Raw genomic sequence first — 144,179 nt, forward strand, 5'->3', positions numbered from 1 at the left:
GGTTAATAAGACCACTAACCGACAGTAAGACAACCTACTACCAAAAAAAGACACTAAGCTAGTAGTGTCTTTACTATACTAGTAATATGTTTTGGGTGGTTTTTTTTTTTTTTGGTGTTTTTTTTTGTTTTTGTTTTTTTTAATTCTCACTCCAATTTACATCCATGGTCTGGACTATCTCTTAAATTTTAAAAACCAATTTTTTTTTTCTAAATTGTCATTAAAGATAACGACATAATTTTATAAAACATGAAGGCATTACAATTCTAAGTTTCGAGGAGTCTCCAGCTTATCTTTAGAACTCAGGATTTAAATGTAGCCATTAGTTTTCACTCATTTCAGGTTTTGGTAAAGGTGCTATAAACATTTAAGGAAGTACCTTTGATCCATTTCTACAATCAAAGAATGACAAGATGTTATCTTCAGAAATGACTTGACAAGTGACTCTTGTGCAGAAAACTTTCAGCATGAGAACACTGGGTAAGCAGATTTGAGGCACAGTTTGAAGCAAACTTTTAAATTGTGGTAAAATATATAGAACATAAAATGTACCATCTTAATTATTTTTAAGTGTACTATTCAGTGGAATTATGTGCAATGTGTGCAACTATTTCCATTATCCATAATCCAGAGCTTTTTCACCATCCCAAACAGAAACTCTGATCCTATTGAACAGTAAGTCCCGCTTCCTCTTTTCCCCTAGTTCCTTTCAGCCCCTGGTAACCACTAGTCTACTTTCTACATCTATGAATTTAAAGCAAACTTTTTTTTTTTTAAGCAACAAACAATCCAACAAACAGAACTCCTCCACTTCTACAGGGCCTGGGTAGTCAGACCACAAGTTCATAAACCTGTCAGTGAGGCCATGGGGTCCTATTTTCCCCTGCATTTCAGCCATCAAATTTTTTTACATCTATTTTGACAGGTAGACCATACACAATCTTTTCATTTTTTTATGAATTTAGCGAATATTATCTGAGTGCCTACATATGGCCAGTACTCTTTTAGTTCTGGAAGAAACTCAGACAGACCTAGAATGTGAGGTCGCTGCCCTCGCAGACCTCACATTCTAGTTGACACTGCTTCACTTTATCCCCGAACTCTGAAAAAGCACGGAAGAGTGTGCAATTTTGATGAGATACTGATGATATGTGTCAATAACTCCATTTTCAGCATTAAATTGCTAGAACATTATCCACTTTTCACTGTTATATTTGGTCAGTGCTTTAGAGGTGATAGAGAGAAGAAAAGTTGAACTCTTTTCCCAATGGATGAATATTATGATGAATATTATGCCCTTATGTTGGTCTTCTGAATCTCTATATCATTTAATTCAACATCTGATAAAACATATAGAAACTAGTGATAGTTTAGGTTTTCTAATATTTTCTATTTTCAATATCCAATTTGGGATTCCATTATATGAAATGCCTAGAATAGGCAAATCCAAAGGGACCGAAAGATTAGTGGTTGTTAGGGGCTGGGATAGAAGGGAATGAGGAGTGACTGCTAATGGGTACAGGGGTTTCTTTTTGGGGTGATAAAAATGTATAAGATAGTGGTGACAGTTGTACAACCTTGTGACTATATCAAACACTGAACTGTATACTTTAAAATGGTGATTTTATGGTGTGTGAATTATATCAATTTTAAAAATGAAAAATTTAGGTATTCAATCAAGTTAGACAAAAAGGTAGTGAGAACACATCTTTTAAGTTCATAAATAGCTACCAGAGGGCCCTTCCTACAAACTGTAAAAAACAGGTTGGTCCATTCTGAAGTGGCTGCAAACAAGCAATATATGCTGGGGCAATCTGTGAACTCAGATTCAGGTTGGGCAGCATCTGGACAGGAAGTAGAGGAGAAAATCATCTGGTCAGACGAGACTGTCTCCCCATCAGCAGAGGCCCTAATACGTCCTTAAACCACACTCAAACTCCCACATATGGTTGAAGCAACAGGAATTCAGGTACAGATAGAAATTACTAGGATTTATCTGCAAGGGAACGTCTATGTTTATACAGACATGGTATTAGATATACCTGGTAGACATTACACACCCTCCTATGCAGTACATGCCTGCATTAAACATGGAAACTAGACTTTTTCCATGAAAAAAACACAGAAATTTTAAAGGTAAATCTGATTTCATCTTCAAATATATGATATTTTCCTGTTATTGGAAACTTATTCACCCACCCATGCCTGCACCCACTCACTGATTTATCTACTGTGATCATACTCATTAACTCCTAGGCAAAATCCGTGTAAAAACATTTGATGCCACTTATAAATGGAATGGTTATTGCTAAAAGGACTACAAAAGAGAGTTAAGATTTTAGACTCCCCTAGTTGTAAAACAAAAAAATAGTATGTAAACACTTGAGAAAAAAAGACAGTCATTTGAAATAGGAAAACCCGAACACTTTGCCAACTCTGTTTAGAAAAAAAAGAACTCAGGCTGCTCAAGAACTCAGAGATGCACACAATTATGATTTTATTTGTTAAATTACAATAGCCAAAAGAGCTTTACAGAAGGGAAAATAAAATACACATCCATTTTAGAAAAGCCCTTTTTGTTTCTCTAAATCAGAGGCCCCCTCTAGTGTTTGAAAGCAGTCTCAGGCAACACACAATGCAATTGCAGTAAACAGTCACAGCATTTTACCCCAGACCTTTCAAAACAAAAGGCATGCTTCTGTTCCATTCAAGTGGCACAAAAATCAATGAGAGAAAAATAGCTAATCATAATTAATATTGCAAATTCCTGCTATGATTCACAGATTCATTATCCTCTCATTCAGTAATTTCTTTATTATTTACTGCTGGGTTATTTTTTAGAAGATTAATACTCTGTTAATAAGGAAAAAAATAAAAGCATAGGGACTTTAATTTCCCTAATAAGAAATATATCTCATTTAAAATGACAGAAAATTAATGTTACCATATATCCTACTCTGCTTTGATGGAAGTTATTGGTAACTTCCTAAAGTATATACTTAATTATATTTGGAAATCAGAACTTTTTAAAGTACATATATTTTGAAATTCAACCTAATCTGTGACTTTGCTAAAACTTTTTCAGTACTCTGTAAAAGGAGGTGGGAAGCGTTGCTTTGAGGACAAATGTTGGCTCTGAAGAATATGATATAAAGGAACTCTTAGAGTTTATACAGACATGGCACTGAATAAATTCAATGACTGAATCTCGTGCACTTTGAAAAAGATTGACTGAAATTAGGGGGAGTAAAAAATAGTTGATTTTCACTCCATTTTTTCAGCTAATGTCTTTATGTGTCTGTTTCCATGTTCTATTACAGAGGCTTTAAGCTGACAGCTAGTATTACTATAACTGGAAAATAAAAACAAATCTCTAATTTTAACAAAATAAAACAATGCAAACTTGAGGAAGAAACCAACAGAGAAAACTATATTAAGCTAATACTTCATGTTCTTAAAAGTTATAAGTACACTGAGAATTTGAAAATTCAATAGCTCTTGAAACAAATTTAATCTGTATTAACTTTATTTAAACAAATGACCAATTTGTCACCAAACATGACATATGGCTTCTCTGCACTGATCTTACTTTGTTTTCAAACTTGTCACTTGCAAATATTATAAGAAAAAAAGGTCATCTAAAATGAGTTAAACTGGTTACAATTGGTCTCAACTTTTAAAAATTTACATTCAAATGGAATAGGACGCAGCATTTTTAAAGTGCAAGATACACTCTTTTGGCTCAACATGAAATATTATAGAACTGGAAATTACCGCAGTCATTTCTCCTACAACTAACTTAGTGAAAAGCTGTTTTGAAAGTTAGCCATCAGATTATAAACTATGAAAAACACTGAAAAGTCATTTAAAATGAGTATATAAAATGCAAATTACAAATAAAACCAGTGTGGGAGAGGTAGCATAAAGTAAATAAGATCAAATAAATACTATACAATAACATACAAAATTTTGCTTATAAAAAATTGAAAATACCATTTTAAAACATCCATTTTCCTCACTTTTGAAGGTTTTACAAAGAAATTAAAATTTAGAGTCTCTATAAAGCTCTTCCAAATGTTATTAATTACTGGCATTGCTTTTTGCCAAAATCTCTCTGATCTGTCGGTCGAGTTCACTTATTATTCGATCCTCGTGATTATACACACCCGTTCTCATCAAAGTATCCCTTTCTTCTATTAGGCGAGTCAAATAATCATCCAAGCCTTCTTCCAATACACTGCCATGGGGACCATCCTTTTTTCCACTTGCAATCTCTCTGGAATCCTGGTATTGTTTTTGCTCTTGTTGCCTTAACCTGAGAAGTCAAGAACAAATGCCACTCTAGCAACTGTGTTGGTTTTCTTAACGTCACTATTTAAAAACAAAATGATTCAATGGTTAAATAAGGTTTCAGTAATATTTTCAGGAAGAAAACAAAAACAATGTTCCACTTGGCTAGTCAACAGTCTGCACATTTATAAAAGGCAACTTTAAAAACAATACTTGTTTTTCTAATTACAAAATACATGAAAACTAGATATTTTGGAGCTATGTAAAGAAAATAAAAATCATCTGTAATGTGATCCCAATTTGAGTAACATTTTTCTGTATTTCTTTTCAAGTTTAAAAAATGCATATATGTACTTAAAATATGTATGTGTTGAAAAACTTAATGATACTACATATGCAATTCTGTATACTACTTTTCTCATTTATATAGTGATTTTTTTATATCATTAAATGTTCTTCTAAATTGTTTTATAATATTCCATCATTTGGGGTATCATCATTTTGTCATCCTTTATTATTGATCTTTAGGTTGCTCGTTTTTAAACCTTTGTTGTTGCTGTTTTGAACATATTAAAAAAAATTCATTCAACAAACATTTATTTGTGCCAAACAAGTTTTGGGGATATAGAAGTGAACCAAGAAAATTCCCTGCTATTATGGAGTTGTATCTCTAATTATTTGTAGAAAGTGAAATTCTATATGTATGTGTGGTTCAAAGGGCATATGCATGTTAAGGTTTTGTATGGATATCTTCAAGTTATGTTTGTTATAATCTCATTTGGGGATGAGAAAAGGAGAGTAGATACTGACCTGCGATTTGGTATTTCCAATAGAACACTGTTGATCAAACTGTCTTGAAAATGGAGCAGTAATAATAATACTTAGTATATTTTGTTTGTTTGAGACAAGGTCTTACTCTGTCGCCCAGGCTGGAGTGCAGTGGTGTGATCACAGCTCACTGCAGCCTCGACCTCCTGGGCTCAATGGATCTGCCCACCTCAGCCTCCCGAGTAGCTGGGACTATAGGCCATGCCACCACGCCCAGCTAATTTGTGTGTGTGTGTGTGTGTGTGTGTGAGATTTTATATATATATATATATATATATATATATATATATATATATAGTTTTGTAGACATGGCATTTCACTATGTTTTCCAGGCTAGTCTCAAACTCCTGGGCTCAAGTAATCCACTTGCCTCGGCCGCCCAAAGTGCTGGGATTACAGGTGTGAGCCACTGTACCTGGCCTACTTACTAAGTGACAATAACACTAAGTTTGGATATAGAATATGTTTAATGTAGAACGTACAATTAAGATATAATTTTGGCTGGGCACGGCGGCTCATGCCTGTAATCCCAGCACTTTGGGAGGCCGAGGCAAGCGGATCACCTGAGGTCGGGAGTTCAAGACTAGCCTGACCAACATGGAGAAACTCCATCTCTACTAAAAATACAAAATTAGCCGGGCGTGGTGGTACATGCCTGTAATCCCAGCTACTTGGGAGGCTGAGGCAGGAGAATCACTTGAACCCGGGAGGCCGAGGCTACAGTGAGCCAAGATCGGCCACTGCAATCCAGCCAGGGCAACAAGAGTAAAACTCTGTCTCAAAAAAAAAAAAAAAAAAAGATATAATTTTATATTTTTCTATATTAGTGGCTACAAAAGTATTTTAATTTGCAATGATTCTGATATTTTGTCTTGATTGTAAGACAAAGCAGTTGCATCTAAGTTCCTCCCTTTGAGACTGGCTTTTCTGTGGCTTATTTCCGCTGAAGACTAAGTCCACTTCTAAGTTTACACACAGGATGAGGGAGAGGGAGAAAGAAGCAGTGAGGAACGAGTCCTGCTCTCACAGACCAGGATGGCCCCAGAGGGTACATGACTGTTGGCAGAACACACTTTCATTTGTTCAGATGACCCTCTGAAACATGAAACTCCTATAATTCCTCACAAAAAAAAGGAAACTACAGTCCAAGAAGGATACCAAATGTCTTTATCTATTCTAAAACAAAAAGCCTAAACAGTGCAGGGCACTGTACTCTGGGACCTGGGTGGGAAATGGAGTGGTTAGTGAGACACTGGTACCAAAGTCTTTCCATGGAATTTGAGTGATTCATGTGGATAAGGAAGGGCAGATTTCTGAATCGTTGTTTCTCCTACGCCAATTCTTATAGCTGTCTTGGAGGACAGGGTCCTCTAGGTAAATTAATGCACACAATGCCAAACTATGTACCAGAAAGTTTAACCATTTCCCTTCTGTGCATCATCTGTCTATGCATATGGGACAAATGCAATTTTTGTACAACTGATAAATCATCTCTACCAAATCTTTGCTAAAATGCAATTATCAGTCATGATCACAATAGAATTTTAGAACCTGATGGCTGAAGAAGCCCATAAAGTTGTTAAAGAAAACTTTTAGAACATTCCTGACAACTGCTATTCTGGACTCTACAAGCACACTCCCTGCCACTAGGAATATATTACTGTGTAGAACTGCTCTAACTTAGAAAGTTCCTTCTTGTATTGAACTCGGTATGCCTCTTTATATTTTCAGTAATTGGCTATGATATTGCCTAAGAGGAGAAGCCCGCTTACTACTTCTTAATATGGTAGCTCTCCAGATATGTGAAGACAGTTACCTACCACTTTGCCCAAGAGTTCTTCAAGTTCAATATCCCTCACTCTCTTAACCACTTCTTGGATGGCATGATATATTGCCCCTTACTGTCCTGGTCACATTCCACTGGAAGCTCTCTAGGTAGCTGATTTCCCTTAAAGTGTGCTGCACAGTGGTAAGAACACCCCAGAGGTGATTTACCAGTACTGAATAATGAACACTACTTCTATGAATGACCCTAACTGCACTGACTCTTCGGTAGCCAAATCACACCATTATTAGTGGCCACAGAAGTTCTCCTAGGCTTCTACACATCACCTGTTTTATGTCTTATCTATCACTTAAGTGATTTTTCTTATAGCTTATACAGAGGACTCTGCTTTTGTCTCTAATATATTTAATCTTATTGGTTTCAGTTTTCTCAGAATCCTAATTTATTAAGGCATTAGTAAGACTGTGTATGATCTACAGATTTGATAGGCAACATGGATATCTTTAACCCACCAAATCAGTGCTTAGCAAACAGCAGAAGCTAAACATATATTTGCTAAACTGGAACCAAGAAAGTGCTATATATGACAGCAAAATTTTGGAAGGCAAGGATATTATAATTCATTAAGTTGTAATGTCTTGCAAGTCTATAACATGGTAGATACCAAATAAATATTTCCTGAATAAATGAGAATAAAAGTACCACAGATTGAACCCTGTTAAGCATGGTACTTGGAGCTGACCTTTTACAACTGGTATTTCTTCAATTATCTTTTAAATACAGTTATTTAATTCAGCTAGGAACCCACTTAATATAGTGACCACATTTTTCTCCACTTCATACATGGAGATATAAGATACTGTGTAAAATGTAGTATGTATGCTCTGAACTGCGTCCCTGCCAAATTCAGATGTTGAACCCCTAACCTCCAATGTGATGGTATTTGGAGATGGACCTTTGGGAGATAATCAGGTTTAGATGAGGCCATGAGGGTGAACTCTCATCATGGGATTAGTGCTCTCCTAAGAAGAGACACCAGAGAGAGGACACAGTGAGAAGGTGGCCCTCTAAAACCAACCACACTGGCACCATGATCTTTGACTTCTAGCCTCTAGTACTGTGAGAAAATAAACTTCTGTTTACCCAGTCTATGGTATATTTTTTTAACCAGTCCAAGTTAACTAAAACTGCACTTTGCTCAAACAAAAATATACTAGACCCTTGATAAACTAAGCCAAAAAGTCTTCCCCCAAAACTACCCTCCAAAAAAACTAGAATTCATTTTTATGCTGCTTCCTAGTGATTAATTTTCTAACATGAAACACCGTTGAAGTTGTGATTAAGATGAACACAGCACTACAGAGAAGCCCAGTGTAGCATAGTAGTTAAAAATGCAATCTCTGGAATCAGATTTGAACTCTGGCTCCATGATTTACTAGCTACATGACCTTGAATAATGTGTTTAAGCTCTGTCTTTAATCTTCAATCTCTTCATCTTGAAATTGGTGAAAATATCTTCCTCACAAAGTAGCTTTGAAGATTTAAAAAAAAAAAAAGAGCTGGGCAATACAAGACATTTAAAACAGTTCCTGGCACAAAGTAAGGGCTCATTAAGAGCTATTGTTACAGATATTAATAATATGACTAAATTTGAAATTTCTTATACTTTATGTAAGTGAAGACTCAGTTCAATAGTAGCAATAATCCTGAAATCAGCACATAAAAATAAATTTTAAAGTAGTAATGCTATAAATGGAAACACAAGAGCTGAATGGACTTGCCACAGCTGTATTCATAGCAAAAAAAAAAAAAGTTTAATAGTCTTTGGCATAGATTTTTTCTTTCTTTTTAAATTTGACACAAGGCCTCACTCTGTCACTCAAGCTGGAGTGCAGTGTGGCGTGACCACAGCTCACTGCAGCCCAGAACTCCTGGGCTCAAACGATCCTCCCACCATCCACTCAAAGTGTTAGGATTACAGGAATGAGCCACAGTACCCAGCTGGCATAGATTTTCTATTGTATATGTCTGCTACATTTTCTATATTTTTATATATGATCTACTTTATCCTTGAAAGACCTGAAGTTGTACCTTCCCTGAACCAAACTTTGGTTTTTGAAAGAAACACTCTTTTAGTTATTATACCTGTTCAATTCATTTCTTATATCCAACAATTCTTGTCGCTCGGTTTTTACTGTATCTTTTTCCTCAGCAGCCAGGTAACGTAGTCTCATCTGTTCCAATTCTTCCTGCTGTTTTTTAAGACGAGCCATTTGACTTTCTTGTTCCCTCTTGAAAGAAACAAAGAAACAAGCCATATCCTTAATATTAGGAACAAATATTTCATGACTTTGACTTGTGATTATAATCCTATTTGACAACACCCATGATATAGCCACACACTGCCAATTCTTTTTTTTTTTAAGAACAGAATCTCACTGTGTTGCCCAGGCTGGAGTGCACTGGCTAGTCACAGGAGCAACGAAGCACACTAAAGCCACAGACTGCTAGGTTCAAGCAATCCTCCTACTTCGGCCTCTGGGCCCAAGTAGGAGTACCTGGGCCCAAGGTGTGTGCCCACCCTTGCACTGCTAATTTTATGAGTTATATATTATCCAGAAAATACCCAGGTAACTTTTCTCTAAACACTCTATTACTTCTCTTTTACTATAAGTCATAATCCTTCAATCAGTGATTGATATTAGCTGACTATCACAGGACAATAGATGTTGAAGGCAAGAAAGAGGCTGCTGTCAATACAATGAACTGCTAAAAGACTAGTGGTAAGAGCAGCATCTGAGAAAATCGTTATACAAAGATGTACCTAGAAAAATTCATTAACTGTCCCTGTACAAATCCCTAATTCCACTCCTACTTCAGTAAATATGCCTTTCCACTCTGTTCTCTAGACTCATACAAAACCTATGCACATATGTTTTTAAACAAAAATGAAAACAAACAATATGTTCTAGTTTGCATTTTGAAAAAAGTTTAACAATTCTTCAAGTCAATAGATAAAGTCTTAAAATAAATGAGTAACATTCCACATAATGCATATTCCATGACTTATTCAACCACTTTCTCAATAACAGACACTTTTGTTACTACAAACACTGCTGTAATAGGACACTCTGTCATCTATCACACAGGTTAGCTCAGGAATCCTTAAGTCATTTTCTTTTGTTTAGGACAAAATCCCAGAGTGGGAAAGCTGGGTCAATAGGTTTCTGTTAACTATTTTTTAAAGTATTTATTGAATTGTAACAAAACAGAAAACTGCCAAATGACAAGATGCATTTTGATATATTTTCACAAAGTAGACCACTTACATACTCACCATCCGGAGATCAGACTGCCAGAATCCCAGAAATCTGTGTCTCCTCCCAGTCACTAACCATTCACCCTTTCCCAACGATAACTACTACCCTAATTTTAACACCACAAATAAGTTTTGAACTTAATATAGAATCTGTACAGTATGTATTTGTGTCAGGGTTCTTTCATTTAACATTGTTTTTGAGACTCATTGTTCTATGTAGTTAATCATTTACATTATTATACAGCATTCCACTGAATGAATATACAATTTATTCATTCACTGCTGAAAGACACTGGGCAGTTTCCAGTTTTGAATTATAAATAATGCTGATGTGAAGATTTTATACATGTCTTTTGGAACACACTTGTATGCATTCCTACTGGATATATACATAGGCTTCAAATTGCGTGGTCAGAGGATGTAAGAATTAGAACAGCCTTAGTAAATACAGGTTTTAGTATCCCTTATCTGAAATGCTTGGGGCCATAAGTGTTTTGATTTTGAAATATTTGCATATACATAACAAGATATCTTGGGGATGGGACTGTCTAAACATGAAATTCATTTATGTTTCACATACACCTTGTATACACAGCCTGAAAGTAATTTTACACAGTGTTTTACACAATGTTTTAAATAATTCTGTGTGAACTGTCACATAAGGTCAGGTGTAGAATTTTCCACTTGTGGCATCCTGTCAGGGCTCAAAAAGTTCAGATTTTGAAGCATTTCGGATTAGGGATGTTCAACCTGTATTTCCAAACAGTTTGCAAGGTAGTCGTATCAATTCATACTTCCACTTGAGCATTCCAGTGCTTTATATTCTTGCCAACGCTTGGTGATGTCATTTTTTTTTTCATTTTAGCCATTTGACAGGTCACGTAGTAGAATCTCATTGTAATTTTATCTTGCACTATTTAAAGACCAGTGAGGTTGAACATATTTTAATAGTTTTATGACATTTAGGTATCTTTGTTTATAAAGTTCCTATTTACGCTTTTGGTACTTTACCTGGTTGTCCATCTTCTGTTATTGATGCTTATAAATATTGGATAAGTCCTTTGTCAATTTTATAAATTACAACTATTTCCCAGTAGTCTTTGGCCTGTCTTTTCACTCCTTTAATGTTGTTTTTAATAAAGAGAAGTCCTTGATTTTAACATAGTTCAGATTTTTCTGTTTATTCCTTTTTTTTTTTTTTTTTTTTTTTTTGAGACGGAGTCTTGCTCTGTCACCCAGGCTGGAGTGCAGTGGCCGGATCTCAGCTCACTGCAAGCTCCTCCTCTCGGGTTCACGCCATTCTCCTGCCTCAGCCTCCGGAGTAGCTGGGACTACAGGCACCCGCCACTTCGCCCGGCTAGTTTTTTGTATTTTTCAGTAGAGACGGGGTTTCACCGTGTTAGCCAGGATGGTCTCGATCTCCTGACCTCGTGATCCGCCCGTCTCGGCCTCCCAAAGTGCTGGGATTACAGGCTTGAGCCACCGCGCCTGGCCCCTGTTTATTCCTTTTTGGTTAGTGCTCTTTCCTATTTAAGACATTTTTTGCCTGTCTCAGTCTGTTAGATATTCTTTTATGTTACCCTCCTGAAGTTTCACTTTTTCCCCATATAGAGCTCAAACTGACCTAGCAATATTTGCTGAAAAACACCTCTTCTCTTGTTGCTTGGCAGTTATTATTACCTGTCACATATCACCTCCATCCATATATGTATGTTTTTGTTTCTGGATGCTCTGATCTATTTATTCTTGCATTAACACTACACTGTTTTAATTACTTCAACTCTTGTAACAATGTCTTAATATATGATAGTGTAAGTTCCTCTACCTTTGGCTATTCTTCAAGATGATTTTAGCTATTCTTGGCTCTTACATTTTCATATAAATTTCAATTTCTAAGGCTAAAAAAAAACCTGCTGAGATTTTATGATGATTATATTGAATCCACAGATCAATTTGGCCAAAACCAGTGTCTTTAAAATATTGATTTTTAATCAATGAAATGGTTTACCTAATGATGTAGGTCTTAACTTTTAATAATAGTTTACAGTCCTCTATATGCTAAGACTAACATATTTGATTGTACTGCTAGATATTTGATTTTAGATGCTACTGTAAATGATAGAACTTTACAATTTTCATTTCCTAATTACTTTAGTAGACAAATAACATTGATTTTTACATATTGACTTTGTTTCCAGCAAACTTGCTAAACTCACTTATTCCTAATTTTAGATACTTCTTAGCTTTCTAAATACATCCGTGTTATCTGCAAATAAGGGTAGTTTTACTTTCTCCCTTCCAAATGACACACTATTTCTTTTTCTTGCCCTATTACACTGGCTAGAACACCTCTAATACAATGTTGAAAAGAAATGGTGATAGAGGGAATGTTTCTCTCATTTCTGATCTGAGGAAAGTTTCATTATTTTAAGAATGTTTTTTGTAGGCTTTATGTAAAAACTCCACTAGATTAACACATTTACTGTCTAGTCTTAGTTTGTTAAGGAACATGACTTTTTCTGCAGCTGTTGATATCTTTTTCTCCTTTACTCTTTGAATGTGGTAAATAACCAACCTTGCATTTGCTTAATAAGTAAGCTTCGCTGTAATGCTTACAAGTTTAATATCTTAAACTTGTTATCTTTGATGTTTTAAAAGACTGGCCAATTAATTTTGTCCTTGTAGGCTTTTAGGATCAAGGTTATGCTAGTCTCGTTTTAAAAAGGTGAGAAGCGTTCTTCACTTCCCATTTTCTAAAATCTTTGTGTAAGATTAGTGTTATTTCTTCCTAAAATGTTCACTAAAATTCAAGTGTGAAGACATATGGGTCTGGAGCCTTCTTTGTGGGCAGGTTTTTTTATTACAGATTCAATTTCTTTAATAGCTATAAGACTATTTCTATTTTCTGTATCTTGGTGTATCCGTTTTGGAAGTTCTTTTTTCAAATTCACATGAAATTGTTCATACTATCCTCTTATCTCTGTAAATGTCTGAGATCTGTAGTCTTGTCTCTTTTTTCGATTCCTGATATGGATAGTTACTGTCTATTCTTTTTGTCCTTGAATACTTGCTAAGGGGGAGTAGAGGGGTCCTTTCAAAGACATGACTTTTGGCTTTATTGATTTTTATTGTACTTTTCCTCTCAGAAATAATTTCTATTCATCTTATTTCCTTGCTTCCACTTTACTTTCTTCTTGTTCTACTGAGTTTTTGAAAGGAATATTTAGAGAGCAGATTTATTCGTCTTATTTGCTAAACATAACTGCGGTTATACATTTCCCTCTAAGCACAGCTTTCACTAAATTCCACACTTTGATGTGTTTTATGTGCACTATTTTTCAGTTCAAAATATTTTCTAATTTTACTGTGGTCTCCAGTTTACCATGGGTTACGAGAAGTACGCTACTTAATATTCACTCATTTGGGGACATTTCGTATTATCTTTTTACTTCTAGCTTAATATCACTGTGGTCAGAGAACATATTCTATATTACAATCTTCTGGAATGTGTTGAGAATTGTAATTTAATCCAGCATATAAGCAACTTGGTTAAATGTTCCATGTGCACTAGAAAATAGTGTATATTCTGGACTTTTTGGATGAAGTGTTCTAGAATATACCAATGGTTAGTTGTGTTGCCCAAATCTTCTACATTGTTACTTATTTTCGGTCTGTTTGCACCATCAGTTCTCTGGAGAGTTATGGTAAAATCTTCTATCATTATAGATTTACCTATTTCTCTTTTAAGCTCTATTAATTTATCTAATTTGTTGCTGTGTTACCAGGTACAAATGTACAATTGTTGTCATCTTCCAAGTGGATTAACCCCCTTTTATAACTATGAAAACTCCCTTTACCTACAGTAAAATGTCTCTCACCCTAAAGTCTGGTTTGCCTAATATGAAGTATTACTACACCAGCTTTCTCTTAGTATTATTGTAGTATATATTTTCCTTCTGTTAGAATTCAACCATCTTATGTTCTTATATTTAAGGTATCTCTTACAAAGCATATTGTTAACTTTTTAAAATTCAGCTTTTAAATATCTGTCTTTAATGGGAGCATTTGGTCCACTTATATTTAAAGCAATTGGTGATATAGATTTAAATCTTTCCATCTTATGATTTTCTATTCATTCCATCTATTTTATGCTCCTTCTCTCTCCCTTTAATGAAATAATTTGTCATTCAATTTTCACCCTCTATCTTGTTACTAAATAATTTTTAACTCTTCTTTTAGAAATATGTATCCCTCACTTAACAGAATCTAACTAGGACTTTTACATCTTCAGATAATTTAACATACTTTAAACATTTCACTCTCTTCATATTTTTGCACTATTTTTGTTATAACTTTTAATTCTATGTATATTTTAAAGTCAACAAATACTCTTATTGTTTTCCTACAACCAATATCCATTTACAGTTAGCCTGATATTTATTTCCACTGTTCTTTACTCTTCTGTATTTCAAAGCTTTCATTTGGGATCATTCTTCTTCTTCTGCCTGAAGAACCCAAGTATTTCTTTTGCTTCAGATTTGCCATGACAAATTCTGCCAATTTTTGTTGGTCTCAGTCTTTCCTTTATAAATAATGCTTTTACTGGGTAACAAAATTTTAGTTCAGCAATTGTTTTCTTTGGTACTTTAGGGATGCTATTTTACCGTCTTACAAATTCCTTTACTTTTGTTAAAAAGTCATCTGTCAGTCTTATCACTGCTCCTTTGAAGGCAATGTATCTGTCCACCCCTGCTCCCAACAGCTTTTAAGGTTTTTCTTTGCTTTTTGTCAATTTTGCTGTGATGCATCTAGGTAGGTTTACTTTGTATTTATCCTGCTTGCAGTTCACAGATATTTTTGAATCTATGAACTGATAGCTGTTTTACTTTGGAAAATTCTTAGCCAGTATCTCTTTAAATATTGCTTTCTCCCCATTCTTTCTCCAATTACACATAAGACAGTCTCAAAATATACCACTTCTCTAATACATTTCTTCATCATATCACCTATTTTCTACAGTATAATGATGGTAGTATTTCAAACTTCTTGTCTGATATTCCAGAATCTGAATTACACTTGTTGATTAATTTCTACTGAGCACAAGACATAAACAGGCACTCTACAGATGAAGAAATGTAAGCAGCGTGGCAAAACCCTGTCTCCACAAAAAAAAAAAAAAAAAAAAAAATTACAAAAATTAGCCAGGCATGGTGACGTGCACCTGGAGTCCCAGATACTTCGGAGGCTGAGGTGGATGACCTGAGCCTAGGAGGTTGAGGCTGCAGTGAACTGTGAATGCACCACTGCATTCCAATCTGGGTGACAGAGTGAGACCTTGTTTCAAAAACAAACATAGGAAAAGATGCTCAAAGTTAGTTATTAGTAACTACAGGAATGAAAATTTAAGCCCCAATGTGACACTACTTGGGGCCAACCAAACTGAAAAATTTAAGACATCTGACAATAGCTAACTGTTTGCAAAAATGTGAAGGACAGGAACAATTATATGCTACTCTTGGGAATTGCAAATTAGTATAACCACTTTAAAGATAATTACGTAATATTTAGTGAAACTGAAGAAATTAATGTCCCCTAGTACCAGAAATCCCACTTTTAGATATAAATACTAGAGAAACTCTTACAGGCACTAACACATTCAGGGTTCTCTTATCCTGGATAAAATTGTGCAATATTTATAGAGAATGATTGTATGTATATAAAGGTTCAAAACACACAAAACTAAGCAATGTTGTTTGCAAATAGTAGACTTTTAATATATCATGTCACAAAATTATGACAAAAAGCAAAGGAATAATATCAAATTCAGGATAGTAATTACCTCTGGAAACAGAACACAGAGTTGAGAAAGGGACACAGAAGGCTTCCAAAGCATTCATAATGCTCTGTTTCTTAAACCAGGAGGCAGGTAGAAAGAGGAGAAGAACCTTCTTTGAAATGTGTATTTCATTTTAAAGTTATTTAAAAAGAAAAACATATCTGGGCAAAAATGCACCAAACTCTCTTCTTTGGCTAAGGAGAGGATTACTGGTGATCTGTAGTGTCTAAAGTTACATGGTGCTGCAAATTGAGTAAGTATGACTGCAAGCAGGAAATATGTAATAAAAGTTGATTATTAGCTTTACTCTGTAAAACTAAGTTTTTGATAAAATTTAACATTTTCTAAAACATAAGAAAATCCTTTAAATGTTTGGAATTTTGAATCAAGAATAGGGCATTAATAATAATCACACACACACACACACAAATTAGAGGTTAGTGAAAGAAGTCCTCTCCAGTGCCAGGTGCTCTGGGTTAAAGGATCCTCAATCAAGTGAGTATAATCTTTATTTTGCCTTGGCTGCCTATAAATCCAGAGAGGAGATGTAAACATACATACACTAGACTAAACAGCGGCTAAAAAGTGGCCACTACTTACCCTCCCACTCACACATACCATGTAAGTCTGTGGGAAAAAACTTACAACTAAACTAAGGAACTCAAGTAAAGTTTTCTGAAAATAACCCAGAGCTGACAAGTCAGTAGGAGGGCCTGGATGGTTTCAAGACACAGTTTTTAACCAAGACTTGGACCTCCAACTGTTTTCTTAAACAAAGATTTACATCCCATCCTTGGCTAAATTACTTATAAATTAATCAAATTAATTACTCAGAGTGGATAAGCAGGAGGCTGGACAAGATAGTGCTGATGTCAGCCAATGAAGTCTGTGTTGTTTTAACTAAATATATCAGCTCAGTTTTAAACAGATCTACTGTGCACAAATATGGTAACAGACCCACAATCCTTCCCAAAATATTACTTCTCTTTCCTGTCCTGGGAACATACATACCTACTTTGAATATATCTGACATAAAAATGTTAAAATTGTCTACAACAAACTCATACTTCATAACAATGCTTCATTTATTTTTTTAAAAAGTAGGCTTTATTCTACTTAATGATATTCTAAGGTGTCAAGAAATGTTTTTAAGTAAACATGCAAATAGGTTATTTAGAGCACAAGTAGGAAAGCACACAACTTTACGTGAGTATTTGTAGACCAATGCAATTCAAGTATTTCTTTTGGTTTTAAAATATTTCTATAGTATATCTTGAAGAAGAAAAAAGGAAACTAAATTACCTCTTACAAGTCTAACAAGTAGAACTTTTAACTTTGTCCCATGATATCAAACTTAAGGGTATCACTTCCTTGTTTTCTAAATCAGGACTCATTTTATGTTATGCTTATTTATATTTTACAGCTGTTGCCTTCCCAGTTACCAAAGAACAAAAAAGCTTTCCACTGGGAAACAGGCTTTTACAATTGCAAATCAAAAGAAAAGATTTTTTTCTAAATAATTAGAAGGTTACAAAATAGTTAGAAGGTTATATTTTTTAATTCACAAATTTACTATTCTGGGTCACCTTCGAGTAATGGAAATCTCTGTTTAAACATTCTTCTGGCAATGGGCACCAAGCATTAGGTCTTATTTCCAAGCTTTACCAGCTGGGTTTTGTCATTAACATTTATTAACAATCTAAGATATGGCTTTCACCATCTAATCCGTACTACACAAATGTTTTGTATGGCTCTCCAGAGGGTTTTGATGTGACAAATTACTGGCAGAGATTACAGCCCCGTGGCTATTCACCAGAGGCAATGTAAAATTAACATGGTACTAATCCAATTTAAACAAGAAGTTGCACAATCTTCTGAACAAAACCAGATAGATGATTCCAAAATTATATTCAAGCACAATAAATGTGTTTTTAATAAAAAATTTAAGGAAAAAAAACTGAGTAATTTTCACACACATGAAATGTGCCTATTTGATGAAGTTATTAATTTTAATCTTACTAAAACAGTTAGGGGCAGAGCACAACTCACTATGGTAACCCCAAGGTCTATTACTTTTCTTCTTAAAGTGTTGCATCTCAGTGTAGTCTGCAGAACATCAGTGATTCCTAGTGACCTCAAAATGTGTTTACAGAGGTGCCTCTAAAGCAGAAAGTTTGTGGGATAAGGATTAAATTGGTTTGCAATGAAAAAGCAATGAGCATCTCTGCACTCAAAGAACTTTTCTTTCATGAAGTATAAGTTTCAGAATTGAACCACTAATTTAAAACTTTTTTTTTCCTTTTCTTTACAAAACGTATCTGAATGTGATATCCTCCTTATTTGAATAAAATAGCTAAAATTACTTTGCAATGCTTTTTGGGCAAGAGGGTAGGAAATACACAGGAAGAAGGTTAAATAAAAAATGGATTAAATGGAAAAAAGATCCAGAAGATAACAAAAGTATATGAGGATGTGTGTGTTAGGAAGGAGGAATTCTTACATTGGAGCCTTTCACACTGAATCTTCTTTTAAAGGAGACTCCTTCAATACCCCAGTGTAAAACTAATCAAAAGCCAGGAATTTGGGGGATTCTATTCAGAACACTGTTTGTTTACTTATATTTTTTGAAACTACGTCAAATGGTGAAAAACTTAAAGAATGTAATCTATAATATACACACATGAACATGACAAAGTAAAAAGTTCTTGCATAGATACTTCTCAATAAAAAAACACATCAATTATAATGAGATTAAGTTTCAATAATTAATGATTATTCAGTTCTCCACAGAAAATGCCCTAACCAATAGTTAACAGTTTTCTCCCTTTTCAGCTGATTTGGGTAATGTGTAATGACTGTTCACTACTCAGCTTCTTCAATGGAAGCACTATCTTCCACTTCTTCCCCCTCTACTCTCCTTTTAAAAACTTGAAATGATTTCCTATCTAGTAGTGTTATTTGAAGCATTTTCTCTTTGAAATATTTCTCCCTTAGCTTTGAGTGACATATGTGGTGATAGCCCCCAGTGGTCCCCTTGTTTTTCTAATACTTGCTGACTTCATTTACATTTCTTAACACCCTGCTATATTCTAAGTATCAGTCCTCCTAGGTGAACTTTAAGTTCCACATGGGAGCAACTGCTATATCCATAGCATCCCACTGTGCAAGGTGCATAGCAGGCTCTCAATAAGCACTTGCTGAATGAATGAAAGTATGAACTAACTACAGATGTTTCTTCATCTCAATGTACTCACATTCCTTTATACTCAAACTTGGGAAGTTTACCTACTGACACTCTTGCACATCTGCACATTTAGCCCTTCATACTTTTTCCTTCTGTAGTTTTCTACAGAATGTCTAACTATCACTGCATAACAACATCCCTCAATTATGCACACTTAAGAATTTTGACTCTCAGTCACAGAGCCCTCTAGTATTTGTTCTGTTCATCAATATCCAAAGCTACTGTCCAATTAGGTCCCCATTGACTGAACGCACCACCACCACAGAATGGCTTTATGGCTCATCTCTTTTTAACAAGTTACTTAACATTTACTGAGCACATACTATGTATAAAACACTGTATTAAATACACACTTTAAAACCACTCGTTTAATTCTCAGAATAACCTGTGGAAGAAAATTTCTCATTGTTCAAATGAAGAGACTAATCAGAGAAGTTAGAGAGGTAGAACCAAAACTCAACCTAGCTCTCTTGACTCCAGGGTCATGTTCTTAACTACTATTTATGCTGCTTTTGATGGAGTTTATATCTTGTTACCTTTAACAGCCATTCTCATCATATTTCCTTGGCCCCAATTCCACAGGGACTCCTCTCTATTATACTATATGCAACTTAAATATCTTGGCAGCAGGACCATATATTAGCTGCTTCTCTCTCAAAATCACTTTAATTCTCATTACCAGACCGGGTCTCTCTTGTGGTCAATGATGCCATTTTCCTTCTTAGGATATACCAACTCACCTAACTCAGTACTCTCGTCAGAGTGGCTAATTTTCTTCTAGAAATTCTTTCATTCCTTGACTTCAATGGACTAAGACCATAATATCATAAAAGGGAAAGAAGCCTCAGGCTGGATTCCTCAAAAGCTTTCAATGCTAGGTCTATCACTTAGTACCTATGTGATCACATGAAACTTAACTTCTTTAAGTCTCAGTTTCTTCATCTATTAGGCTGGTGCAAAAGTAATTGCAGTTTTTGCCACTTTCACTTTTGCACCAACCTAATAAAACGGGAATATTACCTGCTATATAGGGATCTTTGTCACGATTAAATGATAAATTCTGAAGGGCTTAGTGCTACACTTGGCACAAAGTAAGCCTTCAATACACGCTAATTGCTCTACCAGTATCATCATAATGATCTTCACATTTTCTCTAGTTGTTATTTCCTTCATTAGCTTTCTTTTTTCTTTCTTAAACATAAGAATTCCAAGTTCTAGCTGGCACAACTTTAAACACTACCTCTGCAAAGGATTCCTTTATGTCTATTTTTAAGCCCAATCATTCTTTCTAACTGGTAGCCAAATTTCATTCTGTAAAAATTAAAACATCCAAATTTGCAAATCCTATCTCCTTCCCACCCTCCAAACAGCTTTTTCGTAACTATATTTCCCAAACTGGACCAGACACTGAAGCTTGGGCCCTTGGCATCATCTTTGACAAGAATCTTCTTGTTGCATTGCTACTGCTACTACTTAAGTTCCAGCCCTTATCACCAGAAATGACTTAGAAAACGGGTCCTCCTGTTTTATAAGAAGAGCCTATGCTTTCCCACTTTATGCCTCTTTGCTATGATCATTCTATTCAGTATATTCACATTTCCCCCACTACTTTCCTAAATCACAACCAATTCCTCTATTAAAATCTTAAGTATCTATCTCCAGAGGCCTATCACAAATACCTCCTCTCCTATGACACCTTTCCAACTCCTGAGTACTCTATATGGTCTGCGTCAAGGCTCTTACTATTAGGCAGTAAATTTTATATTTATGGTTTCTTCCTTATTACTAAATTGCAAGCTCCGTGATGGAAAGGCCAATGTCTTGCATAGATTTACACCTGGTATAATATTATTTTATACTTATTATACATGTAAGACACTGCTTTCAATACAGGAGACTCTTAGTACTATACATAATGTCTATCCTTAGTCCTGTCAGTATTAACATAGTCACATGGCACATTATTTTATATCTATATCTACCTGTCTTCATTTGTAATGCTTACAATCCCAACTCCTCTGTCATCTATGTTAGGGTAAACTATCTACCCTAGTTTTTAATTCTCATGTAGACTGGTAGTACTCTATGAAAGGGGTAAGCATTTAGTATAATAGCATAATGATATTTAATAGTATCTGACGCTTATGGAGACACATTAAGAAAACTACAAACTTGAAAGACCCTATGTGTGAAATTTCATTCAGAATAAAACTGACACATTAAGTAAAAGTGAACTTGGAATAAACGAACCATTATTACTCTCTAAAAGATTTAGGTCAGTTAGGGTTAGATTCAAAATAAAAATCTTATTCATAATTTCTTCAAATGATTAAGATCAAATATGTCCAAAATTAAGATTAATTTCTTCTGAAGCACACAGCATTTGTTGATTGGTAGCAGGAAAGAAAAAAAAATATAACAATTCAGAAAACTTCTATCAAGGTTTTTAAACTCTTTAAAAATCATGCAAAAATTCCTTGTAATTCCTTTTCTTGACTGAATTACTGTGTCTTAAGAATAACATTTGAAATATATTCTTAAACTTGACAAAATGTTCAAGTTATCCTTAAATTTCGTCCTAAAAGGCACTCCCAGTGGAAAGTTTAATCCTAAGAAAGAAAAGAGTGGTTGTTTTATAAGTGAAAGTAAAATAAATTATTCCCAGTTTCTTCTGGGGAAAGGGATAGCTGGCATTTTTTTTTTAAAAGACACAATTGTTTCTAACTATAAAAAAGAAAGATCTTGCCTTTATAACATATTTTTATAAAAACCTCTAATCTCAAAAATAGCAATATTCAAATGCTGACATCTGAATGTAACAGATATTGCCAAACACGCGAATTTGCAAAGAAACAAGGGAAAAAGATATAAAAAGAATAAGCTATAAACTACATACCTGTTTAAGTCTGGCAAGTTCTTTCAAAGCTCGTCCCCACTGCTGCTTGTAATGCAGTTTAGACTTAGTTGCAGATTCCAACTTTCTTTCAAGTTCAACCTAACAGTGATTAAAATCATATCAAGTGAAACACTATACCACTGTGTACAACCACTGAAAGATAATATATACAAAGAGTCTGGCTTAAGAAAAGAGTTTATACAGTGTAACATACGACATCATCTAAAACTGTTATATAATTTACTATAAATATTATGGCACATGAACATTTTCTTGTTTAAAATATAGTCTTATTTTTATTGCCTAACAGTCTATCCTAAAAAGAACTGAATTAGTCTTAACCTCCAGACAGTTACTATAAATGTATTTAAACATATATATTATATAAAGATCATGGAGTGAGAAATACATTCATTTTTTACAAAAAACAGTTCTAACTGTTAACATTCCAATTTAGCTGGCACTCTAAATCTTAGAAGCCAAATTTTCTTTTTGGAGGCCTATCTTCATATGGAATTTTGTCTTATGAAGACAGCCAGTAGAGATGCTTTTATAACTGTATTTTGGCAAAATTGTGAAACTCTGAAAACAGTGAAATGTTTTATCAGAAAGCAGTCTACTAAGAAAGAGTACAAAGTCAAAAATATTTTAAGAATGTTAACATAAAGCCAAGAGTAAGAAAAATAATGTTCCTTAATAACACACATTCTATTTTCTATTTTTCCTCAAATATATAAAGAAAAACATTAAAGTGATTCAATTAAAAATATGATTATTTATACTTGCAGCAGGCAATCTGTTGTACATGAACTGAAGCCAACTTGGCTATGTTTTGGAATGTACTCAGTGTTTCAAACCAAGTACCAAACAAATTCATGTAGCCAACAGATAGTTTTACTATTAAGTGATAATGTAATAATCTGCTTGAATTAGAGTAAAACACTGTTACTCTGAACCGGTCTAATTTTTATATCAAGTCTAGTTTTTCCCATACATATAGCTTGTAGTATTTTACAGGAAAACAAAAATGAAGATACTATCCAAAAATTCCAACTTCAGAAAACTCATATGAAAATAAAATGAAAGGAAAAGCAGATGGCCAAATTCCCTTCACAAAAGTGCAGAACATTTTCTGCAGTAATATATGACTACATGGAGTCAAGGTCTTTTCTGCTTTACAAATCCCTAGTGCTTGGATTTAAATGTGTTGACATTTCACAACTAGACTCAAGCATCTTAAGTTGAAGAATACTGCTGAGATTATTGAAGATGATCTCTTCTACTTACGCCCCAAAGATGTATACCTATACTACTTGTTAATGTAACAAGAGACCATACCTCAGAAGAAAAGAAAAAAATATTTTTATACCTGTGGGATAAGAGGATAGTATTCAATTATATAAGCAATCATCCATGGGTCTTGGAGAAGGTCTAGTATACTAGACGAGCCCAAGAATGAGAGTTAGGCTAGAGATGAACCTAGAGGGATTATTTATACTCAATGCACCACCAGAAAAGATTGTGGATAGGTTATATCTGTTCTGCCATAATTATTAAAACAATTTGTATTTGCATAGTCGCACTAATTTAAAACACATGTATAGTTATAGACATAATTTCTTTATTTTTAATAAAATCTTGTAGCTAGTAAATCTGAGACACAAACCTCATTCTTCTAATTTATTCCTACATCCAAATCAACGATTCCTAACTTTTTATTTTTTAAGATATAGATGTCTCTGTGATTCTAAAGAAATAGATGGACCCAATTCCCAGAAACAATGTACACAGCTAAAATTTTATAATTTCAAGACATTCAAAGACCTTGGGTTCTTAAGAGCCCTTACTGTAAGTAGATTTAAACTTCTGGAAGCCTTTGTACTTATATTTTTCTTTAGGTTTTCTTGGTCATGACTGAGGTAATAGACCATAAGCCAAGTTATATACTCCTGAAAGAAAAACTCAGCTCAGTACCTACAGTCCATTCAGAGGCTAGTAAAACTCAAAGCATAGATGAAAATTCACTGGTTTCCAATCTCCCTATTTCTACCCTTGATACACCTACAATTCTAGTTCTTTACTAGACGTATGGCATTGTCTTTGTCTCTTAATCTGCTATTCCCAGGTCAATTCTGTCACAAGGAACTCTACATTTCTCTCTTGAAATCTTTTCAAATTCTATTCCTTTATATTCCTACCACTACTTCCTTAGCCCAGGTTCTTCTCAACTCATCTTGACTATAAGAGGTTCTCTTGTCTCTCCAGCCTCCCCAGCCTCAAATCTATTCTATCTACAAATCTTGTAAAAACTACTATTAAATAAATCTATAGTAGCTACTATTTATCTACAGTATTAAACCTAAACTACCTGACCTAGGATTGAAGGCATTGCAAAATATAGTATCTGTCCTATCTGCTCAACCTGCTTTCCTCAACAGGAAACCGACTCCAACCAGGTTTGTGTCCCCTGTGTCTTCCCCACTCCATGCCCAAGTTACTTCCTGAGCCTGCCAATTCTTTTTCCTCTGCTTACCTAAATCTTAAGGCTTAGCTCAGATTCTACCTCTACATGAAGCTGTCATAAAACTACTAGATTCCGAACGCCAAATGGTTTCTACCACATTCCTTGGAGTTTGATTATTCATGGTCATTTACTGCTCTCTGACTAATCTCCCAATTACTTTACGAACTCTTTAAGTGAAGTCTCAAAAGGAAGTCCCAAAAGGATAATGTAAGTTTTCTCTTCCTATCTTTGATTTTTCTCTTACTTTCCCATTTGCCCCAAGTCAGGGGTGGCATATAGTAGATACTTGCCAAATATTCTTACGTACATAAATTTTAGCTTAATTAAAAATATCTATGTTCTTTCAATATATCTTCAGTCTTTTCAGCCTCTGTAGGCCCTACTAAATTATATGCCTTCCACGTTTCATTTTTAAAGTCCCCATTATTTAAGCTATATATATATTAAAAAATTTCCTAACTGAAAGAAAACCATAAACTAATACTCACTTCTTACACAATACAAGTTGGGTATCCCTAATCCAAAAATCCGAAGTGTTCCAAAATCCAATACCTTTTCAGCACTGACATGACACATAAGAAATGCATCTCAGACTTCAGATTTTCAGATCAGGGATGCTAAACAGGTAAATACAATGCAAACATCCCAAAATTCAAAAAAATCTAAAACTGGAAACACCTCTTGTCCCAAGCATTTTGGATAAGGGATACGCAACCTGTAAAAAGAATCAACAATTCCATTTGCTAAAACTATATGTTTATGTTAACTTATTTTCAGACAATTCCAGTAAAAAAATGGGAATATGCATATTACACTGAAAAGAATAGGTAATGAGAAAAATCAGATACTTTTTAACTTGGGTCTTTCTTTTTGTGCAATTATCTCTTTGTCACTATTTTAAGAAATAAGATTCTGCCCTCTTCTGGCTCCAAAAAGATTTACAAGGAATTTTCAGAAGAGCTGAAAAGCCTTGTTTCACTAGGCACCTTAAACATGCTGGATGAATGTATTAAGTCTAAAATAGAGGCAAATCAATTATGTACTTTTCTCTCTCAATGCAAGCTCACAGTACTGCTTATACCTTTAATATGTTTAATGATTTTTATCCTTTTGATAAAAGCGTAGGAAGAAATTTTAAAAGTCATTTAAAATTTATTTTTATCGTGGATATTACTAGTCAACCAGTCTATATTCAGGGATGAATAAGATAATACCTCTGTTACTATTTTGATTTCTGGTCTTTAAATTTCCCCGGGGTAAAAGAGAAGTACTCTTAGACACCCACGTAATAGATCTTCTGAGAATCAATGTGACATTATCCAATGAGTGCTTTAAATATTTCTGGTAGGTACAACAGAATTCATATTTATAAACACAGAAATACTTTAGAAGTAGGAAATGTCCAGCTGGATTCAAGTTCACTGGCAGAAAAATGAAGAGACTGTCCAAACAGGTAAGAAAAAGGATCAATTAAGACTTGCAATTAAATCAATGTGGGCATAAGAGTACCCCAAGATAGCTTGGCAGTTAACAGGCTACAGAAACATTTACTGAGTTCAGAAACACTAGATGAAAAATGTATTTCAGGGAGATGACTGAGTTTAGTTTTGGACATTCTGGGATATCTTGAAGACTGACCTCCAAGGGTCCAGGAGATGGACACTATTTTCATAATACCAAAAGATTATTTGTCTTTTCCACTTTCATTCTTCTATGAATGTACACTGGAGTTTTCCAGAGGCTACATGATGTATAGTATCACAACAGAGTGAATTCAAAATCAGATATAAGAATTCAGATGTCTATTATCCAGACACTAAAGAGATTTGTAAAATAGTAAAACAATGTTACTCTTCTCAATTTTTTGTTTTAGAAAATACTTTTCATAAAAACGTTATCTAGGTATTTTTTACCATTTCTAATACAGTGATTATCAATAAAGGGACCCTGAGTCCAAAAGTTTGAGAACTACAGTTCTAAGGCATTCAAGAAAAGATGTTGGGTAGGCAGTTGAATATATGGGTCATAAGCCAAAGAGACAGGTTTTGTCCTCTAATACACATTTCCTACACACTAGATGAATATTTTTTTTTCCTTAATGTAAAGATCAAGTTACTCTCCTACTTAAAACCATTCAATGGTATCTCATTATTTACTTAACTCTTATATTTACAAACACAGGATTTAAGTAAAACAATGTCCTAGGTTCTGTGCTTAGCATTTTACAAATACTGAGTCATTTAAATCTGTCATCGACCTTATTACCTTACTACCTCCATTTAAAAGATATGGAAATAAGTACAGAGAAGTAAACCAAGTGGCAGAGCTAGGATTTGAACCAAGGTGATGTGGCTCATTTTCATACTGTTAAGGACTATTATACTATAACTCTATTAGAATAAAAACCTAAACTCCTTGTCATGGCTTTAATGGCCCATATTTTGAACCTCATCTTGTATATTCTCCTTCCCTCATGCTCTAGGATGGCCTTCGTCCTCAACCTCAAACAATCCAGGCTTAGTCCCACTTCAGTTCCTTTGTAGCTAGCTGTTCCCTGGACACCTTCCATAGCTTTTCATATTGCTAGCTCCTTCTCTTCTCACAGGTCCCAATTAAAATGTCAGTTACCTCCTCAAAAAGGCCTTCCTTAACCACCTTATGTTGGGTAGTATCTATCCTGACAGGCCACCTACATCGCCACATTCAATATGACATCACCTTTTTTATTACTTTTATGTTTGACATAAACAAAAATGATCTCGTTCTTTTTTTACTCTCTCCTCTATAATGGATCTCCCTGAGGAATCTGTCTTGTTCAATGCAAGACTAACTATAATCCTAGGAACACAGAAAGTACTCAATAAATAGCTGGTGGAATGATTAGCAGCAACTTAACATCTCAAAACAGTTTTGTACCAAGATGACGACATGCCCTCCATTAATTTTTGCTGAATAAATGAATAAATGAAAATTCTGAGTAGCAAAGATGGTGCTGGTTCATCATCATGATTAACAAAATGTTTACTCAGTGCTATAAGGTACAGTGTGCTGTCCTAAGAACAGGTAATATGAAAATAGCTATAACATGGTTTCTGCCTTGGAAAGTTTAGAATTTAGTTTGGATTATGGTAGTTCTGAAATAAGTATAAAAAGTACACAATAAGTATTAAAAGTTCCTAAAGGAATCTATTCCACAGCCTACTGTCAGATTATAGTATCTCAACATAAGCTTTAAGGATCTGAGTGCTGGATTTATTAAGTAAAAGATTTTGAAGCTATTCCATAGTCTTTCTCTCCCTGCCACACTTTAGCAGACACCAGACACTACTTCTCTCAAAGTACTCTTGGCTGTGATTGTTATTCTTTAGTCCATTTTCCCAAACATGGAAGTCTATCTCCCACTCTCCAATGCTACTTTGTTTTTTTTTTTTTTTTTGAGATAAGTTCTTGCTGTCGCCCAGGCTGAAGTGCAGTGGTGGGATCATGGCTCACTGTAGTCTCAACCTCTTTGGACTCAAGTGCTCCTCCCACCTCAGCCTCCTGAGTAGCTGGGACAACAGGTACATACCACCACATCCAGCTAGGGTGTATGTACATTATATATACACATATATAGGTGTATGTGTGTATATATACACATATATAGGTGTATGTGTGTATATATACACATATATATAATGTACATATAATACACATTTTTATATATATATATATATATATTTTTTTTTTTTTCTGTAGAGACAGGGTTTCTCCATGTTGCCCAGGCTGGCCTTGAACTCCTGAGCTCAAGCAATCTGCCCACCGTGCCTTTCAAAGTGCTGGGATTACAGGCATGAGCCACTGCACGCAGCCCCCAGTGTTGCTTTCTGATTACGATTCATCAAAACTCATTTCTATTAACATCCATTACACCAATCTTACAAACTTGGGAGTAACATCGACTTTTCTTACCAGATAACATTTGAATTCTTTAACTTAGCATCTAAGACCTTCCCCCATATGGCCAAAAATTACCTTTACTTCCAGCATTCTCTTATTAGCCTTATTTTGTAAACTACTACTACAGGTTCAGCATCTCTAATCCGAAAATCTAAAATGCTCCAACATTTGAAACTTTTTGAATGTCAACATGATGCCTATATTAGTTTGTTTTCACACTGCTGATAAAGACAAACCTGAGACTGGGCAATTTACAAAGGAAACGGGTTTAATGGAGAACTCACAGTTCTACGTGGCTGGGGAAGCCTCACAATCATGGTAGAAGGCAAGGAGGAGCAAGTCACATTTTATGTGGATGGTGGCAAGCAAAGAGAGAGCTGGTGTAGCCAAACTCCCATTTTTTAAAGCCATAAGATGTTGGGAGACTTATTCACTATCAAGAGAACAGCACAAGAAAAGACTTGCCCCCATGATTCAATTATCTCCCACCGGGTCCCTCCCACAACATCTGGGAATTATGGGAGATACAAGATGAGATTTGGGTGGGGACACAGAGCCAAACTATAGAAATGCCCAAAGGAAACGCTCACCGGAGCTCTGTTGTCCAGTGAACTACAACGACAGTGAGGAAGAAAGCTGGAGAGAAGGGCTCTCTGATGGGACATGGAACCATAAAAAGATTCTACTACTGCGGGTCAAAATAAAGGAAGGAGAGAGATGGAAAAAACTACTGCAGCATAGATCCAACTTCCACCCACCAGTCTTCTGCTAGTGTCCCCTGGTGGCGAGTCTATGAGGGCAAGGAAACCTTCAACACAAAGCTGAGTAGGAAAAGACAGGGAATGGCTGGCACAATCAAATCCTTAAACTTTGAAGGTAATTTTCCTATGTATTACCTGTGTTATTTTCCTCTGAATGCTATATTTTTTTAATCATGCCTAAAAGTTATCAAATCATAAAATGCAAGAACACATATTGTCAAACTTAGATTGTCTAATGGACATTACACATTTTTAATGCCTAGCACCTGAACATTCTGTTTGTGGAGGAATCTCAATTTAAATGAGAAGAACATGGCTTCCAACAATAGAAAACAAAGTAAGACAACCATCCCTTCTTTCTAGCTGACAGACAGAGTGCAAGTCTGTAGTTCAAATGAATACTCCTATCTAGGACATCGAATCTACAGGGGTGATACATGGAGAGAATACTCACAATGGCTACCACAAAACAGTTCAACAGCATAACACTAGAATCAGAGAGCAGGGAATCCAGTGACATGGCAGTGACAGCACCAACAGGAGCATCCAAAGTAGACTGTTTTCTGACAGGATCTTGGCTATGCCTTGCTTCCCCTATCCTGCCCATATTCTGAAACTAGTTCTTTAGCCTCCTGAAAGTTTTGTAAATTCCTTCCTTACTAGAGTTAGTCAATTCTGAGATGTCTGCAACCAAGGACTCTAATTTGTATAAGCTACAACTGACATAAGCCAAGAAATTCAAGTACTAATAATATCATGTGCCTTTAATTCTCTCATGCGTTGACATCAGAACACTACAGCAAAACATTATTACATTGTATACACATTACTTACTGATTTTATAAATTGATCACTGGGACTAGTTAAACTGTGCAAAATTAACATGTGTACCTTTTCCAAGGTGAGAAGATTTATTTCAGACTGTAGACGGATTTCTGGTTTGTTGTTTTGCTGGTCCTTGAACTGTTGGAACTCCTTTTCCAAAATCTTATACTTATTTTCAGCATCATTAAGCTGTATTAAAAAAAGTTTAGCCATTTCAAAACAATGATATGCAAAGTTTAACAATAAAGAATTCAATTCAACAGGGTCTTTCTTTTTTTTTTTTAATTCTAAAGCATGCTCATAGTAGAAAATCTGGAAAACTGCTAAGGTATAATGACGAAAATAAAGATCCTTAGTCATTAAAAATTCAGTAAATCAACTGATTATACAAAAACTTTTGAAGAGTATGAAATTTCTTATCAAACAGTATCATGAAAATGTTTTTGGTAAAGCTCAAATGTCAAATTTAAAAGTTACCTTCAGAAATACACTTTTTTTACACTTACACTAAGATGTCGCATGTAAGAAAAAATTCAGCAAGAGACCAACAGAAGCAGAGATGAGCAAACACATTTCAACACTAAGGCAACTCTGTCTCTCCTGGATTCCATTAGAGCAGAGTAAGTGCAAGTTCTCTGCCAACCCAGGATTAGGCCCTACAGCTACAGTGGAAAAGAATCTCAGGAGAAGACTCAGGAATAAAAACAGAGAAAGAGATTTCAGGCTAAAATTACTAGAAATGCTCAGAAAACAAAGAAGGAAAAATAAACCAGAAAAACCATCAGCCCAGTTAAGTAAATCAAGGAGTGACCGGGAGATTCAGTTTACTAAAAGAATGGAAATTTCTTGAATTTGAAGAGTTGAGGATAAACAATCAGGAATAGTCTAAAGCAAGTGCCCAGTGTCCAAAGCACAGGAGCATAAAGAAGAGATGGTGACAAGTTTCCAGACTTTTACCGGACTACTTTGAGGCCAACAACCCAACCCTGGCCCTCTGCTTAAGGAGAAGGCCTACACAGGATTCTGGGATACAGATGGAAGGACGACATCTTTTCAGGTTCTGTCTTTACAAATGTGGTCGTCCTTCCAATTCCTAAGTTCTAACTCCAGGCCTGTGTTTTGAGGAGCTCCTCTGAGCCACATGGAAGATCCTCGGGTACCCCAATGGAGCCCTGGAACATAAGGCCTCCATAGTCAGCTCCAGGCTGACTCCTTTTTCCCAGAGACCCCTAGCCCCCAGCAGCAGTGGTCAACCTCTTCTGATTCTGCTCCAGATCTTGAATTTAGAGACAGTGACAACCTGGATCCCAATTCTGTTTGAAAGCAAAAGAATAACATAATCATCAATACTCTGGTGCATGACTCTGCCTGGCCCAATGTAATGAAAATGTGAAAAAAATGAATAATCCTGACCCCCTGCCAAAAAAAGACTGAGCATTACAGATATGCCAGATAAGTATCCATGTAAATAAAAATAAGCTCAATTTTAATGTAGCATTTCTTGTTTCTATAGTTTGGTACCGTATGAATTTTACAAATTCAGATACTATTACAAGTTAAGGTAATTTAAAGATTATTTGGTTCAATTCCTTCATACTAATAGGTTAAAAAAAAAAAAAACCTGAAAGTCAAAGAAGCTAAATCAAGGTAGTGTCAAAGACCTAATGAGCTAAGTCAGTAGCAGGGGCAAAAAGCGACTTCAGACCTCTTCATCCCCTTGAATAATGCTTTCATTAAAGCAGTCAATACTTCCTGAAAAACAAAATGACACGACAGTCAGCCTTGACTGAACATTCAAATTTCTTTTAGAATAGTTTCAAATTTTTTCTAAAAAAAGGTACGAAGATGTTCTTCTTGAGACTTTTTTTTGAAATGCGAACAAAGATTGCTGAAGATGTTTTCCAAAAACATGTACTGCTATGACTATCCATCATTAGATAAACCAATTATCTCTTCCCTAAGGCGTAGGACTTACCTAAATCTGAAATATTAATACTAAGAAAATATGCGGCAAAAATGGAAATCATCAGTAATAATTAGGATTTATCTAGCATCTTTAGGAAATGTGGTGTTCCATACATGAGAATTTTCCATATGACAGAAGTTTACCTATTTTTTAACATCCAAAGTTGAAAAGAAAACCTTTCTAAAGTCTCTCACTTTTCTGTTTTAAACAAAAGCTAAGAAAACATTAAATTTGGTAGTTTCTTCACAATTCCAGAACATTATCATAAACAATTCTTGTTACAATAGGGTTATAAAGCAGTAAGCTATTAAGGCATGTTGGGCTCTTTTTCCTTTGCTAAGTGATCCATAAATATAGTGATTTGAGTTCTGGTGCCTGCTATAATCTATTTGAGTACAGATACTTTATCTTCATCAGCTCTCACTGACAGTGTATTTAACTGTCCCTTCTGCCAGTCTAGTTAGAATTGTGTGTATAATACATGTAACATGGTCAAGGTAAGGGTCCAAAGAGCTTTTCCATACCTAAAATGTGAAATGCATACAGTCATGGACTTAGCAATCTGGGCATCTTGGTAACTCCTCCTGTCCTTCTTACCTCCCCTTTTTTCCCCCAGGTTTTAGAACAGTAGTTCAAGAATAGAAGTGTGCTCCGGGTAATTTTTCCAAAATACCAGTTCTTCCCACCAAAGTTAGTTATTCCTACAAAGAAGTAAACTACACAATATACAACACTATCTGCAAGTCTTTTTTCTTTTTTTTGAGAAAGTGTCTCATTCTGTTGCTCAGGCTGGAGTGCAATGTTGTGATTACGGCTCACTAGAGCCTTGACCTCCTGGGCTCAAGTGATGCTTCCACCTCAGACTCCTGAGTACTGGAACCACAGGTGTGCACCACCATGCCTGGCTAATTTTTATATGTGTTGCAAAGGTGCAGTTTTGCCATGTTGCCCAGGCTGGTCTTGAACTCCTGGGCTCAAGCAATCCTCCCACCTTGGCCTCTGAAAGTGTTGGGATTACAAGTGTGAACCACTGTGCCTTGCTTATACCAGTCTTAGACAAGGTACAAACATGCGTATTTCTCAAGAGCTCTCCTGGTGACTCTAATACGTGTTAAGAGCCTTTGTTCTAGATGGTTGAATCTTCCTGCTAAGTGGAAGAAGACAAGCATTACTGGTGAATCCCACCACAAGTGCTCACTTTTACAACTTTATCTTTTGTATTTTAAACGAGACTACCCTACTTGGTAACAATCAAATTCATATTTTTACAACCACCTAAATAATGGCCCTGTGCTGCTGTGGAAACTGTTCATGAGAAAATTTACTGAAGACTTGGGAGGCATTCATCATACATATCTAATCTACACTGGAATTTTTCAAGAAAGATAAGCTTAATTTTTAACAGCTTGATTCTTTTTTTTTAAGCAAATATTTATTGAGCCCCTATTATGTGTTGACAACTGGCCTGGACTCCTGGGATACAGTTTTCATGGAGCAAACAATCTGATACTGATTAAATTATCATGCTAATGAAAATAAAAACAAACTGATATGACATATCATAAAGAAAAAGAATAGGAGAATAATGTCCTATGAGACCATAAAATGAAAACCTGACCTAGACTTGGGGAGCATGAAATAGGGAAGATTTCTAGGAGTAGGTGATGCTTTAGCTTAAAACCGAAAGAGGAACAGAGTACACCAGGCCCAGATAATGCAGCAAACATGAAGATCCTGTGGGTGAAGCGAGCATGGCATGCCTGAGAACTTGATGGAAGACAAGCATGGCCAGAGAGTATACAGCACAGGCACAAGAGTGTGGGATGAAGTCAGAGAGACAGGCTCTGATCTATGCAGAGGGCTGCAGGACAAGGCAATGATTCTGATCTTTGTCCTATGAGCAATGAGACAATGCTGAAAGATTTTAAAGAGGAGAGTATCAAGATTCCCAAATTTCAAAAATATCATTCTGGCTACAACATGAGGAGTAGATTAGAGGGGCCCATCACTGAAACAAAGAACATTTACAGGTAGAAGGTCAAGTATGGAGAGAAGGGCCACAATGGGTTTTAAATGCCTTTAAGACATCTGAATAGAGATGCCAAAGAGGCAATCAGGTATATGGGTCTAGAGGGCAAAGGTAAGGTCTTGGATATGACCCTGGATGTGAAAGTCCCCAGATGTACAGATTGTCTCTGAAATCATGGGCATGAAATCATGAATAAGATTGTTTTTGCAGAAAGTAAGTCCTGAGCTTGGAGGAAGTCCAACATGTAACGGTTAAAGGAAGACAAGCCTGCAAAAGAGCCTGAGGGTGGCCAGAAAGATAGAAAAAAAAAGAGAGTGGTGATGTGGAAGTTGAGAAGAGAAAATACAAAAACAAGGACAACAGTGTTGATTATATCAATCAGTTTTACTGAGTATGAGGAGAGGAAATAGGAACACTGACAATTCTCTTATGAAATTTGGATCTTAACTAAATTTGGTCCTTAAATGAATTTGGTTTAGTGCTACATGAAGAATATCTGTTTGCTTAAAGAAGACTTATCAGAAAAAGATTTAAGTTGGAAATGACCTGAAATATGCACAATTTCACACAAAACAGTTAGAAGATCCAACTTAAAGTATATTTGAATCTCAGCGCAATAAATATGATTAATAGTCTAAATTACTGTGAATTTTACCACTTTTTAGTAGTGAACTATTTCTCTTATTATTAGAATGCAAATAAACTAAGTATAAAAAGATGATAAGTACGTTATCCAACCTGTTGCTGAAGGCGGTGTTTATCCTCTTCAAGCTGTTTGATTTTTAACCTTTCTAGTTCTACTTGGTGAATACAGTCCTCTTTGGCCCTACGGATAGAGTCCTGCAGTTCTTGCAGGTTCCGTTGACGTTCTGATTGCAGTTCCTTTTTTTCTCTTTGAAGCTTAAAACAAAGGCATCTTTAAGAGGTTGGTTTATTACTAGCTGTATTATACTATTCAATATTCCAATATCTTTCTATACACTCAAATGTTCAGGATATTTACAAATTTATTTTCACATCTTTTTCAGTTATTAGACAGTTAATGTTCAACTGTACCATTATAAATTTTCAATCACTGTTTAATACTATTATACACACATATAAAAATCTATAAACAATTTGTATAAATTCACTTCAAAACCCTAACCACTTAACATTTCCATTTGAATAAAACCTTTTTAATTGTGTAAGCAAATATGCCCAAGTTTCTCTTCTTTTAGAAACGTCTGATTCTTGCCTAATCGCACAGAATAGAGCCTTAGTATTAGGAACATATCTACACTATTAAGTTTAAACACTCTGACATACTTTTCTACCTATTCTAATATGTAAGATATGCTGAATAGCAGTTTGAACAGCAGTTTTCTGCATGTCTAAGAGACAATTTTCACGAAATATATAGAGCACAAAGTAATAAACAGTAAGAATTTCATATATAGACTGTGAAATAAAGATGTATGATAGATGACATGCTTACTAATAACACCACTTTCCACCTCTTTGTAAATAATTATGTAAGATTCCCATAAATGGAATCCCTCTAGTTCCAGTCTTTGCTGTCTCATTCTTATAAGCAGCCCATCCTGAATCACTTCTCTCTCGGGACTATTTTGCACCTAACTTTCAAAATACTATTTCTACTTTGCAAGAAATCCCTCTATGCTGGAAAAAAAAAATATATGATAGATGAATGAAATACCTCTGATTCCGCACTAGCAAGCTGCTGCTCTCTCTTCTCCAAGTCAATTAGAGTTTTTTGAAGTTTTCCTTCTAGAATAGTATATTCAGCCACCTAAAATATAGTATTAAAAAAAAAAAGTTACCTACCTTCTCCCAAACTTAAAACACACACAAATTCAAAAATATGTATCATTTCACTGAAACACAGGACCTGAGAATAGGAAAGTCACAACTTACATCCTCCAATTCAAAGAAAAAATGTGCTTTTATGAATTTGAGACTGGTGATGGCCATATTTCCTCCTTCTGGTCTTTTTTCTTCTCCAAGATAAACACAAATTTTAACTGTTATTCATATATTATGATTTCCACATCCTCTAATATATTAGACTTAATCTAAATTTACAGAGGATGGAAACAAAAGACTGTTAAATTTGAAATGCGTATGTAGTGTAAGCAACTAAATAGCCAAGTGCAGAGTCCAGGGAAGAAGGGGATGGGGGTGTGTGTGTGGTGGGTGTCTTGGTGTATATAATGCCAAGAGACTGAATGAAATCATCAAAGGAGTGAGCATACTGAGAGAAGAAAAGATGATATTTGAGGACAGGGCTCTGGGACAAGCCAATAAAGCCAATATGAGGAGAATCTAGCATGAAAATTAGGAAAGAGAGACCAGTGAAGACAGCGGAATACAACAGTAGTAAAGTATAGCCCCCAAAAAAAGTATAGTCAAAGAAGCCAAGTAGAGGAAGTGTTTCAAAGACAGAGATAAACTGAGTAAGGATGAGGAAGGATTGTCTGTTAAGACAAAAACTAACTGTTCTGGTGAGTGAGAAAATGAATTGACTAGGGAAAGCAGTAGGATTGTGAGCAGCCGTGAGGACGTCTTAGCGCTTGAGGTCCTAAACCTCCTTAAAATCATCTCTATAACACCCATCTTTTCTCCATAACCTTTCGCTACTGTAAGTTTTTGGCTTTCGTTTTCTTTAAGACATATTGCTTTCCTGGTCTCCTGGACATTAGTTTCACATTCCTCTATTCTATCCACTATACTTCCATCAGAATTATCGTTACAGAATGAAAACCTAATTATCTTATTTTATATAAAAATCTTCATTTAAAAAAATTCTGATATTTCTACCTTTCTCAACCAGGGTTTATCATCTGAGACACAAAACACAGAAAATGATTTAATTATTTTCTCCATCCTCTCCTAAAATGGTACATAACTACCATTTTAGATGCGTAGGATAAAGTTAATTTATTACCAATAATGGATCCCTTAGGGTATTAAGGGCTTCATTCTCTCAGGAAGGCCTGGTTAAAAAAACCCTACAGTACCTAGTCTAAACTCTACATAATGGATTATGAGATCATTTATTCTCCGGGGCATCAACTTCTCTTATTTCTTGAGGCACATTCTTTCCTCCCCTCTTCCAACATCAAACTACTTATAATTTTCTTAATGCAGAGTCTATTTCAAACTTCTTTGTCTTTTGCTATAGGGGCTGTGTCTGGAATACCTTTTGAGTCTACCTGGCAATATCCACCAATCTTCACCAAAGTGAAAGCATGATCTTATCTACAGAACACTTCCTCATGCTCCCTTATGTAGAACTGAGGTCTTCCTTCTACGTGGGTAATGACTATCTTCAGCTATCTGATGGACAGTCATATGTAAGACAGAGTATATCTCAGTTGCTCCAGAGGGCAGAACATGAACGACGTAGAGATTTACTCCTTCAGGTAAATTTTCAAAGTATGAAAGAAGTTATATATCATTTAAAAAAAAAATTAGGTAAACAAAACAAAAATAAACAGAAAAGGCTCACATAAAATTGACATTTAAAAAATACTATAGTGAGAGTCTGAGTATTTAGCTTTAAAATATTTGATCATACTGAAAAGCAACTTTTTTTTTTTTCTCACTACTGACTTTATTTTGTAGTGGTTGAAAAAATTTAAAAGAAAAACTGATCCCATGCAAGACAGGATACTTTAAGACAAATGAATTAAAGTATTTGGTCCCAAAAATGCACTTAAGTTGAAAGAAAATGGCAAATCTCAATCTCAAATCTACCTTTACCATATGATTAATTTGAGTAAACAGCACAATCACTTATTAGGTAGGCATCACATTGTTTTCTGACTGGAGTTATTAACTAGCCAGGAACTCATCATTCCAGGCTGAAAGAGTAGAAGCTGTATAAATGGAAACCAATTACAAATTTTAGCTGAAAAGATCATTATTACCAAAATGACAATAAACCAAAAATTACTTCGTGAGTTTTCACAGAAAGTTTAATTATGGCACAAATTGAATTTTTGTCACGTTTCTAGTAATTTTATTAACTTTTCAAATATTTCCTGATTTGAATTTTGTAGACCTCAATACTAAAATACTCTTTAACAGCAATGAAGAAAAATGGTTCAAGGATAAACTCATCTTGTCTAAAAGGCTAGGCTAAAATGTTTAAAATTAAAATGGTATTTTCCAGCTCCCCCAGATTCAATGAATATCTAATAGGTGAGGTCTATAAATATTACTTAATATAAAACTCACTCTTAAATAACAAGATAACTAGTATAATGTTAAAATGTATGTCAGGGCTTCTAATTATTGTAATATTGATTATCTGAACTTTTCTAAAGAATAGAGACTTTGATGTACTCTTATTTTTGTCTTTCAGCTTTTTAAAAAGTTCACTGGTTATTCAAGTTTTTAATGGTGAGAATTAAGTTAGAAAAAGCTGATATGGTTATTTTAAAATCAAAGGCCTGTGTACTTCTGTTTCCACCCATAAAAGACAAATGGCCCTCCTCTACAAACACAAATTAAACAACATTTATGAAACAACTGTTTTCAGCCATTGGGCAACTGGCAGCACAGGACGATGATCCCTAAAAGGTGGGAAATAAATAAGGCAACCCCTACAATATATCTAGCTTACTGCCTGAAGACTGTAGCTCAAGAAAGGGGAACCCAAACAGACACTAGCAATCTTGCTGAGCTGAGAAAATGGAATGGAGACTAGAAAGGCTGAGGCAACTAGAGTTGATGAGAGGATGGGGTTACAGAGAGAAGGAGCACTGGAGACCTGTAGAGCCATCCCCTCAAATCTGAAGCTGAATACTGACTAACCACTAAGAGTATTTCTAAAGTCCTACAATTATTAATAGAATATTTGAAGAAAGTCTAACTGTTAGGGTTGTTTTATTTAATAACTTGAGTATAAATGGACAAATATTAAGCTCTTGCTTCAGGAATAAAATCAGATGGTCTCATGTTATCATTTTTAAAAATGTGACTTATTTCATAATTCTTAAAAATAACTTAAACATTTTTGAGGCATCTTATTAACTTAAAGATTATAATATGTAGTTATATATATATTGAAATGTGCTATCTTTTTCTTTTTTACACATCAGCAGGGTTTTTCTCTATTCATTTTTGTATATTCATATACACACACACTTTAAGAGATGGGGGTCTCACTATGTTGTCCAGGCTGGTCTCAACCTCATGGCCTCAAGCAATCCTCCCTCAGCCTCCCAAAGTGCTGGGATTACAGGTGTGAGCCACCATACCTGGCCTATATTTATATATTTTTTGAATAGGTAACACATTTGCATATTCCAAAAGCACAAAATACTTTACAGTGAAATGCTTCCCTTCTATCCAGAGCCACCATCCACTTCTTCCATGCCAACATATCACCACTATAACTAGTTATTCCTTCCAGAGACTGTCTTTAATGCAAATACAAGATACTATCATTAATATTCTTCCTTTTCTTCCTCACTTTTACACAAGTTATTACCTTTTTCTTTACTAGTGATTCTCTTTCTCGGTCCCTTTTCTTCCATTCCTCTGCAAGAGCTTGCATATGAGCCAGTTCTTTCTGCTTCAGCTACAAAAGGAAGAAAAATAAAGTCGCCAGAAAACCCCAAATATGTCAAATAAATGAATCAGTTGTCAAAGAACCGACACTAATCACTAATATGATTTTTTCACGCATTCTTTTTTATTCTTAAAAAAAAAAAAAAAAAAAAAAGATGCCTGAGGCAAATGATATCCATTTGAGTTCACTTCAGGAAAGTATAAAGCTAACAGTGGGTTGTGCTTTCTAACTTGTTTGGAGACTAATGATGCAAGTTCCAGGAGGGTGTGCCAAATGAGGACATGAAATTTAAAGAGTAACTTCCTAATTTTACCCAATAATCATGAAGAAAGTTTACAGAATTCTGAGTGGCTTCTGCCAAGTTGCCACATTTCAGGTATTTTTGATTCTCAATTTTTTTTTTTTTTAAGTAAGGCATTGTTGACATTCAAAGAAATTAGATAAAATACCTACAGAACTTAGAGATTAAACCTTGCTATGGAGAAGGAAAAATATACAGAGTAGACAAAACAGAATTTTTAAAGTAACGTTTAAAAAGTAACCTGATTTTCAAATATATCTTCTTGCATCTCCTTCCACATTTCTAGTTCAAGTGCTGCTTTGTATTCTAAGGTTTCACGAGGCTCTGTCTGGATCTCTGAAGGACAAGGTGCTGGAGGAAGAGAAGATGGCTTTTGTTGTATGGCAGACACACCCTAAGAGATGAACCAAAAAGTACATTTAAACACACACATATGCACATTAGATTCCTTTTAAAAAATAATTTGATAAGATTAAATTATATTTACCTGAGATGAATCAGAGACAAAAATCTCACGCATTTTTACTAGTCCGTAATCTTCTAGAGTCACTGTGTAAGAAAGATCTGCTATCCTGTTATTTGATCTACAAATAAAATAAGAAATACCTTAAAATTCACAGAAATACTTTTATATTATTTTTCCTTTTATTTCCACAGTGCTTTAGCAATGGGGAGTAAGCAACATTTTCTGCACCTAACTCTATTGTTTTTGAAACTGCAGCAGCTTCTGTAGGCTTCAACACCTTCTATATATATAAACTGATCATCACAAACACCCTGCTAAATACATGCATACGTTTACTACAAAATGACCCCGTTAAGAGTTGTAAAAGGTATAAAGGTGAAATTTAAAGTCTTACTGCCCACAGGTAATTATTGCTAATATGTAGTTTATTTCCTTCCTGTTTTATTTACATATAGATATACATGCACACATCCATGTTGACTTCACATAGTTTTGTCTTGTTTTCCTATTTACATCAGGGGCATTTTCTCACATCATAATATTCATTTAAAAATGTGATTTTTTTTTATTGTCTGTAAAATATACAAATGAATTTATGTAGTAAAATATACTTAACAATTCCCCTACTCTTGATTATATTGGTTATTCTGAATTCTTTTTTCTACTTTTCCTGGGATGTACACACTCATAAATATTTTACTAGATATAAGCAATGCCTCTAGGTATAATTGGCACATAAGCAATGCTTCTAGGATAATTATATGTTAGTATTATCATAATGAGCACCTCTTTGCATCATAGAACTGCATGCAGCATTTGCCATTAGCCAAATGAAAACAAGAGAAAATATTAGAAGAAAATAAAATATTAGCAATACAAAACCATGATTTTGTCTAAATCAAATATGCTCTGGTCAAACAAAACTTGAATGAATGGTTCTCACACAATTAGAAATCTTAATTAACCAACTTTTACATTTTCTTCTTGTAATCTCACAGATTTCAGAAGAAATGAATAAGGTTAAATGAAGCATTACTATATCTGACAGAAGCTCCTGAGAGTATCTAAGGTTCTCACTTAAGTAAATCTCCTAAAACTTTCTGTCTACAAAGTAGGGCAATGAAAGTAAATATTCATAACAAACAGGCAGCATTAAAATAGCTTTCATTATTAATATTTTATCTTATGATGACAGAAAAAACGCTAATTTTTAAGAAAGATTCTTCAACAATAGGAGTTGAAACAAAATGGCTACGAATGGTGAGGAGTGAGGAAAGACATTTCAATAATACTTTTAGATCTAAAATTTTACTGAGCCTCATTTCTATCTTTTTTTTTAGTCTTTAACAATAAAGGGCATATGATATATAATGTTAAATTAAATTTTAAACTTTTATTGTTAATTTTAAAAAGATAATTCAACAAGTATTTTACTGTATTTAAAATATGTTAACAAAAACCCAAGTTTTTCTTTGTGGCAATGAAGTTCAGGGCAAAAAAACCAATAATGATTTTAAAAACCGCCTCTGACTGCCAAATATCTATAATGTCCTCAGACTTTTGATTTGGGGTAGGAGTAAAATATTTTAAGTGGGAAAACAGTCTCAGCCATTCCCAATGCAAAATAATATAAAACACATTATAAAGTTTAATCTCAAATTACAAAATAAAAAAAAATAGGTCCTGCATTTAAAATTCTAAAGCTAGAGAGAGGAAGAAAATAATTAGCCATCTGACTATTACAATACCATGGTAGCACAGACTCTTGACTTTTGTGAGGTGAAATGCGTATCAGAAAGCTAAAGGGCAAAGTGGGGTATAGCTGCCACAGGTCAGAGAAGATCAGAAAAAAGAGGTTATGAAAGGGTGAAGTGGTGGATCAGAAAAAAGAGGTTATAAAAGGGTGAAATGGTAGCTGGCTAATCAAAATCATTCAACGAATTAAAAAGAAAAAGCAAAGACCAATTCTGTGAAATGCATTACCCTTGTGCTGCTATAATAGGCACAGTTTCACTGTAAGTTTGACGCCAACACTGTTCACCATTAGAACCTAAAAAACGAGTTTTTTCTGAAGACAAGACATTAGAAAGCTGGATTCTCGCAATTCCCAGAAGTAAATCTTTACTCATTTTATCCTTGTGCCATAGTTCAACCAGTAATGGAATCCTAAGGAAGAGAGAAACATGTGTTCATACCTATCAACTCTGACCTAAAGTCTTTTCTGAACTAAATTCTTTGAATTCCCTTAATGGAGTCAAAGATGTTTTTTGTTACCTGGAATGTCATCTAACACAATTGTTAGACTGAACACTAAATTTCACAGGCAGCAAATATGAAATGATGTTTCCATCAATGATGAGCCTCGTATACAATGGTGGTTCCATAAAATTATATCATATTTTTTACTGTATCTTTTCTGTTTAGATACACAAATACTTACCTTTATCCAACTGCCTACAGTACTCAGTACAGTCACATGCTGTGCAGATTCGCAGTCTAGAAGCAATGGGCTATACCATCTAGCTTAGGTGCACAGTAGGTTATACCGTCTAAGTTTGTCTAAGTACATACATTCTACAATGTTCACAACAATAGAATTATCTAATAATGTATTTTTCATAATGTATCCCTATCTTTAAGTAATTCATGACTATACTTTTTTTTTTTTTGAGACAGAGTCTTGCTCTGCCACTCAGACTGCTGTGCAGTGGCATAGTCACAACTCACGACAGCCTCAACCTCCTGGGCTCAAGTGATCCTCCCGTTTTAGCCCCCTGAGTAGCTGGGACTGCAGGTGCATACCACCATGCTGGCTAACTTTTGTATTTTTTGTAGAGACAGGGTTTCGCCATTTTGCCCAGGCTAGTCTCAAATTCCTGGGCTCAAAGCAATCTGCTCACGTTGGCCTCCCAAAGTGTTGGGATTACAGGTGTAAGCCACCATGCCAGGCCTACTATTACATTTTTTGTACCATTTTCTATGTAATAAAAACCTTCAAATGCTGTAATTACCACAAATGGTTAGATTTAAGTTACCCTTCATTCGTTTTTAAATAATGTATAAATTTGAATTGTGATACTCTGAGAAAGTAAAGGTGTTTTGCAGATCTCAGATTTTTTCATGAATCCATTTCAGATAGTCAGATTAACATCTCTAGTTACAGGTTCAGAAAATTAGAAAAAACAATTTTTTTCATTCAGTGAATCAACAATAATATTTAGTTCTTAGCTTTTTATCTTCCCATATTATATTAGGAAAAGGCAAGACCACTTTTCAAAGGTCCCTCATTACATATAGTTTGTTTTAACAAATTCAGGTAAATAAGATAGGAAAATCTAAAAAAGAACCTTTATAATAAACCATGCAAAACCCTGTAGCAGATGCACAAATTTCATACACATCATTAGTAAATTCGTTTCTTGATCCTCAAATGCATAAACTGCTATGGATTTAAACCTATAGGAATTCCTTTTTAATAAAATACATATTTTCAAGAATTGACTTAAAATAATTAATATCATACATACACTGTATGCATTACCTTAAGAAAGTGTCTTGCAGCTGATGAGGCATAGTTGCAAAATCAAATGCACAGTAAGATTGCGGAAGAAAAACTTCCATGTTTTTCCGAACTTCTACAGGAGGATTTGTCATAATAGGAGCTGCACTTCCAAAGAATGGATATGAGTACCTAGAATTAAAAAAAAAAAAAAAAAAAAAAATCTTATGATATGGTATACAGACGAGATTTAGTCTGTTTTTTAGAAAAAAAGTACAATATGAATATTATGAGCAAATATAACTTTTTAATAGAAACATGGTAGAAATACCAAGCTGCCATCTGTGTAAGTTTCTTGAGGGCACATGTCCTACTTTTTTTATCTCTGCACTCCCAGGGACACAGGCAGTTTCTGCCATATATAATATTCAAGAAATGTTTCCTAAATTTATTTGTAAACCTAGTTTATTTTATAAAATAGTGTCCTGATTTTTTATGGGATAAAAAGCCCTTAGTCAACTCCAAAAGGATGCATTCAGGGTAATCTGGTAATTATGGTAATCTTGCAAGGATGCAAGCAATTTGAATGTATTATGGATGAATCAGAGAGTGACATAACAACACTGTTTCTCCCTTTCATCACAAACCCACGCTAGATTAAATGGAAGAATGCTTGACTACTGCTGAACTTACTTTGTATTTAAAGCCAAATATAAAGATATTATAATGCTCATTTAAATTTAATCTTGCATCTTGTTATTCATATATGAGAACCAAAATTTAAACACTAATAGTAAAAACTGCTTTCCAATAAGAATTCTATGTATTCACCCAATTCCTATATAATTACATATCCATTTAAATCAAGTTATCTCTGAGAAAGTTAAGTGCCCTAGAGTTTCAACTCCCTATGCTTACCACCACACTACAGGATTTAGTGATTAAAAGAAAAATAAATAAATAAAGGAAGTCATGCAGATGAGAAACTTTTCAAATACCAGTGTTACCTAACAAATTCCATGATACAGTTGCAAACTACAATTCCATACCAATAGAGAGCAGTGTATGAAAATTTATCAAACAGAAAAAGTTAAATGGTCAGCATTTTTAAAGTGCCTTAAAATGATTCAAAGATAGAACTATTAGTCTGTATCAAGTGAATTCTATGAAGAGTGTTAAGTGGATTTAACAATTTATTTCCTCAACTTTTGTAAATGCTAATGCTTGTTCCAAAGAAATTTATGAGGAGATGCTAACTACCCCAAACTAAACACATTATTGTATTATATTTAATTTATATCTCAGGCACAAAAGACTATAAAAATGTAACATCATTAAAAACAAATTGTGTAAAACTACTTAAATATATTATATAAAATTCTTAATATAGAACAATGTAGACACATTCCACTTACAGCTGATTAAGTATGGTGTTTAGATTCATAGCTATGAAATGTGGGTATTAGGAATATGAGCTCCCATTATAATACAGTTATATAGAAAAATCAGATAATACACTACCATTATTTTGACCGGTAATACCTTTTTCCAGAAAGAAAGCACTTTTGAAGTTTAAGAGGCACTGTACTTTAAATGGCATATTATGTATATCAAAATACATATAATAGTTATATTAAATTATTATAAATGCCTACAATTATTATAACAGAATAGATAAGACAGTTACCTCTCCTCTACCAATGCTACCCTTGTTTGAATTCAAAATCATTAGGATATAGCCTTACCCCCTTTTAGTCCACTGATTTAACAAATGTTATAACTTCTTTGGTGACCATTTCTCTTTGCAATTCCCCAAACACAGGAAAGTCCTTTCTCTTCAGAAAATAATACTTTGAAACAAAATCAAATCACACCTTAATATACAGTTGATTGGAAAACCAATCTCCAAGGCATGTATACTCCTTAAGTCTATTGAAAAGCAAAAATGATGTGATGTTGCTGGAACAGCAATCTTCTGTCCTGAAGCTACTTCTGAAGCATTGGATGTAGTCACTGGCTGGGCCAGTGAAGCAGGTACAGAAGAACTGGCTAAAATGAACATAAAATAAAACAAAACAATCACACTTGTTAACAGTTTCTGTTAAATTGTACAGATAGTTTAAGGCTATCATCTCATTTACCTTTAAGCAGGAATTGGGCTATTTTGTCTCATGAACATATGAATTGAGGTATAAGTACCTTAAAAGTAACTCACACAAAATAACCCAGGTTTCAATTTCCATTCTAGAATTGTGTGAAAGAAGAGCTTACTCTCAACACACATAGAAAATGTACAGAACCAACAGAGAAATATGTATGACTGCAGCCTAGCAGGCACTAACTTATTTCCAGGAGGCACATAACTTAACATTTGAAGGGCTGTATATGAGACTTACTGATATAATGACATCACCTTTTTAAAGTAGTTTTGGTTATTGTAGGCATATTTAAAATAACAGAAGGCTAAAACTTAAGAAGACAGGTATCTAGTCCAACCCTATTATAGATCAGAGATACTTGGTGAGTGGCCTAAGTCACACAGCTACTCAGTGACAGAGATGTAACTTACAGCAAAGAGATCTAACTCTTAATCCACTACTAGTTATTTACACTACTAACTATAACTGCAATGGAAGGAAATTTTTTATTAAATCAGATAATCATGCATTATCAGACTCTCCCTTAACTTTAGGATCAAAAATGGCTATAATGAGTTTACTATAAGAGGCAGTTAATAACTGTTCTCTCTAAAATTCAACATATTTAAGAATCTAATCATTTAAAAAATCTATTTGCAAAAACTGTATTATTTAATGTCTATTGAATACGATATTTCCAGTGTACAAGTAAAATAAAAAATCCCTTAAATAAATTTAGTGAATTCTATTTTGAAGTTAGATAGATTGCAATGACTTTGCATTGAAATTTTTTATATTTCCACACATTATTGGTGGGTTTTTTCTTTACTTTTCTTTTTTTTTTTTGAGACGGAGTTCCACTCTTTTTGACCAGGCTGGAGTGCAATGGCTCGATCTTGGCTCACCACAACCTCTGCCTCCTGGGTTCAAGCAATTCTCCTGCCTTAGCCTCCCGAGTAGCTGGGATTACAGGCATGAGCCACCATGCCTGGCTAATTTTGCATTTTTAGTAGAGACAGGATTTCTCTATGTTGGTTAGGCTCATCTCAAATGCCCAATCTCAGGTGATCCGCCTGCCTCAGCCTCCCAAAGTGCTGGGATCACAGGCATGAGCCACCGCGCCCAACCTTATTGGTTCTTAACCCCATAATTTTTACTTAAAACTCATTTAAGTTCTCATAGTCAGTTTTTAGATGGCTGCAAAATGCAATACCTCAAAGATCTGTAAACAAACAAACAAAAAAACCTTACCTTTTGGATTTGGTTTGGTGTCCCTATCATACTGTAAACTTTCCACTTCACTTTCTGTTGCATCATCTTTTGTTGGAGGTGACTGGTTGTGAGATGGAACAGGGGACACTCTTGGTGATTTTGGCTCAGTAAGTGTCTTCTCCTTTATGGGGGTTAAAACTTTCTTCTTTGAATGCTCTGGCTCATGTTCATTCTGGGTCTTTAATTCAATTAAAGACTAAAAACAATTTTTAAATAAAGTATAATTTGCAAAGAACTTTCCTTCATAATTAAGCAAAAAACTTGGCGTTGTTTTTTAAAAATATAAGCTTCCTTTCCCAGTTTGGATATTCCTAGTCTATTTTTCTTCATAATTTGCAAATTTCTTTATAGCATCTAGGACCAGAAAAAGGAAGATGAACAGAGGAAATATGATATCCAGAGCTGAATACCAAAATGCATCCTAATGGGTAAGAAAGGATATTTGAGAAAAGAAGTCAGGCATAGGTGTCCCTGGGAATGGTTATTCCTACCAAGGCAGTATAATGGAGAACTATACTTCTAAAGAGAAAAAACAGATGTCTAGTATGACTTTCTTTCTCTCCTTTATTCCACTCCCCAATAAAAACATATGTATATATATCTTTTAAACACTCATTTCGGTTTTTCTATCTTTAATTCACAACCTGTATAAAGATCAGCTTTTTGAAAGAACAAGATAAAGTTGATTCTGGGAATAGATACAATAAAAAAAAAAAATACACGGCCAAATAAATGATCACCTGTATTATGAAAAGTGACTAAAGAGAGTATGAGGACTACAAAGCACTAAGGAACCAAGGATTTTATTTTGGCTCGGTTGCATTAACCAAAAAGATACCAGTAATGCAGATTCTCAGAAACTAGGTCTAAAAATGTTCTCTTTCACTGGAGTTCCTTTTCTGCCTTAGTCATTAACTGAGTTGGGGGTCGGGGAGACCATAAGTGGGTTTCCACTACACAAGAAGACTGTCCCAAAGGCTAAGAGGGCTCTGGGTAGGATCACTTATAAACCACAACAGAAGTCACAGCACTTTTCAGAAAGGTCTTTTCAGAAAGGGGGTATCATATAACACAGGCCACTAATTAAGATTAATAAATATATCCTTATGAAGGTAACTCTTCTGAAATTCAACTTTTGTAAGTAATCATGAGTGGGACTAGTGAAGCCGGGGGAATGAAGGAGGGCCACTACTTGCCTGGGAGTCTATGCCTTCTCTCTGCAGAGCCACAGACACTCCCACAGTTGGGGCTAGCTCCACAGGAATAGGTGCAAGCTTCTGTTTGGCTCTGTTTGGAGGGTCAAGGGTAAAAGCACCTTCGACTGTGACTGGGTGCTGGTTGATTTCTGTACTGCCCTTTTTAAGTAATCCAGTTAAAGGTATTTCTGTACTTCCAAGTGACTGGTCTCCACAGCAGAGATGAATCTAATATGAAAGGGAAAAATTAAAATAGGGCTTTATACTTTCTCCTTTTTCCTAAACATCATAAACTTAATAAGAAGTTGTAAAATGACTCACGGAAAGAAAATATAATGCACCTCATTGACCTGAAGTGACTAAGTAATGAATTCTCACACATAACTGTTAAAACTGGTGATAAAACAGTTTACTAGAAACTCAATAATAGTTATTACCCTTTTCATTTCTTTTGGTATTACATAATCATATGTTATTGCTCCTTTTTCTGCCTCTTTGATGAACTACTTTAATATTTTATTATGAAAAGTGTGTAAGAAAATAACTAATGCATGAATTTAAACAAAAAAATACCTCAACATTTTTCTATTTCCATTTTACCATTAATTTAAACATGGTTTCAAAAACTAAGTCAGTGGATCAATCCTGATTTGGAATTTGAAAACCTCAAATAGTTTTGTTTTTTTCACTCATAAGATATCTTGAGTATTTCTCTTTTCTTGCTTTTCAGACCTCATATTAAAAAGAGTGCTTAACCGTAAGTAAAAGAATATCTCTGGAGTGGAATATACTGTTAATCACTGATAGCTAATTAAAAGTTCAATATTACACCTTTTGACAAGTTTAAAAAAAAAAAAAAAAGACTGCTCCAGAAAATTATATATAACTTATTTTCCCTTACTATATTGAAGCCTTAGCAAACTTAGTATTTTAATGAATAATCAACAAGCAATCATGCTGTAAAATATATTTAGCTCTAATATCATCAGTGAAAGAGTTAAGAGAGACCTATAACTTAGTCTCAAAGTTATTATATTAAGGTGTAATATTTTTATGGGCTGGAAGAAAAAGTATTTTTATGATGTAAATGTCCTCCATTAGAAACTAATAAATAAATCAATACTTTTGGTAAGGACTGATACGTCAGATACAGAATAAAATTCAAACTGCTTTTTCCTGCATGTCATCATTTTATATAGTCTTCAGTTTTCTAAATATCTTGGGTTTAGTAGAACCATCTCTAAAATTCAGTTCTACTAAAATTTCCTAATGCTTCTTCTCACCTCCTGTCCATTACTTTATTTTAAACAAATGAATATCTAACCATATACAACACCACCCTATTTTGGTTTTGATCAAAAGGAAGTGTCATAAAAGACAGAAGAGGATTGTTTACTAGGTAAGGTTAACTTATCTTTTTTTTGAAATAGAGTCTTGCTCTGCTGCCCAGGCTGGAGTACAGTAGTGTGATCATAGCTGACTACAGTCTCCAACTCCTGGGCTCAAGCAATCCTTCCACCTCACCCTCCCAAGTAGCTAAGATTACAGGCACACACCACCACGTCTAAGTAACTTTTTATTTTTTGTAGAGACAGGGTCTTGCTATGTTGCCCAGGCTATTCTTGAACTTCTGGCCTCAAGTGATCCTCCCATCTTAGCCTCTCAAAGTGCTGGAATTCTAGGCGTGAGCTACCATGCTCAGCCAATGTTTGCTTTTAAATGGAGTCCAATTCAAAAAGAGTTCATAAAAAATACTCAAATCAAGGGCAGATTTTAGAAAGCTGTCTTACCTCATTGCTTTTAATAGCAGTAAGGCATATATATTTTGAAATCAAGAGTGTGATCTGTGTGCCTACACATAATATCTCCACTAACAATAATCAAACCCTGCCCATGCCCACTGCTCTAGGCTCCAGGTATAATTGTTTTTATTGCAAAGGACTGGTAACTGATATACCTCTTTTCTCAATTACGGGGAAAAGAGGTGCTATCTCATAAAATTCTGAAGTAACTATAATGCCAACAATGTCATGACGCAGGATAGTACCTAAAAAAATTAGAAGATGTGGCAGAAAGATAACCTCTACTACTGAAATAAGATTAAGTTTAGGTACTAAATTAACGCTTAAAAGACCACCTCCAGTTAAAAACGATTTGCTGCAGTACTCACCTGTAGTTTAGACTGAAGAGCCAGGTAAACACGAAGAACTTCTACACTGCTACGGATGCGAACTGATGCTCTCTCTGGCTCAAAGTTTGGGTTGATCAAATCATTGAAGGGTTCATTTGTAACATCATTTCCCAGTAAAGAGTAGTAGAAGAAAAACTCAGGCTGTCTTTCTGGAAGTTTCATGGTACATGGAATTAACTAAACATTTCAGGAAAAAGAAAACAGTATTACTTTCTAAACCACTAAACATGCTTAGTGTATCTATTGCATTCCAAAAATATTTGCTAAAATGTTGATTTTTTAATTTGATGTCTTAACCCTCAAATAAAATTTCTGAATTTCTGCCAAATTGCTACCAAATGACTGTTTTAAAAAAGGGTCGTCTTAGAAAAGCAGAGTCTAAAAGACTTTATAGATTTATGTCGTTTTAAAGTTTTCATTGCATTCAATTGGTCCATGAATATGTGAAAGTTCTACTTAGAAGAAAGAGATTAAGTATTTCAAACTGAGCTTTCCTTATTTTCACATATTTTATTTCATCTTATACTTCCTCAGCCATCAGAGGCTCTATGTTATGAATGAGAAAAGGTTTGTAAAAAAAATTTAATCCAGGCTATTTAATATATAACATCTTAGTTGAGGTCTCCAATAAAGTTTTTAGCTATTCTGTCAAAATTTAGAGGCCTATGAATTAACACCAAAAAAATACCTTCCGTACTATGAGTGTTACTTTTCAGAGTCACTAGCTTCATGGCCACATATGACCAAGAGATGGGATTCCTGTCCTACAAAATATAAAATATTTTCTAACAGACCTGTAATGTTCACTAGCATATTGTTAAACAATAAGCTATAAACATTCAATATGTTCATCAATAGGGGATGCCTTAAATATAATTATCATACAGCATGGCTGCTAAATAATAACATACTAACTTGAAAGTTATCTAAGACAGTGGTCCCCAACCATTTTGGCACCAGGGACTGGTTTCATGGAAGACAATTTTTCCATAAACAGGAGGGCATAGAGGGAATAGTTACAAGAGGAAACTTCTACCTCAGATCATTAGGCATTAGATTCTCATAAGCAGCACGCAACCTAGATCCCTTGCATGTGTAGTTCACAATAAGGTTCGTGCTCCTATTAAAATCTAATGCCACCACTGATCTGACAGGAGGCAGAGCTCAGGCCGTAATGTTCACTTGCCCACTGCTCACCTCCTGCTATATAGCCCGGTTCCTAACAGGCCACAAACCTGTACCAGTCCACAGCCTGAGGGTTGAGGATCCCTCTCTAAGATATACTGTTGGTTTAAAAAAATTACAGGATAGTTTGTATAGTTTGTGAAAATAAAAGTACTAATCACTTAGATTACAACAGCACAGTACCAGTCACATAATAAATGTAAGCTATTTTAATCCTACTTTAAAATGTATTCATGTTTAAGTGAGGAGATTTTAATCATGTGGACTTACACACATTGAGAGGAGCACCTATGCACTTACAATTGTTACAGTCACAAATTCTGGAGTCAGATCCCAAACCCCAACTCTAGTTCCATCAGTAACTTACTGTGAAATTTTAGAAAAATTACTTAATCACTGTGTGTATCCACTTGTTTTAGGGTTGGAAAGATTAGAGATACATAGTTGCTGCTACAACAACGCCTAGCACACAGTTAGCTGTTGTTATGTGAGAATGGAAAATCCTGGGGAAGAACATACTATCCGTTACAGTGATTATTCTGGAGGAGTTTAGAGAAGATTTTCATTTTCTTTTACTTTCTTTCATAATCATAAAGCAACAAAAATACTAAGAAATAAAGACCCTTAAATATTTCACAGTATATTTAATTCTAAATTATTCCCATTATGGGAAGAAATTATTTAAAAATTCTTTATTAGGGGGCGGAGCAAGATGGCCGAATAGGAACAGCTCCAGTCTCCAACTCCCAGCGCGAGCGACACAGAAGACCGGTGATTTCTGCATTTTCAACTGAGGTACTGGGTTCATCTCACTGGGGAGTGCCGGACGATCGGTGCTGGTCAGCTGCTGCAGCCCGACCAGCGAGAGCTGAAGCAGGGCGAGGCATCGCCTCACCTGGGAAGCGCAAGGGGGAAGGGAATCCCTTTTCCTAGCCAGGGGAACTGAGACACACAACACCTGGAAAATCGGGTAACTCCCACCCCAATACTGCGCTTTAACCAAACAGGCACACCAGGAGATCATATCCCACACCTGGCCGGGAGGGTCCCACACCCACGGAGCCTCCCTCATTGCTAGCACAGCAGTCTGTGATCTACCGGCAAGGCAGCAGCGAGGCTGGGGGAGGGGTGCCCGCCATTGCTGAGGCTTAAGTAGGTAAACAAAGCTGCTGGGAAGCTCGAACTGGGTGGAGCTCACAGCAGCTCAAGGAAACCTGCCTGTCTCTGTAGACTCCACCTCTGGGGACAGGACACAGTAAACAATAACAAACACAGCAGAAGCCTCTGCAGACGCAAACGACTCTGTCTGACAGCTTTGAAGAGAGCAGTGGATCTCCCAACACAGAGGTTGAGATCTGAGAAGGGACAGACTCCCTGCTCAAGTGGGTCCCTGACCCCTGAGTAGCCTGACTGGGAGACATCCCCCACTAGGGGCAGTCTGACACCCCACACCTCACAGGGTGGAGTACACCCCTGAGAGGAAGCTTCCAAAGCAAGAATCAGACAGGTACACTCGCTGTTCAGAAATATTCTATCTTCTGCAGTCTCTGCTGCTGATACCCAGGCAAACAGGGTCTGGAGTGGACCTCAAGCAATCTCCAACAGACCTACAGCTGAGGGTCCTGACTGTTAGAAGGAAAACTATCAAACAGGAAGGACACCTACACCAAAACCCCATCAGCACATCACCATCATCAAAGACCAGAGGCAGATAAAACCACAAAGATGGGGAAAAGGCAGGGCAGAAAAGCTGGAAATTCAAAAAATAAGAGCACATCTCCCCCGGCAAAGGAGCGCAGTTCATCGCCAGCAACGGATCAAAGCTGGACGGAGAATGACTTTGATGAGATGAGAGAAGAAGGCTTCAGTCCATCAAACTTCTCAGAGCTAAAGGAGGAATTACGTACCCAGCGCAAAGAAACTAAAAATCTTGAAAAAAAAGTGGAAGAATTGATGGCTAGAGTAATTAATGCAGAGAAGGTCATAAACGAAATGAAAGAGATGAAAACCATGACACGAGAAATACATGACAAATGCACAAGTTTCAGTAACCGACTCGATCAACTGGAAGAAAGAGTATCTGCGATTGAGGATCAAATGAATGAAATGAAGCGAGAAGAGAAACCAAAAGAAAAAAGAAGAAAAAGAAATGAACAAAGCCTGCAAGAAGTATGGGATTATGTAAAAAGACCAAATCTACGTCTGATTGGGGTCCCTGAAAGTGAGGGGGAAAATGGAACCAAGTTGGAAAACACTCTTCAGGATATCATCCAGGAGAACTTCCCCAACCTAGTAGGGCAGGCCAACATTCAAATCCAGGAAATACAGAGAACGCCACAAAGATACTCCTCGAGAAGAGCAACTCCAAGACACATAATTGCCAGATTCACCAAAGTTGAAATGAAGGAAAAAATCTTAAGGGCAGCCAGAGAGAAAGGTCGGGTTACCCACAAAGGGAAGCCCATCAGACTAACAGCAGATCTCTCGGCAGAAACTCTCCAAGCCAGAAGAGAGTGGGGGCCAATATTCAACATTCTTAAAGAAAAGAATTTTCAACCCAGAATTTCATATCCAGCCAAACTAAGTTTCATAAGTGAAGGAGAAATAAAATCCTTTACAGATAAGCAAATGCTTAGAGATTTTGTCACCACTAGGCCTGCCTTACAAGAGACCCTGAAGGAAGCACTAAACATGGAAAGGAACAACCAGTACCAGCCATTGCAAAAACATGCCAAAATGTAAAGACCATCGAGGCTAGGAAGAAACTGCATCAACTAACGAGCAAAATAACCAGTTAATATCATAATGGCAGGATTAAGTTCACACATAACAATAGTAACCTTAAATGTAAATGGACTAAATGCTCCAATTAAAAGACACAGACTGGCAAACTGGATAAAGAGTCAAGACCCATCAATCTGCTGTATTCAGGAGACCCATCTCACACGCAGAGACATACATAGGCTCAAAATAAAGGGATGGAGGAAGATTTACCAAGCAAATGGAGAACAAAAAAAAGCGGGGGTTGCAATACTAGTCTCTGATAAAACAGACTTTAAACCATCAAAGATCAAAAGAGACAAAGAAGGCCATTACATAATGGTAAAGGGATCAATTCAACAGGAAGAGCTAACTATCCTAAATATATATGCACCCAATACAGGAGCACCCAGATTCATAAAGCAAGTCCTTAGAGACTTACAAAGAGACTTAGACTCCCATACAATAATAATGGGAGACTTCAACACTCCACTGTCAACATTAGACAGATCAACGAGACAGAAAGTTAACAAGGATATCCAGGAATTGAACTCAGCTCTGCAGCAAGCAGACCTAATAGACATCTATAGAACTCTCCACCCCAAATCAACAGAATATACATTCTTCTCAGCACCACATCGTACTTACTCCAAAATTGACCACGTAATTGGAAGTAAAGCACTCCTCAGCAAATGTACAAGAACAGAAATTATAGCAAACTGTCTCTCAGACCACAGTGCAATCAAACTAGAACTCAGGACTAAGAAACTCAATCAAAACCGCTCAACTACATGGAAACTGAACAACCTGCTCCTGAATGACTACTGGGTACGTAACAAAATGAAGGCAGAAATAAAGATGTTCTTTGAAACCAATGAGAACAAAGATACAACATACCAGAATCTCTGGGACACATTTAAAGCAGTGTGTAGAGGGAAATTTATAGCACTAAATGCCCACAAGAGAAAGCAGGAAAGATCTAAAATTGACACTCTAACATCGCAATTAAAAGAACTAGAGAAGCAAGAGCAAACACATTCGAAAGCTAGCAGAAGGCAAGAAATAACTAAGATCAGAGCAGAACTGAAGGAGATAGAGACACAAAAAACCCTCCAAAAAATCAATGAATCCAGGAGTTGGTGTTTTGAAAAGATCAACAAAATTGACAGACCTCTAGCAAGACTAATAAAGAAGAAAAGAGAGAAGAATCAAATCGACGCAATAAAAAATGATAAAGGGGATATCACCACCGACCCCACAGAAATACAAACTACCATCAGAGAATACTATAAACACCTCTACGCAAATAAACTGGAAAATCTAGAAGAAATGGATAATTTCCTGGACACTTACACTCTTCCAAGACTAAACCAGGAAGAAGTTGAATCCCTGAATAGACCAATAGCAGGCTCTGAAATTGAGGCAATAATTAATAGCCTACCAACCAAAAAAAGTCCAGGACCAGATGGATTCACAGCTGAATTCTACCAGAGGTACAAGGAGGAGTTGGTACCATTCCTTCTGAAACTATTCCAATCAATAGAAAAAGAGGGAATCCTCCCTAACTCATTTTATGAGGCCAACATCATCCTGATACCAAAGCCTGGCAGAGACACAACTAAAAAAGAGAATTTTAGACCAATATCCCTGATGAACATCGATGCAAAAATCCTCAATAAAATACTGGCACACCGGATTCAGCAACACATCAAAAAGCTTATCCACCATGATCAAGTGGGCTTCATCCCTGGGATGCAAGGCTGGTTCAACATTCGCAAATCAATAAACATAATCCAGCATATAAACAGAACCAAAGACAAGAACCACATGATTATCTCAATAGATGCAGAAAAGGCTTTTGACAAAATTCAACAGCCCTTCATGCTAAAAACGCTCAATAAATTCGGTATTGATGGAACGTACCTCAAAATAATAAGAGCTACTTATGACAAACCCACAGCCAATATCATACTGAATGGGCAAAAACTGGAAAAATTCCCTTTGAAAACTGGCACAAGACAGGGATGCCCTCTCTCACCACTCCTATTCAACATAGTGTTGGAAGTTCTGGCTAGGGCAATCAGGCAAGAGAAAGAAATCAAGGGTATTCAGTTAGGAAAAGAAGAAGTCAAATTGTCCCTGTTTGCAGATGACATGATTGTATATTTAGAAAACCCCATTGTCTCAGCCCAAAATCTCCTTAAGCTGATAAGAAACTTCAGCAAAGTCTCAGGATACAAAATTAATGTGCAAAAATCACAAGCATTCTTATACACCAGTAACAAACAAACAGAGAGCCAAATCAGGAATGAACTTCCATTCACAATTGCTTCAAAGAGAATCAAATACCTAGGAATCCAACTTACAAGGGATGTAAAGGACCTCTTCAAGGAGAACTACAAACCACTGCTCAGTGAAATAAAAGAGGACACAAACAAATGGAAGAACATACCATGCTCATGGATAGGAAGAATCAATATCGTGAAAATGGCCATACTGCCCAAGGTAATTTATAGATTCAATGCCATCCCCATCAAGCTACCAATGAGTTTCTTCACAGAATTGGAAAAAACTGCTTTAAAGTTCATATGGAACCAAAAAAGAGCCCGCATCTCCAAGACAATCCTAAGTCAAAAGAACAAAGCTGGAGGCATCACGCTACCTGACTTCAAACTATACTACAAGGCTGCAGTAACCAAAACAGCATGGTACTGGTACCAAAACAGAGATATAGACCAATGGAACAGAACAGAGTCCTCAGAAATAATACCACACATCTACAGCCATCTGATCTTTGACAAACCTGACAAAAACAAGAAATGGGGAAAGGATTCCCTATTTAATAAATGGTGCTGGGAAAATTGGCTAGCCATAAGTAGAAAGCTGAAACTGGATCCTTTCCTTACTCCTTATATGAAAATTAATTCAAGATGGATTAGAGACTTAAATGTTAGACCTAATACCATAAAAATCCTAGAGGAAAACCTAGGTAGTACCATTCAGGACATAGGCATGGGCAAAGACTTCATGTCTAAAACACCAAAAGCAACAGCAGCAAAAGCCAAAATTGACAAATGGGATCTCATTAAACTAAAGAGCTTCTGCACAGCAAAAGAAACTACCATCAGAGTGAACAGGCAACCTACAGAATGGGAGAAAATTTTTGCAATCTACTCATCTGACAAAGGGCTAATATCCAGAACCTACAAAGAACTCAAACAAATTTACAAGAAAAAAACAAACAACCCCATCAAAAAGTGGGCAAAGGATATGAACAGACATTTCTCAAAAGAAGACATTCATACAGCCAACAGACACATGAAAAAATGCTCATCATCACTGGCCATCAGAGAAATGCAAATCAAAACCACAATGAGATACCATCTCACACCAGTTAGAATGGCGATCATTAAAAAGTCAGGAAACAACAGGTGCTGGAGAGGATGTGGAGAAATAGGAACACTTTTACACTGTTGGTGGGATTGTAAACTAGTTCAACCATTATGGAAAACAGTATGGCGATTCCTCAAGGATCTAGAACTAGATGTACCATATGACCCAGCCATCCCATTACTGGGTATATACCCAAAGGATTATAAATTATGCTGCTATAAAGACACATGCACACATATGTTTATTGCAGCACTATTCACAATAGCAAAGACTTGGAATCAACCCAAATGTCCATCAGTGACAGATTGGATTAAGAAAATGTGGCACATATACACCATGGAATACTATGCAGCCATAAAAAAGGATGAGTTTGTGTCCTTTGTAGGGACATGGATGCAGCTGGAAACCATCATTCTTAGCAAACTATCACAAGAACAGAAAACCAAACACCGCATGTTCTCACTCATAGGTGGGAACTGAACAATGAGATCACTTGGACTCAGGAAGGGGAACATCACACACAGGGGCCTATCATGGGGAGGGGGGAGGGGGGAGGGATTGCATTGGGAGTTATACCTGATGTAAATGACGAGTTGATGGGTGCAGCACACCAACATGGCACAAGTATACATATGTAACAAACCTGCACGTTATGCACATGTACCCTACAACTTAAAGTATAATAATAATAAATTAATTAAAAAAAAAATTCTTTATTATTCTGATATTTAGAGACTGTATTTTTTTCCTACTCTTAACTTTCAATATTTAAGAAGGAAGCAAGATTGTCACTAGCCAGTGTTTCTGCTCCAAACTCAATCCTCCATTCTATTAAAACTTTATAGTAACATGTGCTAAGTCCCTGACTTGCATCTGAAAAGGTTTGTAAATTTGTTTATTGCTAGATGCTTTCTCACATTGCCTTTGACTAAGTTGAGAGGAAAAAACTAAACAGCTAGTTTCATCCCAAACATAAACAATACAATCATTAAGCAGCAACACCCCACCACCCATACTCTCCTGTTCCCAGTCCCTGGAATCACAAATCTGCTTGAAGGAACTTTTGCCTATTGTAGATGATTCATATAAATGGAACTACACAGTATGTGGCCTTTTGTGTCTGGCTTCTTTCACTTAGCATGTTTCCAACATTCCTTTATGTTGTGGCATGTACCAGTACTTCATTCCTTTTTTTTTTTTTTTTTTTACTATAAAGATGGCGATCTTGCTATGTTGCCCCGGCTGGTCTTGGACTGCTGGGACTTAAGGGATCCTCTTGCCTCAGGCTCCTGAGGAGCTGAGATTACAGCTGTGTACCACACCACCCACAGGCAGTACTTTGATAGCTAAATTGTATTTAATTGTGTACATATACCAAAGTTTGTTTATCCATTCATCTACTGATGGGCATCTGGGTAGCTTTCACCTTTTGGCTATCGTGTATAGTATTGCTATAAACACTCACATACAAATTTTTATTTGAACACCTGTTTCCAATACTTTTGCGTATATACCTAGGAGTAGTATTGCTGATCATGTCGTAATTCTGTTTAACATTCTGAGGAATCTATCTGGCTTACTTTTTTATAGAGATAGTAAACAGTTTGCCAGACATCAACCTGTGTGTGTTTTTTTTTTTTAAAACTAAACTGAAATAGTAATTTGTCCCAGTAATTCACCTGTATTACCAAGAACTGTATTATACTGGTTTTTAAAAGTTATGGACTCAATAGGTCAATTACCCACAGGAAACTTTACCATACAAATGTACTTTCTCACAAACAACATGGTCGGCAACTTACTAATATTACCTCATTCCTCACGCACAACTGAAAAGATGGTAAATATCACCACTGTATAACTATAAAATCAAGCCTCAAAAAGGTTATGTAACTTGCCTACGTTGAAGGAGCTAGAAAATAGAATGAGATTACAACTCAAATCTATTTTATTCCAAACTCATTAAGAGGCAAGAGAGCATTATATGGGACCAAGAGAACATTAAAAATGACCACATGGTCAGAAATACTTGGGCCATTAACTAGCCGTAAGATCTTCCTAAGACTTGGTTTCCTTATCTCTAAAATGAAAATGAGCAACTCTAAGATTGTGGTAGGATTAAATGCAAAATATGCAGAGTGGGTGGCACAATGTCTATTATACAAAGCATTACACAGTAAGTAATCAATAAATATTAACAATTATGCCTCCCTAAGGAGGATAAAATTGTTAAAACAGTGATTTAAAATTCAGCTGGGCATGGTGGCTCACGCCTGTAATCCCAGCACTTTTAGGAGGCCAAGGCAGGAAGATGCCCTGAGGTCAGGAGTTTGAGACCAAACTGGCGAACATGGTGAAACCCCATCTCTACCAAAAATATAAAAACTGGCCAGGCGTGATGGCAGGCGCCTGTAATCCCAGCTACTCGGGAGGGTGAGGCAGGAGAATCTCTTGAACTGGGAAAGCAGAGGTTGCAGTGAGCTGAGACTGCACCATTGCACTCCAGCCTGGGCGACAAGAGCAAGACTCCATCTCAAAAAATAAAAATAAAAAATAAAAAGCTTAGAAAATATGGTAACAACACAGTAAAAATACAGTACATTCCTAAGTATCTGACATGTGGACAAGAGTGTTCTGATGTGGTTAATAAATAAAAAGCCAACAGATATCTGTCTTTCCTTGCAACTAGAGTGGCATATTAAACTATAACAAATCCAGAAGCAGAGCTTTAAGAAGAGAAGAAAAATACGGAAACTGATATAAACGCAAAAGTACGTATGTATCAACAAGGAAATTCACAGTACCAAATTAGGAGAGAAAGAGTAAATACTCAAAGAACGCCAAGTTCTTTATATAGTGTGCATGAATTCAGTGTGACAAAGTAAACACATTTCCTGATAAAAATCTTTACCTGATGTACCTTGCAAGTAAAATAAAAATGTGGCCACTAATTGCATATTTCATTTGTGAATGTGGATTACATGGATATTCTGTTCCTCTAAGAAAGTAAATAAGGCTGGGCATGGTGGCTCACACCTGTAATCCCAGCATCTTGTGAGGCTGAGGTGAGAGAATCATTTGAGGCCAGGATTCTGAGACCAGCCTCAGCAGCATAGTAAAACCCTGTCTCTACAAAAACTTTAAAAATTAGCTGGGTGTGGTGGCACATGCCTGTAATCCCAGCTACTCAGGAGGCTGAGGCAGAAGGATCAATTGACTGTCGGAGCTTGAGGCTACAGCGAGCTATGATCACGCCAAGGCACTCCAGCCTGGGCAACAAAGAAAGACCTGTCTCTTAGGGGAAAAAGGGGGGAGGGGAATCATCTGAGAAAAATTGTACAGTTATAAGCCATATCATCTGTTTTTGTAAGTATTAATTCATTTCAGCTACTACAGAACAACATAATGCCAAGAAAAGTAGACCTGTAAAACCAAGTTGATGGCAGAGGAGGGAAAAAAAGAGGAAGTGGACTTGAGAAGGACAGTGGAATAACAGCTAGTTTTGTGTTGAGCTGTTGTTGGGAGGAAAGCAATCTACAATGAGCCCTGAGCATCCCTACACATTCTTGCAGAGTATGACAAGACTGCAAGGCCCAGACCACTCTTTTACTCAGCACATTTCCCAGGGTTGTTTAAGCAGCTTGAGAGATAAGGTCATGTGTCTTCCTGGACAAAGACCAGGCCTGCTTACTGCTTACAATAAAAGTGGCAGGTTCCTCAAATTCAGTTTCCTCAGCTGTGATAAAACCCACTATGTGCAGAGCAACCACCTGGGCCCCTCTGTGTAGTCCCCATGGGACTTAGGGTAAGGGCAACTGAAGGAAATATACCAATATTCATGTTCTTGCTGTGCTAAGGGTAATAAATTCCTTCGTTTCTGATCGAAGAACCTGTGTCTTCTGCTAGCATCCATGATAGTAACAGCTTAATTTGTTAGTTTATAAACAAGGTAAAATAGAACCCAAAACTGTATATGCATTAAGCATTACTGGCAGAAAGTATTCCTGACATTTTAAGTTTCTCCAAAAAGTAAATTATTCGCAAATTTAAAAATCCTTTCATGTCAGTCCTTACAATGCCACACAGCACAATGGAAAACAATGTTAACTGATGGTCACTCTCCGAAATCCTGAAGATTTATTATCTTACAATCAAGATCATCAAAATCTATTCTTTTTTCTAAATTAAAAAGTTTTCTCTCTAGTATGAAAGAAAACATGTTTTGTACTCATTTCTCAAAAGTAAAAAAAAAAAAAAGTCTACTTGCAAGTCTTTTTAATAGCTGAAAGCTAAAATGTTTTACATAATGTTTTCAAATTATTCATAAGTCACCAATCTCACGGAAAGTCTCACCTGTTCCAACTGGGTGGCAAATGCTATGGTCACTGACATAATGAAGGAGTCAGTACAATATTCTGCTGGTCCAATCTGATGGTAGCCTCCCTCTTCATTCAGCACAGCCACAATGTCCCTGGGGTCAAGTCCAGCCAGGATGGCAGGTACTTTACAGAGAAAAACACGATTAAACTACATTGCAGTTTGTTATAAACCATTGTAAGACTTTTAAAACTGGTATTTTTTAATTTGCTTGGTAATTTTCATGAATACAGTTAATATCTAGTAAGGTTTCCTTTACTCTCTTACATACTCTCTTACATACTCACCAAAGAAACCTTACTTAACCAGCATATTCTTTCTGTATATAAAATTCTGAAGTAACCCTTTAAAACCTTAAGGTAATAAACCACAAAGAAAAGGCATCTAACATAGGTTTTATAGTGAATCTAAACTGGAAAGTGAATAAACTAGATTTGGCTAAGAAGAAAAGGGTAGCTGAACAGGGAATGGGGGAGTAAAAAAAAAGAGTGTTCTAGACAGAAGGGACAGTATGTACAAAAACACAGAAGCAAGCAAGAGAAAGTATGTGTGAGAAAACTGACACAGGCATAGGGTGCCAGATTACAGAGTGAGAACTGACATACAGAGGGAGGTGGGGCTGGATAAGCAGAAGCCATATCATACATTCTTTCTGTATGCTATCCAGACACATTTTTGGATATTTTCTAAGAATAAGAGAAAATCATGAAATAAGTTTTGAGAAGAAAACTGACATAATCAAATAGGCTTTAGTATGAGGAGACTGAAGAGGGACAGCGTTTTTCAAATTGATTTAAAAAACAAAAAATATACACAACTAAAATAATTGATACTATCCAATGTTGAGGAGAAAGCAGGAAAGTGAGTGCTCTCAATGTTGGCAGGTATACACTAGAATAACGTACTAGAGGGTGATGTATCAGGGCCTATCAAAATTTTACATGTGCATACCCTATAAACAAGCAATCCTTCTAGGAGTTAATCCTAAAGAGTTGTGCTCAAAGTAGCAGTGGCTGAAAACAGTATAATGATTAAGAGCACAGATATCTAAGTCACATAGACCAAGGTTCCAATCTCAGTTCTGTCCTTCACTTGTTACATAGGGAAACTATACCCATCTCTTTTAGTCTCCATTTTTTTTTCTAGAAAGCTTTTATAGAGTTGTTGAAAGATCAAATTAAATAATGAAAGCAAAGCATCTAGCACAGCCTCTGACCCATTAAGCACTTTAATAAAGGTAGCCATTACATAGTAAGGCCGACAGAGCTTAGAAGTTAAAATAACTATGACATGTTCTCACTGACAGTGAAGGGTGTTACAAATAGGGTGAAGGTGAAAACTAGAATAAATCTTGTGGTGTTGGAATGGAATTGAAGGTGTCAATCTGAATTGGTGTCAATCTGAACTGAATTATATATACTGAGGCGTCAATCTATATACATATAGAAGAGCATCAATTCTGATATTGAATCTGAATTCAATATATATAGAACAGCATCAATTCAGATATCATATATATACATACATATATATACACATATATATGGTGTTTTTTGTTTTTGTTTTTTATTGAGACAGAGTCTCGCTCTGTCACCCAGGCTGAAGTGGATCTTGGCTAACTGCAACCTCTGCCCCCCCAAGGTTCAAGCAATTCTGCCGCCTCAGCCTCCTGAGTAGCTGGGATTACAGGCTTGTGCCACCAAGCCAGGCTAATTTTTTGTATTTTTAGTATAAAAGGGGTTTCACCATGTTGGCCAGGCCAGTCTCGAACTCCTGTCCTCAAGTGATCCACCTGCCTCAGCCTCCCAAAGTGCTGGAACAGGTGTGAACCACCGCACCTGGCCCTGTTCAATGTATATTGATAAACATAAGCAAAATGGTGTACATGTGCTATGGTTTCAACGTGTCCCCTCCAAAACTCAGGTGTTGAAACTTAATGGCCAATGTGATGATATTACGAGATAAGGTCTTAAACAGGTGATTAGGCCATGAGAGCTCCTCCCTAATGAATGAGATCAGGCGCTCTTATAAAAGGGGTTGGTGGAGAGAGTTACTCTCTTGCTCTTCAGCCTTCCAATATGTGAGGATGCAGGACAAAGTCCCTCACCAGATGCCAGTGCCTTGATTTTGAACTTCCCAGCCTCCAGCACTGTATGAAATAAATTCCTGTTCTTTATAAATTACTCAGTCTGTAGTATTCTATCATAGCAGCACAAAACAGGTAAGATCATATGTATATATACAAATGTGTGTATGTATTTATGTGTGTGTGTACACATATATACACAAATTCCCTCACTTTGTCTACTGAAAGGGCCTGGGAGCAGTGACACCTCGATATCAGCTAACATACCTAGCACCTAGATCTTGGCTTCTAAAAATCATTCTTTACTAAAAGGAAGCAGGGCTCCTTCGAGAAATGGCTGAATCCAGAGCTGAGACAGGGTAAGCACAAGATAAGCTTGGAACATCTTGCTGTGCCTGAAAATATTTGTTGATAAGTTCAAGGAATCATGGAGACATTCAAAAGCAAACAAAAGCAACTTGAAAGGGCTGCCCAAATCCGGGACAAATATTCAAGGGTAGTTAAATATTATAAAACACTAAACAAAAAGAGAAAACTGTAAATTCAGACTGATACAAATAAATGAATTGAAGGTCTAATAAGAAATTGAATATATTCAAAATTTCACAATTCTGCCCCACAAAAGTTATTAATTACAAAGGAAAAAAGAACAAGTTTACAGTTGAGAACACTAACACACAACACTTTAATCAAGTCATCAAAGTTAGCATCAGTAATAGGACAAATCAAAACTGTGCACCACCTGATAAGATGCAATGGGAAGAACGTGGCATCTCTTCGGTGATATTCCTGCCAAAGATGCATAAGCTAAATCTAAAATCAGACAAACTCAAGTCATGAAACAATCTACAAATTAACTGGCCTGCAATTTTCAAAATTTTAAGGTCATGGAAAGATCAAGGAACTATTTCAGAATACACAGATACAACAATTCAATATAAACATCTAATTTTAAACTAAATCCTTTACTTATAACAGAAATTATTGGGAAAAGACAATTGGTAAAACAAAACTCAAATGAAATTAGGTGGTAATAATGTATCAATGTTTCGTTAATGTAATAAGGTTACATGTGTTCATATATTGATGTAAATTTCCCAGTTCTGATGGATATACCATGATTATGAAGGAGAATGCTCTAATAAATACTCCAAATATTCAGGTGCATTAGGTAGTGAATTCCTCTCAAATAGTCCAGGGAAAAATATTCTTCTTCATAACATACTTCCAACTTTTGGGGAAGACAGATTATTTCACAACAGAAAACAAATTCTTAAAAATATTTTTTCACTGAGGGAAAAAATAATAAAGGCTCTAGAATCTGACTTCCAAGTTCATATCCTGATTTCACTACTTATGACATATGCCATTTTGGCAAACACATCACTGAAGTTCAATTTAACCATCTATTGCGTTCATGGTGCCTAGAGGTCATCCAAAAGAAGATGTCCAGGAGGCAAGTGATATTTGGGTCCAAAGGCCTAAGTGGGGGGTCTTCGGCACAGAAGAGTATGATTGATGCCTGGTAAATAAGTAAGATTGCATTAGAAGAGTGTATACAGAATGAGAAGAGATTTCTTTAACATATAAAGGTTGGGAAGAGGATGAAAAGGCTAAAAGGAAGTTAAGAAGTACTGGTAAGAGAAGAAACTGAGGAAAAGTTATTGTTAAAATACTGAATTATAATTATCTTCTCAATTCAAAAAGTAATTCTCAACTCAGAATTAAACTTTTAGGACAAGACTATTTATAAATTCACTGAACTAAGAATATATGTGCCAATACAAAGAGTGCTATTAACGTTATTTTCCAGATAAGTCTAGGACATTGCATGCAACATGACTGAAGCACAGAATGCCAATTGTATGATTTCAATTTCACTACTCGTTTCTCTCACTTCCAGAAGACACCTTCTTCCTTCTTCCTCTACAGAAAAAGTTTACACAAGAGATGGAATCACTAGATATTAGAGTAGGAAAGAACTTTAGAGACTATCTCATTCAATTCCATCATTTTACCAAAAAGAAAGTAGGGACTCTAAAACACTGAAGAAGAAATAATGCAGTCTGGCACACAGAGCTTAGAAATCTTCACTGAGCCCTAATAGCAAATAAACAGCTGGACGAACTAAAAATTAACAACTCTCCATAGATCTGTCAGAGAAGTGAAGTCTCAAGAAAACTGCTGCTCCCCAAAACTAAGGAAACAAACAGGGAGCTACAGAGAATCACAATTTTGGAACAGAAAGAGCCAATGCAGGAAGTAGGAAAACCTGAACTGGGAGGAATTGCTACTAGCTTGGTGTGAACCAGCTTGAGAGATAAAAACTCCAGGGGGACCCAGTCACAAGGGAGCCCCACACTTTTGTGACTTTTACCTCCAGGAGCTCTACCAGGTCCTCACAGTGAATATCAGAGAAAAGTTCCCTCATTCTTCTGGCATAGGGAAGAGAAAAGACAATTCTGCTTTTGTTAACAAGGCCTGCCCTCGGGAGAAACTATTTGCCAGAGCCTAACCTGTTGAGGTTCTATCAGAGCTTAACTGACCTGGGAGAAGACAAATACCCAACTCCAGCTGCCTCTGGTCTTCCATGCAAGGGAAGGGAATACACAACTCCAGCCCCTCCAGACACTCTGCCCCATCTAAGGGGAGAAAAAACTGAGAAGCAATGGTGAAGTTCAGACCCAATGGGCACAGGGTCAGTAAAAGACTGAGACCTAACCATAAGTCTATAGAATGCTTCTCCTTCCCCACTCCTGACCACTACATTACTAAGGTCTATTTATAGCAGTTCCTTTTGCCCCATACATCATGTCTGGCTTGCAACAAAAAATTGCAAGGCATACTAAAAGGAAAAAAAAAAAACAGAAAGAAAAAACACAGTTTTGAAGAGACGAAACAAGCATATGGCAGGAATGCTGGAATCATCAAAACAGAAAAAAATTTTAAAACTATGATTAATATGCCTTATAAGGATTTAATGAAAAAAGTAGACAGCATACAAGAGCAGAGAGATAATGGGAGCAGAAAGATGGTAAAGTGTAAGAAAGAATAAAAAAGAAATGCTAGAGACAAAAAAATACTATAACAGAAATGAATGACTATGAGAATTGGTTCATTAGTAGATGGGACACAGGCTAAGGAAAGAATCTCTTAGCTTGATATGACAATAGGAATTTCCAAAACTGGAACGTCAAGAGAAAAAAGACTGGGGGGGGGCGGGGGGGGGGGAAACAGAACAGAACAGAACAGAACATCTCAGAACTGTGAGATAACTAAAAATGGGGTAATAAACACAGACTGGGAATACCAGAAGAAAAAAGAGAGAAAGGAACAGAAGAAATATTTGAAGCAATAATTACTGAGAATTTCCCCCAATTAATGACACACCAAACCACAGATTCAGGAAGCTCAGAGAACACTGAGCAGGATCAATGCCAAAACAAAACTTGCTGCTAGGCATCCCATATAAAAACATCAGAAAATCAAAGCTAAAGAGAAAATATTGAAAGAAGTCAAACAGGAAAAACAAATCTTACTTCTAGGAGACCAAAGATAAGAATTACATCCAATTTCTCAGAAGCCATGCAAGCAAGAAGGGTAGAGTGAAGTATTTACAATGTTGAGAGAAAAAAAAAAAAAAAAAAACCACCACCCTAGAATTCTGTGCCCAGTTAAATTATCCTTCAAAAGTGAAGGAGAAATAAAAACTCTCAAATAAAAATTGAGGGCATTCGTTGCCAGTAGACCTGTGTGCAAGAAATATTAAAAAGCTCTTCACAGACAAGAAAAATGGCATGGGTAAGAAGCTCAGATCTACACAAAGAAATGAACATCATCAGAGAATAAATGAAAGTAAAATAAAAACTTTTTTTTTATTCTTAATTGATCTAACAGATAAAAGGTTCTTCAATTATGTGTGTGTGTACGCATGTGCGTATGTATGCTGATGTATAACTGAAAGCAATGATACAAGGGACAAGAAGGAGGGATTAGTAATATTTTATTTTAAAATACCTAAAACAACCTGTGAAGCAGAATTGTGTTATTTGAAGCTGGACCTTCAAAGTAAAAGCAGTATACTGTTATTCGAAATTTGTAAATGTATAGTGCAAACTCTAGGGCAACCACTAAAAAAGTAAAAAAAGAACAAAAACAAAAAAGTATAACTGATATGCAAGAAAGAGAAAATTAAAACCACAAACGTGGGAAAAGAGTAACAGACAAAAACAGGACTAAGGAACAAGAGAAACAAATACAAAACACTAACAAATAAGGTTATTCACACAACATATTAATAATCACCTCGAACATCAATAGTTTAAATGTACCAATTAAAAAACAGATTGTCAGAGTGGATCAAAAAACAAGATCCAACTATATGTTATCTACAAGAAACCCACTTTAAATATAAAAACAAATATAGATTAAAAGCTATACTAATCAAAAGAAAATGGTAGGAGTTATATCAATTTCAGATAGAAGAGACTACAGACCAAAGAAAGTTAACAAGGAAAGAGGAATATTTCATGATCATAAAGGAGTCAATTCTCCAAAGAGACAAAATAATTTTTAATGTGAATGCACCTAACAGAGTATCAAAATACATGCAGCAAAAACTAACAGAACTGCAAGGAGAAACAGTTGAATCCAACTTGCAGACTTTAACACACACTATCAAAAATGGACAGATCCAGCAGGCAGAAAATTATTGACATAGTTGAACTCAACATTATCAATCAACTGGATGCAATGGATATCTATAGACCACTTCAAACAACAGCAGCAGAATACATATTCTTCTCAAGCTTACATAGAAAGTTCACCTAGACAGAGCAATTCTGGGCCACAAAACACACATGAACAAATTTAAGAATAGTAATCATGTCTACTATCAGGCTACATAAACTAGAAATCAGTACAGAGATAGCTGGAAAATCCCAAAATACTTGGAGATTAAACATACTTCTAAATAAAACATGGGTTAAAAAAAAAAATCTCAAGATAAATTTAAAATATCTTGAACTAAATGAAAATGAAAACACAACAAAAATTGTGAGACACAATTTTTATTTGAGAGTTTTTATTTCTCCTTCACTTTTGAAGGATAATTTCGCTGGGCACAGAAATTGTGACATGCAATGAAAGCAGTGCTTAGAGGAAGATTTACAGCATTAAATGCATACGTTTGTTAAAAGAGAAGATCTAAAATCAAACATCTAAGCTTCCACTTTAGGAAACCAGAAAAAGAAGAGCAAATTAGGTCCAAGTAAGCAGAAGATAATAATAAAAATTAGAAAAAAATCAATGGAACTGAAGACAGGAAATCAATAGAGAAAAATTAACAAAATCAAAAGCTGGTTCTCTGAAAAGATAAATAAAATCAATAAGTCTCTAGCCAGGCTCAATAAGAAAAAAAAGAAAAGAAAAGAAAAGAAAGGATACAAATTGCCAATATCAGAAATGAAAGGGATCACTACAGCGCCTATGGGTATTAAAATAATAATAAAGGAATACTACAAAGATGTCTAGGCCCACAAATTTGATAATCTAGATGAAACAGACCAATTCCTTGAAAGAAACAATATGCCAAAACTCATACAAGAGTAAATAGACAATCTGAATAGGCCTATATCTATTAAAGAAATTGAGTCAATAATCAGTAACCTTCCCAAACAGAAAGCACCAGGTCTAGAAATCACTGATGAATTCCACCAAACATTTAAGGAAGAAATTTTACCAATTCTCTATAATCTCTTTCAGAAGCTAGAAACATAGAGAATACTTCCTAACTCATTCTATGAGGCCAGCATCATCCTAATACCAAAATCAAAGACATTACAATAAAGAAAACAAAAAATACAGACCAATATCTCTCATGAACACAAATGCAAAAATCTTCAACAAAATATTAGCCAATCAAATCCATCAGTGTATAAAAAGAATTATAGGCCAGACATGGTGGCTCACACCTGTAATTCCAGCACTTTGGGAGGCTGGGGTGGGAGGATCACTTGAGCCCAGGAGTTCGAGACCAGTCTTGGCAACATAGGGAGATTCCATCTTTACAAAAGGTTTTTAGAAAGAAAAATATACACCATGATCAAGTGGGATTTATCCCAGGTATGCAAGACTGATTCAACATTCGAAAATCAATTAATGTAATCCATCACATCAACAGCCTAATGAAGAAAAACAAAATCACATAATCTTATCAATAGATGCAGAAAAAGTATCTGACAAAATCCATTATCTATTAATGATAAAAACTCTCAATAAACCAGAATTAGAAGGAAACTTCCTCAATTAATAAAGAATATTTAAAAACCTGCAGCTAACATTATACTTAATGGAGAAAAACCTGAAGCATTCAAGATCAGGTACAAGACAAGGATGTCCCCTCTCACCACACCTTTTCAACATTATACTTAGAGCCTTACTAATACAAAAGAAAAGGAAAAGTATACAGATTAGGAAAGAAAAAATAATTGTCTTTGTTCACAGAGGACATGATTACATAAAAAAGTCTGTGGAAAGAATCAACAACGACGACGAAACGAATTTAAAAAAAGGCCAGGTGTGGTGGCTTATGCCTGTAATCCCAGGACTTTCGGATCACCTGAGGTCAGTAGTTTGAGACTGGCCTGGCCAATGTAGTGAAACCCTCTCTCTACTAAAATACAAAAATTAGCTGGGCATGGTGGCATACACCTGTAGTCCCAGCTACCTAGGAAGCTGAGGCAGGAGAATCGCTTGAACCCGGGAGACAGGGATACAGTAAGCCAAGATCACACGACTGCACTCCAGCCTGGGTGACAGAGCGAGACCCTGTATCAAAAAACAAAACAAGCAAAACACACACACACACACACACACACGAGGTTATAGCAAGGTTACAAGATACAAATACACAAGTCAACAGTTTTCTTATATGCCAGCAATGAACAAATAAAATTTGCATGAACACCCCCAAAAATAAAGAACTCAGATATAAATCTAACAAAATATGTAAGATCTATATGAAGAAAACTATAAAACTTTGATAAAAGAAATCAAAGAACTAAATAAATGGAGTGCATGTTCACAGACAGGAAGACTCAATACTGTCAAGATGTCAGTTCTTCCCAACTTGATCTACAGATTCAACACAATCCCAATAAAAATCCCAGCAAATTATTTTGTAGATACTGACAAACTAATTCTTAAGTTTATATGGAGAAGCAAAAGAGTCAGAACAGCCAATTCAATATTGAAGACAAAGAATAGAGTCAGAGGACTGGCACTGACTTCAAGTCCTACTTGAAGCTACAGTAATCAAGACAGTGTTGCATTGACAAACAAATAGAAAAACAGATCAATGGAACATAATAAAGAGACCAGAAATAGACTCACATAAGTAAAGTCAACTGATCTTTGACAAAGGAGAAAGACAATGCAATGGAGCAAAGAAAGTCTTTTCAACAAATGGTGCTGGAACAACTGGACATCTATATGCAAAAAGTGAATCTAGACACAGACCTTACGAACTTTCCAAAAATTAACTCAGAAAGGATTACAGACCTAAATGTGAACTGCAAAACTATAAAAGTCCTAGAAGATAACAAAGGAGAAACCTAGATGGCCTTGGGTGGTGGCAATGATTTTTCAGATACAACTACAAAGGCACAATCCATGAATGCAACAACTCATAAGCTGGACTTCATTAAAATTTAAAACTTCTGCTCTGGGAAAGACAATGTCAACAGAATGAGAAGTTAAGCCACATACTGGGAAAACATATATGTAAAATTCATATCTGATAAAGAACTATTATCCAAAATATACAAAGAACTCTTACAATTCAACAAGAAAATAAACAACCCAATTTAAAAATGGGCCAAAGTCCTGAGCAGATACCTCAGAGAAGATATACACATAGTAGGTAAGCATATGCAAACATGCTCAACATCCTATGTCATTGAGGAACTGCAAATTAAAACAACGAGATACTATGATATACCTAGTAGAATGGCCAAAATTCAAAACACTAACACCACTAAATTCTGGTAACAATATGGAGCAACAGAAATTCTCACTCATTGCTGGTGGGAATGAAAATAGCACAGCCACTTTGGAAAGTAGTGCGGATATTTCTTACAGAACTAAACATACTCTTACCACATGATCCAATGACTGAAATCCTGGAAATTTACCCAAACGAACTGAAAACTTCTTTCCACATAAGAACCTGCACACAGATGTTTACAGCAGTTTACAGTAGCTTTATTTATAACTGCCAAAAGTTAGAAGCAACCAAGATGTCCCTTAGGAGCTGAGTGAAAAAATAAACTGTGATACATCCAGACAATTGACTATTACTCAGCACTCAAAAGGAATGGGCTATCAAGCTATGCAAAGACATGAAGTAACCTTACATGCACTTACGACTAAGGGAAAGAAACCAATCTGGAAAAGGCTGTATATGAAATTACTCCAACGATATGACATTCGGGAAAAGGCAAAACTATGGAGACAGTAAAAAAGATCAATAGTTGCCAAGGGGGCTGGGAGGAGGGAGGAATGAATAGGAGGAGCACAGATGATTTTTAGGGTAGTGAAACTACTCTATGATACTACAATAGTGGATACTACGAGTCATTTACATTTGTCAAAACCCACAGAATGTACAACACCAAGAGAGAAACCCAATGTAAAACTATGGACCCTGGGTGACACTGATATGAATGATATGTGTTCATGCACTGTAGCATCACCACTCTGGTGTGGCATGTTGACAGCAAGCAGGCTGCAAATACGTGGGCACAGGGAGTATATAGGAGAACTCTCATTTCTCTCTGCTTAATTTTACTGTGAAACTAAAACTGCTCTAAAAAATAGAGTGTAGTAATTAAAAAAGAAAAAATATAAAGGTTTTGTTAAACTACAGTTGATAATAGAGAACAGCATGACCATTTTGGGCTTTCCTGTACTCATTCTAGGAAGAAAACTGTCCTAAGTAGCAAATTTTTAACACTATACAACATTGTGCTTTGTTCTATTACATAACAAATAAAGAAAAAAATGTCCTAAGATTTGTAAACAAGAGCTAAGAGCAACAAGTGCTGCATGTGTAACAATGTCACAACACTTGTCTGATGAACAGTTTACACCCTGCATATATCTCCCTATAACACTCCCCCTTCCTAAAGCTCTAGTCCAAAGATGGAACTTCTCAGAGAATGTTTTTAGAGATGATGCACAAACCTTTTCCATCTCGAGGGGGAGCCCCCTTTGCTTTAAAGCTATCCACTGGTGCCTTTGTATCGGTTTCCAAAGCAATACTTATCTGTATTTCAGACTTGAATTTGGTGTATTTATTACTCAGCAACTGGTACCATTTTGGTGCCTAGAGAATAACAAAATAACAAAACACCTACTAGTTAATAAGGAAAAAAAATATTGGGAAATGCTATATGGTTCTAAATAAATTTCTTGTAGCTTTTCAGTACTTTATCCTCTATAAACAATTTTTTTTCACATTTTTCTCAAAACAAATTAATCCTCCTTAGGAAGCCATCAGCTGAATTTTCCTCTGGAAAAACTATGTAGAAGTTTAAATTGTTTTCTTTGCTTGTCTTCTATGCTTCAAGAGGTAAAATATTAAAAGGAAGAAAGCATAATATATTTCTTTCTACCTTTCACCTTATAGCCCCAATGTCACTCCATCCCTTAAGCAACACAAAAAACTACCAGTTTTCTAATTCCTGAACCTCTATCTTCTCATATTTTAAAAGTATACCTTTTCTTTCTGCCATAGACCTGCTTCGTTCTGCTTATATCAATAAGCAAAGGAAAATCTTGGATGGATGGCTCATGCCTGTAATCCTAACACTTTGGAAGGCCGAGGTGGGCACATCACTTGAGTCCAGGAGTTCAAGACCAGCCTGGGCAACATGGCGAAATCCCGTCCGTCTCTAGTAAAAATACGAAAAATTAGCCAGGCATGGTGGTGCACACCTGGGAGGCTGAGATGGGAGGATTGCTTGAGCGTGATAAATTGAAGCTGCAATGAGCCATGATCAGCCAGCCTGAGCAACAGGAGTGAGACCCTGTTGCAAAAAAAATAAATAAATAAGAAAAAGAAAAAAGAAAATCTTATTAGTGTTAATAAAAAGCATTAACAAAATACTAAAGTCAAGGACTGATGGAAGAGTGGTGGATTATGAACCAGGTACTTGACTGATATTGAAACAAAACCCTTCTTACAGAATAAAGCATCCTAAATTATTTTAATATCCCCACTAGGCCAACCTCAGAAATTCTAGTACTCAAGACCACCTGAAAAATATCATGCCTACATATATTATTAGTGCAGGAATCACTGGTCAGTGGGAACACCATCTCAATACTTGGAAACAGCATTTTTTACTCTGATAATTTGTTATATAAAATATAGTAGATAGTGCTTATATTGTCTTTGTTACATAAAGACATTAATAAATGGTGCCTATACTGCTATTTTACATTCAAGTCATGTTTGATAAGTAAAACAGAATTAAGTAGGCCATAGGTTTAAATAAAAATCAACAACCTAATTTTTTAAAGATAAAAACACATAATACAGTTTGTTGATGTATTTCTCATGACAAATATGTTATAATTTTGAATATAAGCCTGAAAGAAAGATTTCCAGCTACTCAGAGAATTGATGACTTTTTCTGTTACATAACTCAGAAAAATAAGTCTGGATTTTTTTTCTGTTTATATTTATTTATGGAGAATCAATTTATTTTGAACTTCAAATATTGTACCATCCATTTCAAATATTTATGCTGACAAACAGGAGAGAATAAGCAATACAGCATTTGGTTTAAATAACTGAGCCATTTCTCCCTAACTTTGATTACAAATACATTGACAAATTGTCCTAAAGGACAAGGGGACAAGGAATGCCAAGAGTATTTAAAGGCGTGACCTCATCCCTCAGATACCCTCCTAAGAGGATTTACCTTCTCTGCAACTAAACTGACTGCAGAAGTGTCTTCTAGACACTTGCACGTTACATGAGAGAAGGTGGTTAAGAGAAACATCAAGAACCCAATCAAGGCCCAGGGTCTAAAACTAAAAACGAAAATCTTTTCAGGATAAGATTTAGGGGCAGAGAGGTAATGAGTACCAAGGATGGGAGGAAAGCAAGTCCTCTTTTAAAGCATTTTAAAATTGCAGTTTCTTTTAAATTATTCCAACCTCAGGCTAGGCTGACTGATCATATGCAAATATCATTGCTATCAGCAGCAAAAACATTAGTAAGAGATAAATTTTTCTTCACAGAATACCAATTTAAGATTCAAATCAAGAAAGGAGTTTTAAATAAAAAGAAGATATTATTTTAATTTTTTAGCTTTTTTTCCCCCTTAAGAAAATTATGACCCAAGACAAGCAGAAACATCACAAGGGAGGTTTCTAAAGGCAGTCACATACGAAAAGGGCAGAAGAGACTCAAAGCCCTAAGCAGCGGCTGGGCGCGGTGGCTCACGCCTGGAATCCCAGCACTTTGGGAGGCCCAGGCAGGCAGATAATGAGGTCAGGAGTTCAAAACTATCCTGGCTAACATGGTGAAACCCCATCTCTACTAAAAATAAAAAAAATTAAAAAAAAACTTAGCCGGGCATGGTGGCAGACACCTGTAGTCACAGCAACTCGGGAGGCTAAGGCGGAAGTATGGCGTGAACCCAGGACTTGGAGCTTGCAGTGAGCTGAGATAGCGCCACTACACTCCAGCCTGGGCAACAGAGCAAGACTCCATCTCAAAAAAAAAAAAAAAAAAAAAAAAGCCCTAAACAGCACCATATTAAATAATAAAAGTCACTATCACAGGAATCAGGACGATTCTGAGTTCCTTTTCTTGGGAGTAGTGGGGCAGAGAGAGAGGTACTGGTTAGATAACATCAAGTGTGTTTCAATAAGTTCACTTGCTCTGACTGCTATGCAAGGAGCAGGAAGCAGGGAGGCTATTATGATAGCCAAGGTAAGAAACAATAGCAGCTAAGTTTGGAGTGGCAGCAGTGAAAAGGAGAATAGCAGAGAGATCAGGAGGGAAAAAACCCAACTGGAATAGGTGGTTATGGGGGAAGGAAAAGGAAAAATGTCAAGGAAGACTTCTGTATTTCTAACTTGTATAACTGAAAGGGGAGTGGCGACAATTCACTGAAGCAGGAAACATTGGAAGAGGATTAACCACCTTTAAAAGGAAAGCTCGGGGGCTAGGCATGTTAAGCTTCTGATAATAGCAACTTGGATACAAGTGAGTTCAGAGACTTTTTTTGAGAAAGACAGTTCTTGGCCAAGAAAATGATTAAAATGTTGAGATTTTCTAAATCTAATTCATAAACTAAAACATAAGAACTGCCATACTGACTGGGTGCAGTGGCTCACGCCTGTAATCTCAGCACTTTGGGAGGCTGAGGCAGGCAGATCACCTGAGGTGAGGAGTTTGAAACCAGCCTGGCCAACATGGCAAAACTCCAACTAAAAAGACAAAAATTAGCCAGGCGTGGTGATGAGCGCCTGTAATCCCAGTTACTCAGGAGGCTGAGGCAGGGAGAACTGCTTGAACTTGGGAAGTGGAGGTTGCAGTGAGCCAAGATTGTGCTACTGCACTCCAGCCTGGGTAACAGAGATTCCATCTCAAAAAAAAAAAAAAAAAAGAACTGCCATGTTAGCTTAAGCCTATGATTGATCAGGTCTAGTATTTCACGTCCTTTTCATCAATCTGTTATCTACTGAAAATAATCAACTGTCTAACATAATCATTAGCAAAACATCAAAAGGGCAATACCTGCTTTGTTTCTTGGGCGGTTCTTAAATCCAGAACGATGTAACCTATGGTTTCCTTGGCTGAAGTTATAGGATCCAAGGCAAAACACTGGAGTTTGATAGGAGTACGTTGCAGCCTATAACAAAACATGTGATAAATAAAATGGTTTTTGCTTAATAAACTTTCTATTAGCCTTGAAAATATTACCTATTATCAAGATACTTATAATTTTGTTGGATAAAACTATATCTATTTTATATTGTCTAAAAAACTCTTCAACAGGCAAGAACTAGGCCAGGTGCAATGGCTCACACCTGTAATCCCAGCACTTTGGGAGGCCGAGGCAGGCAGATCGCAAGGTCAGGAAATCGAGACTATCCTGACCAACATGGTGAAACCCCATCTCTACTAAAATACAAAAAAAAAAAAAAAAAAATTAGCTGGGTGTGGTGCCACACGCCTGTAATCCCAGCTACTCAGAATCCCTGTATTCCCCTACTGAGGCAGGGGAATCACGTGAACCTGGGAGGCGGAGGTTGCAGTGAGCCCAGATCACACCACTGCACTCCAGCATGGGCGACAGAGCAAGACTCCAAAATAAAAAAAAAATAAAAAAAAATAAAGAGGCAAGAACTATTAATTATATCTACTAACCTCTACACCAACTAAATATTATACAAAACATGTCAACATATTTTACATTCTTTCATCTAAGAAGCCATCACGTAGGTCAATGTTTCTCAAGCTTCTGTAACGTGTAAAACCTTCTGAAAGTAAAAAATTATCATGAATTTTCAGGATCTATTTTATTTTTCTTATACTGCAACATATATAAAATTAGAAATACATGCTTATAGCTCTTTTGTAGCTAAAAAAACAAACAGGAATATAAAATAAATTAAAATTTAAATTAATAATTTAAGACAATATTCTGAAAGAATGATATTGGCTTGTTTAGCATGGGCTCTGTTTTAGTTGGGAACCCCTAAACTGGTTCATGCATTAAGCTGAATAAATTTTGCCACTGCTTTTATCTAGTGGAATTATTATAGAACTGCACTTACCACAAACTCATCACTTATAAATTCAATTTATCTGTATTTTCTCAGCCTACAACAATCAGAGTGGTACTAACCTGGCACTAACAAAATGGAAGCTCTAACAGCTCATAGCAGGACTCCATTACAGACACCACTAAAAGGAAATCCAACATTGATATTCTCTAAAGATGCAATAATTCTTCAAATAAATCCATGGACTACTCTAGCAATAGAGGCAAATTGAGTTTTCCTTGCTTTAACTTTCCATTTTGATTTAATTTAGTACTGAGAACAAGCAAGTATTAAAGTGACATGTTTCCCAGAAGAAAATAATTTTTAATCCTTTAATAAATAAGAGTATTGCTTTTATTGTTGTTGCTTGCTTCCAGTCACAGAGTTCACAAAAAATATATGCTATAACTTTAAGTCTATTTTATATACTAATAAAGTGGTTTTGTTTAAAATCAAACATAAATTAATTAGAAAGAAACCTTGATAGAATTACTTTCATAGCTTTTCACTGGATACCCTTCTATATATCCTTGGCAAGCCAGGTAAATATACAATAAGTAAATTAACAGAATTAATGAATTCCAACCATATTTAGTACTGAGTAGGTATCATCAAGGTATTTCTAGAATATCTACTGTCTCACACATAAGGAAAAAAAACCCCAAACAGCTCAGTGTAAGTGTAGTGTAAAAGCTTAGGCTTTGGAGCTGGACTGGCTGGGCTCTACCACTACTAAGCTAACAGACTCAAAGCAAGTTACTAATACTTAACCTATCAGGCCTCAGTTTCCTCATCTATAATACAGCGGAAATAAAAATACCAGCTTCATAGTGTTGTTCTGATATTTAACTGTTTTTGTTGCAAAGCACTTTAAAAATTTCCTGTCACATTTAAAAAAACACTCAATAACTGTAATTATTACTATAACATAATGAGAGATACAAAATTTATAGGTTGAACATTCCTGATTTGAAATGCTCCAAATTCTAAAACTTTGAGCGCTGACGTAATGCCACAAATGGAAAATTCCACACACAAGCATTTAACACATACTTCATTTTATGAAAAATTTATTTAAAACATTATGTAAAACTACCTTTGACTGTGTATAATGTAAAACACAAATAAATTTCATGTTTAGACTTGGGTCCCATCCCCAAGGTATTTGATTATGCAGATATTCCAAAAATCTGAAACACTTCTGGTCGCAAGTATTAAATACTCAACCCGCATTTATTTATAACAGCCTGAAAAACAAGAAACCAATAAAGAAGCTACTTTAAAATGAAAATGATAATCACCTGTGCTGATGAAGTGCCTTCCTGTCAATTTCCCAGGCTAACTCAGTAGCAAATTCTGGCTGGTCAGTGTGGTCCACAGGATCAGTAGCCAACTGTTCTCCATCAAACTTTGCTTCCACTACAAGCATATGCTTTGGACGTTTGGGGAAATGGCGACCTGGAGAAACAGAATATACAGATTAATCAAAAGTGTACAAAAATCAAACAGGATCATTTAGCATGTGTTTTTTTGTTTGGTTGGTTTTTTTTAAGATGGAGTCTTACTCTGTTGCCCAGGCTGGAGTGCAGTGGTGCAATCTCAGCTCACTGCAACCTCTGCCTCCCAGGTTCATGCGATTCTCCTACCTCAGCCTCCCGAGTAGCTGGGATTACAGGCGCATGCCACCAAACCCAGCTAATTTTTGTATTTTTAGTAGAGACAGGGTTTTGCCACGTTGGACCTCCTGACTTCAGGTGATCTACCCGCCTCGGCCTCCCAAAGTGCTGGGATTACAGGCATGAGCCACCACGCCCAGCCTAGCATGCGTTTTTTGAAACTAGTATCTGTTAAGTGTGGTTGACATTCCATAAGCTACCTCACTAATGCAGGCTCACATATACACCCACCTTCATAATTCATAAGACACATGAATCAAATAGAAAGCTATAATTTACAAATATGTGCTTCTCAAACATTAGTGTGCACATGAATCACTTAGGGACCCTGTTAAAATGTAGATTCTGACTCAGTAGATTTAGGGTGGGCCTAAGATTCCACATTTCTAACAAGATCCAAGGTGATGTGAATGCTGCTGTCCTTGGTTCACACTTTGAGTAGGAATGATCTCAACAACATCTGGAATTAAAGACTTAATGTGATTACATGAATTTTAGATATTACTATAGCAGTACTTAATAGAGAACAGTCATCTGAAGAGCTGGGAAATAAATTAGTAAAAACAAACTTGTCTGCATCTTAATTTTTCCGTTAACTCAGTTAAGAATACTTTCCTGGTGAAATCCTGTCTCTACTAAAAATGCAAAAAATTAGCCGGGTGTGGTGGCACGCACCTGTAGTCCCAGCTACTCGCGAGGCTGAGGCAGGAGAATAGCTTGAACCCTGGCGGCAGAGATCACAGTGAGCCGAGATCCTGTCACTGCACTACAGCCTGGGCAACAGAGCAATACTCTGTCTCAAAAAAAAAAAAAAAAAAAAAAAAAAAAAAAAAGCATACTTTCCAAATTAGCTAAAGAAAAATAGCCACATAGATTCCTTCATTCTATTCTCAAGGACAACATTGTATACTATCAAGAAGTATTCAAATATTCTATCTACACATCACTTTTCATTTGTACTGCTAAACCCCATTTCATCAATGTTTACTGAAGACATATTCAGAGTCAGGTATTATATCAGATGGTGGAGTGCAAAATGAGTAAAACAGAGTACTTGCTCTAAAAAACCTGAGGGTCTAGTTAAGAGAAACAACCAAAAAAACTGAAAACAGAAAGCTAAAGAACATCAACGAAGAAACACTAAGAATCTTGCCCTGAGTCAACTAGTCCTCCTGTTTATAAATCTGGTAAGGTGGATCCTAGTGAGGGGAATTTTATCCACTGATTAATAAAGAAATCCCTGCTGCTACTCACTCTGGCGCAAGCTACTTGTGGGGGAAGTGTAGGAATTAAGCTGTTAAAAAGACCTTTACTCTAACCTTGTGAGTTTAAGCCTGAGGCTCTCACTGAAACTGTATTGGGAGTATTAACACACATCACACAGCTCTCTCAACTAGCATTAACAGAGGCCCCTCTCAGGACCTCATTTCTGCTGCTCCAAAAGATACCCAGGTTCCTCAAATGAAATGTCATATACGTCAAAGAACCTACATTTTCCATATTATTAGAACCAACAGCTTCCAACAAGCTTGAGAACAGAGGATGTGAAGTGGAACAAACAGGTGCCTGCCTTGCAGCAGAAAGTGATACAGAGAGAATAGAAACCGTCTTCTTCCTCCTTGGAATCTAGTACATAGCCCAAATTTTGTACATGGTAAAAGCTTAACCATTTTCTTTTGAATAAAGGGCATTTCTAAAAGTGTAGTCAAGAAATTGCAAGTAACTCTTAAGGGCTATAGTCCCGAGTCCTCCGCCAATCCGAAGAGCTGGGAATACATGAGGGGAAATGAGACTGAAAAGGTAGGCAAGAGGTCTACCACAAAGGGCCATGTATGCCATTCTGAGAAATACAGACATAACCCTTTACGACACTGAAGGACTTTAAGAAAATCAGATTTGCATTTCAGAAAGATTATCCCCAGTGAGTAATGGAGGAAGTCTAGATGTTTCTGGAAAGGAAGAAAACATTCAAGAATCAGACTATTGAAAAGATTATTACAATAAGTTAGGTGGATGATGAGCGCCCCTTACCAAGGCACTCACAATGGAAACTCATTCATTCAAAAACTTACATGTAGAATCTATTATTATTCAGAAATAAAATCAATTTTACATGGTGACCATCTGGAAGTTAGAAATGGAGAGTGAATCCAGGCTGAGGATGACTCCTAGGTTCTTGGCTTGAGGCAACAGCATGGTTATGATGAATGGAAATACAGTACAAACAAAAGAGAAGAATAGTTTGGAGGAAGGACCACATGCTAGTTTCGGGTATGTTTGTGGTAACAACCTAACTGACATCCTTGACTCCAGGTTCTCTTCCTTGCACACTGCTACTAAACTGAACTCGAGAAAAGCATTCTATTTAGGAATACATGAGGCCAATCTATTTCTTAGAACATTAATTCTAAACTGGCTTTCAAGGCCCATTTGCTCTAGTTGTACAAGCTCATTTCTTACCATGACATTTCTAAATATTCACCCTGGTCATCTTGCTGATCTTTTCAATGTTCCACCCACCATGCTCACCCTGGCACAAGTTACTTGGTTGGGAATCAAGCTGGTCAGAAAGACCTTGACTGCTAACGTTTTTAGTTTAAGCCTGAGGCTCTCACTTGAAACTTTGTATCAGGAATATTAACACACATGGCAGGGCTCTCCCAGTTAGCACTAACAGGCCTCTCTCAGGACCCCATTTTCTGCTGCTCTAAAACCAGCTTCCCCAAATGAACTGCATGTATGTCCTGGGTTGTCAGATTGGCCTGGGTCGTCCATAGAATTCAACTGTCACATATCTAAAGCTCACTTATTACTTAAAGAACTTCAGCCATCCCGCCCACCCTACCCTCAAACCTATATTTACAATCCATATCACATATTTTAAATATTATATTATACCCCAACATATTGTGTCCTGTGATCTCCCCACATGGACAGACCTCTACATCCTTGGAGGGAAAGTAGATGTTTGTTTTCTCATAGCATGGTCAGTTTTAAGTCTAAAAAGTGTTGTTAACCAAATTTGAAGGTTATTTCAGTCCTGCGTTTTTAAACAATAAGTAACCTAACAGCTAATAGTGCTCCAAATCTTTATGGCTTCTGGTCAGTCTCTTGTCCCAAAATTCAAAGATTAGGATTACAATGTTTCATTGCTCTCGTCCCTCACACAGCGCCAGGCCTTCATAAAATACTCTCCCATGGGGGAAAGAATGCAGCCAGGCCTCTGCTCTGGCTCAAGATGACTCCTTCTTAACATATTATTCGTAAAGTGTCCTCAATTCACCTGTTATCTCCTCTGCTCTCCACTTTCTTGCAAATCTGTTCTCCAACTACACTGAATGTAAGCAACATTTACTGAATGAATATAATGAAGCAAAGCAAAACGCGTCTTGCTTTTCCATACTTGAAGTGCTCTCTGCTCTTCCCTTTGCCTGGAATGCCCTTCCCTTTTTCACCTGACAAATTCCTAATCATCTGTAAGACCCAAAAAAACGCCACCTCCTCTGGTGAATCTTCCCCAGTTTCCTCAGACAGAGGTGGTCATTCATCAGGGTCTTTCATATCCCGATGAATTATTTGCTGACACACTCTCCAAGCTACATCCTTAGCTTTTTAGAATCAGAACTGTTATTATTACATTCCCAGCACAGTGTCTGACACTCAATGAGTCCCCAATAAACAAATGTCATTCACCCAAAACACACTTTTTAAGAAATGTATAATATACCCTCTTAAGAACTGTAGTCCCCTGAGTCCTCCACCAAGACGTGTAAAGGCAATTGCCTCCGCAACACTCTGGAATTGCAGGAAACCTGTATTCAAGTCAAAGCTCTTACAAGTGCTATTATTGGGAACCGCTGATCAAAACGCGCTTCTCAGGACCACGTTCAGCTCATATATAAAAGCCATCGACGTGCTGCTTTGGATGAAAATCGTTTTCTCTAGATTCTCTGGGGCTATGGCTAGTCACGCTAAATATCACTTATTCCTAATAGCGCTCATATCCCTGGAGAGATTTTTAAATCAATTGCCTAACAGACTTCACTACGTACAACTTTGAACAAGTCTGTGGGGACCATAAAAACACAGATGACAGGGTTCTTAAGGTTAACAAGGCCTCGGTCCCACACTAATCTTTTAAAACTCGGGAGGCAGCAGTTGCAACAGCAAGCCTCAGGCCGCTCACCTTCTAGGATGGACACGACGATGAGCAGTTGGTCGGATTTGGAGACCATGGTTGCGGTGGGCGGTCTGGGGGCGAAGTCGCCTGGGGGGAAGTGAGGTCCAGGTAAGTCGCGGGTAATCTGAGACCCCCGGCGGGACCCCCACTGCCCGCCCCGGGTCCCGGTCCCTGATGCCCGGACCCCGCTCCGCAGCCAGGTCCCACCGCCGTCTGCTGCAGCGCGCCCGGCTCCTCTGCCCCGAGCCGCCAGCCCAGACCCTAACTCTGCCCCGACTCAAGGAAAAAGCCGCTCTGCAGCCCTGCCAGTCTGCAGGTAGAGACTAGCCCGCCGCCCGAGGACCTTTTGCCGCCTGCGTAGCCGCTTTTCAAACGCCCCGGCGGCCGCAGCGGCAGCCGCCGCGCCCAGCTTCCGCCTAGCAACCAGGCCCGCAGGCCCAGTGCCCAGGGGAGGTTGGAGGACAAAGGGTGATAGAGACAGAGCAGTCAAGGCTAGAACGCCCGTCAGCGAGCTTCGCCTCCCGCCCTTTTACGCTCTGTTCCAGAGCCCTAAGGGGGACGCCTTCATTACCTCACAGCGCCCTCTGCTAGCCGGACGGGGAGAGGCGGACGACTTGGTGTGGGACCAGCTGCGCAGGCGCACTACTGCTGTAAACGCTTCCTGAAACTGCGTAGCCTATAGGGAGCAAGAGTGTAGCGTATTACGTGCTTTGTGCCTCAGCGACAACCTGAGAGTTGTGTTAGTGGGAATTAAAAAAACAAAAAAACCTAGCTTAGTTGAGGTACCCAGTGTCAACACTGCTTTAAAAATTAAATCACAGAAAAATAATAACTTAAATCTAAACTCTAAAGTCCCTAAATCGTGCTCACGCGGCACCTCAAATTTCCAACCTTTGAAAACAAGTAGCGTCAATACGGTAATCACAGTACTTGTTGCAGCTGACGTAAACTCCCCGAGAATTTCCTGTCCTTAGAAATTCCCCCTAAAACAAAAACATTGTCACGTGGGCAATGAAATATAAAGGTATAGGTTCTTCCACCCCCGATCACAAAGTTACTAGCAAAGTCAAAACCAAACATAAACAAGGCATTGAGATGCTGTCTGCCAATCCTTTCCACTTAACGTCTCCCAAATTCAGACTTAAGAAATGGTTCAAGACTTGTAAAGGGAACGGCCTCCTAAATACTACTCAAATTGCATGAAGCATGTATTCAAGTCAAAGGCAAAATTCTTTTGGAGGTTATCTAGCTTGAAACCTAAATAACCAAATTGGTTGGAGCGATCGTGGACACTATTAAGTTTGGGAAAGATTCTGCTTCAGAAAACAAAAGTAAATCATAATAGAAAAATAAAGCTGTAGAGATGGCACTAGGTAGTGAACATAAGTCCGGCTTCTCCTATTACTTTCTTGTTTTGTAAATGTAGAAGTTATTTTGAGAGCAAATAATACAACATCACTATTGTTTTCTTCTTCCTCTTCTTCTTCTTTCTTCTTTGCTTTCTGCCCAAAAGAAAAGGAGAAATATGTGGAGATTGGACTAATTACTTCTAAGGTCCTTTCAGGTCCTGTCACAGGCATTCTTAAAATGAAGCACTATTCAATGTAAAATCAAAGTAATGATCTACTTTGCATTCATCATTGAACAATGCATGATTTTTGTGGAAGATGTCAAACATACTTTAAAGAAAGCAGAATGATATAATGAACCCCCAGGTACCCAGACCCCAGCTTCGACGATTAACAACTTAAGACCAATCATCTTCATCTGTTATATTATTTTTAAGGAAATCCCCAACATCACATCAATTCATTTTTTTGGATACGTACTTCTAAAAGATGAAGACTTTTTGGCCAGACGTGGTGGTGGCTCACGCCTGTAATCCCAGCACTTCGGGAGGCCGAGGTGGGCGGATCACTTGCATCAGCAGTTCGAGACCAACCTGGCCAACATGGCAGAACTCCGTCTCTACTAAAACTACAAAAAGTAGCCAGGCGTGGTAGTGCAAGCCAGAAATCCCAGCTACTTGGGAGACTGAGGAACAAGAAAACTGAGGCACGAAAATCGCTTGAAATCAGGAGGCAGAGGTTGCAGTGAGCCAAGATCATGCCACGGCACTCCAGCCTGGGCAACAGAGAGAGACTCAGTCTGGGGAAAAAAAAAAAAGATAAACACTTTTTAAAGAATCTTAAAATATTAAATATTTAACCACAATCCCATTGTTACACCTAATAATTAACAAAAATTTCTTAATCCCATTAAATATACACTGTTCAAATTTCTCTGATTGTCTAATAATTTTTTTGCAGTTTTTTTTTCAAATCAGGATCCAAACAAATTCCAAAATACAGTGATTGGTGTGTCTCTTGTCCTTTTTAATGTCTATGGTTAGGCTTTGTGCCCTGACTCAAATCTCATCTTGAATTGTAATCCCCACAACCCCCACGTGTCAAGGAAGGAACCAGGTGGAGGTAATTGAATCATGGGGGTGGTTTCCCCCATGCTATTCTCCTGACAGTGAGTGAGTTCTCAGGTGATCTGATGGTTTTATTAAGTGCTCTTCTCCCTTTACTCACTCACTCTTCTTCTTGCTGCCTTGTGAGGAAGGTGCCTTGCTTCCCCTTTGCCTTCTGCCATGACTGTAAGTTTCCTGAGGCCTCCTCAGCCATGCTGAACTCTGAGTCAATTAAACCTCTTTCCTTTTGAAATTACTCAGTCTTGGGCAGTTCTTTATAGTAGTATGAAAACAGACTAACGCAGGTACCCAGTCCTACTTTTTTTTCTTGAAATTCTTTATTGAAGAAACTGGTCGTGTCTGCAGTTTACCAGTCTAAATTTTGTTGTATAATACCAGTGTTGTGGTTTAACATATCCTCTGTTGAGAGGTCTAATAAATACGTACACATTAACAACACTTAAAGATTAGGAAACAAATTAACAACAAGCAAATATAATGTTATCAGTGGTGTAAGCCAGTACTCAGCATTATAGACAAAGAGAGGCCCAAGTACCTCTGATGGATAGAATACCCCAGAAGATCAGCGTTTGGGACCTACCTCTGCTATTTGCATGCCAGGTGACCTTAAGCAAATCACTTTACCTCTTTGAGCCTCAGTTTCAGCTATAAAATGATAGTATGCATGGTTCTTTAGTACAGGACTTAAATGTAGTAAATGCCACCTAGTTGTTATTTTTTTATATGAACAATCTCAGACCTTTAAGTAGTAGCTGTGAAAAGAGCCAGGAACTGTCCATCAGCATACCTTGTTGTTTTGCTTTAGGATATCCAGAAGGGCTTCAAACCTAGATTATAAACCATTACTGTATGCCATAGAATAGTTTTAGGTCATAAAAAATCTGACAATTATTAAAATTAAAGAAACGAACTTTTTCATGTAGTAAATTTCACATGATTCCCTTTATTTGGATTTTCCTCATGAACAACATTATTACTCCTAAAATCACTTCAGCACAGCTACTGAAAAGTCACCAATTTAGTTGGCCTGGTGCTGTCTTTAACAGAATGTACAAAATCAATGATACAAAATTCCCCATCTAGAAATGGAATTATAATCCTATCATCATCTATATCTGTTATTCTATAATCTAATTTCCTTTCATATGTGATATTAAACAGTAGTGACTTCGGTTCTAGTATAAATCATCACATTTAAGCTTAGATTTATGAAGGAAAATCTTGTTATAAGTTTATAAAGTACCAATTACTGCTTCAAAATATGAAAGTAAATGCTAGTAACATGTAATTTTTATCTATAAGACAATATGAGATTTATTACACTATAAGCTTATAAATTTAAACTGACAGGTTTTTTTATTTTTTTTATTTATTTTTTGAGATGGAGTCTTGCTCTGTCACCCAGGCTGGAGTGCAGTGGTACGCTCTTGGCTCACAGCTCACTGCAACCTTCGCCCCCAGGGTTCAAGTGATTCTCCTGCCTCAGCCTCCTGAGTAATTGGGATTACAGGTGCACACCACCACATCTAGCTCATTTTTGTATTTTTAGTAGAGATGGGGTTTCACCGTGTTGTCCAGGCCGGTCTCAAACTCCTGACCTCAGGTGATTCTCCTGCTTTGGCCTCCCCAAGCGTTGGGATTACAGGCATGAGCCACCGCGCGTGGGTGAAACTGACAGGTTTGACTAAAGGCTTGATTCTGAATTCATTAGTTTGTCAACCTAATAACTAATCATATTAGGTGGCTTTCTAGTTCCATAACTTTCTATCAAAAAAAGAACAAAACAAAGCATTTTGACATATTTTAAGCCTTTCTTTGCTGTAGCTATTTTACCTGTTGGGAAAACATTTTACTTTGTAGTAGTTCTCTATATTTTTTCTCTTTAACCACTTCTGTCGACCACCACAGGAGGAATTATGAGCTATATTTCTCTTCCTCAGCCTTTTCCACTGTATACACAAAAATACACATACACTTCGTAAAATTTTAGGCAAGCTCCCAAAGACTAATAAAATTAGCACGTCTATTGAATAATTGCAGTTTGTAAAAGCTTGGTGCCAGACCCAACTTCAAGAGGTGCTTCTAAAATTACTACATTAGAAAGAGGGAATGGGAGTAAAAGTGATAACTAGTCCTCATCGCTTAGTGTCAAGAAGACAGAACCTTTCAATTCAGGATTTACTGTAATTAAACTTGGCAGTTAATTTGGGCATCTTTGATCCCTGGAAGTAGGGCCTCTATCATCTATCATAAGAGAGGCAGGATAACCCAGTATCAAAGAGCCATATGTCCCTGAATTTCAAGTAGCATGACTTATGAGCTTTGTGACTTGGCCAAGTCACTTATCTCTGAACCTCAGTTTTTCCATCTGTAAAACAGGTTATTAGTCCTTTCCTCACATGGTTTTTGTCAGAATTAAATGGGATTGCTTCTGTGAGGGACCTAGGCCACTATGAAATCTCCAAATGTGGTAGCTAGTTTTATTGTTAGTATGGAGGGATAATTTGTTGTGGGATTATTCTGATATTTGTTCCCTTTCTTTGGTTCTACGAAGTTAACCAGACCCTTTATATTCCCTCACCTTGGCCTATATTTATGTTCTATTGGTGATATCCCCAAAACAGCTCCTCTCTCCCTGGCTGCTTTTAATTTTTGTGGGCACGTAGTAGGTATACATATTTATGGGTTATGTGAGATATTTTGATACAGGTCTGCAATGCATAATATCTCCTTGACTTCTGTGAAAGACCACAGTAGAGCATGCCAAAGTCAAACCATCCTGCAGGTCAGGTGTGATCAAGTAGTGAAGCGGGGTGAGGGCAGAAGTATGGCACACAGCTGTCTCAAGGAGGAGCCCTGCTCTGCTCCAGCTGATCATTGCCATGCAATAAGACAGATTGTAAGTTTCATAAGGAGATAGAATTATAGATTTTTTATGTGAACTCATGCAATTTTTAAATGCCAGTAATGAAATTTAGTTTAAAAACAAAAAGCAGGCCAGGTGCAGTGGCTCACACCTATAATTCCAGCACTTTATGAGGCTGAGGCAAGCAGATCACTTGAGGCCAGGAGTTCAAGACCAGCCTGGCCAACATGGCCAAACCCCATCTCTATGAAAAATACAAAAATTAGCTGGGCATGGTGGCGCACACCTGTAGTCCTGGCTACTCAGGAAGCTGAGGCATGAGAATTGCTTGAATCTGGGAGGCAAGGTTGCAGTGAGCCAAGATTGCATCAGTGCATTTCAGCCTGGGTGATAGAGCAGGGCTCTGTCTCAAAAAAACAAAACAAAGCAAAATAAAACAAAAAACACTGCATGAGCCAGACCAAACACTTCTGCCAGCCACAGGTTAGTTACCTACAGCCAAATTCATTGAGATGGTTGTGATAGGTGTCAGGGGAAGAGAAAAGAGAGCAGTAAATAAAAGAGATTGCCTACAGCTAGGAAGAAACAGGATGAATGAAAGTATAGTGTAGACCAACATTCCACTCCTTGGCAGAGTCTTGGAGAGGGGACAGACACAGAAAGTGGCCCCGCGGGAACCCTAGGGAAGTGAGACGTTAGGTCCTGGTTTATCATCCTTGGCATAGATTCTTATGCCCCTAATTTGACGGACTCAGCAGGTTGGCTTGGATATTAGTCAGCTTATCAGTGACCAGCAAGGCAAGAGCCAGCAAGGCCTCCCCCAATATTTGCTCTGTGTGAGAACTCCAACACCTTTGCCCAACACTATGTATGTGGAGAGGGAAGCCCCAGTGATTACTGAGATTGAATTTCCTGTTGATTGGCAGAAGGAGATTGGGGTTGAATTTGAGTATAAAGAAAAGCAACATTTCTTGCACACTCTCCTTTGTGTTCTAAGCTTCATGGGATAACTTTAGGCTGAGATGAGCCTTGAGCCACTCTGTTGTGGTGTGTGTCACAGTGGCTCTCCCTGAGGCAAGGTATAGAGTGGAGGGTGGGAGAATGCCCCCTACTCTATGGAGGAAAGGCAGAGGTAGGGACATTCTGGAACTGTAGCAAAGGGTTTCAGGCCAACAAAAAATGCTACTCAGGTTTGCTTTGAAAAAACTATACCATTGGCAAAATGACCACATTCTAGAGACAGCTGACTTGTGAACAAGTTTCATTTTAGGAGTAGAGATTGGAACAGGTGGTAGATGCTGGAACCCCTCTCTGTAGCACTGTGACATTGAGAAACACTACATGACATTGTGGGACTTTGATTCACTTATTGTGTAATGTTTGATATGTGTGGATTTTTTTTTCATCCAAAAATCTTTCTTTTGACACACTGGAGCCAATAGCAGAGGAAGAGCTGGTGCCGGCCTACTCAGCTGTCTGGTGAAGAAATTCCCCAGGCTCTGGGTCAGTGTTTGGGCCCATAAAAGTCTGATCTCAGTAAATGGCAACACAGAATCTTCTGTACTACAAGCTATCTCTGGCAGAAGGGTTCTATTTAATGCTAACATTACAAGTACACCTGAAGGTTATAAGACTATCCCCTACTTCTCTGTGTTTCAAGGAACAAAATAGATAAATAAATAAATTATAACAACAGTCAATAATAACCCCCTTCCCCTTTGAATTCAGAGGAAGTTTCTAAACATACAATCTGGGTTCAGAGACGAGAAAAGCCTCCATCATACATTAAGCAACTGCACAAGAAGCTTCCGCAGCCAGCAGCTAGTAAGCTGAGTCACCCATTTCACTAGGGGTATAACAAAGCTCTATCCCTTGACTATTGCATCAGCCACAAAACTGTTCTTCCTGAATTATGGTAGGTGTTTCTGCTGCCAACATAATGCTTTGTATTTGCATAAATGTGTACGTTTCTAAGCATCTAGCAAGTGTAACAGTTAACAGGAAGTTGAATGGTGACTTTTATTTATTGCCTTAGTGTTACCACCTATGACCCAAAAGATGACACAGAGGTGGTGTTTCCCCCTTCTCTAAAGAACACCCAAGGAAACTGAGGCACAGATACCACTCCCAGTCTTGGTAAGAGGAGATGACACTGACTTTGCTACCTTCAGCCATCAGTTTAGCACCACCTAACTTTATATTCCTAGATGATGGGCAGAGGAGTATTGAGTGATAAGCCTGAGGCCCTTTCTATTTAGAAGGTGGGAGCACTTCCCTTTCTCACCCCCAAGCCAGGTAGAAGAGGGCAGGTAAAGGGAACCTCTCACAGAGATGGGTGAACCTGCTGATCAGCAGTTCACCATGAATGCTTGAGTAGAAAGAAAAGAGAGAAAGACTGTGTGTGTGTGTGTGTGTGTGTGTGTGTGTGTGTGTGTGTGTGTGTGTGAGAGAGAGAGAGAGAGAGAGAGAGAGAGAGAGAGAAAGAGAGATGATTAATTGATTAGCAGCCTGTGTCCAAATTTGTCGTGGCAAAAATGTGTGAGATTCCTGTGGGTGAAAAGAATATAATGGCAGGTCACTTTCAGTTATTTTGGTGTCCAAGTTGACAGGCCACCCAGTGAGAAGACTGAAGCAGCATAACGTTACCTGGTATAGAATCCAAAATAAGAACTGATTTGGTTTCAGAAGAGTTGAGCAGATGTCAGAAGTCACTGCATTATGCAGGTCTCCCAGAACAGAATATATGGCACTGGGACCCCCCACTCCACCACTCTGCAACATCAACCCAAGAAATAACACCTGTGTCCCAGGAGAGACTCTACATTTATCTGGGATCCACTTAGCATCAGCGACAGATGGATCCTGAACAGAAAAAGAGCAAGAGACAAGTGAGGAACACAGCCACATCACTAAGGTAAGGATATTTGTAGTCTGTCTCTGATCCCCAGGAAAAGGCTCCCCAAAAAAGGAGTGAAAAAAATTGATTCCACTCCCTCCCCAATCCAAGTCCCTCAGAGAGCAACTTTGCTGAAATTGGAGGGGTAGGAGGAGATGAGACTTCAAAAAGATATGAGATTAAATTTTAAATTAGATCAAAATGGAATGAACTGACATTTTAATAGCTGGAAGTGATCAGAAAGCTTATGGGATCTGACAAAGTTGTGAATAAGGGATGGGAAAAAGACTCAGTGGAACATAGCTGAAAGCAGTATTTGGAGAAAACATGAACTATTTCATATTTGTACTTGACCCTAGTTCAGATTGTTGAATAAACCAATCATACATATTGCCACTTTTGATCTCCTAAGCAACACTGTGGAGGGAAAAGCAGGAGTTTTACCATGTTTTAACAGATGAGAAAATCTGAAGTTTGATAACCTGAGCAATTTGATAACAATCAGAGCTCAGGTCTTCTGAGTGCTTATGTTAAGCTACCCAAGTTATTCTCAAAGTACCCGGAGAACGTGGAGCTGTGCCAGGAAACTGGAGTAGAAACAATGTATCATGTTGTAGAGCAACAATGTTCATCAATGGTAAGAAATTAAAACATTGTATTTATAATAAAAAAATAGAAACTATGCGGATACAATAAACATTTGCATGTTTTATTTATTATTATTTTTGGAGATAGGGTCTTACTCTGTCAGCCAGGCTAGAGTTCAGTGGCATGATCATGGCTCACTGCAGCCTCACTCTCCAGAGCTCAGATGATTCTCCCACCTCAGCCTCCTGAGTAGCTGGGACTACAGGCAGGCACTACCACGACCAGCTAATTTTTTAATTTTTTGTAGAGACGGTGTTTGCCCAGGCTGGTCTCAAACTTCTGGGCTCAAGCAATCCACCCGCCTTGGCTTCCCAAAGTGTTGGGATTACAGACATGGGCCATCACACATGGCCTTGCATGATTTTTAAATATAAAATATACCTCAAAGTAATTTGTTTTGGATTATATCTTCAGCCTGTAACCTACAGAAACCATGTCTATGTTAACCCTCTTCTGCACTTAAGAAGTAACTTGGGGAACCTTTGAGAAGCTCATCACCTACATTCTTGAGCCATACTCACATTGAAAGCTGTTTGGAATAGTGAAAGGGAAACATTTCCTAATGTTTAAGAGAAAGTAACGTGCTACTTCCACATTATGCTCCATATGGTAGAAGAAGATTAAAGTTATTATTCCAATTACATGTTAAAATCGTTGTTAACATCAATATAGTGAATGAAATTCTTAGGAAGTTTCACTTGGATATTCTAGTTACTCCAGATACATTTGGTTGAATGTATAACTGAGAAGTACCCTTATAATTGCTGAGTGTGAAAACAGAATGTTAGTGTACTCTATAAATGGTTACAAATGTGAAGTACGTTTGCTAATTATAAAATTGATTAATATCCCAGATTAGTGAAATCAGAGATACAAAATAGTGATTTCTTTAAAAAAAAAGTTTCTGGCTAAGAATCTGTAATGTCAACATTTACAGGCTTAACATTAAGAAAAATATAATCTTCCAAAAGTTGACAAATGTAAATTATAGTAACTTATAAAATGTGTCTTTTTTTATTACCATATTCCTAGTGCCTAGAAGTGTCTTGAATAAATTTATAGTAAAGACTCAATAAATTCCTATTTAATAAATAAATGAAGCTAAATTTATAACAATGTTAGATCTTTACGCCAGTGATAGAGTAATAGAGACATAATTCTTATATGTGTAGAAGACAATAATGAATACATAATTAAGTGCAGATAAAGAAAAATGTGGCTGTGAGAGATTGTCTTACTCAAATTGCATTTGAGAAAATTGCCAGCCATTCTTTGATGCATTAAGAAAAACATTATGATGCATTTATTTGATTTCAGAAGCTTTTTGATAACATGAAAGGAAATTATTTATTGCACAGGAGGAGAAGAGAAAGATTTACAGTAATGCTTTGGGAAAAGGCTCAAATATTAAGGTGACTGTAAACAGATGATTTTGGAGGGATATAAGGGATAAGGGTAAATAGTTTAACATTGGAAAATATGTCTAATCTATAAGTGTTAAGAGGAGAAAGAAGAAAAATTGAACAAAAGAAAGAAAAGGGAGGGATATAATATTAAGTTTATATGTTATGTTAGCATTTTCATTGGCAGTACCACAAGAAGCCTGACAACCAGAGGATATTTCATTAGGGAGTAAGAGGGGGACAAGAGAAAGAAAGAGAGAAGGAAAGAATGAAGGAAGGGAAGGGAAGAGAAGGGAAGGGAAGAGAAGAGAAGGGAAGGGAAGAGAAGAGAAGGGAAGGGGAAGGGAGGGCAAGGGAGGGGAAGGGAGGGGAGAGGGAGAGGGAGAGAGGGAAGGAAGCGGGAGGGGAGGGGGGTTAAAAATCTAGACATCTGAAGAACTTAAACCAATACCCACTGATACAATGAGTGGTATTTTCTGAATGTTTTTTGAAAACATACATATTTGTCAGCCACTTCTACTACTTCTTATTTATATAACATTTACAAAGGATCAAGATATAGACTATTATAGTTTTGTTCACCATCCAGGCAGCATTTATTAACAAACTGGGTTCGGTTATCTCTATCAAGGAATATGAACACACAAAAATGATGTCTATTCAGCAGGGTGAAGTTAAAAAGATATTTTATTAGCCGGGCGTGGTGACTCATGCCTGTAAACCCAGCACTTTGGGAGGCCAAGACAGGCAGATCACAAGGTCAGGAGTTTGAGACCAGTCTGACCAACATGGTGAAACCTCTGCTAAAAATACAAAAATTAGCTGGGCCTGGTGGCCGGTGACTGTAGTCCCAGCTGCTCGGGAGGCTGAGGCAGGAGAATCGCTTGAACCTGGGGACAGAGGTTGCAGTGAACCCAGGTCGCACCACTGCACTCCAGCCTGGGGTGACAGACCAAGACATCCTCTAAAAAAAATTTATGTGTTTGTTATTATTTCTTTGTTGTGAATTTTAAGAGTTTTGATATAGTGCATGCTAAATCCTTGTTTAAATTAGTGTCATTATATTGCTAGCACAAGTGCCAATGAAGTACAATCTATTAAGTTACCTGAGATAGGTATCTTGTTTGTTCACCTGTTCACCTCTCTATCCCCAGGGCCTAGAATAGTGCTTGGTATACAATAAGCGCTCAACATGATACATAATAGATTTTAGTCAGTAGATGGACTGACTGTTAAATCTAATCCGACATGATATATTCAAGTAATATCCTCTTTTATAAAGTAAATGAATCAAAATATTAAATACTTTCTTGGAATATTCACTTCTTCACAATAAAATGTTATAATATTTTATTATATTTGGCTAGTAGCTTTCTCATTTGTCAAACTTCTAAACTTCAATTTTTTTATGTGGAAATCAGAGGTTTTCAAGGACTTTCTCCTATTTCCCAACTGGACCAAAGTAGAAACATCAGGCACTATAAGATTCCCAGGAGTTTCTTCAAATTTCAAATACCCCAATCCACATTGTTATCTATCTTGAAAAATTTACCTTTGAATGTACACAGGGGAATTGAATAAATTTATCACATATCTATTTTCAGTAGAGTTTGCTGGTGATTTCTTTTTCTTTTTTCTTTCTTTCTTTTTTTTTTTTTTTTTAAATTAAAGTAACCTTCTAAGTTTTAGGAAAACTGAGCAGACATTCCAGGGCTTGAGTTTGCTTCCACTTAAAAAGCATTAAATGGTATAACAAATGGAGCTCAATAGATCCAATTGTCATCCCTGCAAACAGTCAACTTACCGCTTCTAAGAGTAGAGCTTAGAGTGCACTCATCTTACACGTGTGGTCATGTTTCCTTTCTTGTTCTTTCCCCTAAAGCGTTTCTGCCTAGCTCAATTTACCTTTTCTCCTTGCCCAACCTGGTTTTCATGAGTATGGGTCCCTAATGTTATCATTTTGATATAAAGAGATGGAACTTCCTAGCAGTTTTTCTTATTCATTAACTTCAAATCTATTTAAATCAAACACACTTTAACTTGATATCAAGTAATGAGAGAAAAATTATTCAGTACATTCTTCATCTCCCCACCCCCCTCAAATAGGTCGACCATGGCTTTATTCAAAGTTGATAATGTATCCATCTACGGCATTTATTTCAATCAAAACTTCACTCATTAAGATATTTTGTTAACAAGCCCTCTTCCCCTAAACAAAGTCTCCTTGGATTCAAATGTTTTAGATTTTTAGAAGTAGAACCTACAAATCATCTCATTAGTTGTCTAATTAGTTGGTAGTTCAGATACTGTCCTCCCTCCTAAAATCTCAAACATGAACTCCACACCCAAAATAATAGAGTCAATTTAATGCATTTTTCCTTAATTTAACAGCTTTCTTTTTTGGTGCAGCAATCTTTTTTCCTACTTTCTTGTGTCAGCAAAATGGAAATCAATTTAAATCTCGATGATCAATATTCAGCCAGCTTGAATACTTTATTTCCACTGTGGCCATATGCTATTATAACATGTAGAAATGTATGAATCTAGCAAACTAAATGTAAGTAAATAATGGAAGATGGATGGCAATATGCCTGTGGATCTGCAGTCTGCAAAATAAATACTGCTGAATTTAATGAAGAGAAATTGGAAACCCCCAAATAAGCATGTTTGAAGGGCAGATGATTTTTGTATCAAAATGTAATACAGGTGTGCCACAATTATTTTGGCACCTAACTAATCTTCAAAAACATGTACTTTCAATGCAGTTACATTTCTCCTAGAAAATCATCATGTGATTATCTTGCATCTGTTTTTCATCACCTCCTCTCCTCCCCATACCCTAAAGGTAACTGACTTCCTAGACATACAAGTTACAAAATAGAATATAACATAATTTTACTAAAGAGGGAAAAAAGAACTCACCTTAAATTTTGTAGTGTTAATGTTGCTGTTTTAAAATATTTCAATAACTTTAAAGGACTGAATGAGTGATCTGAAAAGACACCATTTTAAAAAACATAAGGATTATTTTTCCAGTGTTACTATAGAGTTATTGAACTCTCTCTTTAATGTAATTCTTCATCTTGATGATGTGATACATAAATTATTCACAAAAAATGTATTTTAATCATTGCTTATCAGCATTGATATTTTAAGATAAGATCCCAAGGACTATACAGGTAAAACATAGTTTAAGCATAAATCCTATTATTGAAATTTGCTGAAAATCATTGACATTTTGTGATTGCTAAAAGCCCTCACCTCTTATAACCTAACCATGTTATGATGCTGTATTTAATGGAAACTTTTAGAATTAATATTTAAGATGCTATTTTAGGTAATTAACTTCAATCAATAGTTAGAGAGACTAAAGCCACTTCTTTTTTCTTATTCATTCCAACCTATGAAGTGAAACTCAATTCACACAAAAACCATGGTGTGGTAAGTTAAATGATACATATATATTTTGAAGAATTCTTCAATATTATATATGCTGTATCAGTATTAGTGTGCTTTCAGCTGCCAGACATGGAAAACTTTACCCCAACTGGCTTATAGAATAAGAAAATGTATGCCTTTGATATTTTAGAAGTAAGAAGGGTTTTAGGATTAGTGCAGATTTTTCATTTGTGCAGTCTTCTCTAAGTTGTTTCATTCTCAGGTCAGCTTCCCTCCCTGAAGCCAGGCTTTAACAGTCCTGGGCATTGCAACAGCATGCCAGACTGCCAGAGAAAGAGGGGATGTCTCTTCTAGGAGTTTTCTCCTAAAAGCAAGAACATTTCTTTCCAAGCAGCTGGAGTCTCACTGGCTCACATTGGCCCTCAGGCTCATTTCTGAACTAGTCCTGTGGCTAGGGGAATGCCACAGCTGACTTGCTCAGGCCCAATTTTTAACCCAGTCATTGTTGCAAGAAGTTGAGATTGCCTTTAAACCAATCAGGCCCAGGAAACGAGTGTTAACTGCCATACCGAGAATGGTGGCTCAGGGTGGAGCTGGAAGTTCCATTGCTCTAAGGAGTGTCCCTTAGTGGACAACTCAAGAGTCACTAAAACCGGTATTTCTGCTTTTATGGTACAGCAGCATTTCCAAGACTTTAGATCCCTTGTAGACTACCTTCATGATTTTTCCGTATCTGCCTACCACCTGTGCTATCATTAATATTTTTCATGGAAATGATTCACTTCTTAAAATATAAATATGTGTTAAATAAAATCATATTATTTTAATTTTAAGAAACAGTATCACTTACCACAAAGATATGCAAGGCAACCTCATTAATTCAATGAAAACAATCAGAAAACAATTTTAAAAAGTATTTAGTTAAGGCTAGTTGCTGTTGCTTGCCAAAGGCTCTTGAGCCTGAGGCTTGATTTCTGTTTGTTTAGGAAAAGAAAAGAAAAGAAAAAAAAAAAAAAAGGTTGGGAAGTAGGTAGGAGGAATTAGCAACTGTTAAAAGCATTAACAAACTGGTACTGTTCAAGGACTTCCTCAAAAGAACTGCAAGCACATTGAGTCACTTTCTCTATATGATTCGATATTATTTTTACAACCTCACTTCCTTTCCAGCGTGCACACCTCTCTAGCAAACACTTGCTGGAGGAAGCTGCCCTGTGTAAAGCGTTAGGGAGCAGACTTGGATGTTGCCCTAGGCCAGCCTTGGAAACTGTTCAGGAATTGAGGAGTTACCATGAACCCCTACACTCTACAACTGAATGACATGTTGATCAGGGAATGCTATCCCATCTGATGAACTCTCCTGATACAGGCTGGCTTGTGTCCCTCCAGAATTCATCTGTTGAAGTCGTAACCCCCAGAAACTCAGAATGTGACTGTGTTTGAAGATAGGGCCTTTGATGAAGTAATTAAGTTAAAATAGGTGGGCCTATTTTATAGGGTGGGCCCTATGACTGGCGTCCTTGTAAATAAAGATTAGGACACGGAGGAGAGACATGTGAAGACGCAGGAGATGACAACCATCTGCAAGCCAAGAGGCCTCAGGAGAAACCAGCCTTGCTGACACCTTGATCTTAGCCTTCGTCTCCAGAATTGTGAGAAAATGCATTTCTGTTGTTTAAGTCACCCATTCTATGGTACTTTCTTATGGCAGCCCTGGAAAACCAATACATTTCTCAAGTGGAACAACATTCAGAAGGCACAGATTTTGTATAAGTGCTTTGACTTGCTTCCTGAAGTATTACAGAGGCACTAAGGCCTAGAGCACATGTGGAGACCATTTGGATTTGTTTCTTTGCTGGTATGGGGATTTTTAAGATACCTGATGGAAATCATGTGTGGGGAGACAGCCAGCGAGTACATGTGCATTGTTTAATGACAGGATACATTCTGAGAAGTGCATCGTTAGGCAAGTTCATCATTGTGCAAACATCAGAGAGTGCACTTACACAAACCTAAATGGTACAGACTACTACACACCCAGGCTATATGGTATAGTCTATTGCTCCTAGCCTATACACCTATGCAGCATGTACTGTACTGAATGCTGTAGGCAATTGTAACATAATAGTAAATATATGTGTATATAAACATATCTAAACATAGAAAAAGGTGCAGTAAAAATATAGTATAAAAGAGAAAATTGCCGGGCGCGGTGGCTCACGCCTGTAATCCCAGCACTTTGGGAGGCCGAGATGGGCGGATCACGAGGTCAGGAGATCGAGACCATCCTGGCTAACACGGTGAAACCCCGTCTCTACTAAAAATGCAAAAAATTAGCCGGGCGAGGCGGCGGGCGCCTGTAGTCCCAGCTACTCGGGAGGCTGAGGCAGGAGAATGGCGTGAACCCGGGAGGTGGAGCTTGCAGTGAGCCGAGATGGCGCCACTGCACTCCAGCCTGGGCGACTAAGCGAGACTCTGTCTCAAAAAAAAAAAAAAAAGAGAAAATTGGCATACCTATTTAGGGCACTTACCATGAATGGAGTTTGCAGGACTTGAAGTTGCTCTGGGTGAGTCAGTGAGTGGTGAGTGAATGTGAAGGCCTAGGACATTACTGGACACTACTCTCAGTTTTGTAAATACTGTATACTTAGGCTACACTGTTTATTTAAAAATTTCTTTCTTCAATAATAAAGTAGCCTTAGCTTACTGTGGTTTTTTTTTTACTTTATAAAGTTTTTTTAGCTTTTGACTCTTTGTAATAGTTAGCTTAAAATGCAAATATATTGTACAGGCTGTACGAAAAGTTATCTTTCTTTATATTTTTATTCCATAAACATTTTTCTATTTAAATTTTTTTTAATTTTAAAACTTTAAAAAAAACCTGAAACATAAACACACACATTAGTCTAGGCCTACACAGGGTCAGGATCATCAATATCACTATCTTCCACCTCCACATCTTGTCTCACTGGAAGGTCTTCAGGGGCAATTACACACACGGAGCTGTCCTCTCCTATGATAACATGCCTCCTTCTGAAATACCTCCTAAATGACCTGCCTGGGGCTGCTTTACAGTCAACTTTTTTTTTTTTTGTAATAAGTAGAGGGAGTAAACACTAAAATAACAATAAAAAGTATAGCATAGTAAATATACAACCCAGTAACATATTTATTATCAAGAATTATGAACTGTACATGATTGCATGTATTATACTTTTATAAGACTGGCAGCACAATAGGTTTGTTTGCAACAGTATCGCCACAAACACTTGAGTAATGTGTTGCACTATGATGTTACTATAGCTACAATATCACTAGGCAGTAGGAATTTTTCAGCTCCATTATGATCTTATGGGGTCACTGTCATACATGCAGTCCATCATTGACTGAAATGTCATTATGCAGTACATGACTGTGCAAGGAACTTGTTCAAGTCAAGCAATTAAAGGCAATCCTGTGTATCATTTAAATAATCATGTACATACTTCAATGGTGGAAACAGCCCTGCGCTTAAATGGAGTTATGAATCTGATTGACAACGTCCTCAGAGGTGTAGCTCTTGCCAGAAGATGCAATTGGACCTTATTCCAAAATGATGCCTCCATAAAACCATAAAATTAGTCATAAATAAGATAATAATCAGTTAGTCTACATCAACTGAAAGCCATCTCTACCAAGGTACAAACTAAACACGCATGGCCTTACATGCCAGGTGGGCCTGAGACCCATTTTGAGGGGAGTAGTTCGACTCCTGAGGGAGGCAGCAAATTTCTGTAATGGAACTGGAATCATCCCTTCTGACATAACTCCCTGTAGCTTCTCTTATGGGTTAGAGGAACAATTCAGCTGATAGATTTGTCAATAACACAAATCAAATGCTTTCCTGTATTCTGTTACTTTAACCTCCTTGAGAACTGAGACAGTGCAGGATGAAGAACATCAAAGAGATGCTGTTGCAGGAATTAGATGACACAGTGATGTCAGGAAGAACCATCTGACTCAGTGCCACCCCAAGCCTAGGAACTGTATGCCTGTGCTATAGCCATACACACAAATCTGTAATTATTTTCGTCATTTGTCTTATTTTTTGCTGTCTGTCTCTCCTACTAGGCTACACTGAGGTCAGAAAATATGCAGCTATGTTTTCCTCAGCATCCAGCAGGGTACCTGACACATTGTGCATGCTCCATACATATTTCTGAAGCAATGGTACGGGAGCTAAGGGCATAGACTATAAAGCTAGAGCAGCTAGATTTCAATCTCAGCTGTAAAGCCAGAGCAGCTAGATTTGAATCACTACCTCCGTGACCCTGGGCAAATTATTTAACCTTTTCCTAGGCCTCAGGTTTCTCATTTGTAAAATGGCTTCAGTAATATCTACTTCATAATGTTGTTTTAAGGATTCAGTGAACTAACATAGTGCCTGGCATGTAAGTGCCTAGTAAATATTATCATCATTTTAATGATTGGTTCCAAGATACAGAAAAATTGAATACGTTTAGTTGGCAGAGGATGGACTATTCAGGCAAAAGTAGATCATGCAAATCATTGGTTTTCTTACTACCTTTTTTTCTGTGTGCAATGTAGATTCCTATTTAAAAAAATATGACCACCAAAACGTGTTTGAAATACTCGTATTATACTATAGTAGTTATAAAATTCACAGCCTATTTTTTTAATTTTAGAACTTCAGTGTTCAAATCTGGTCAATCTATTTTATGTATAATTAACTCACAGTTTATTATGTAGGCCAATCCAGGCATTTGTTGTAAATAGTTATTATAGCATTAAACATATTTTTAAAAATTAAGACTACTATGCATTTAACAGCATTCCACATCTTAATCCATTAGTAAAGGCCTATCTAGGATAGTAGTATCAACATAAGTTACTATGAAAACTTCAAATTGTTAACTGATTTGTACAAGCATCCAAGTAAACCACTTAAAGAAAAATGCATGTAGTAAATATCTTTTAATCACCTGCTGTCTGGAAGCAATGTGTATGTGTGTGTGTGTGTGTGTGTGTGTGTGTGTGTGTGTGTTTCAGAGACATAGATGCTACACTCTTGGCTCCTCTGAATATAAAGGGTTATAGTTAAAGAGGGAGGCAAACAAAATTTAAAATTCCAGTTTAGCTTTAGAGATATATGCAATGACAGCCTTTTATGGGAGAACAAATAGCTGATAGTCAAATTTCTGTTTTTATTGTTATTTTTGCAGGAAAAATAAAAGTTTTTAATAATTTAGTCTTACCTAAGAGTGAAACAGTTATAAAATGCTGTATTTCTATTCTTGATTATTTATCATGTTTGGGACAAAAAGTTATTTTCAACCATGATAGGGAATGCATGTACACACATATACGTATGCAATATACATACAGAATATATAATGGCCTCTGTTTAGTGGAGGTTCAATATAATGTCCTATGTTTAGTGGAGGTTCACTGCACTCTATGAAAACTTAGAAATGTCTTTATTTTCAAAGAAACTCTTGTCAGATTTTTAAAATTTATTTTTATTTTCTATCTATCTATCTATCTATCTATCTATCTATCTATCTATCTATCTATCTATGTAGAGGTAGAGAGAGAGAGAGAGAGAGAGAGAGAGAGAGACAGGGACAGGGTCTAACTTTGTTGCCCAGGCTGGAGTGCAGTGGTGTGATCTCAGCTTGACCTTGACCTCCTGGGTTTAAGCCATTCTCCCACCTCAGCCTCCAGAGTAGCTGGGACACAGGCGCATGCCACCATGCCTGGGTAAATTTTTTTTGTATTTTTAGTAGAGACTGGGTTTCACCATGTTGGCCAAGCTGGCTTCTAACTGCAGAGCTCAAAGGATTTGCCCGCTGGGCCTCCCACAGTGCTGGGATTAGAGGCGTGAGCCATCGCCTCAGAATTTATTTTTTGTTTTACAGGCAGGGTCTCTCTCTGTCACCCAGGCTGGATGCAGTGGCAATCATAGCTCTCAGTCAGCTGGAACTCCTGGGCTCAAGCGATTCTACCACCTCAGCCTCCTGAGTAGCTAGAATTACAGATGTGTACCACCATGCCCTGCTAATATTTAAATTTATTTATTTATATTATTATTATTATTATTATTATTTATAGAGATGGGTCTTACTATGTTTCCCAGGCTGGTCTCCAACACGTGGCCTTAAGTATCTTCCCACCTCAGTCCCTCAATGTACTGGGATTACAGGCCTCAGCTACCCAGCCTGGCCTTAGAATTATCTAATAGAGAGTAATATTGTTTCAAGGCACTAACTTTTATTATGAGTACATTTTATTACACGGTTTTCATTACTTTTAGCTCATTTACTTGAAGCCTTGCAAAGCAATCTGTAAACAAATATTAATTGTATATGCTATAAGGGAATAAAAAAAGATGATGAGATAAAGTCACTGCCCAAAAGGAGTATACAGTCTAATTAGGAAATAAAACATCCACCTGAACCAAGCAGTAACTGTATGGACAAGACAGAATTTTATACGCATTTAAAAAATCACATTTTATTCTGACTTATACAAAGGTTTGGCATCCTCTACCCTTTCTCTAAGAGACAGTTAAAGTTAGAGGAAGAAGAAATTCACATGTGTATTTTTCATCTTGCATTACTCATGGCTTGATCTGGGTGAATGACTGTATGTTTTACAGGAGCAGATTGTGTCACAGACATACACATTAAGTAAAAAGATTATTCTTTCTGCTAGAAGGGAGTGAGAGGAGAGCTAGATTAAATAAGATGGTTCTTCTCTTCTTGAATTGTGTTCTTTTTTACAGGTAATAAAGATTTAAAAATACTGTGTTAGGTCTGTTTATTGATGATCAGGAACTCAAGCCTAAGTTTCCGCTTATTCTTTTTATATAAAATCTGTATGTATTGTATTATGTCTCCGATGACTTGAAAAATTAACAAAAAATTCCATATTTTGAAAATCAATATAAAAACCCCAAAAAATCTATACCATGGCAATAAACCTATATATGCTATACTTCTGATCTAGTTTTTAGTCTTCTCTGCAGAATAGGGAGGATGGCACCTACCTATTTTCTCTGCTCAGAGAGAATATGGAGAGTTTTTTTCTCTACCTGTTCATCACATTCTTTAGAGCCCCTGGAATAGTGCAAAACCTGGAGACTGAGTTGAGTAGGTGTGTGAATTTACCATGTTCCTCAGGAAACAATGGAAAAGCATTAATTTACAGTGGCTTGCTATCCCCACTATTATGTGGAATACCTTAAGTATAACTGGGGACACAGGTGGCTACATAATTTTCACAAAGGGAGCACACTGTTATGCTATTTTACTTCTTGAGTTCCTTTTGTTTTCCATAAATGATACAGAAAGTCAACATAATATACTAGTAGATTGCTGAAGAAGAATTTACAAGGACTATAAGCTGAAAGCAGTGTACATGCATAAATAAATCAGTTTTGCACTCTTTAGTTTGCCTTGATTTTCATTGCCACTAAATAACCAAATTTATTAGATAGTGACTATTACAAATTATCTTCAAATATATATATATACACACACACACTTTTTTTTTAAGACAGGGTCTTGCTTGTTCTGTTGCCCAGGCTAGAATGCAATGGCACAGCCACGTCTCACTGCAGCCTCAACCTCCTGGGCTCAAGAGATCTGAAAGTGTTGGGATTACAGGCGTGAACCACCACACCTGACCAAACATGTTTTGCTTTTGTGGTTAGAATAAAAGGCAGTTGATCTCCCTTTATTTTTTAGGTAAAATATTTTATTAATGACAATTGTAGTTTTTTTTAAAAAACTGGAAAACACCTCAGTTCCCTTATACTTTGTAGAGGAACATGTGTATTATACTTATACAGGTTTTTTTTTTTTTAGTAAACCAGCGTGAGTCTTTTGTGTCTAAAGCTTTGTCTGACTAAGGGTAACCAGTAAAACAGGTGTGCTAGGAGGAGAAAACCATCTGTTTCTCTTTGTAGAGATCTTTTTAAAGGGGCGGAAATTGATTTTAAAAGTCTATCTCCATTTACTGGAAAGCTAAAAGAAAATGAATACCTTTCCTACAATCCAGCGTTACCTTCTGTTGTTATTTTCAGTGAACATCTCTTTAGAAAACTACCAACAACTATTTACCAAAGTTTTAGAAATACAAGTTTGATTCAGGCTTGAGTCTCAAAGTTTACTCGCCAAAAGGGTATTAATTAGTAGCTGAGGTTAAGGTGGAAACAGCCATAAACATTAAGTTCTTTTCAGAAATCCCTGCTTACTATGATTAAAGCTTTCTTTTGTGCTAGAAAGATTTGGGTCTCTCTTTAGTCTGGAATGGAGAAAATCTCTGCCTATCCTACCTGCTATATTTCCTTCTGCATAAAGTGAGAATCATGTTGGAGTACTTAATAAAGAAGTTGGTAAGACCTCACAAAAGTGCTATTTTCGATCTTTAAAAGGGCCACAGTTGAACACCTGTGAAAAGAAGGGAAAAGAAAAAAGGGGAGGGGGCACAGAGTAGCAATACTGATGTCCTTCAATAGGTAAATGGATAAACTAACTGTGGTACATTCATACAAAGATAAAAGGAGATGAGCTACAAAATCATGAAAAGAGATGGGGGAAATTTAACTGCAGATTGCTTAAATGCATGTTTTAAATACACATCTGAAAAAGCTATGTACTATGTGCTTCCAACTACATGAAAAGGCAAAACTATGAAGACAGTAAAAAACCAAAAAAACAAACAACAAACAGCTGTTGCCAAGGGTTTGAGGCAGGAGTGAGTAAGGGAGGAAGGAAGGAATAGGTGGAGTACAGGGGATTTTTAGGGCAATATACTGATCTCTATGATGCTGTAATGGTGGATACATGTCATTATACATTTGTCAAGCCCATAGACTATACAACACAAAAAGGTGAACTCAACCATAAACTGTGGACTTTAGTTAATAATAATGTATCAATACTGGGACTGGGTCATTAAATGTACCACACTAATGCCAGATGTTAATGACAGAAGAAACTGTAGAGGGTAGGGAGAGGGAGTGAGGACAGGGAGTATATGGGAATTCTATACTTTCCACTCATATTTTCTGTAAACCTAAAACTGCTCTAAGACAAAGTTTATTAATTAAAAAAAAAAAAAATGAAAAGGCCATGAATGGCTACTATGTGAACACCTGATCATCAGAGAGCTCTGATGGTGTCTGTAGCCTTGCTCTAACAGGCACTGCCAGACCTGGGCTGGGGCTTTGTGTCCTTCCTTATACAGCAATATACAGTACACATGAGTCGCACAGTCATGAAAAAATTACATCAGGTATTTTACTGTGTGTATGGAAGCTATTATATTAATTTTTACCATATTAGAATGTTTTGGTCTCAAACCATATATGATGGAAAATTTTCACACAGAGTTCCTTTAAAAATATATCCCTGATGAACATCGATGCAAAAATCCTCAATAAAATACTGGCAAACCGGATTCAGCAACACATCAAAAAGCTTATCCACCATGATCAAGTGGGCTTCATCCCTGGGATGCAAGGCTGGTTCAACATTCGCAAATCAATAAACATAATCCAGCATACAAACAGAACCAAAGACAAGAACCACATGATTATCTCAATAGATGCAGAAAAGGCTTTTGACAAAATTCAACAGCCCTTCATGCTAAAAACGCTCAATAAATTCGGTATTGATGGAACGTACCTCAAAATAATAACAGCTATTTATGACAAACCCACAGCCAATATCATACTGAATGGGCAAAAACTGGAAACATTCCCTTTGAAAACTGGCACAAGACAGGGATGCCCTCTCTCACCACTCCTATTCAACATAGTGTTGGAAGTTCTGGCTAGGGCAATTAGGCAAGAGAAAGAAATCAAGGGTATTCAGTTAGGAAAAGAAGAAGTCAAACTGTCCCTGTTTGCAGATGACATGATTGTATATTTAGAAAACCCCATTGTCTCAGCCCAAAATCTCCTTAAGCTGATAAGCAACTTCAGCAAAGTCTCAGGATACAAAATTAATGTGCAAAAATCACAAGCATTCTTATACACCAGTAACAGACAAACAGAGAGCCAAATCAGGAATGAACTTCCATTCACAATTGCTTCAAAGAGAATAAAATACCTAGGAATCCAACTGACAAGGGATGTAAAGGACCTCTTCAAGGAGAACTACAAACCACTGCTCAGTGAAATCAAAGAGGACACAAACAAATGGAAGAACATACCATGCTCATGGATAGGAAGAATCAATATCGTGAAAATGGCCATACTGCCCAAGGTAATTTATAGATTCAATGCCATCCCCATCAAGCTACCAATGAGTTTCTTCACAGAATTGGAAAAAACTGCTTTAAAGTTCATACGGAACCAAAAAAGAGCCCGCATCTCCAAGACAATCCTAAGTCAAAAGAACAAAGCTGGAGGCATCACGCTACCTGACTTCAAACTATACTACAAGGCTACAGTAACCAAAACAGCATAGTACTGGTACCAAAACAGAGATATAGACCAATGGAACAGAACAGAGTCCTCAGAAATAATACCACACATCTACAGCCATCTGATCTTTGACAAACCTGAGAGAAACAAGAAATGGGGAAAGGATTCCCTATTTAATAAATGGTGCTGGGAAAATTGGCTAGCCATAAGTAGAAAGCTGAAACTGGATCCTTTCCTTACTCCTTATACGAAAATTAATTCAAGATGGATTAGAGACTTAAATGTTAGACCTAATACCATAAAAATCCTAGAGGAAAACCTAGGTAGTACCATTCAGGACATAGGCTTGGGCAAAGACTTCATGTCTAAAACACCAAAAGCAACGGCAGCAAAAGCCAAAATTGACAAATGGGATCTCATTAAATTAAAGAGCTTCTGCACAGCAAAAGAAACTACCATCAGAGTGAACAGGCAACCTACAGAATGGGAGAAAATTTTTGCAATCTACTCATCTGACAAAGGGCTAATATCCAGAACCTACAAATAACTCAAACAAATTTACAAGAAAAAAACAAACAACCCCATCAAAAAGTGGGCAAAGGATATGAACAGACATTTCTCAAAAGAAGACATTCATACAGCCAACAGACACATGAAAAAATGCTCATCATCACTGGTCATCAGAGAAATGCAAATCAAAACCACAATGAGATACCATCTCACACCAGTTAGAATGGCGATCATTAAAAAGTCAGGAAACAACAGGTGCTGGAGAGGATGTGGAGAAATAGGAACACTTTTACACTGTTGGTGGGATTGTAAACTAGTTCAACCATTATGGAAAACAGTATGGCGATTCCTCAAGGATCTAGAACTAGATGTACCATATGACCCAGCCATCCCATTACTGGGTATATACCCAAAGGATTATAAATTATGCTGCTATAAAGACACATGCACACGTATGTTTATTGCAGCACTATTCACAATAGCAAAGACTTGGAATCAACCCAAATGTCCATCAGTGACAGATTGGATTAAGAAAATGTGGCACATATACACCATGGAATACTATGCAGCCATCAAAAAGGATGAGTTTGTGTCCTTTGTAGGGACATGGATGCAGCTGGAAACCATCATTCTTAGCAAACTATCACAAGAACAGAAAACCAAACACCGCATGTTCTCACTCATAGGTGGGAACTGAACAATGAGATCACTTGGACTCAGGAAGGGGAACATCACACACCGGGGCCTATCATGGGGAGGGGGGAGGGGGGAGGGATTGCATTGGGAGTTATACCTGATGTAAATGATGAGTTGATGGGTGCAGCACACCAACATGGCACAAGTATACATATGTAACAAACCTGCACGTTATGCACATGTATCCTACAACTTAAAGTATAATAATAATAAATAAATTTAAAAAAAAATGTCCCAAATTGGCATAGTTTTTGGATGTCTAATTCCATTTGACACCTGCTCCTTTGAGGGTAAGAACACAAAAATCATCCAACCTTTAATTTGGTCAATTTTATCCTTTGAAGCACAATCCTGTTGAAAATCTGTAAAACTTACACCTATACTTTTATGAATTAAATTCTGATATTTATTGATTACAAAACTTTTTATGAATATAATTACATATTCTGCATTTTTTTTTTATTTGGGGGAATATCAATTTGTTTTTGGTTTGTCATACAGTGCCCAAGTAGACATTGGATCTTTAGAACTGATATGTTTCTCACTTTCCCTCTCATTGATACGATGAAAAAAAGCATAAGAGAGATTTCAGTATAGCACAGATTGCTTAGGTAAACATCTTTGTTTTCTCATTTATGTGCCATGAGGCTACCTTAATTCTTTCTATATGGAAGTAAATTCCCTTAATAATAAAAATATATTTTAAAGGTTTTTTGATTTTTTATTTTGAAATAGTTATAGACTCACAACAAATTATAAAAATAGTACAGGCAAGGCACGGTGGTTCACACCTGTAATACCAGCATTTTGGGAGGCAGAGTGGGTAGATCACTTCAGCCCAGAAGTTCAAGACCAGGCTGTGCAACATGGCGAGACCCCACATCTACCAAAAAAAAAAAAAAAAACAGCCTCTTACGGTGGCATGTGCCTGTAGTCCTACTTACTTGGGAGACTGGGGTGGGAGGATTGCTTGAGGCCTGGAGGTTGAGGCTGCAGTGAACCAAGATTGTGCCACTGCACTCCAGCCTGGACAACAGAGTAAGACCCTCTCTCTAAATAAATAAATAATAAAAATAGTACAAAGAGGTACTATGCATTTTCCATCCAGCTTCTCCCAATGATAGCAAAGATTAACATGATTAACAGATTTTTTTATACACAACAAAATATTTCCAGTCCATGACCATATCGTTTTTAATTAAGCAGATTACATATTTTTCAATAATTTCAACAGCCCTCTAGATGAATTCACTTTACTCATCTAGCGAGATTTAACTAATATGGTGTCTCTTTAGTATGCCTCAGAATTAGCTGCAGGCACATCAAACCAGAGGTTACTGGCTTCCTCTTCTAGAATTTCAGATTCAGTAGGTTTAGGGTAGAGAACCAGAAGCTGCAGTTCTAATAGGTTCCCAGGTAATGCTAATGATAGTGGACTGGGAACCACACCTTGAAAACAAAAGAATGAAAACCACATAACCTATGGCTAATTTCATGTTTTTAGAATGTACACTTAAGAAAGTCAGAACGAAGCTGAAAGTGAAAACACAACTAGTGAAACTAGACATTTTATTATCTCTAAATAAGTAACAGAAAAGGTTTGGGAACAACCGAGTCTGGCCAAAGTACAAAGGTTGTATCTTCAGTGAAATGAAATTACTAGAAAGAAACTGTGACAATGAAAGCTAAAACTTAATCAATGGAATTGTTCTCTGTCTGAAGAAAATAGGTATTTATAGGGAGGAAATGATCTGTATGGATTTTGGAAAAGAACATCTTCCAAAGTAAAATTTGTGGTTATTCAGCATTATTCAGAAGAGGGGGCACACTGACGAAGTGAATATGAATAATCAACCTGGAATGTAACCTGAAGTGGTCATACGTGTACCAGACTTGGTGAGACTTATCACTGAGAGCATTATCTCTTTAATTTAGTTACACTGGATTTGCATGTAAGAGTTCTTTTTCTGGCAAACTTCTGATCCACTTGGAAATTATACAATTCTTTCTTGAGACCAGGGTCTTGCTCTGATGTCCAGGTTGAAGTGCAGTGGCATGATCATGGCTCACTGCAGCCTCGACCATGGAGGCTCAAGTGATCCTCCCACCTCAGCCTCCCACGGAGCTACCACTACAGGCATGCACCACCATGCCTGGCTAATGTTTATTTATTTATTTTTTTTGTAGAGGCAGGGATTTGCCATGTTGCCCAGGCTTGTCTCGAATTCTTGGGCTCAAGCAAACTGCCTGCCTTGGCCTCCCAGAATGCTGGGAGTACAGGCATGAGTCACCGCACCTGGCCGGAGATGATATTTTTTGATGTGAATGAACGCAGAGGCATTATGAACTATATATCGATCTCATATGAGTTTTGTTTGTCCCTAGGCTGTAACAACTCTAAGGACCCAGACAATACAGAATTTCTAGATATGCAAGTACTGGTACTTCTAAAAACTTATTGGGGTGATCAGACAGATAGTATTCATATCTCTGTATCTACTCTCCATATGACAGTAAAACTACTGTTTATATATCCTGAAAAATTATCTATTTTAAACACATGAAATTTTTCTATTTACTAGAACTCCAGAGAAGAGACCATGATGTTAATTACAAATGTCAGTGTTATCAAGAACTGTGAAGGTTCTCAGATTTTTACTTTGCTTGCTGGCTTACAAGTTATGCTGCCACAGTTTCATGGATGCTGAAAAAAAAGACAAGATTCCTGGATCAGAGATGAAAGATAGCAGTAGCCAGTGTCAGAATTTTTGTGCTGGTTCTCTGAGCCCCAACTCTTACAGGACAGCACAAAGGGGGCCGATGACAGCTGTAATGCACTGTTGGTTGTGTTACAGGAAAGGAACCTGAACTTCGCCAGAATCTTTTATAAGGGCAGTGAGCATGCCTGCCCTTTGCTTTGGAATGAGATATTCTCTTTGTTATACTGAATATTAGGCATGCCTGTCCATTGCCCCAGAGGCTGATACTGTCTGTATCTTCCAAGGCTGTAAGCAAATCTTTGTTCAGAAGCACAACACTTTTTTCATTTGCCAAGTCCATACAAACACCCTTGAGATTGTCCGCAAAAAAGGGCAGTCACAATGTGTGCATAGATGTGAAAGACCCATGGAGAATTGTCTCCCAACCAGTATATATTGCAACAGTTCTCAGTCCTGAAAACACTGAATAGTGGATTAATGATTTTCTTCTAGAAATCTTATCCTCCCATGATTCAATTCATATAAATTAGAGCTAGCTAAATCTATTACCTAGGCTAGTCTACTTTGAGGTAAAGGCGGATTTGTGGTGATATATAATGGCATATATACATTTGTTTTCAATTCATGCCCTTTCAAATACTCCTTTTTTCCCTTAATTTTTCTAATTATTTCCATCAATGCAAGTTTTCATAATGATTATTTGGTTTCTATTTTTCTCTCCTTTAGATCTGTTAAAAGTGTTCTGATTGTGATTTTATCTCTGTAAAATAACTTGCTGCTTTTGAGTCACTTCTGAGTCTTGAAAATTTTGAAAGGTTAGTAAAATGTTATGCTGTTTCATTATTGCTGTGGTAGCTACAGTTTTCTTTTTCCCTTCTGCTTTTTGCGCCTTTGTTTGTCATGCTACAAAATACTTTTGATCCTTTCCTGATAACTTGTACCAGACATAATGTCTCCTATCAGAGATCTAAGTCTGCAGCAGAAAAGAAAATATCTATTGTGTATTTATGCTAATTGGAACATACTGTCTTGTTCTCTCTTCTTCAGTGAAATGAAGAAAACAGTAATTTTGTCTTATTTAATTTTTTTAGAAAGAAATTTTGCATTTTATACAGAATAAGAAAATTGTTGTCTTTTTAAAATACAGCAGATAACTTTGAAAAAATTCCCTGTCACATGTGGTTAAACTCTAAGGGAAAAATTATGACAAACATTTCTAATTTTTGCAACCGTAATTATCTATGGCAGATTCATTTGATGTGGATATTAGATTTGTAGGGAATGGAACACCCTTGAAGTCTGCTATCCTTTTATTATAAGCAAGCTGCTCACTGTAAGAATAAAAACAGTTTTAGCCACTTTAAAAGCTCATTATTTAGAGGGGCAGGCTTTGGCTGGATAACTAGAACAAATTCTGGCTCATGGCCAGCTTTGTTTCCTTCCATACAAACATTTAGTGATTAACTAGACTCACAGAACCATAGTGCAGAAGATGTAGTAGGAATCATTTAGTCCCATTGGTTTTCAACCTCTTATATGGTATAAATCCAGCAAGCTCCTGGGTCTCACCATAACAGAAAAAAACAGTAAACAACAACAAAATGCAAACACAACATTTCCTGAGTTTTGTGCTTCCTTTCATTATAATAATGGCTTAAAATTTGTTCAAAAGACTCAGGCATGCCATCTATGCTACATATATATATTTGTGGTAAATTAGCAGTGGTTGAGATCCACTGCAAGTTTCAAGATTAGAAAACAGGCTTGATCAGCTGAGGTCGCACAGCTGTTTAGTGGCAGAGTCAGGATTAGGGCCCTACATCTCTTCATTCTCAGACATGTTTTTCAATATCTTGCCTCCTGGGGCACTGAACAGATGCTTAGTTGCCCCTGGAGTGATCTAAACCCTGCTTCTCTTTATGTCTGTATTCTGGGTGGGACTTTATTTGATAAATGAGTTAGCCACAGGCATAAATTAGGCAGTTTTCACTAATGTCCAGAGGTCATTAGGGTACCATTGGTAAAATAGGTTTTATCTTAACTAAAAGGGCATCCTAGTAGCCTGAAAGAATTTATGTACCTCCAAACACATTAAACCAGAACTGAAGACATTTAGTATAGTCATTTAACAAATAATCCAAAACTTCTATTCTCTCAATAATTATTTAACTATCTACATTTTTCACTTGATGAAAATTTTATCACATTTTCTTCACATATGTGCCTTGGTGACTATTTATGAATCACTGATTGGTTGCATATTCACTCATCTGGGTCACATACTTCTATTGAGTGACAGAAGCTTGGGAATAAAGATGAATCCAATACTCCCTGAATACAAGGCACTCAAAATCTAGGAAAGAATAAAAAATATACAAATGAAAAGTCATTCAACTTGAATAAGACTGCAGAGTACAAATTGTAGTATAATATACTTACTTTCAAAAGTATATTATAAAATCACTGCTTTTGTAATTAATAAAGAATATCCTATTATATTAAGATAATCATAACTACTAATGGAAAAGCCATAGCACACAAATGTATAGTTTAAAGAATAATTGCTTACTAATTTAAAATCTATATAGTTTTCAAAAAGCTTACATATATATCATCTTATTTAATCTTGAAAACAATTCTGGGAAGTAAGTAGGATATACAGTGCTATCATCATTTTATAAGTGAAACTCAGAAATTTGGCACTTAATATACGGTAACCAGGATGTATGTCCCTCCTGATCTCTGCCCTTCGTTAGGTACCTGTGAGCTGGGGCCCAAACCTAATACAGCTTTTAATCCCAGACAGTGTTTTGGGGCCCTGATCCTTTCCTCCTTTGCTTATCACAGGAAGCCAGAAAGAAATGTAAATTTGCTCTTGCCTCCAGGTTCCTTCAGCCTGCAGTAAAAACTTAAACAGAATGCAACCCAGATGAAAAGGTTGAAGGAAAGGGTCTCAAACCCTGACAGGCTGAATTCTCAAAGACCATAACTAAAAAAAAAAAAAAAAAATCAAAATGCTATATTTAAAAAGCGTTTCTACCTCTCCTAATGGTCAAGCCAGACCCTCCTCCTATTAGATGCAAACACCATCTTTAATCTATAATGCTTCTGCTTTCACAACATAGAATGATTAAAAGAGAGGAAGGCTCCCCTCCGTGCCCTATTCCCCTATTCTACTTACTTTCTATGCTTTTCTAACTAGCTTATTACTATGAACACTGCACATTTCTGGTGATGTTTTTGGAGCTCTTTCCTTTGTTGTCATATACTAGACTCAGAGCCTCTCATTAAGGAAATTAATGTAAGTATAGTAAAAGGTGTGGCCAAAAGAGTCAAAATTGAACTAGGTTTTGCTCACTCCATGTCCATTCCATATGCCAAGCTTCCTCAACTAATCTCTTTGTATTTTTTACTTTCACTAATTTGACTGCTATTCATGAGTATGTAGATACAGTTATCACATTAATAAATGAGTAATTCTAAAGTGCCATTTTTCTTGCAAAGCCAATGATACTTAGACAACTTTTGGCTGGGCATTGTGGCTCATGCCTGTAATCCTAACACTTTGGTAGGCCAAGGCGTGCAGATCACTTGAGGTCAGGAGTTCAAAACCAGCCTGGCCAACATGGAGAAACCCCGTCTCCACTAAAAACACACAAAAATTAGCCAGACGTGGTGGTGGGCTCCTGTATTACCAGCTACTTGGGAGGCTGAGGCAAGAGAATCGCTTGAACCTGGAAGATAGAGGTTGCAGTGAGCCGAGATGGCACCACTGCACTCCAGCCTAGGAAACAGAGCGAGACTCTGTCTTGGAAAAAAAAAAAAGAAAAGAAAAAAAGAAAGAAAACTTTCAATGCTAATTAATTTATTGTAATATAAACAGTCTCTAGTTTTTACTTAGATTTATAAGGGTTAGATGATATTCCTGAAAGAAAATAGAAAGTCACATAGGTAACCTGATTGATCTCAGACCAGTGTGTTTAATACTGCAAGGCAGTATAGTAAAGGGGTAAAGAGAGAAGTCTGGGGTCAGATTGTCTGGGTGGGTCTGATTTGGGGCTCTACATTTATTACTGTGTCACCTTAGGTAAGTCATTTAACTTTTCTGTGTCTCAGTTTTACCATCTAAAAAAAAAACCTTGAGATGATAATAGTATCCAACTTATAAAGGCGATGATTTAGGACTTGTAAGATGCTCAAAAGAAATGTTGTCTGTGGTCATTATTGCACATAGGCTGATATTGAGGGAAGAACACTGGTTCATTCCCCTGCCTGCGATTTCAGGAATTCTGTCCCACTTAAAGTCTTACCAATTTATTTTTGGATTTCCCACTTATGGTTTTCGTGGACTCACAAAAACTCAGATTCTGCCTAAGCTACCCGAGGGTACGTTTTGCCTCCCCTGCTGCTGGTCCTGTGGCAAGGCTAATGTCTAGCCACACCAGGGTGCCTCCCCTAGATGCTCCCAACATTGGATTTCCAGGAGTCTTACTGTGCCAAAGCCAAGGTCTTTTCCACTCAGAAGGGAAGGGAATACTTAGCCTCCTGCCTCTTGATGTCACAGTCTACTCCCTTGAGTGCTTTAAGGAATTTGCTTCGATGCTTCATGCCTACTATGTCTTTCTCTTTAAACTTCACACTTGGGGCCCTGGCTACGAAACAGGTATACCTAAGGCACAAAACCTCCCTACCTCTCCCTGTTTTTCAAAGAGAAACTGTCCAGCAAATGGACTCATGAAAGTCCTGCCTAAAATTTCCTCAGACATGTTTGAATGGGCTTAAATCTTACTTTAGGCTCAGTCCAGGACTCTGATTCCCCCTACCTGGTTACATAAAGATGCTAATAAAATCCTGAAACCTCCTTTGAGCAATGGGCAGAGAGAATCTCCTCTTAGTTTTCCCTTTGGGCAACTGTACATTCCTGTACTATATTCAGTAAACATATTTCCTAAACAAAGTAAAGCTTTCTATATGCTTTTGTGATTTTAACACATCACTAATTGAGCACAGTAAAAGCCTGAAATGCATGCAATGCTAGTAAGATAGTCCCATGGGTATCTATTTCCTTAAACAACTTTCCATCAAAAGCACTAAATGTCCCCATAATATCAACTATTGATAAAGTTCTCAATTCAATGTTATGTCAGTTGAGGCAATCCACTGATTTATATTTCCTAGAAGGCTTTTTCTTTGAGAGTTAGAATGGCAGACAGAAAAGGAAATCAATCTACATGAAACTCTAAGGGAAAAATGTAGGTTTTCAGGTAGTGAGGAATGGCAAACTATTTTTTTTTTTTTCTGCAGGACGTTTCTGATGAGTCACGTTTATATGCACAAGTATGTATACCCACTGTTACTACAGGCATAGTAGAGATACAGTTGGCTGCAGACTGTATACAATAATCTGAAGGCTAGCTGTAAACCTTCTCTTCACCTCCCATTAATCTGCCACACACTGATGATTAGGAATCCCTGGTCCACTAATAATCTTTTCTACTATGAATATATAGCTGAACAATTTGTGATTACAGTTGCTAATATATCCTGAAGTACATCTAACCTCCAGTTGATGTCCCATCTGCTGGCATTTCCAGTTTTGTGAGCTTTATTTCTGAATCAACTTTAATAGAAAATGGTAATGTCCTGAAGCCCTAGTAGTCACTTGGTTCTGGAACCCTATTTATCTCTGCATTTTAATAATGGGCATTTTTATTTAATGACAATGAGCAGGGAATGTTCACAGAATGCATTATGTAGGGATTCCCTAATATCTGCATTGTAGCAGCATCTACATCTGCCATTCGAGTATATTGTAAGAAAAAGGGATGGCTTAGCCCAGTGTGGAACAATTAGAAATGAGCCAACTTGCCTGAAACAAAGGCTAAGGAAAGAGGTTAAGAGTAGAGACATCTGCTTACCATCAAGGGTAGACTCTACAAATAGCAGTAGCAACCCAAAACCAGAAAGTGATATACATATATAAATGGAAAGGACTACTGTTCACATACAAACTTTCCAAAACCACCACGACTGCCCCATCATCATTATCACTCCTATTCCTTTGCAAATATTTATATTTAATATGCATTGAAAAATCAGGTTGCTTGTTTTAACATAAAACCAGAGTGTGTGATATAGAATGGTATATATCATTTTCACATTTTAAAGGGAAAAAGAAAGCTCATAAAGGAATTACCCCAGTTATTCAGAGAGTTCAAATGTTTCCGTTTTAGTTATCCGTCCTCTCTGTTACAGCTCACAGGGAAGCTTCAAGTAGTTAGGAACTAGAGTGTATAAACCAACATTCACTGAGTCTTCTGCAAACACCCTAACTTGCAGTTTCAGAATTTTAAGAGAGAGCACCCTGGAATGCCGTACTGTGCTTGAACATATGCAAAGAAAGATAATGATTATCATTTTTCAGTCTTGTGCAGCTAGAAATGGAGACACTGCAAACTTCCTTATGAGGCCACCAGGGTGTCCATCACTGTCAAATTCCTACTGGCATTTCAATCAAAGAGGAAGGATCGGGAGAGGGAAAGGGAAGTGAAAGGAGGACAAATATTAGTTCTAGAAAGTAAGCTCAGATATTTGTACTTAATATTTTCTACATTTTGATTATTTGGAAAGTGCGATGGGAGAGAATGATGTCCAACTTTGCTTGTCATTTATCTCAGCTTATCCTTTGTTCCCAATCACAGACTCAACTGGAAGCACCATGCAAATTACCCCATGATGTAAGAATGCACTTAAGCCAATGGGTTATTTTGTATTTGAAGATATCCCACCAAATGAATAACTTATTATTTATTGAGGGTTTTTTCCCTTAAAGGTGTACTAGATTTTCACCTAACAATCTACATACACTTATTCAGTTCCTGCCTGTGACCAAAGGCCAGTTGTTTTATCAGGTGATTACCTAGGGCATGGAGTACAATGTATGATAACGTGGACAGATATTCTCCATAAAGTAAGAGGAAAATCATATGGAGAGTGAACCTTTGACCTAAGACTCATAAATACAAAGCACTTGCCAACTGAACTAGTTGGCTAAAGAGAAAGAAAGCATTTCCAATTAGGAAATAAACCTGGTTTCCCGATACTGTCTATCAAATATTAAGAGATTCTCAGCACTTTTGTACCAGGTCAAATAATTCTATACTTTTATTCTTTACCCAAAAAGCTCTCATTTCCAGAGACTAAACAACCAAGCACATCTGTGAATCTTGATTAAATCCTTATTTTAATAATTATAAAGACACTTTTGGGATGATTGGAGAAATTTGAAAACGATTATATTAGGTAAATTAGTGTTATATTTCAGAATTACTGTTATATGTGCAAATTACTGTTATATTTCTTAGGGACCATAATGCTATTACAATTTTATATGAAAAAATCCCATCTTCTAAGAAATTACAGCTAAAATATTTAGAAGTGAAGTGTGATGTCTGTAACTTTCAAATGATACATATACACACACACAAAGGAAATATTGCAAATTATTAACAAGGTGGTGGGTTATTTATTTTACTATTTTTTCAACTTTTCTATATGTTTTAAAATTTACATAATAAACATTTTGGAACAGTAATTTCACTTTCTTAAAGTTAGGACAGCTCAATGAAAACAAAAACAAAAACAAAAAACCACCACTCCAGACATTGCCAATGTTAATGGAGATGAGAACTCCTCTCCAAAGTTAGGTTGCAAAGAAAAATTAATTTGGTTGAATTTGTTTTATTTCTTAATTAATTTGACACATATTTGTTGAATATTTATTCTGTGCTACATACATGGGGGTAAAATAATAATCTGAAATTCCTCTAAGAATTTGTAATTCAATAATGAATACTAATTATTGTGAATTCTGCCTCCAACCTCTTTCTATCCCCTTCATTAACTCTGTGTAACCATCGTCTAAGGACTACTACAACTAGTGCTTAAAATCTTTATCATAGCCTATCTGGATCACTGTAATTGCTCTAGACCTGATCATGCCATTTCCCTGCTTAAACTCGGTACTGCCTTGTCACTGGCCTCAAACTTCTATTAGGTCTCAATTTACCTCTCCAGATTTATCTATCATCACTCATACCTCAAAATCTACCATCACTTTAGATTAAATTGTTTTCCGTTTTCCATATTGCCATACTCCCTCTTACTTTTAGGGTTTGCACATGACACTCCCTCTGCTTGAATCATATTTTCCACCCCACTCCTCCTCTATCTTTGTCTGTTTATTTCTTACAAGCTGTTCAGGTCTCATATTATACGTCACTGCAGGAAGCTTTCCTTGACCTTTGAAGTCATTGCCTTGACGATAGCACCTCCCACTTTCCCTGGCATTCCCCTATCACACCACATTGTAATTGCCAGTTTAATAGCCTAGTCGGTGTTTAAAAATTAGCATGCTGCACTTCTCACTATGAACTCTGGCATAATTGTTAAGATACAGTTAACAACATTGACTGGAAACTTTAAATGGATATTAGAAGAGTGTAAAGTTCTTTGTGTATGGGTAAACTTCAAGTAATGGTTATGACAGAGCCAAAGAAAACTTCCCCTTCATCCTCTGAAGGTTTGCTGAAAATCACTGACAAGAGGCAGGTTACTAAGAGGAAAGGCATACAAATTTATTTGATCATAGTTTTACTTGACATGGGAGCCTTCAGAATGAAAACCCAAAGATAGAGGGGAAATTGCCCATTTTTATGCTTGGGTTCAAGAAAGTATGGAAGCTGTATAAAAATATGATTGGACAAAAGGGTAAGATCTAATGTTAATAGGCTGAGGGGGAAAACCCAGCATGGCCTGTCCGTCTAGATTCTTTTTGGCCTCTCTGATCATGCATTCCTTCCTTCTGAGTGAGGGGTGAGACCCTATCAGGAATGGGAGTCTTATGACCTATACTCAAACAAAGTAGGTCAGATAATTTCCCTATGACCAGTCTCTTTCTCTATTTCTTTCTTTCTTTCTTTCTTTCTTTCTTTCTTTCTTTCTTTCTTTCTTTCTTTCTTTCTTTCTTTCTTTCTTTCTTTCTTTTTTTTTTTTTTTTTGAGACAGAGTCTCACTCTGTCATCTGTCACCCAGGCTGGACTGCAGTGGTGCGGTCTTAGCTCACTGCAACCTCCACCTCCTGGGTTCAAGCGATTTTCTTGCCTCGGCCTCCTGAGTAGCTGGTGTTACAGATGTGCACCACTATGCCCAGCTAATTTTTGTATTTTTAATAGAGACAGGGTTTCACCATGTTGGCCAGGCTGGTCTCGAACTCCTGGTATGGCCAGTTTTTACACAAAAGTAGGGCGAGAAAGTTAGAATAATATTTTTAGATTTTATGGCTGGCTCTGAGGAAAGGGATTCTGGTTTCTATGACTCAACTCAGGGAGGAGGGATCCTAATTTGTTTGGCTAGTCTTGGGGGAAAATGAGAGTGAGAGACAGGAGGGCAGGTCAGAGAAAAACTTTGCTTCTGTGGCCTTCCTTTTGGGGTATTATTTTCTGAGTCCAATGATTATTACTAAATGTTGCCACTGGCAAATTATCTAGTTAAGAAGTTCCAACAGAGACTATATGGCAATATATTACCTACCTTTTGGTTTGGAATTGTAATATTTTTAGAAACATGTAGGAAGTCAAAATTCAACTCCCTTATATCTATGTGTGCCTTCTATTATAAAGGCACCTGGTACCATGACTTTTAAAGGCACACACACTCACATGCACACAATTAAAATGAAAGGGAAGAGGTGAAAAACTCATAACTTAGCAATATGCTTATCAACCCCCTGGTTATTTGTTGAATTGTTCACTAGATAGCTTTTCCTCAGTACTCTGGTAATAGAAATAATGCTAATTATAGGATACTTCATTTTTACTGTATATCCCACTACAGAACACTGTCCTCTACCTTTTTCTTCTCTTTCCTTTCTTTCTCTTTTCCCTTCTGTCATAGATTATTAATGATGGTTGGCAGTGATTTATTGGCTGTCTTGCACAGTGTTTCTTAAGTGTATCATTGACATTAGCTAATTGCCAATGCTGCAACCCCACCATAATCTCTGTCACACTGTTTTCCATTTAAACACTTGCCATTTTGCCCAAACTTCCTTCATCACTGATCTTCTAAAGACCAAATACAATGCTATCTACTATTCTCTATTTACAGTAGTGGATTGATTCTGTATAAAGTCTGAAGTTTGACTTCAGGGAAGCTCAAATATATTATAAATTGTTGTGCCTGTATCATTACATATTACCTTTAAAGTTTAAAAAATCAACTAGCTCACATAATATACCAATTACCAGGCTGAAGTGATAATTCACTCTCACTTGAAAAATGAGAAGTCACCCTGATTTATAGTTTGTACCATACATTTATAGTGTATGTAATACAAAAGCATGTCTGCCCAGGCATTCTATCTTGTGACACTTCCAAATATCTACAGTAAATAATGTTCATAATGAAGAGCCTACCAGGTTTTGAATATTAAATTGTGGTCCAGGTAGTTTTAGTATTGAATGCATTTAATTGTTAAGCCCTTTAGAAATGTAATGTGTGTGTTGTATAGGTGTTCTAGGCGAGTATCTATTTTTAACTGTTAATTGTCAGTAGTCACTTTTAACACTGTGTCCTCTGTGCACAAAACTGTTATATGCTCTAGGCATCTGCCTATTTCTCATGGAGATGGTTTTTTTTTTAGTATGTGAGTAAGTGAGTCATTTCAGAATCCTGAAAAAACATAAAATACACAGTTATAAAAGTTATTTCTCTCTAATTATCACCAGGGAGAATCTGATATTGAATCACTAACTACCCTTTAGATCTGTAATTTAATGGAAACAAATGTGAGCATTACTTGCAGTAGCTTTAAACAGAATTCCTAGCCCACTTATATGCTCTGGTGGTCAATCTCTGTCTCTGCTTTCTTCCTGTGGAGGAACTGAAATTCAAACTGTTCATTATCCTGTAGAAGTATAGCATGGAACTTGGCCTTGAATCTTTGAGTTTCTTAATCTGTGCTTATTTTGTAAACCCCCCCCCATAAAGATATTTTTATTATTATTAACACAGCTATCACCACTCATGCTGTACTTTAGATCTCCAAAAGTTGTTCATCTTATAGCTGAAAGTTTATACCCTTTGACCAACATCTTCTCATTTTCTCCACTCCCCAGCACCTGGCAACTACTATTCTATTTTCTGCTTATATGTGAGTTCAATTTTTTTTTTTTTTTAGACACAGTCTCGCTCTGTTGCCCGGGCCGGAGTGCAATGGCCCCATCTTAGCTCACTGCAACCTCTGCCTCCCAGGTTGTAAGTGATTCTTCTGCCTCAGCCTCCTGAGTAGCTGGGATTACAGGCATCTGCCACCATGCTCAGCTAATTTTCGTGGTGTTTTGTTTGTTTGTTTTGTTTTGTTTTGTTTTTTTGTAGAGATGGTTCACCATGTTGGTTAGGCAGGTCTCGAACTCCTGACCTCAGGTGATCATCTACCCACCTCAGCCTCCCAAAGTGCTGGGATTACAGGCATTAGCCACTGTGCCCAGCTGAGTTCAACTTTTTTAGATTCCACATATAAGTGAGATCTTACAGAATTTGTCTTTCTGTGTCTGGCTTATTTCACTTAGCATAATGCTCTGCAGGTTTATCTATGTTGTCGCAAATGCTAGGATTTCCTTCTTTTTTTGCTGAATAATATTCTAATGTATATATGTCCCACAATTTCTTTATTCATTCATCTGTTGATTGTTGATTGTTGTTTTAGGTTGTTTCCATGTCTTGGCTGTTACGAATAATGCTTCAATGAACATAGGGGTGCAGATATTTCTTTAAGATACTGATTTCATTTTCTTCAGATATATATCTAGAAACAATTGATAGATTATATCTTAGTTCTATTTTTAATTATTTGAGGAAACTTCATATTGTTTTCCATAATGACTGTACCAATTTTTATTCCACCAACAATGTATAAAGGTTCCCTTTTCTCCATACCCTCACTGACACTTGTTATATCTTTTATTTTTCATAGTAGTCATCCTAACAGGTGTGAGGTCATACCTCATTGTGATTTTGATATGCATTTCTCTGATGATCAGTGATTTTGAGCATTTTTTCACAGATCTGCTGGGCATTCATCTATCTTCTTTTGAAAGATGTCTATCCAAGTCCTTTGCCCCTTCTGAAATTGGGTTACTTGAGTTTTTTCTATTGAGTTGTGTGAGTTCAGGAACTTTGATATTTTGGATATTAATCCCTTATTAGTTACATGGTTTGCAAATATTTTCTCCCATTCCACAGGTTGCCTTTTCATTATGTTGATTGTTTCATTGGCCACGCAGAAGTTTTTTTGTTTGTTGTAGTCTCAATTGTTTGTTTTTGCTTTTGTTGCCTGTGCTTTTGGTGTCATATCCAAGACCAATGTCAAGTAGCTTTTCTCCTACCTTTTCTTCCAAGAGTTTTATGGTTTCAGACCTTATATTTAAGTCTTTAATCCATTTCAAGTTAATTTTTGTATATGTTGTAAAATAAGGGTCCAATTTCATTTTTTTGTATGTGGATACACATTTTCCCTAACACCATTTGTTGAAGAGACCATCCTTTCCCCATTGTGCATTCTGGGTGTCCTTGTAAAACACTGGTTGACCTTACATGTGTGGGTTTATTTCTGGGCTCTTTATTCCTTTCCATTGGTCTACATGTCTGTTTTTATGCTATATAAATGTATTCTTTAATCCGAATGCTACCAGGATGTCCAGGATTGAACAAAAGTCAGCAATTCTCACTGACTAATCCAAGAAAACGTTGTCTTTAGTTTAGGGTTTAATGTTTTAAAATAAACTTTAGAATGCTAAAGTTGTTGATCAGAATTGCAAGAGATGAAGCAGCACTAAAATGCTCTGTTTGACTTTCTTTTTCACTCAATGAACATTATGTCTTTTCTGGTAACCATAGTGTGATGGTTAATTTTGTGTGTCAACTTGACTGGTCTAAGGATACCCAGATAGCAAGTAAAACTATTTCTGTATGTGTCTGTGAGGGATTTCTGGAAGAGATTAGCCCATATAGAACAAAAAAGATAGAAGAAGGATGGAGTCACTCTTTCTTCTAAAACTGGGACATCCATCTTCTGCCCTTGAACACCAGAACTCCAGGTTCTCAGGCCTTCAGACTTGGAATATGACACTACCAGCTTTCCTGGTTCTCCAGTTTGCAGATGGCAGATCATGTGACTTTTTGACCTCCAAAATCACGTGAGCCAAATCCCATGATAAATCCCCTTTTATACATATCTTCTATACATATATCCTATTCATTCTCTTTCTCTGGAAAATCTTGACTAATGCAAAAACTTTTGCTCGAAACAGAAAGTTTGAAAAATAAAATGAAATAAAAAATACAGAATCACTTGTAATTTTTCTTGATTTCCAGAAATAACCTGTTAATATGTTTTATTGTGTCTTTCTAGTCTCTTATTATACATCCCCATAGCACTAGATATTTCCCGCATTGGAATACTCATCATGCTTGTAATATTAGTTTAATGTTTTCTTTTCCCAAGATATCACAGTCTTTGTGAAGCAGGCCTTTCCCTGCCTCATGCAGTACCATATCCGGAGTGCCTAAAGTAGTGTCTGGCACATAGCAGCAGACATTCAACAAATATTGGCCATAAACAGATAGCTGTTTTCTATGCATTTATATATATTGTATACACATGCTTTTTGCTTCCAAATAGTTTATACAGCACATGTAGAATGCATTTTCAAATAAAAATCCTTTTATGCACAATTTAAAATATTATCTCTGGTCAAACAATCATTGACACCTTATTTCCCTTCTACTTTGAAAATATACGCCTAATAAATCTTTAAGTAGGTATTTCATAACATATTACATATTCCAAGCCAGATCACACTTACACAGTAAAAAATCAATAGAGCCAAGCATGGATATTCAGCAGAAAACATTTATTTAAATATTGAGAATGCCGTAGTAGTGTTTCCAAAGTTGTGGAAGAATACCATATCTTTTTAATTTTTGACAATTTCTCATGAGGAAAGCAGTTGAATTGCAATGCTCCCATGAGACTAACCTGATGTTTTTATAAGGAGGTGGGGAACTAGGATACAAATCACTGACCTATCCGAAGGCGATGGAGTCTCCTTAAGAAATTTTAAAACCAACGTATGATTATAATGAGAACCGGTATTTTAAAGTGGAAAAGAATGATAGGACCTCTTATCCCATGACTGATTACTATATATTTCTCAGAAAATCTGAAAGAAGGGGAAAATTAAAATGTTAAATTTGATGCATCATATCCACTCTACAACTTCCCATGTGGTTACCAAGAACTCATTCATCACTAAATATAATCATCATCTCTTTTAAACTCTCCATTGACATATTTTTTTTCAATTATAAAATATGCAAGGCACTATTCTAAGCACATTACAATTGGTATCACCGTCTTTACTTTCAACACTTTGTATTGGTTTTCCTCTTACTTCTCTGGCCATATTTTCCTATCTTTTTAATGGGCTTAGTTTCCTTTTCTTCTTCTGTAAATATTTGTGATCTTCTTCCATTTTCTCATGCTGTGAGCTCTCCTTAAGCAGTCTCATGTACATAATTTAAACTATAGCAATGTCTAGAACTATATTTCTTTTTTTTTTTTGCTATATATAATAGTCTAGTTTTTCTAGAATTTTTTTATAGTTTAAGTTCTAGGGTACATGTGCACAATATGCAGGTTTGTTACATATGTATACATGTGCCATGTTGGTGTGCTGCACCCATTAACTCATCATTTACATTAGGTATATCTCCTAATGCTATCCCTCCACCCTCCCTCTACCCCACTACAAGCCCCAGTGTGTGATGTTCCCCACCCTGTGTCCAAGTGTTCTCATTGTTCAATTCCCACCTATGAGTGAGAACACGCGGTGTTTGGTTTTCTGTCCTTGTGATAGTTTGCTCAGAATGATGGCTTCTAGTTTCATCCAAGTCCCCGCAAAGGACATGAACTCTTCCTTTTTTATGGCTGCATAGTATTCCATGTATATGTGCCACATTTTCTTAATCCAGTCTATCATTGATGGACATTTGGGTTGGTAGAACCATATTTCTAATATCCTGGTCATGTCCTCTTCCATTCTCTGAAGTTTTTGGCACTCTTCCTCTGTATCTTAAGCTAGGCTTTCATCCTAGGTGACACAATATCCTGGGTGGTCTATGTGACACCTGTGTCACACATCTTCCACAATGACCTCCATCATCCCACCTCAGCCACCCACTCCCATAGTCATTCTTTGGAACTTCAAAGGAATTAATTTAAGATTCTGTGCTGTGAACAAAGCTTCCTGTTTTTTTTCCATTTTCTCCTTGAAATATACTCTCACCATTTTTAAACCTCATTAGATTTCTAGCCCATTGATCCTTTGTTCTCCTGACAACCCTTTGATTCACTTCCTTTCTTATATACCATAGATAAAATAATCCAACACTTAAATGTTCTTTTGCCAGTATCCTAAAATTATTTTCAAAACTGTCATTCTCTCTTACCTTCTGGAATGTTACTATCCCTAAATGAGTCTAAGTCTGCCTTTACCAAACCCACTCAGGCTCTGATATTCTGCTGAAGAAAATCCTATGCCAGGTAGGTTAATATTGCCATTTATTAATGACTATTAACCTTAACCTCACATGGCTTAAAGAGATATTATATTACTTGCCCAACTCTCCAATTGTTCACCATGATTATTCCAAAATATTTCACATTATCCTCAATATCTGCTACCCTTTCTTCCACCTCCCAGAATCTTAATCACTTCCAGAGGACTTTCTCATCTCCTACCTTACTGAGAAGAGAGTAACTACAAAATGCAGTTTCTTGAACTTGCCACCCTTTAAAAATTTGGAATACAGTTTATTTAACTTTGAAAACATTTCAGAATTTGAAACATAAAAAAAAAAAACCCAGAACATTTCAAATCTTGTTTAAGTATAGAAGGCTATTGAACTTTCATTGACACAGTGGCTCTTTGCTTTGCTGACAGTGAAGAGTTCTACAGTGTGTTTAAAAACAATTTTAAAACAACTGCATTTAACTAAAAAAAAAATCCAACACTTCTCCCGCCACCTGACCCCCCTTATTCCAAGCAGCACAATGCTATGTCACTACATAAAAAAACAAGACGGCCTTAAATAAATGGAAGCCCATCACAGTGGAAACAGGTCCAGCCTCACAGTGCACCCTCTGAGCAGGCCCCTACAAAATACATCTTTCCCTATAGCCTCAATACCAAGCATCAAGAGTTTGTGTTGGTTGTTTTGCTCTTTTTACAAACTATAAATATTAACAGTTAATAACTCAGGATTTCTAGCCAATAACCATACAGTTAACACCACCTTACAAATTTAAAAATGTCAGAAACATCTTTAAATGCCTTGTCACACCAACAACAAAGTACACAGTGAACAGATCACAAGAATGCTTTTTCATTTTTAAAATGTTTGGAAATGTATACAACTTTGATACCATTTCAGGGTGTTCCAGACACCCATGGCCACTTCACGTAAACCACTGACAACTTCTAGAGCACTTTGAGAGACTACAATATGATCATCATCAGATTTTGTAATTAAAACTAATGAGGCCAATAGACACTTCACAATAAGAAACATATCAATTACTATGCTCCCCTACTCTAAGACATTCACAAGGAGATAGATAAATGGTTTTAAAGTCATCCTCCTCCACCACCGCCTCCTCTTCATTCTCCTTATCTTCTTCGTCTTCTGCTTCCACCTTTGTCCAGGCAACTTTAACTTTAGTAGGATGCTTTGTGCCATCAAACTTTCCTTTATACTTACAGTAAGTAACATCCTTCTCATACTTCTCCGTCAAACTGCTCTTCACTGTCACTTAAGTTATTCCTCATCTCACCCAGCCTTTTTTTTTTTTTTTTTTTTTGCTACTTCTCCAATAGAGACACAAAGGTTTGTGGATTTAATCTTGGGACAGAATTCTGAACAGAATGGGAAATACCAGATGGTGGTCTTTAAGGGGCATAAAGGTCCTTCTTCTTGCCTCTCTTAGCTGGTCTGTAATCCTTCATTTCCCAATCATAGCATACTTTATTTGCCTTTGCAATTTCATCAAATTTAGACTTCTCTTTACCAGACATTCTCTTCCACCTCTCAGACTACTTCTTGGAAAAATCTGCAAAATCAAAAGGGTCCTCTGGATTTTTCTTCTTACATGCTTCTCTTCACTTCTGTGCAAAGAAGGCATAAGCAGACATCTTGCCTTTTAATTTGTTACAATCATCTTTAGTCATCCTGACTGTATTTTTGTTAGTCTGGGCAATGCAGGGTACCTCAACTTGTCATCTTAAGACCTACAAATTTACATTTGCACCCACTCTTTCCTCCTTTTATCTTAAATCCACTACTATTCACTCAACAAACATTTACTGAGTGCCTACTATGTGCCAGGAACTTTGCTAGGTGTGCTAGGAACACAAATATTAAGCTAACTAGTCTCTTACCTCATGGAGCTTGTAGTTTGGTGGGAAAGAGATCCCTTAAATAACTACATTAATCATCAATTAATTACATTTGTGATAAGTGCCATGATGAAAACAAGGTGCTATAAGATCATATAACAGGAAGATATGGCTTATACTTAAAATAAAGACTTTACATAAGTAAGATAAGCAGGAGTTTTTCAGGAAAAGAGGTATATAGGTGGAAGAAATTTCAGCCAAGAGCATGGGGTATTAGTCTATTCTCATATTGCTATAAAGAACTACCTGAGACTGAATAATTTACAATGAAAAGAGGTTTAATTGGCTTATGATTCTACAGGCTGTACCAGAAGCATGACTGGGGAGGCCTCAGGAAACTTACAATCATGATGGAAGGGCAAAGGGGAAGCAAGCACGTCTTCACATGGTGGCAGGAGAGACAGAGAACAAGGCGGAAAGTACTACACTTTTAAACCATCAGATCTCATGTGAATTCACTCACTATCACAAAAACAGCAAGGGGAAAATCTGCTCCCATGATCACCTCCCGCCAGGTCCCTCCCCCAATATGGGGAACTACAATTCAACAAGAGATTTCGGTGTGAACACAGAGCCAAAGCATATCACATGGATAAGAGCATGTCTTTCCAAGGAAATGAGAAATGACTGAAGTGTCTGGAGTATAGAAAAACCAGTATAAGATGAGATTGAGGGCAGACTGGTCCTTGTTAATCATGTTAGGAATTCTGGTCATTTTTGAAACAGGAAGACATTATAAGAAGGGGATTATGTAATTGGGAGACATCAATCTATATATATATCAACATAGAAAGATGTTCACAATGCAGGCAAATGATAACAAGTTACTGAATAATATGTATAGTATGTATGATTGCATATGTGAAAAAACTGTTTTCTTACACATAGTAAAAGTCGGAAGAGAGACACAACCAGACGGCAGATAAAAAATAATTGGAAGAATGTGTAATCAAATGGTAAATGTGATTGAGAGTAGAATTGTGGATGCTGTCTAGTTTTGTTTTTCTTATTTATGTTTTCTAGGTATTTTCTAATTATTTGGTAATTGACATATATAATATAAAGGAAAAAATGTTTTTAAGTTAAAAATCCAAAGGTAGATAATCTGAGAGAAGGTATACCAATGTTCCCTCTCATCTGCATATATAACAGGCTATCCATAATAAAAGGAAAAATAAATTAAAATTTTGGAGATAGGAATAAATGAAAAGCTCTTCTATGCTTAGGATAACACAGGCTTTTTTTTTTTTTCTTAATATGATACTATGCTAAAAGAATCTCTAGGGACATGGAAGTGTTAATGCACTTCCCTAAGTACTCACCAAAAAGTAAGGGGCAGCAAGTTAAAATGGCCCTTCAAAATTGGATGGATGCCTGAGCAAAATCCAATTAGCGGCAGCCTCTTCCAGAGTTGAGACTAAGAACTCATTTCCATTAGAGTGGGTCCTTGGTCCAAATCAGATAATTCTTTTAGGAACTCAGGTCTCTCCATGACAGATCCAGCTTAGTTTAGGACCCTTGGGACCCCAGTACCTAATGTACCATTGGGAGTGACTTTTATGTACGAGACTCACTGAAATGAATGAATTAATGAAAACATAATAATAATATGGTTAGAAGGGCAGTCTGAGCATCAGAAATTTTGAGAAGCTGAACACAATAATAAAACAGTAATGATAATAGTGACAGTAAAAGTAAAATAGTTGCTATCAGGTAAGGCAAATACCCAGCTCCTAGAGTCTACACTAAAATTGACAAAAAAGAATGTTATCAGAAAAAATGCTGTCTTCATTTTGGCTGCTATAATTAATGCCGTAAACAGAGTACCTTAAACAACAGATATTTCTCATTGTTCTGAGGCTGGATGTCTGAGATTAGGGTGCCCACTGGTTCTTGGAGAGGGGTTCCTATCTACCTGATTATGTCCTCACATAGTCTCCCTTGGTGCGCATACACCCAGAGAGAGATATCTCACATCTCTTCCTCTTTTTCTAAGAGTATTAGTCTTATCATGGGGTCTCCACCCTCATGGCCTCACCTAAACCTAATTACCTCCCAAAGGCCCCACCTCCCAATACCATTACACTGGGGACTCTGACTTCAAGATAGGAATTTGGTGGGGGGGCAGAAACATTCAGTCACTAGGAAATGCCAACATAATTTACAGAGGCAGAATGTCTCCTTAGTCATTTTATAACTGATTACACATTAAATGATGCCATTATTTTTATAAAGAAAAAAGTAAAGCCAGTCCTGGCGGTAAATCCCTATAGTCCCAGAAACTTAGGAGCCTGAGGTGGGAAGGTCTCTTGAGCCCAGGAGTTAGAGACTGCACTGAGCTATGATCATACCACTGCATTCAAACCTGGGTGACAGAGTGAGACCTCGTCTCTAAAAAAGACAAAAAAAAAAAAAAAAAAGAAAAGGTGGGGGGGCGGTGTCAACCAAAGTTGAGTAGTCAGCATGAATGGCTAGATAAAAGGACATCAGAGAGAAAACTTGGCAATACCCGCTCAGCGTGTCCAGTGGAAGAGAGATATTTGAATCCTAACTGCTTTATTGGGTCCCTGTGGTGAGTGACCCTATTTTGGAGGCTGATAAACCAGGTTATTATGGGGTGATGTCATTAGGCATTTAAGCACTACAATTCTCCTCTTCCCCTCTCAACTGTCACCACCCTTCCCTCATCCCATGTTCATTAAATGGCTTCTGATTGTAATATGCTTTCCCATGCACATTTCCTACAGGGAAGGAATGTGCTGCTCTTGCAGACTTGAACAGTCCATGGGACTGCTCTTCTTAACTAGCTGTCATTCTCATTTATACAAGCTGTCTTCTCCAAGCTCCTCTGGCATATGACTGTATCTAGAGCCTAAATATAGGCCACAAATGCTAATCAAAAGGGATGAACTTTCCTATTTTACTTATTTATAGATTTAGCCCCTTACTCACAGACTTCCTCTTCATCCCAAACTCTGTCCTCCTCCTGGGTGATTTAAACATTCATGTGGCTTCCCTTTCAGCATTTTAGCCTCTTGCTTCTTTGGCATGAACATATTCCATTAGCTTTTCCTTTACTCCACCGCAGCCACCTGCGCCCATGGCCATGTCCTAGATCCTGTCACCACTTGAAATTTTTTTACATCCTAAGTCATTAACTCCAGTTTCTTATTCTCTGACTACAGCTTTTTCTCTTTCTAGCTTGCTAGTTCACTACTCATACCCATTGCCTCTTTAGTTCCTTTAAGGAATCAGAGCGATGCAATGTTTTCTCACAGATTTTTGTCATCATTCTCTAAAGATTGTTACTTGTATACCTTTTTTTCTATTGTGGTAAAATATACATAACATAATATTTTCTATTTTAACCATTTTGAAGTATATAATTTAGTGGCATCAAGTATATTCACATTGCTGTGTAGCCATCCATCTCCAGAACTCTTCATTTTGCAAAACTGAAACTTTGTATCCATTAAACAATAATTCCTCATCTCTTCCTCCCCTTAAGGCCTGGCAAACACCATTTACTTTCAGTTTTTGTGAATTTGACTACTCTAGGCACCTTATACAAGTAGAATCGTATAGTATTTTTCCTTTTGTGACTGACTTATTTCATTTAGCACAATGTCCTCAATGTTAATCCATCTTATAGCAAGTATCAGAATTTTCTTCCTTGTTAAGGCTGAATAATAGTTAATTGTATGTATACGCATATTGTATTTATCCATTCATCACCTGAGTTGCTTCCATCATTTGGCTATTGTGAATAATGCTGCTATAAATACTGGTGTACTCATTCATCTTTCTTATTGCCAATCTGAGAGATTCTGTAGTTTATTTGAATATGAATGAAACCAGTATTAAAATGATTCCTAAAACATTTGATATTTATCTTTCATCTTTACTTTTTCTGAAAATGGCAACAATAATTCATACGTAACTTGTGATGGTCCTTTTTGACTAAGCTATTTTATACTTGTAAAGGCTGTTCATTGATTGGGCATGCTATCACTGAGTATAAGTACTCCATTAATGCTGGCTAGCCAGCATATGTTTATTCAACACCCAAAAATATATAAGGTACCACCTTAAGAAGATTTAAGACTGGGTGTGGTGGCTCACGCCTGTAATTCCAGCACTTTGGGAGGGCTAGGCTGGTGGATCACTTGAGGTCAGGAGCTCGAGACCAGCCTGGCCAACATGGTAAAACCCCATCTCCACTAAAAATAAAAATAAAAAAGTATCTGGGCCTTGTGGGGCACATCTGTAATCCCAGCTGCTCCAGAGGCTGAGGCAGGAGAATGGCTTGAATCCAGGAGGCAGAGGTTACAGTGAGCCAAGATCATGCCACTGAACTCTAGTCTGGGTACTGGGTGACAGAGTGAGGCTCTGTCTCAAAAGACAAGAAAAAAAGAGAAGATTTAGACTAATAATATGGCTTTCAAATATAGTTTTTCAAAGGGATTTTTAATTAAATGCAAGGCCAACACTCTTCTCTTTCAGGCATATGCGAGAATTTTAGAGAATTTTACTTCTCGGCTCTCCTTGTAGTTAGGAAAGGCCAGGAGACTAGTTCTGGTGAATGGATTGCAAGAAGTGTATGTGTGTCTCTTTCATACTGAAGCAATATGGGCCTGCTTCTGTGCCAAAGCTCCTTCTTCCTCTGTTGCATTGACTAAGGAGACCATTTGTTCCAGATGGCACAGCAATAGGATGGTGGAATCCATAATAAACCATCACTGAGCAGCCACATGGAAGGCATTTGCCTTGGACAGTTGCCCAGAACTTCAATAGACATTTTGTAAGCAAGAAATACACCACTGAGGTTTGTAGGGTTATTTGTTTCTGCAACATAAGCTAACCTATCCTGACTAATACAATAGGGGACTATTTAAGTAAATTGTGGGTTGATAAATATTTATTAACCATGAATCTATTAAAATAAATAGGCTAATATGTGCTGATATAGAAAAATCCCCCAGTACACTAATTTTAAAAAGCAAGATACAAAGTAGAATTTATATATTATGTTACCATTTATGTAAAATACAAATAAACACATAGGCACTGAGCATCTTTCCAGATACTCAAAAACCCAGCGAAAGTGGTTGCCTCTGGGAAGAGGAAAGGAGAACACACAAGTTTGGGTGTTAGGCATTTTTTACTGTTTTATGTATTTTTTAACCAAGTGCAGGAATTATCTGGAAATAGATGAATAAGAAAATGTTAAAAGCAATAATTAAAGCCTAAATTAATCCAGTGGTGAGGTGATCTGAAAAAAAAAAAAAAACCAGTAAATTTGAGGAATGAAGCAGAAGGCAGATTGATAAGATTGAATAGTTTATAAATATTAGAAATATGGAGAAGGGCGTAGTCAGAAGTTAACCATAATGTAAGTTCCATGAGGGCAAGAATTTTTGTCTCTTTTGCTTTTGATAGTAGATATTGAATGAATAAAATATCAATCCTTATTATGTTAAAAAAAATTGTCCTTTGTGATTGGCATGTTTAGAAACAGATAATGGCTTTTGTTTTCTACATAGGAAAATTTCAATAAAATGATTTCTTTATTTTTGTTTTGGCGTACATGGCACTTTCAGCTCCTGGTAACTACTTAGTAACAATATATTTTAAAAGATAAAAATATGGAATTAAACTAATGGTTTGGAGTTTACCAGATATTAAATCGTTGGGACTTAAAGATCAACTGTTGGCTATCTAGAAAAATGTAAGCTGCTTTAGAATTCAAAAATCACTTTATACAAAGCAATTTTGCCTATAAGGCATAATGGCCTTTATATAAAGCTATTCCTGAATTTTGTTTAGAGTGTTTTGTTTAGAAGTATCCAAACAATAACACTCATCTATCTCGTTATTAATTACTTTGCCAAATAGATGGATCTAAGGTTTGGTTCCTTTCTCTTCCCTTCTGACTGTTGGAATTTTGCATTGATATAAATAAATAGCATTGCCTATAAGAACGATTGCCCTTCTTTCCCCTGAGAATTTTGAAGAGACAGACTTTTCAACCATGTAAACCAATGGTAGTTCTATCATGTGTCATAGGATAGTTTGTAATTTCTCAAACGTAAGAGGAGAACAAATTGCTTGGCATGGGGGGGTCCCCTTTACACATAAGCAGCCAGTTCTATCTTCACATTAAAGTGGAAGAGGTGCTAAGTCCTCATGTAACACGATGAGGCAAAGTGGATCACCTTTCTTCTTCACAGGCACAAGTAGCCCAGTGACCCAGAAAGGGATATGGCAGGCATCCCCAGTAGCAGAGCTCTGCATCCCAGCAACTATGTTATGAGCATAGGTGCAGACAAAAGCCTGTTAGTGCTGCCTGGGCTAAAACCCAGAGGCTTTAACATTTTATGCTGCTACTTGAACTCAACCTTCCCTCTCTGGTCCAGAAACTTTCTAATTAATGCCTGGTCCTTCATGGCTCGTAACATTCTCTGGACAGTTCACATACCATGTAACCAGTATGCTGGCGTCTTTTGTGGACTCTATGCTGAAACCTTTTTCCCTGACCCTTCTACTTTCAGATTTATTTCTGCTTTCCTGGCACCTGACCTAACTCATAACTTTTTTCTTGTCTTTGGCATCCCTTTTCCATCATAATTTATACACACTCCATTACTTATGTGCCTCTGACTGCTTAGGAAAACATTTCACCTTGCCCTGTTTGGCATCTAGCTCCTCTCAGGCTTCTGCAGGCAATACCTTGCAGCATACCCCGACCCCTTAAATGGGATCTAGACAAGTAAATAGGATAATTCAAGAGGAATATCCAGGAAATCATACAATTAGTCACCTTCAGCATTGTGAGAAATGACACTGTCAACTTGTCACTGCTTGTGTCAGTGTTATATGTATTCTGTCCTCAAAAGTTAAATCTCATTTCAATTAATTGTAAGAAACTGTCAACATTCTTTTGCAACACTAGATTTGTGTTGTGTTGAAACAAGACTGGGCTGTTTAAAATCTAAATTGCTTTTATAGAGTCAAATATTCAATACTTTTTAATTTTACCTGTAGGTTGATGTAATTATTTTATACATATACCACATAATAATTATAGTGATATCAGACAGTTGATTTTTTTAGCTTCCTTTCTTTTGTGTGAGAACAGGGAGAAATTCCAGCATTTCAGTCAGAGATTTGGGCAGAACCTCCCATTGTGTAATCCCTTCTGTTACAGTAACCACAGGAGCCAAATATATCATCTCTTCATGCTTGTGGAAACTTCATTCAGACATGTGATCAAGACTCTATTCATCTGAAATTATTCTTGAGAAATACAGGGATATCAAACAATCATTCATGGTGACGTACTGGAGGCTTTATCATCAAAGAGGGAGGCCATTCTCCTCATGCTCTATCATCCTCTAAACTCATTTCTCCAGACTTGTAGAGAGAACCAAGTCTCGGGTGCTTTGGGGAAGATTATAAGGTCATACACAAAAGGAAAAGTCCAATGCGACAAAATATTTGCATGACTAGGAGGCATCTCAGATATCCCCTGTGTTGCATCGATATACCTGTTTATCCCTTTGCATAGCAGCAACTATGCTACCTTGGATAGACAGATTCAACTCTCCTAAGCATCACTATACCCAGGGACTCATTAGTCTATAGGGTGTTTTTATGCAAATTAGGAAAAGATGCCCCTTTTTTCAAGACACTTTACTGATATCTGTCAGAAAATTATTATACTAATTTTATTAGAATAAGACTTTTTACTGTCTTAAGCCAAGTAAGTCATAATATATATGAAAATTCAAGATTCCAGAATGTAAACAGCATACTTTATGTAAGACTTGACTGTATTCCCTTCTTAGCCTGTTTCTCAATAGCACAAGGAATCAAATAGCTAGGTGGAGGTTGTTTCTCCTAATTCAATGGAACCATGCTTTTTCACATCTGGAGGAGGAAATCATTGAGTACCAAGAATTCTAAATCAGCAAAGTCTAAGAAAGGAAGGAACAAAGGATCATTAGTTTAATAGTAAGAGGCACCACTCTCTGTTTCACCCATCGGTTCTTGGACCCATATAGTATTGCTATATGCTATGGTTTGAGTGTTTGTGTCCCTCCAAAATTCATATGTTGAAACCTAACCCCAAGGTAATGATATTAAGACATGGGGCCTTTGGGAGGTAATTAGATCATGAAAGTTCTGTCCTCATGAATGAGATTAGTACCCTTATAAAAGAGGTTAAAGACAGCTGCCTCGATCCCTTTTCTGCCATGTGAGAATACAGAAAGAAGGCACCATCTATGAAGCACAGTAAGCCCTTGCCAGACACTGAATCTGCTGGCACTTTAATCATAGACTTCCCAGTCTCCAGAACTGTGAGAAATAAATTTCTATTGTTTTTAAATTACCCAGTGTGAAGTATTTTGTTATAGCAGCCCAAACTGACTAAGACACAATAGAAGAAAGAGAACCAAATATTTGTCTATGGTTCAGAGCACTTATTGCATCTACAGAATAGCACTCCAGATTGGTAAGATATTGTTTTCTAAACTACATAATTGAATGTTCAATAGGCATTCTGCCATTCTATAAAGGTAAACTGCTTTCAAGTGATGGGGCATATAAAAACTGTGATTCCATGAAGATCAGTGTATTGCCATATTTCACTAAAAGGTAAATGGATCAAAAGTAATATTTTGAAAGAGAGGTTGTTAATGAATAAAGTGTTCATTAAATTCATAGATGGTGGTACAGATGAATGGCAATCAGTTAAATTCAAGTCCAAAGTAAATGTCTATTCCAATGATGATAAAAACTGTCCCTCCATGAAGAAATGTAATCAGCCTGATACCAAGTGCCTTTCTGGTTCCCTGGAATTGAGTACCACCTCAGAGGCTTATCCTATTGGACACTTGGCAGTGGCAGTAGCCAGGCCAGCCTTGATGAGGGCAAGTCCATATAGTTGAGCCCATGTATAGGTTAGGTTTTCTCAGGGTAACCACTTTTTTTCATGAGCTTATCAAGAAAACAGAAGAGTATCTCAGGGAATATCCATTCTTAATGCAAATCTCTCTAATTTAGCCTGTACCAGGACCCAACAGCAACCAAAAACTGTTTCTCAAAAAGGGAATTATTGTTTGGCAAAGTGGATGTGCTTATGCTCAAACACCCCAGGGGCATCTGCTGTGATTTTTAAATTGGAATTTCCACAGGGTTTAGAGAGCATTCCAATCAGTTACAAAAGCTTTGAGTCCTGTTGTATTCAGAAGGTCACAAAAGCCAAGTAAAGCTGCCTGCAGTGAAGCTTGGACTACCTAGCCTTTTCTAGTCCCAGGTCCCAGCCCAACCTTGCAGTCATTTATGTCACCCTGTAAATTAATCAAAGAAGCACACCCATATTATCAGTTGCTTTCCAAATCCAATGAAGCCTATAAAATGTTATGTTTCCTTCTTCAATGGCATCAGGTGTGAGGTGCAGTAACTTATTCTTCATATTGGAAAGGCTATCGCTACGTGCTTCAGGCAGGTGAGAGCCCATGTAAATCACTGCAACATTTTATTTCTGGGTTTTACAAGCATGATACAGTAACATAGTTTACTAGCATGATGCCCTATGATATGGTGAGTCAATCAAGTACTCTGTGGACCTAATTGTAGCACAGAGCTCAAGAACTATAATCCCAAGAAAAGTATACTATGGTTTCCCAAAAGTAAAAATAAACTTCTTTTGAGATTCTCTATTTTTTGAAATAGCATTTGCCAGATCAACAGATGCAAATGAAAAATTGTTTTTATTTGCTCCAGTAAAGAAACTATATCTAGATTGACCACTATGACTCAAGAAGCAGATTAAGTTTATGATAATCAACTGTGCAAGGGTTTTTGTGAAACATTTTCTGAGTCCCAGGTGAATTCTGCATAAGCTAAACAAGCTACTCCCTGCATCTTTTAAGTCTTCCAAGGTGGCATTTAGCTTTGCATCTCCTCCCTACCTCTCCCAACCTTCTCCCCAGAATATGGCTTTTGAGTTACTCTTCCGACAGGGAGGGGGAATTCTAATAGTTTTCCTTGGTCTTTCCTACCAAAATGGCTAGCATGGCCATATACTTTCTCTTTAAAACCAGGATATTTTTCATAGTAAAAGGGAATACTAACTAATAATTATGCCAGAAAACAGATGCAAACTGCTAATTTGGGGTCAGAAATGCAGTGCGGGGATTTGGTCATCAGCTTAGATTATCTATACTGATACTACACATTTAGGAATCAGGAATATTATCATTATATAGATTCAGGAGCCCACTGGGCCTCCATGGGTCACAACTCTATTCATTACCTGATCTCTTTAAGCCTTCATTCCAACCAGTGAACCACACTGATAATCTACCCCCCTCCCCTGGAATTAGCGTTAGCTCAGAGCCAGTGTCCAATCATCCCTGAAAGGCCTGGGTGTTTCTCTTTCCTTAGCATACGGTTACTCTAGTAAACAACTACAATTTCCTTTGTGGATATTTAGAAAGAAAACCATAGTACATACTTGTTATTACAGGGTCCTTGCTTAAGTGTATCCAGCCTCCTCTCAATACTCTGGAGATGTCTATATGTCGACTCAGGTTTGAGAATTAGATGAAGAACTGTGACTGTTGTGATAGCTCAAGGCAGGCTCTCCAAACTTCAAGGCTGTGTTTGTTATATTAATCAAAGAGGCCCTCTAGGGACTCTAATTACAGGCCAGGAGACAATCAAGGTTGGTGGATTCAGGTACCTGGACTCAGATTTCTCTTGTTTGACAACAGTCCTCAGGTAAGGCCATTACAGGTTCTTCAAGAAATGCAGGAACAGCCTTATCCAAGAAGGGAGAAGTTACCCTTTGAGTCATTCAATTCTTTCCAAAAAAATCACCATTCTAGTTCTTTTTTCTTTCTTTCTTTCTTTTTTTTTTTTGAAGACAGAATCTCGCTCTGTTAGGCTGGAGTGCAGTGGTGCAATCTCAACTCACCGCAACCTCCGCCTCCCGGGTTCAAGCGATTTTCCTGCCTCAGCCGCCCAAGTAGCTGGGACTACAGGCGCCTGCCACCATGCCTGGCTAATTTTTTGTATTTTTAGTAGAGATGAGGTTTCACCAAGTTGGCCAGGATGGTTTTGAACTCCTGACCTCAAGTGATCCGTTCACCTCGGCCTCCCAAAGTGCTAGGATTACAGGTGCGAGCCACCACGCCCAGCCTATTCTAATTCTTACAGATCTGCTGTTTCTCAATAGCTGCTCTAATTTTTACACAAGAGACCTGGAGAAGCTATGGGTTTAATTGACATTATTCAACAGCCCACTGATCAAATTTTGAGTTTTATTTTTGGCCATTTTATCCTAGCAATTTGAAGACATAAAGTATTTTCTGCGTTTATCTGCTTTCTTTTTTTTTTAAGCACTGCCACAGAAGTCTGTTGCCATTCACCAACTTCAAGCTGTCTGACACCAACTGAAGCAGCTACTACATCCAATTTTCATTGATCTCCTCACCCTAAGATTTATCATCCACAACAAAAATAATGAGCATAAAATATCCAGGATAAACTGGATACAATCACTCTATTCATGTGTTTTATAGGGTCTATGGCATTGGCCATGAGATTGCCCAAAGAAGTCTTATCTTAAACGGGTATTTATTCTGGGTGAACAGAGGTGATAATTCAATTAAATGTGAATGACCAGGCTGCCAAAGCAGCATACCTTAATACTAGCTTAATTTTATTGTCTTTAAGCCTAAGCATACCAGACAACCAATCCCAGATTCCTTGCATTTTGATCAGAGCCTGTTCCTAGAAGTTTCCTGTACTCAGTCAACAATTTCCAATCAGTTACAATTCTTATTATCAAATGATACCTGACAAAAAGTATTGGACCACCTGGATCTCGCTATTTCCTGCATAGGATGGCATATGCTGCAGTGTCTGGAAAATCCAGTGTGGGGCCATCTAGTTCAATGGTGTCTGATACCAAGAGCAGATCTACCAGGAAAACTGCACAACTCTCTTTAGTTATATTTTTGACATCTAATTACTATCATGTGTTCTAATGGGAAGTAGCCTATTCAAAAAAAATTACCCTAAACATTTGCTTTCTACATTGATGAGCACATGCCTGTCATTTAAATGGGTGTTCTTTTCAAGGCAATGTATTTGTGTAATTTGCAGAGTTAATTGTGTCGTTTAGAGCTAAGCCTTTCTTTTAAAACCCAGAATAAATGAGCTATTCCAGTATATGTGGAAAGAGAATAGAGTACAGTGCCAATGAAATGGCAAACATGACAAAAGCAATCATTTTTATGCTTTGGAGAGGTGAACCAAAACCAATCCTCTAACTCTAGGACACAGTTTTGTCTCATCAGTAAGAGAAGTGTTAGATTGGGTGAACTATAAGATTACTTCTATTATTTCTATGAAATGCCAGCATGGGAAAATACCTGAATAATGACATATTATTTAATGTTAGAAAAGGATAGTATTATAGTTAACTAAAATGTATACACGTACAAAGCTTAAGTGTTTGTTTTTGTTTTTCCTACTAGCAAGAGAAATGGGACAGAGGGGAAAAATAGCTATTGGGTTCATTCCATGCTTTGGCAAAAGAAATTAGTGTAGTAACAGCTCAGGAAATCATTCTGTACCATTCTGGAAGATTCTGCAAAGAAGGGCTTAAACAAATATGCTGGGATACAGGGAGACTGTCTATGTGAACAATGTAGATTTCAGTTTGGTTGTGGTGCCGTTGGCTCTCTCCTTTTATATGTGGACTATATCATTTACAATTTCAGGCCTCTCTTATTATGGAAGTCTACCATTTGCAACAAGGTACAACTTTTCCTGTGGTTATAGGAAGTTTTGTTTTGTGAAAATAAACATGACTCATATCCTGAATATTGCACTCCAAAAAATTAATAATCTTTTTATATTACAATTTTTTTTTTTGAGACAGATTCAGGGGGATGGGAAGAGCCTGTTGCCCAGGATGGAGTGCAATGGCGTGATCTCAGCTCACTGCAACCTCTGCCTCCCGGGTTCAAGCAATTCTCGTGCCTCAGCCTCCAGAATAGCTGGGATTACAGGCATGTGCCACCACGCCCAGCTAATTTTTTGTATTTTTAGTAGAGACAGGGTTTCACCATGTTGCCCAGGCTGGTCTCGAACTCCTGAGCTCAGGCAATCTGCCTGCTTTGGCCTCCCAAAGTGTTAGGATTACAGGCGTGAGCCGTAGCACCTGGCCTAATATCACTATTTTGAAAAGTCCTTTGAAAAATATTTAAATGACCATCTTCATACTTTTAATGTAGAATAATTGTGGCTTTACTTTGGACTTAACACTTCTCGGATAGTAAATGTTCCCCAGAAAATATGTTTTCAAGAAGATGCTGAAGGAAAGAAATATTTAAAAGCCAATGTCTTATAACCACTGTTGTGTTGTGAGAGGCAGACACAGTTCATCTACCACGTTTGCTTTTTGTATGTATGTGACTCTTTGATTTGATTAATGACATTTTTACAAAGCATAGACTTGTTACTTTATGGACTTGCTCAAAGTAACTGAAATTACATTTATCAAATATGACACTATAATTGATGTTTCTTTATTGGGAATCTAGTTTTCACAGTTGAAATTTGGGCTTTGATCTTTTCCTGTGAATTACTCAACATAGTCCTCAACATGTTCAATTTTGTAAGAAATCATTGTGCTCCACTTCTGGAATGAATTTCCCCAGGGCTTCTGTAATGGTCTGTTTTAATGCATGATAGTTTTAAAATTTTCCAATTTGATCAATTCTTTTTAAATTTAAATGAGATTCTGCTTTTCCTCATGTACTCAGATAATGCTATTGACTCAGTCAGTAGGGCATGCACTTTGAGTAGGTTTTGCAGCAATGGTGATGTGAATCCATCCAGATCCAGACTCTCTTGGCCACTTCTCCATGTGACTACAGATGCTCTTAGCTAGGATATCCATGTGGTCTTTAGCTGTGGAGCATAGTGAAACCAGGAATTTCACATTGGGCCTAATCTCAGCCTGGGTCACCACGGTACCACCTTCTGACTAGCTGAATTAACTACCAGTAGACAGTTACTTTCATCCCTGGAGTATATACAGGCTTTCAATGTCTTGTTTCCTCTTGCCATTTTCTTAGGTTTGA

The 144,179-nt window shown here is 36.8% G+C and overlaps 1 protein-coding gene across 3 annotated transcripts; it reads right to left on the reverse strand.

Moving 5' to 3' along the window:
• Positions 1 to 2,473: 2,473 nt before the first annotated feature.
• On the reverse strand, positions 2,474 to 84,855 carry CEP120 (centrosomal protein 120). 3 transcript variants are annotated; one of them, XM_015140660.3, is made up of 21 exons: positions 84,736 to 84,855; positions 84,399 to 84,479; positions 79,838 to 79,994; positions 77,506 to 77,620; positions 73,932 to 74,073; positions 62,579 to 62,727; positions 50,867 to 51,064; positions 48,697 to 48,924; positions 47,480 to 47,696; positions 45,965 to 46,139; positions 44,133 to 44,282; positions 42,575 to 42,757; positions 40,613 to 40,709; positions 40,367 to 40,519; positions 39,744 to 39,833; positions 35,943 to 36,035; positions 34,982 to 35,143; positions 30,315 to 30,437; positions 22,200 to 22,298; positions 9,050 to 9,195; positions 2,474 to 4,315 (listed from the first exon to the last, which is right to left on the reverse strand). In XM_015140660.3, exons 2-21 carry the CDS (start codon positions 84,445 to 84,447, stop codon positions 4,081 to 4,083), a joined length of 2,961 nt encoding a protein of 986 aa, XP_014996146.1. In that variant the 5' UTR covers positions 84,448 to 84,479; positions 84,736 to 84,855; the 3' UTR covers positions 2,474 to 4,080. The 3 variants fall into 3 exon arrangements, with proteins under 3 accessions (XP_014996146.1, XP_014996148.1, XP_028705530.1); XM_015140662.3 differs by having other exon boundaries at positions 84,577 to 84,855; XM_028849697.2 differs by lacking the exons at positions 73,932 to 74,073; positions 77,506 to 77,620; positions 79,838 to 79,994; positions 84,399 to 84,479; positions 84,736 to 84,855 and adding an exon at positions 65,431 to 66,210.
• Positions 84,856 to 144,179: the final 59,324 nt, after the last annotated feature.

The sequence above is a fragment of the Macaca mulatta genome, chromosome 6 (assembly GCF_049350105.2).
Source record: "Macaca mulatta isolate MMU2019108-1 chromosome 6, T2T-MMU8v2.0, whole genome shotgun sequence".
In the NCBI taxonomy this organism is placed as follows: Eukaryota; Metazoa; Chordata; class Mammalia; order Primates; family Cercopithecidae; genus Macaca; species Macaca mulatta.

Excerpts from the sequence above, each read along its gene's own strand:
- CEP120 (XM_015140660.3), bottom strand. The coding sequence starts at position 84,447 with ATGGTCTCCAAATCCGACCAACTGCTCATCGTCGTGTCCATCCTAGAA. Across the intron at positions 46,140-47,479 it reads CACCAAACCAAATCCAAAAG|CCAGTTCTTCTGTACCTGCT; the intron begins GTAAGGTTTTTT and ends TGTTCATTTTAG. Across the intron at positions 35,144-35,942 it reads TTGCTAGTGCGGAATCAGAG|CTTCAAAGAGAAAAAAAGGA; the intron begins GTATTTCATTCA and ends CTTTGTTTTAAG.